Here is a 102,379-nt window from a genome sequence, read left to right on the forward strand (position 1 = left end):
TATATATTATTAAAACGTGAGGCGATTTCTTGTGACAGTTATATCTGAAGTTCTACCGGGCCGATTTTCACAATTTTTTTTTTAAACGAAAGTACTCGGTATGTAGATGAGCCATCAAAAGAGAAAATTCCAAAAAAATAATTATTTAAATAGATATTAGAAAATAGAAGCATAAAGTTTGCCGTATTGTTACATAGCGATGCGCGTTGCTTGCCGTGCACACACACACACATCTTTAGAACCCCCCCTACTCCTACGTCTGCTGCAGAACTGTCGTAGTGTCGTCGTCGCGCGTCGGCAGCGATGTATTATTTCATATTTGGCATTAACGCATTGTGCACTGTTACTGTTGTGTTATCGTCGTAGTGTCGTCGTCTGAATCGTCGTCGAAAAACCCAAACAAAAATATTACTATTATTTAATTATTATTTTATTTTATTGTTATTATTTAAAATGGAATATCAATTAATTCCAATACCAGGCGATGGAAATTGTTTATTTCGTTCCGTGTCACATTTAATATTCGGCACGCAAGAAGAACATCGAAGTATTCGATTAAGAGTGGTTAACTTGGTGGTAAATAATTGGGATGTGTACAAAGAATTTGTCATTGGTGATCTTTCGTATAGACTACCTATTTATAATTCTAATGATTACGAACAGTTGATGAGCCTAAATGGCGAGTATGCTGGTCACGTCGAACTTGAATGCATTAGTCGACTTTATTCAAATCATACATTTCGTGTGTATAGATCTAATGATCTTAATGAATTTGTAGATTATGGTTCTGGTGTTACAATGTGTAATTAATTTTTTTCTGGCAATGGTGACGCAGGACATTATAGTGTTTTAGTTTTTAGTAATAATATGAATATTCAAAATTAATTTATCCTACCTAAAGAAATAACTGCAAACACTAATAATAAGCGTAAAACACATTCTTTAACTGGTAGACGAGAAAGAAAAAAACATAAAGAAACCCGGAATCACAGTGTATTATTGTTTAAATTATTTTATAAATGCGCTTTATCACATAATATAGTTCACGTTACTCCCTATAATTTGGGTGATTTAACATTTAAATGCGAGCATTGTCATTCGTTGCACTTTGAGTGTGAAAAAACGACAAGAGGGCATTTCAGTTTATGTTGTGGTAATGGCAAAATATCTTTACCGGAGAGCCGTTTGCCTAATGAAATATTTGATTTGTTTGTTGGTGAAAATGATGAGTCCAAACATTTTAGAGAACATATACGTCAATATAACAGTGCGATGTCATTTGTCTCTTTTGGTTCTCACATAACATTACCATCGGGGTATGGGCCTTATTGTTTTAAAATACATGGTGATATATATCATCGTATTAGTTCCCTTTATCCTAGCTCAGGCCAAAATCCATCGTATGGTCAATTATATATTTTAGACTTTGCTGAAGCAAACAAAGTTAGATTAAACAAATCACAAAATATATTACTTAAAAGTTATATACTTGATAAATTACACAATGTATTATCTAACATAAATCCATATGCTAAATCGTACAAACAAATGCATGAACTAACGGTTCATGGTGGGAGTTCAACTACTATTAATATGATTATGCGATTTTATCATGAACCTAGAGAAGATATCCGTAGGTACAACGACCCAACAGTTTCTAAAATCGCAGCAGTATTTGAATCTTCAGATGGCGCACCTCCTTCACATAGACAAATATCAGTTTACCCAAAAAAAGGAGATATACAAAGAATTGATTACGACAGCATGCACTGTGACCCTATGACTTACGTTTTAATATGGCCGTACGGAGAACCAGGCTGGTATATAAATATGCAATATAATGGTAAACGTAAAACTGCCAAAAGATGCAACATTTCCATGCGTGAATATGTATGTTTTCGAATGGCAATAAAAGGTATACATAAAAGTATGATACATCTTTATATTTATTTATAATATACAATTATTCAAAGATATGTTTTTTCCCACCGTACCCCGGCAGCGACGGGTAATTCAGCTAGTATTATATTATATTATATCACGTGTAGGACTGCGGTGCTATCGCCATGCTGCATTTTAATATTATTATTGTATGTTTTAGCCAACGTTATGGCGCTATGACGTAGGTACATAATATTATAATATAGTTGTTGCAATTTTGCAAACAGTGTGACTACCTACCCCCGAGGTATCGCGACCATTATAAGCGACGAGCCATTTTGTTTCCGACGACAATATTCGATTCGTGATTTCTGAGCGAAACAACGATGACACAGTGAGAATTTTTTATGTGACGGTTCCAATAACAAATGAATCGATATGGCAATACGTTATTGGGCAGATGACTTGTGTGTGCGGTGTACACACATTTTTAAAATTATTTTGTTACTCAACAGTTCCGCGTATTTATTATGCTGCTGTTCAATTACAATAATATTATGTTCTGCAGCAGTCAGCACTCACCACATAGTATTTTGAATTCATTTATGTAATTGTATTTTTATTATTATATTATTTTTGTATATATTTTTCCTTTATTTTAGTCAATGATAAGATATAGGTATGAAAAAAATGACTGGTGCGTAGTATAATATGTGATAAATGAACCTCGCTAGGTTTGATCGCAGTAATACATTATATACCTTTTATATTATATTATTATAAAACGAAGAATATAATATAATGTACATGTTTTATAATGGATCAATAATAAACCATACCCTCTAAATATAATAAGTATAAATAAAAATGAATGAACAAATTGTTTACACTTATTTTACACTGCAGTATACAATATAATAATAATAATAATAATAATATGCTGAGATTATCAGATAAAGGCGTGTCTCGTGTTATTTGTGACGAACATCTTATAATTTCCTGTGCTACGGACATATGCGCATTTATATTAAATTGGTGTTCTTTATATTTCCGAAAAATCTCCGATAAGAAATCTGAAATTTACCATGTCAATTGCCAAGGATTTTGTTATAAAAATATATACGATTCAATTTTGATATCATGTATATTTTATCAGTGACCGACTTCGTTTGTGACTTTATATAATATAATATTACTAGTTCTATGATTATTAGGTTATATATAATAATATATAAATTAGATTTATTACAATAAAACGACGGTTTCATTCGAATGCCCCCTCCCCGCGCCACAAACAGGTATGTATGGTCGCTGCGGGTATTAAAAAATAAATGACGTTCCGCGGTTACGACATTTTCACGATGCTTCAATTTTTCGTTAAAAATCATTCCCGGACAGTCGTCGCGTTATCGACCTACCATAGGTAGTAAATCTAACAGATTCGAATCGCCTGCTCGTATCATAGACGTATACTACGCTTGTAATAATATGGTCTCTATAGTACCCACATAACATTATATCGTGTGTCAACTACCGACGGGAATTCGTAAATTTATTTTTTTTATTCGATGACGTAGGTATATGACCTAAGCGAGGCGCGAGCTTCGCGATAAACCGACATCGCGATACACGACGACGTCGTCTCTTATATTATATTATATAAAGTCATTCCGAACGCAATCAATAGACGTTTCACATGCATAATAATATAATAATGCGAGGTAGGTATAATATAATATTATGTACTTTGCAAAAGTCAAATTTTCAATTAGTTTTTTCGCATAACGTTCTCGCGCGAGCCCGCCCGGCGGTGCACATCGCTGTACTTACATATTATTATTATTATTTATTATTATACACAGGTACAGACATATTATACAGCATACACCTATAATATATATATACAGCACATGCAGTTGTTGGAAAACCGTTATTTTTTTTCCCACAGTGTATATATGATATATTTTGTCGATAAGATCTCGCGCAGAAAACGACTCTCGGAGAAATCGATTTTTCCCCCCCGATTGCCCACGGGTCGAGAAGACCGCATCCGCCGTACGTGTCGTACTATACTGCGTCACTGCTGCCGCCGCAGTTGCCACTGCTGCAGCAGGCGAGGACCGAAAACCACTTAACCGGATTAGCTATATTATTATTATTATAAAACATACGTATATTCCCGTTGGCCGGGTGTTCCGAAACCCAACAGCAACGCACGATGAGGACACACGGACGTCGTGTGTGCATTATCGTTATCAGTAATGTGGTTTTTTCCTATCGACCTTGGATGAAATATAAAAAATAAAAAATGTATTTTTTAAGAACACACACACGACGACGCACACTCACTCCTGAGAGCTGTTGGTTATTAATATTGAATACGGTTCACGGAGATAACAATACTGGATTGATCAGCGCGTGTGATCGTCACGGTTTTCGTCGCGTCTGCTGCGCGGGCCATCGCTCGCGCTGCCCGGCGATTCGTGCCCGTTTATATCTTCTACGGTCGTGGCTTATTCGACGGTGGCACAACAGCGGCGTTGCGAACTACTGTGACTTTCGAAGGTTTTTTTTATTACAGTTTAAAGACACGCGTTATTCAATGTTTAACATAATTAGTATTATTCGTCAGTGAAAACAGTAAAATCTAGATGTATTATAGATTCATAATAAACGAGGCAATCGTCCTCTCTCTTATATTTGAGGCTCCGCTGTAGAAAAACTGCCCTCACTGCGCCGCTTATGTCACACGCGTGTCATTTGTATAATAATATTAAATATTAGACAGGCCAGTGCGGAGGCAGCTAAAATAATATTATTATGTACTCTGATCTCCATGAATCATTTCCACTCTCTCGCAGTCTCGCCGCTTCCCTCTCGCCGCCGACCGACCACGGATGGACCGAAGATTCGATATTAATCCGTCCGTCCATGTGTAGGTACCTACGTCGTATTATCAGTTCGTATCCCTTTCTCTCGAAAAATAACAATAATACCACCACCGCAGACACGACTACGACGACGATGACGACGCGCGACGATAACGATCGCGGTTGCAGCATGAGAGGAGATCGCTCGCTCTTTACGCGCCACGGCGGCAACCGATTAAATCTATCATGGTAACCGAGGGGCGCTTTTTCAAACCCCCGTCCGCCCGCCGTCATCGGTTCGAATTATAACAAACTTACAAACGCCGCGCACACGTTACGTATAATAATAATATAATAACAATATTATACAGCGTGACGGCGGTGGGCCAGCCGCAGCTGGTTACCGCGGCGGCGGTAACACGTACCATGTACCTAGGTAGTAGGTACATAATATTATTATGGACACAGTGTCGGTGGGCGCGCCACATCGCGATTCAGGGCACACGAGCCCCGGCCGGCTGTATTATTATACACGTCGTCGTTGTCCCGAAACGCAATAAATACAAAACAATTTGCCGCGCGCACCACCCTGTATACGCATCACGTCAATCTACCCTCTCTCGGCAGAGCTATATATCGCTGCACCCGTATAGTACACACAGTACGCACGCCCACACATACACACACATGTGCTATATCTCTGCGTACTTAAATCCCTACCCGCCACCGCCGCCACCATATTATACTTGACGCTCGCTCGGTCGTGTGTGTGAGTGTGTGTATATAATTCCACGGCGTTATCTGCACGCCGTCCATCGTTATCAGCGCGCCCGGTAGAAACGACCGTCTAAAAACCTTTTGCCGACACACACACACACACACACACACACACACACAGGCCAACGCCGCGTTATCTCTCCCGACACACATGCACCGAGTGTACGTATAGTAGTACATAAAATATATACGGTGTGGGTGTGTGTGTGTGTGCATACAGCGTGTGCGCGTTCCTTATCAGTATCATGCCGGTAGGGTCTATCCGTCTAACCGTGACCGGTTGTACTATATACAACAACAAGCGGGCACACGCACACACACACACACACACACACACACAAAGATATACACACGAACACACACAAAGATACACACACACCGGACACCAGTCGTCGAGCGGAGATAGGAATATGTATAATGTGGTGCTGTGGTATATGGTTGTGAGGCGCGGGGCGGGCGCGGGAGAGTGCGCGCAAGGGGGCCGCCGAGAAAGATAACCGGGTACTTATCATTATACGCGCGGCCGGGGCGTAAAAACAATGCGCCGTATAATTTTTTTCTCCACATACCCCCACACACCCACCCACCGTCAACGATAGACGATAACGATCCCCAGTATCTCCGGACCTCGATAACATTAATGATAATAATAATAATGTATAATATTATGTACAAATATACAAATATAATATTTAATTTTATTATATGCACAACACAACGACTTTAAATTGTGTAGACAGCACAAAAACGATAACAATATTACATGGACAATATTTAATATTTATATTTTTAATATTTTATGGACAGTTTAGATTTTTACCACGAAAATATTTTCGCCCCGATACGTGGGTATGAACAAAAAATCGTGTTAAAACAGTCACCAGCTATATAATGTGCACGACATTACTTACTTAATTATAGCTGTAGGAATAGCCACCTATATTTTGTGGATAATTAATAACTAAAAAACGTTATAATATGCTAATATATAGCTAGATGCGTTGTATATTTTTTTTTAGCTATGACAATATTATTACAACAGTATATAATAATATTTTGTGAACTAGAACAATACACTTATTTTATTGTCGTTGCATTTTAAAACATCACAACGACTTTATCGTTTATAATGTTATATTAATCTGCGAATAAGCATATTAAAATAAATAAAAATATTAGATTTAATTATGAATTAAATTATTTATTATATAGAACACGATAATAATAAATAATTTTATAAGCCTTACATTTGCATACCTAAATTGTATATGATTGTTAACGATTATCTGAATTTAATGAATTGAATTATTAAATCATCTACATAAAACACATTACATCGAGTTTTATATTTATCGTAACAACAATTAATGGATAATGACTAGTTAAACATTTCAATTTCAAAATGAGTTAAGAAGTTTAACACTTTAATAACTATAATATAAAATCCCATTACGTATCTAGATAATTGTATTTCATTTTTATCAATGTACAATAATCGATATTTTATCATACATGTTTTATTTATATGCTTACCAATAGAGGCTTATAGCCAATAAAAATGTTTATTAAGTGTACACGATTAACCAACTTTATATTATATTTTAATTTCAATGAACAATATTCAATTTTTCTGAAATGAATTGATACATTAATAGGAAAATATCTTAAAAATAAAATAATTAACTGAAATGTTATGATGATTTTGAAAAAGATTAAGATTTCTTAGAAATCTAAGAAATTAAGAAATATTGAGACGTTTTAAAATATTAAATACACCTATAGCATATTATGATAATATTGCTAACTTTATTTTAACCATACTTGCAATTTAAAAAACACCCACCTATCATGTTGAATATATATAAACTTGTACAAAAATAATTGTGATTTGTGATTCAGTATCAAATCTCAATTCAAATATTTGGAAACAATAAATTATACCTCTAATAAAAACATCAACATATTAATTGCTTTTATCTGGTAAACGCCACTAGACGCTCGACAGTCACTGTATGCATTATGCTGACTGTTGATATATTTATGATCCACTTTGTACATAATAGTTCATTTTATTTGAATGTATTTTTAAATTGTCATGATTGTGTGGACAGACAAATATTATATTACAGATGTGATTATAGACTTGATTTTATTCGATAGTACCGGTGAGCTAAGTATGGGTACAATTTTCTGATATAGGAACTAAAGTAAAATTACATTAATTGCATTGGTAGTTCCTTATCATTAAATATGTATCATCAATATCATTGATACAAATTTACAATTTTGGTAAAATCTAGGGTAAACTAAGTATTTTGATGAAGAATTAATTACTAAACCATTAACAATAATGTATTTAACAGAGTATTTAGAAATACTCAAGTTGGTCACGATGTGTCTTAATATTTATAACTATTTAATGGTGACTGTGCGAGGGTTACTCTTTTAGTACAACCCCAAACCTTATTTTGTTATCAAAAAATGACAAAACTCCAAACTCTTCCTTAACTTAAAAATCAAGCTAAGCTTCTAATGTACATTATTGTGTCATTGTAGAAAATAAATTGTATACCTACCTAAATGTAAAAAATTGCAAGACTTTAAAACTTTAATTCAAAGATTTTTATAGGACACACCAAAATTATAGTTTTTGTAATATACACCTAAGTATAATTTAATTTTCTGAATTATTATAATTTTTCCAACTACAGCAAAATAACTAATTTTTTGTTGCAAATAAAACTGTGATGTAACTACATAACATTATATATATTATAAGTTATAACTAACAAAGTAACAAACATAATAATATGTAAGATATTTTCTTCGCTTATAAAATATTGCAATATCATGTACCTACCTAACTACTAGCACATGCGGAATACCTAGTGAAAATGCTTTTAATGGTACTAATTAGATAACGTTGAATAAATTATTTAGTATTTTGATATTTTATGATGCAGATAAGGTAACGGTTAAACGACATTCGTTATTCTACACAATGACAAACTCTGGCATTATGAAATCTAATGGATATGTAAAGTGTTTATGAACACGTCAAAAATAAACAGTTTTATTGAATATCCTTGTTAAAATAAAATATGACATGAACTATACATAGTAACTTTTAACACATATTATGTTTTTTTATATGCTATACATTTTTACTTCGCTATTTTCTTTGAACATTTATATTTAAAAAAAAAACTATTATTCAAATCATGTATTTACAATTTTACATTACATTATAATATGATTTATTATAATATCGATGATGAAAATTGGCTAAACATAACTCTCTGCCGGGTAGAAATATTATATTTCGTGTCTTTGACGGCACGAGTATTTTTTCAAAATTATTGCATTAGGTGTAAGTCGATAACAAATTTACCCTAAACAAAAATGTATCAAGGTTTCAAACATTATAGGTAGGCGGCACTAGGCGAGCAAAATAATAAAATTATCGTGAATTAATGGAGAGACAAAACAATAATAATATGCCCCACTACTAAAATTATGCGGCGGTAATGTGAGTGTCACGTTTGCAATGCAAATTACAGCACTGCGCAGGTTTCTGGTGTTAATAAACTGTTAAAAAAATGTAAAAAGTCATAAAAAAAATATCAAGATGATATCGTCAACAAGAAGTACAAAGAAACAATGATCAAGGAATATATAACGACTAACATAATGATATACTTCAAATTTATAATGATTTGATTATTTCAATTTCCTTAAATATTTTCCATTATTGTACTCCTAAAATATATTTTAAAGAAACTAAGTTTTTCCACCGCAAAATAGGTAATCCTTTATTATAAACGCTTAATTACTAAATTGCATTTATTTACTCGTAATTAAACTAAAATAATTTTATAGCTATGCTATAGTCTATGCTACTTATTAAATATACTTAAACAAATACTATGAGATACAATATCTATTTATATACGAACGTTAATGTTTAGACGCTGGTAATTTTTCATTTGGGAATAAATTAAGTGCCTACATATTTTTTTACGTAATTATAATTAATCATTATTCGTAAAACCGTTTGAAAAAGAAATAATTACAAAAACGTTTAAGCAGAATAAAAATATGTAGATACCTAAACCTACCGGCATCTAAGTTTCAAGCTATATTATATTCACCCAGCGATAAATATGTGGATATTGTGGGTAATAGATTAAAATAAAACAACAATTTATAACTATATACTCATCAATACAACACGTATATAGGTACTGCGTACATTTATAAAGCATACTGATTTATGTATTGATAATTAGTATATTATTATACTTCATCTATATATTATTTTCTCATTGTATTCGATATTTTATCCCCTCCGCAAACAATAATTCGTACATACTCGCCACTTATATTATTTAAATAAATGTCTATATTATAATATTTCAGTTCATTGTCCAACAGAATATAATAATATTGATCATAAACTAGGCACATATAAAAAATAATATAATCATGTAGGTCATAGGACATACACGCTCCAATGATATCTCATATCTGATAAATTGTTGACATATAGTATACATCCAAATCAGTAATCACGTAAAAGTCAAACCAGTATAAAAACAGAATTACGGTTTGTACACAGGTACCTATATAATAATATGTTGAACACTTATCATACGTATTAGTTACTAATAAGTAATAAGTAATATTAATTCACTACATTATAATAGGCACACGGCACATATACAGCTAAATACATTTTACAAATAACTACATGCATTATATTGTACACCTACACGTATACCTACTCTGCATATATTAGATTATTAAGTTGACACCTATACTTTTGGGGAACCCTGTGGCGAGGCATAGAAATAATAGTTTATTTGCTGCATTTTGCAGTTGAGTAGAAAATAATAATTCTCTGCAGAGTCCAAAACCTCTTTCCACTGTTTACCCAGAGGCTGCAGTGTACAATCAAAAATTTAAGCTAATAACTATAACAGTAGTAGGTATTCTAATTTTATTATACGTATTATATTAATTAATAAATGGTTATTGGGCAGTTTTAATGTGAGCATGGCCTATATGGCTCTACAAGAAGGAGCCTGCTACGTAATCATTATACATATCCGAATATATTTCCGTTTTTTAAATAATTTTGACATTTGGAGTTGGCTTTATGTAGCTTTAGAAAATACTGATGATAGGCACATATACGAAAACTTAATAGTTTTTAATGTGCAGTATACTGATACTGTTAATATGATTAAAAACACCAAAATTACTACTTAAAATCGATTTCCTATTTCTGATAACAAGTTTTAATTAATTTGATAGTCAAAGATAATTATGCATTAAAACGATAATTTATAGTACACACTACACATGCACGCTGATATATGAAACAAATCACAATTTTCTAAGAATAATGAATACAAACAATATACTATATGATTAACTACAAATAGAAAAATCGTTTGATGTTTTATTGGCAATTAACTAAGAAACTAACGTGGTAAATAAGATTATAATTCATCAGTATAGTGACATCATATCGGAGTATAGACAACCGGCAAAGAGCAAACAAGATAATCTTGACTCCAAGTGTTTTAAAAAAGTTAATTTAGACAAAATTATTGTAGTTAACAAAAATCATAGGTTGTCAGAGTTGTTACGTAATCTAGCATTTAAAATTTATTATTTATAAGACAATTATTTATAATGAATATTGAATATATAAGAGAAAACCGTAGACAAAAATATTATACTTTAATACTTTATCTTTTCATTTAAATACGAAATTAATTGTTTTTGATCTAGTGTACTGCAGTCAAATTTAAACCAATTACAAAGATAAATTATTAAGAAGTTTAATGGTATTTTATTTTAATCGTTTTTATCGTTATAATTATTCTTGTCAATATCATACTCTATGAAGTGTATACTACAAAATATCATTTGAAACCTATTTAGTGGTTATAAATAATATACTATATATTTACTTTTAAAGTAAAATGATTTTTTTTTTTTTAATTCCAACATTTTCAGGTGGCATAACATCATAATTGTTGTGTACTTTAAACCTACACTTGACCCGGTAATGGTTGTGTCAACACACAATTTGCCATAAGCGCATTAAAATGATTCTATAAATTATAACACACCAAAAATCGTTACCTAGTGAAAAAAAAAAAATAATAATTATAATAAACAAATCCAGCGTAAACTATATTATTAAGTCCGAACATAATTTTATAGCAAGGGGAAGACGGGGCGAGGAAAATGCGATTTAAATACGAAAGGCGACACGTACGTGTCACGGCAGTAACAATAGAATTAAATCCCCAATATACGCACAACTTTGGTAAAAAAAAAAATAATAATAATAGTGTAAATGTGTAAGCATGCATAGATAAAATAATATTATTTTTGGTATAGGTCCAACTGGTAACGAGAAATGGTGAAATCCCATTATTATTTGTATATATTTTATGTTTGAAATACATTATTATTTATTATATATTCATGTATATATATATGAAGAAAAAAATACGACGGCGTTATCATTGACAATTTGCAACGAATGAAAAATCGTATTTCCATTCACCGACTACGGAGTGAACGAAATCTGGGAGGAATAGAATTATGAACGTCAGCTAAAAAAAATTGAATGAGGAGTTTTTTTTATCTGAAGTTGAACAAAAATTAAATATATGGCGCAATAAAATGTTGATTGAAATATATTATTTTGACACCATAAAATATGTTACGTAATAGATAATAATCATTAATGTCTTATCAATTATATTGCCTTTAACAGAAAATTAACTAGATAAAAGTAGGTATACTAAAATGGCACCAGTTTTGTCAAGTACTTGAGCAAAAGAATTATTCAAATACTTTTTAAATACTCAAATACGTAAATATTTTAATTACATTCGCAAAATTATTAGAATTTAAAATCAAATACCTAATAATTTTCAAACTTTTTTATTTCTTTTTATATACTTAGGTACCTACTCTATAGTCTATATTATTATTCAATCATATTAATAATAAAAAAAATGACTTATTGACATTTGTATAAATCATACCATATAATATAATATATTGTAAGGAGCCTGAACCCAGGTGTGAAACGTGCCTCACCGAACTCACCGTCAAACATACATATAAACATATATTCTAAGAATGCCCCAACTATACCAGAACACCAGAACGAAATCAAACTTAAACACAATCTCACTCAAAGAAGCATTCAACTACGGAGAAGAAAAAAGAATATTAGACTTCATCAAAATAGACGATCTTACATCGAACATTTAAAACAATGGATCAACAATTATTCACACAAACACAATCAAACATATCAACAAAAAAAAAATGTAACCTAATTTTGTAAATCATTGTAGGCTAATAAATTATGTATTTGAAGCATTAAACAAATAGATGGATACAGATAGATCAGAGTCTCTTTCTAAAGATAGCTTAAGTTATATTAACAAGACCGTATAGCCAGAAAAATATTCAGGGGGGTTTTGAGTATAAATATGTTATATCATATAGTAAAATAAGAAAATATAAAAATATAATTTAAATTAAATTAATCTTATTTCAAAAAAAAATTCTGGGGGGGGGGGGGAATTCTGAAACACCCCCTCCCCCGGATACGGCCTTGTATATTAGTCTAAATATTTTTAAAATATCATTAAGTATAGAAAATGATAATGATCTACCATAATATTTTTTTTTGTAATAACAAAATAACTAAAACCGTTTTAGGATAAATCGTTATTTTACGATTATTTTACCTATACAGTTTCATAAAAATTTTAACATAATATCTGCAGAAACAAAAAACGCTTACATTAAAATTACTTCACGACGTAAATAATCGAAAAACTTAGAATGAAATATCGTTACAAGCATTCTCATTTACATTACATTATTAATAAGTATTTGGTCCGTAATCTGCACTAAGTGACGACATGTATAATGACAGAACTAAATGTATAAGTGTCATTTATTTACTATTTATAAGACGTTCGGAAACGGCAACGATGTTCCTGGGTGCCTTAATTATTATTTTGAGTATTTCGGAAGAGATGTAGTCAACGAGTAAATGGTATAATAAGGAGGTGGTTATAATATGATAAATCGATAAAGATAAAAAATAAAATAAGACTTTGGTTTATATACGTATATAAAGGTTTCGTAAACAAGGAACGCCTAATGGTCACGTTGTGTCTTGCTCATCGCCGTCCATCCGTGACCCTAGAAAATAAAAAGATAAGAGAATTTTTTTCACCGACTCTTTTTATCAGTGAGAATCGATGACGTAATTATACAAATATTTGAATACGTACAATCGTGTATTACCTGTTGTCGTTTTTTCCCCTCATCATCATCGGTCTAAACCTATATACTAATATGATAGCCGATAGGTATATAAAACATGTCGGAGCAATCAAAAACACTAGAGGAGGTCAACATCACACTAATGGTATATTAGTCGCGTATTCAGATAGGCTTTAATAAAAATGACAGTCTTTTTTTTTGTTATTTATATCGATGTACTAAAAATTATATATTATTAAACAAGACGAAATAAAATATATTATATAAGTACCTATCTGATATTTTATTTTATTTTTATAATATATACCTAGGTACATTAAAATTAGTATGTTTTAGGTAATTTAGGTAAATATTATATGTAACGATTTCCAATTAAAGTAAAAATAAACATAAAGATATGCCTACTGTTTGCATTATAATTTATAAGTCCAGGACATGCTTTATAAATGTCGATAAATATATTAACTTCCCAAAAAATATTGTTATAATTAGATTGTTATCTAAGAACACATTTTATAAATAAGTTGATATAAATTAAAATATGATTTCGATAAACATGTAAGTATGTAACTACAGTAACAGTTGTGAGATAGGGTCAATTCAGAATAACTATGATGTTTTTAGGCAATGTCGGCAAAGGTCCTTTTACTTGTATCTCTTGATTCTAAGAATTGTTGATTACAATGATCGTTCATTATTATAATTTTATATAATTATTATCTAATTATAAATCACTTGATCCCTGACAGCATATAACTTATTTTATTATCACCAAATCGTATTAAGTGAAAATATATAGTATCTACTTTTTAATGTTCTATTCAGGACGGTCGTACAAGAACAAAACACTTTATGTACATTAACATTATCTATACAAATGATTTAAGAGACACTTATCCATAACGACGATGTTTTTACTTTATTATCAATTATTTTTCACGCTGATTTCTTATCGTATAATATATATTATAATATGTACAACTTGAACAAATTTCACAGCAAATATATTATTTATTTTGAACTTAAAAATTATATTGTAGGTACTCAAATCATTAAGAGATTTCAATATCTACAACATTTTATCGTTTTCCAAATTGATCATATTGTGTAACATGCCTATACTTGCTTAAATCTAATGTACCTATTACTTTTTTTAATTTAATATTTTCAAACATATTTAAAAATGTTTTAACTTCAAGATTAGAAAAATAGATTATATTTTTCACTTTTCATTCATTTTTCTTTCAAACAATTTTTTTTAATACCTATTTATAGTAATTTAAATAAATATGCAAATTAAAATAACAATATTTAATTCGATATTGACGATATTAGAATAAAATTTAAATGGATACATTGTTGTAATTTTACCATAATAAAACAAATTTTTTTTAAAAAACCAGGTAAGTGGACGTCGCTCTGTTGTACAGTAAGTTGCAAGTGGGTCACTGTTATGGACGGTGTTAAATTTTAATTCAATGGTATAAAATCATTGAACACGAAAAATGATTCTGAGCTAAGACGGTATATTAGTCTATAATACTACTTAGTCATTTCGTATACTTGATGATAGTACTGTGATTAAAGTAATTTATTTTACTAGTAAGCATTAGTACTAAGCAGTAGATTAAATTTATTTTTGCCAAAAAAATACATTTGAAAATTCATTGTGAGTCATTGTGTGTATAAAACATAACAATATTGAATATACTATAAAGTTTCAAGTATGCACGAATAATATTTTAATTTACAACAAAATAAAATAAATTATTTTTCTTGGTTATTTAATATATAATTTCGTCCAATATTAAATGTGTCTACAGTTTTTCGGTTTTTAATTACAACAATATAAGAAAAACGCTATATGAAAAATTGAGTGAATATCCAACGCTGTAACTTCAAAAACTCATAAAAATTTATGACTTTTCGGTTTGTTTTTCCTGTCACTTTGGAAAACTATTAAGAATTTTTTACTTCTGACCTCTCGAAGTATCAAACAGTACTTTCCTACCAGAAAAGATGCTGTTGAAGAAAATCGAAGCACTTTGCTGTCCCAAAATATGATAACAGACACAAAAATATGTATGAAAAAACACACATTGAAAAATCAATACATTGATCGCTCCGATCAGAATCTAAAATAGGAGATAGCATATCGTGACAATTGAACCCTATGTATTAATAGGTTTATTTCAAATTCATCGACTAACAATGTAAAAAGAATAACAAGGTTTAACAGCTCAAAAATCTCAAAGACGTTTGTACTTTGTATACAATATGTATAGGATATGTCTATATTCTACATAGACACATATACGATATGCCAATTTTATTTATTTATTATATAAATCTATATGACTAGGTATAGATTATAGACAATATTAGATATACAGCTATATTGTCACGGTTTAAATAATAAATTGAAAAACTTAAGTATTCAAGATTATAATATTAGGTATATTGTGCTATAATTATAGACATATGAATATAAAGCAATTAATATAATAATATACTTTATCTGTTATTTTTATTTGTACGCATCTTTAGAGTTTAGACTATTGTTATGATGGAAGACATTTTTTAGTGTAGGTAATATTATTTAACTAATTAATTAAAAAAAAAAATAAAACGTACTTATATTAAAAACGGTATCAGAAAAAAATTTAAATTATATAATTTGTATCTTTTGAAGGGCCATCATCGCCCTCGCCACCTCCCTCTCACACACGATGAAAAGCAATTGTATCTGATTAGGTATTTATTTATTTATAATTAATTGTATTATATATTAAATAATTTACAATATAAATTACAAAAATCTACAGTTTCAATCACTCGATTCTGAATAAATTAAACAAACATCCATAGGTATTGCCTATTAAATTTGCCTATAATCATTATGTTAATTATAGTATAATGTATACAACAAAACAATTCGAAAGAGTTACTTTTCTTCAGAAAATATTTTGTTTAAAAATTTCAAAAAGTGTAACATGTCTATCATCGGTCAACGTTGTTTTATTTAAGTCCCTTTATTTACTAATAAATATTTTAACATAATGACTAAGTACGTTTTAACACTAGGTAAGGATTTCATTCCCGTGTAATACGTATTACACGACTCACGAGAAAACACGTGTGAAAATATCTGCGAAATTCTTTACCATATTAGGTATAGTCATATAAGTGACTATTATTTTTTTTCTTTACAATTTACGACGATGCGATAGTAAGACACATCAATCATTTTTACATTTTGCTATTTTTTTATGAACAACAAAAACAAGTAATAATTTATAAGAAATCCAATAAAAAATAATTAAAATATATACTTATAATCAATATTAGGAACTTATTGTTTAATAGCTAACAGACTAATTTATTTAAATATTAACGTTAAAACCTAAAAAAAAAAAACATCGTGTAGATAAGAACACATCATTGAACATTTGTTGTTTGTCGAACATTATCTTCACATAAAAACCATCATGCGTCTATATTAGACGAATTATTAACTTTTACCGCCGTCCTTAATAACGTTAAGTCAAACAACCATTTGGTGTTTATAATATAATAGTACAATTATTTATTAGTATTTATTATTATTTTTATTTTTGTTAGAATGGGGCGGGGTGAGATTTATCCACAGAGATTATAATTAAAAGAGGGTGTATGGAAAGATAACGAAAAAACTACAACCCAGAGATGACTATCGTTCGGTAACATTGAGAGATTTAGAGATGAAAACGCGGGCCTGGGTCGAGTTATCCAATAATGTTATCAGCAGGATAATGTGAATGCGCCGGGTCCCATCAGCTCTCGGCTAATCTGAACGACTCATCTGGGGAGTCCAACCGAGATGATAGAGCACGAACTATCAAACATCATCAAGGGCAAACCTATATAACCAGTCTACCCAAGTATATATATATACAAATATATATGGACATATACATACACGTGCATATAAAATGCGTGTGTGTGTTATTATCGCAACTATGAGATAGGTCACAGGACCCAATGTGTGACAAACAACATTTTCTTTTTTTCCATTTATAACAATATGCAGTACAAAATATATCATATCGTAAAATCCGTTTTTGTTTTATTCACAAACAAAAAATAAAAGATAATAACAACAATATTTATTATTTATGTATCTGTTTAAACTTTCAAATTTCGATAAATAATCTTAAATATATATTTTAAAAACAATTTAAGACACTTTTGTTAAATACAAGTATATATAACTGACAACTGTTATTGATTGACTTTTACTTAAAACAGAAATAAGAGCATAACATAATACATTTTCAATAATAGACGGCATTGTTTAAAAAATATTGTAAGCAATATATAATATATATATAAGACTTCGTAATACTTCGTATACAACCTATTTGAGGGATGTGAATTTAAAATTGTTTTACATGTATGTCACTCAAAAATTATTTTATATAACATGACATCCAACATTATACATTTTTACACAAATTCCAAATTTTTAAAATGAGCAAATATAATTTTCCAATGAATTCATTATGTGTACTTGAAAATGCACAAAACAAAATCAGTGATCATAATCTATGATATGGAGAGGTGGTTTTATGTCATAAAATAAACACGTATAATTTGAATTTATTTAATATATTTGTTTGATTTTTCGCATAATTATTTAAAAAAAAATCTAATTCAATAATTTAATATATCCTACCTGATTAAAATACAAGGCATATAATATTTCGTTCTTTTATAATTTAAATCACCTCAAAAATTAAACCTATTTCTGAATTACTAATACAATTAAAAAATCTTTCTTAATTCAGCATTTGGAATAAAATATTATGTACACTTGCAAGTACAAAATGTATATATATATACATGGCAATCCTAAAAGTTAAAAGTAACTTGTCGTGTATACTTATTCATATGGGGTCATGGGGATGATATTCCTAGAGTACAGATAGGGATAAACTCAGACAAATCTCTATTGGAAATAACAATTTAAATTGGCATTAGGATATTTCGGTAATAATTGTTTTTCTACAACTATTAGTAGTTGACTAATAATATTTATTTTGATATCGATAAATAATAATGTATTCGTTGACATTCGTACAACGTCATTTCTATATTGGACTCGAGAGACGGATAATCGCTAATTGTAGATTTGAAAAAAAACGCCACGATACCAAAGTCGGCGATTATCGTACGCGACACTCGACGTCCACGTGTTCAGCGGACCACTCGATAACTCTTGATAGATATCTCAGCGTATTTTTTTTCGTTATACTCTCTTATTCTTGGGTTTTATTATTAATTTTATCAGAACCAAATCCTCTCTACACTGCACGTCCCGCACCACCCGACAACCCTTCCCCTCACCACCACGTCGGAACGCGAATAATTATTATTGTCGCGATAATATTATTAACTATTGTTATAAACGAAAATAATTATACAAATAAAGATAACGACAATGATAATAATCGCCTATCGCCTATCGATGAGTAAAATAATTGAGAGTATAAATGCGAGAGAGACGCATCTCAAGTATTCTTATTATTCTTATTATTATTATTATGGGAATATATTATTAGAATTTACTTATTATAACTGTAATACTATTATTATCATGTCTTACGTTTCAGCGGTTTCGGGTTGCTCTGTTTCCTCCTGGACATTACGGCTGTTTTCCTCTGACTAACCGTCGGCGATGAGCATCTCATGCGCGACTACCAGTCGTTATCAATTAACGGCAGCGGCGGTGGTGATGGCAGTTGTTGTAGCAGTGACAGGACAACTACGATAAACGACGCGTTTTTCAATATTTAATCTTCGCGCTCACCAGCCCCAGGCAGAAAGATAAAGCAATACGACCGATTTCACAGCGCCGACTGAACGGTGTCGAACATTTAATTTTAAATACTATAATAATACCTAATATGTAGCATTACATAATATTATAATGCGGTGGGCGCAGGGCTCAAGACGTGTGCGAATTGTTCGAAGTAAAACAAAAAATACCAACGACGACGAACGGTAGTCGGTACGTCTCTAGTGACTTTTCACGGCGCAACGACGATTCGGTGGATGAAATATTTTTCTTCAAGTTTTCATTTCCAGTTGCGTTTACAATTAATTATTTGGCGATTCCAAATTCGGTAGGTAGGTACTGATGAAAAACCGGCAAAAATTGTTTTTTTTTAAATATTCCGTAGCCATGTGACGGTTACGAATGGTGATTTTCAAATGTATTATTTTGATGGAGCAAAAGAGCGAGCGCGCACGCGCTCAGTTCACGGACATTAACGAAACGACAGACTACACGAGTCGGACGCGGCAATGCGACTGACGACGGCGGCGGCACACTGATACGATACGACCGCGACGGAGGCGGTAGCGACTAGCGGCGGCGCCGCGGCGGCCACACCGTTATCGGCGAACGAACCCACATAATATTATTATTATTTATTATTATTATTATTATTATTAGTAGTAGTAGTAGTAGTAGTAGTAGTAGTAGTATTAATACTATTATTATTATTTATTATTATAAATTATGATGTAAAACGTATATTAGTATATTACTATGTTAAATTATATTACTATATTAAATTATAATATTATCCAGACCTCGTGAGTGATATCGTGAAACGAACAATACTCAACAAAAATATTACAATGCCAGTCTTCTTTTATAACATTTTTGTACGCCATATAGATTGTAGTTGATATTAATATTATTTATAATTTATTACTCTACTAAATAATACTTTTACTATTAAAAGTATAATATTGAATATCGATATTAGAGTTTTAATTTTTTACAATTTTTGTTTCGATACAATAATTGTATTTTATAATTAACTATTATCTGTAAAATATAATCAATAAGTACCTACTTGGCATTACCAACTCGCTACACTGCAGGTTACATTTAAATCACTATTCACAAATTATAATATAGGAACGTCTTGTAGCTGGACACAAAATCGTCGAATAATAAATGTAAATATATTATAATATTATTAAATACTTGATTTTTTGTATAGCAAACACCTAAAAAACGTGTACATAATTAAAATACTGAAATGTGTAAAAACATGAAAGATTAAAATTTTATTTTCATTACAATTTATTAATTTATATTGCATTTTTCTGTGTGTAGACTACACAGTGTAGTAAAGGTATATAAAGCATATAGGACATAGGTACAATATTTATCTATTATCATGTATTCATGTACATTGTACCTACTTACCTACATTTTTAAGTTGTATTCTTATACAAATATGTACATTGTACAATACAGATGCCCACCGTCTATCGGTCGTATAGTATTGTCACATATTTGTTTTATTTAATTCATCGTATTTGATTAAGCCCGATAAAAATGACGATTGATAAAGCAAGACAAATTTAAAATAATATCTATAAATTATAATACCCGCAATAATACTAAACTTGCATTTTGATTAAATTAAATATTAAATGTAAATTTACAATCTAAAACCCTGAGACGTGCAATTTTGTTCAAACAAAAACTTTGTTTCAATTAATCTACGTTACTTGATTCAGATTTATAACATGTTTCTATAAAATTTGGTACGTGCCATAAAAAGTTGCAATAATTGCACAATAATCCGTTCTTTGATTTAGTGTATTAGAAATTAAGAAGTGCTAAAGAATGAACGATTTTATTTGTTCCTATTTTTGTTCGTTCATTTTTAAATATAGGAAATTTAAAAAATTTTATGTCCAAAGTTTTTACGCTTTTATATTAATAAGTACAATACATTTTAAAATTATTGAGGAACAACAAATGTTCTGTATTTAGGAAAGAGAAAAATAACTAGTTTTTTCTCCAGCCAGGAACAAAAAACGATTTAGAACCTTTTTAACAACGTGAACTATAATTCCTTTTTTATAAGAACTTTAACTATATTTATATAGGTAGGTAGGTATAGCCTATATCGGAGCAATTAAATTGGCTACCGCACCTAAGTAGTTGATATATTTTACACAAGGTACCATTGAATTGATTAATACACTTTGGATAATTATTTGGCTCCCTATAAAGTTATTTAAAAAGTACCCAAATTACCAAAATACTATAAATAAATCAAGTTTTAGACGATAGCACATAAGTATTATGATGTACCTACTACCTATTAATAATAATATAATTAAAGAAAAAGCTGAACGCACCACTTGTCATCAGATATCAGTTTATTATCATTATTAGTTTAATAATATAATAAATCGAACAAAGTATAAGATTACCATAGTGTAACTTAAGCATTAATACAACTCAATAAAATTAACTTCATAGCATATCATATATTTATGAGTAAGACCAATATTTTTATTTTTATTAAATTTTTGTGGTGGATTTTGAGAATCAACTGTTAAATTATATGATTTTGCGGTTTTGGGAGCCAATTCAAAAATATATTTTTGATGAGCAAATTCAACAGTTGGATTTCAATTTTACTAATGTTGATTGTACTCGCCTATATAATATATACGTAATATATGTAGTACCATACAATGGTATTTATGTAAACCGCGGTAAACCCGAGGTGTAATATATGAATATGATTCATCCCTGTTGTGCCCTCTTGGGTTGTGCCATTTTAAAAGGCCCTCTTGAGTGAGAATTTGTGAGTTGTAAGTTACAATATGAATTAATTGTTATACCTATAATATAAGTTTAAAATAGAAAATATTTTGTATCCTTATTTCTTGATTTTGCAAGTGAATTTTAATTTGTCTATTAAATTGTTAGGTATAATAATAGTGTTCTATTAGGTACTTAATACATCAACAAGGGTGGAGTCAAGGGGGAATCTCCCGCCCATAGCTTATAATGTTGTTATAATATTAATGTTGAGCAAAATTTTAAATTGGGGTAAAGATTTTAAAATACACTTGGTTGAGGGGGCCCTGATGAAATTGCTACCTATGCTCTTGTACCTAAATATTATTCGGTTTTTGTCTTAACTCTAAATAATAAAGTTAAATAACTTAAATAATAGGTATATATTTATAATTATTTCAGATAAGATTAAATTATTCATAAGTTCATATAATTTTCGCAATCATTATTTTTAATTATATGAAGTATTATAAGTAGATATTATATTATATTTTCATATAGTAGAAACCAAACTAAAATGTTATACACATATTATAATAATGCTCACTTAGTAATCAGTGAAGTATGAATAATAGTTCTCTTAAACTTTAAGTTTAATAGTCGATGAAAATTATTATAAAAACCGTAAATTTTAAAATAATTATTATGTAAATAACAAGTAATGGTTAAATATATGTTATGTATCTGACCATTTATATTTTCAATCTTTATTTTACACATTTTAAAACTTTGAAAGGAGTAAGGACTGTAACGGGTCCCACAAAGATGCTATTTATTTTACAAGGTAGTAAAAGCTAAAGATATAAAGTACTATTTTTGTTGGATATTTGATAATTACAGATAAATTGATTTCAAAAATTTCAGAATGTTATCACTTATCATACATGATTTATTTACGTATAATCAGTTTTTATAATTTTAATCACCAACTTTAAAACTAGAATTTTATTTTCTTAAAATGTTGGAAATAGAAATACGTACTTTGAATGATAATATCTTTATATTATTTACTCTGGATTTACCAAAATATAGGTAAGAAGGTATATCATAGAACCTTAAAAATGTCTTCGAATAACAGTTATTAATTTTGTTCCTTGTTGTTAATAAATGCAATTTACTATGAGAATGAACAATAAATGTATGCCCACTGTGCCTACATACTAAATGTCTACCATATATAATTATTTTCTAAAATCGTTGATAAATTATAACTTCTATCAATAGTAACTAACATAAATAATTATCTTGCTTAAATGAAATTAAAGTGTTCACAATGGCACACCATGAGACTAAATTGTAAAATAAATAAAAATGATAAGACTAAAATTAATCTTTAATCGTGAAAATTGCTTTATTTCCTTACAACATAAGAAACACTACATAACATTCAAAAAATGCGTAAGCAAAGTGTTGAACAATTTTAATACATTTTTTAATTTTATAATTTTTTTTGTTAATTTATGAAAAATAGTACCATCAAAGCAGCTTTTTTAAAAATAAACAATACCATGTACCTATTCACATTGGTCATATATATATATATATGAAACTCAACAAAGATATTTTATACAGCTTAAACTGATCACACTACCCACTATTATTCATTATCTACATAAAACATTTCTTTAAGAAAAATGACTCAATATTATTGACGATTGCGGCGAATATAAAAATAATATGTATGTACATAAATTTGATTCAATTTGCAATGTATAAATTGCTCAACCTAAATGCAGGATAATCCACAAACCCTCTACATCAAAACTTATATATTATGTTATTATCTCAGTCTTACTATTGATTTATATTTGAAATATGCATAGCGTATAATAACTGTGAATCTTCTGTATACCATTGTCCGTTGTAATCAGTGTATCATTTGGACCAAGTACAGACTGCAGAAAAACAGCGGGACTCCAACAGATTCAATCGCAGATAACGAAAAAAATATAAATCACGAAAACGACGATCAAAATAAAGTATAACTGTTCAGAATGATTACTGCGATAAATAAATACTTCAAAATTGTTACTATTTCTCAAAACAATTTAAAAATTACCTAGACCACAATAATTTATTAGTATTTGCAGTAATATTTCTTTAGTTACAATTTTTAGTTTATAGTTTATAGTTTAAACTTTTATCTGTACATTATTCTATACACTAGTTTTCGATAGCCCGATATGAAAATATTGGTTTTAGTCGATTCTGTTTTTAAAATAACCAATAGGTATTTTTATTATTTATCAATGTAAATCGTAGCTAACATAAATATTGTAATTCAAATTTGCATTTAAAACGAATACACAGTACCTACACCTAATATACGTGCATATAATTTTAAATGTTATTTATATTGAAACGAAATCAAGTAGGTACCTACATATTTTATTTGGCCTATAACATTGTACGACTTTTATTGTAAAAAATAAATATCATACATTGCTAAAGAAATAAAAAATCTTAAAAGCATATGTATGAATTGAACAGTAAAATACACACACAAGTTTTTATGTACGTTTATATAATAATACTATATACTATTCCATTTTTACCCAACACTAGAACATTAATCTTTCAGGCAGACAGCGAGCTACGACGCTCGTTTTGATATAGTGTAAAAAAATTAAGCACATTCTACATTTGATTTATGCTGAATATTTTATCAATCATCATACAAATTCCAACAATAACCGAATCACAGTACATCAGAAATTCAGAAATCAACCTTTACGTACCATTTACATTACAATGGTGTATCATATGATAATGATATTTCCGATTAGCGACATGCGAATGGACGTTTCAAAGTAATTTCCAACTCCATAAATGGTTATCAAAATGATTCTTATTTAAGAAGATTTATTATTTCAGATACAATCTATCATGTGTACCATTTATTTGTTATATCGATTTTAAAAACTATACACATAAGAGTATAAGACATAATAAAACATAATATCTAAATTTGAAATCTAAAAATTAGTTAATTCACTAAATAATATATTTGTTGCTCAAACGTGTTCACGAATAAAGAGTTTAAAGTTTATGTTTATACACCTATTTAATATAGTAGCTCATATAAAATCTTAGAACCTGAGAAATAACAATTCTTGCTTAGGTCATTGGAACTCCTCCATTCTCCCCTACACGTTTACTAAGCAACTTATAGACATTTATGATATCAACAAAAATTTTGTTTGCCAGTCAATAAACGTCAAAGTATAAAACGTTTAAAAATTAAAAGTTTCTTAGAAGTTGTTCTGATGACAACTAAAAAATATTATAACACATTACCTATTGGCTAAATTTGGTCAAAATCAGATATTAAAACCTAACCAAATTTGAATGGAATTAGTTATTTAAACTATAAGAATGCAATGTATTTGGCAAAAATTAATTCAACTTAGAAATAGATATTACAAAATTTTTAAATTCCAAAACAAGGTGGGGTTTGGAAAATACGCGTTTTGTATATTAGTATACTAGTATAACCTAGCTATTATATGTTACTAATAGTAAAATAAATTAGCAAACGAAATATGTACCTTGTCAGAAATCCAAAATTCCAAGACAGGGTGGGGTCTGTAAAATACTCGTTTTGTATATTCGTAATCTACCAATTGTTCCTAATAGTAAAATAAATCATCTATTTTACTATTATATATTAATTAATAGTTCATAATAGCAAACAAAATATGTGCGTTGTTTGAAATACCAAATTCCAAATTCCAAAACAGGGTGGGGTCAGTAAAATACGCGTTTCCCATATTAGTAACCAACCGTGTTACTAATAGTAAAATAAAATAGTTTATAATAAAATAGCAATTTAATTGATTCCAATATGATAAAATGCACTTAATAATATAGACTGACAAACCGTCACCGCACAAAATCATTTTTCGTATACTTATCATTGAATTCAAATTAACTAAAATAAAATATATTATAATATACAGCCTGATCCTGGTGGCTGGTATGCCTGAAATTATAATTTCTACCTTTGTTTCCGGTCTGTATGTATTTGTTCCTTAAAATAATGTGTACCTAAGTACCCCTTTCAATTTGATGGATATCCAAGTCTTAAATCAGGATGGTTTTATAAGAAGGCGAACTACAAATAAATACCTAACAATTGTTGGGTACGAAAAAATTAAGTGATAAACTGGTAACAGTGATAAAAAAATAATAGGAAGACTCACCTACCATTTTCCATTACAGATCGATTTTTCCAAGCTCTGAAGCTCTGGAGCTCTGGTGCTGGTACTTAGTGGTGAATACTCAATGAACTCTTTCAAACAGTTTGTTACTAGAACTAGTTGTGAAGTTACTTATTTAAAAAACCTATTGTTTTCAAATAGTTACAAATTGACTATTAAGTATGATAAGTTGCAAATAGTTTTGAGAGAAAATTGGGAACCAGCCTTACAATGGGGAAATTGTTCAATACCTACTAAAAAAATATAAGGTCAAGAATATTACAAATTTGGTTTCAAAAAGTTACGAAATAAAAATATGAGGTTACTAGTTTTTGGCAGTAGTCTTGTAAAGGTGGAGGGCTAACTACACACTCGTCTTCATAAACTGTCTTAACTAAACCTGATTTATGATTAAAATATCACAAGTTGAAATCCTAAAGAAAAAGTGTATAATAACTATAGACATTTTGGGGTTAGATAAATTGTTTTCTTGGTGGTTCAAAAAAAAAAATGCTGTTACCTATCCAAAACTGTGGTTACCAAACATTCTAAACTATAAACATCCTAACAAGAAATAAAATCAATCGATAAATATATATTAACAGATAGAGAAATGAATGATGATATATATATTATACACTACAACTAGTATGATTATAAAATAAATTGAAAGTAATAAATACTTTATACAGGATTTACAGTTTACTATACAAAAGAGTAAATGTCAATAATAGTTGAAAATGTTAAATAGGGTAGGTACTTAAGTTACTATACACGCAATAAATTATGGCGATGAAATATATTTTTAAAGTCGTGCAGTAAATGAAAAAGAAAATTGTATTTTTATTTGAAAGCAATATCGGTAATAAAAATCGTTATTTTATGCTATAAATGTTTGCATACACACGTTATAGAGAGAAATTGAAAATTTAAAGATACCATAACGCTATCTATACACACACTTATCAGGTAAAATATTATAAATACATCGTACACGTATTTAATACATGTATCAACGATGAAACACTGTGGTATTAAATGCGCTGCACCGTTCATTATAGAATTATAGTGGACTAATTGAATAAGTATTGATACAATATTTGATTATTATTAATTACGCAGAAACTAAATTAATAGGTAGGTTACATAATTATAATATATTTTAGTTGAAACTACCGATTTGTAGCAGTTACTGAAGGTGTATAGTAAGGCTTAGGTACAGTTTAAAGAATTTAATTCATAAGACATATTATGAAGATATTTTTAATTAATCATTGATTATTAGTTTGAATAAAATCAATCCAACCGCTCTCATAATATATGCATTACTAATGATTAATGAACTAACATTTATCGTTATGTTATTATTTATTAATCTTATATATTGAAAAAGTTAAAGTTTAAATTAATTTATAAGCTGTTACCAGCTTAATATGCGATTCTAAAATATAAAATAGAATATTTCTCATCGAATATTTTTCTCCAAATGTTCAAACTTAAACTAGCATATTATAACGAACAATTTATTGTATTCAGTATCAGATACGCTAATTTTATAATTGTATACTAATAATATAATGGAAATTAGAGGTTAATATTGTAAAATAATACATGGACAACCATTGCAGGTGTATGGTGATTACAATAATAAAAACATATATATTTATAAGAATTATTGTAAACAGGTTGATTCACCAAGCATGATCATCGCCATTCTTCATTTAATAATGTAATTGTTCGAATTCTGATTTTTGACATTTTTAATTGTACCTACTCAAAAACCATTTTTTTTAAATTTTTAATTTTTTATAGTATTTAAGCTGTCTTGCGGCGAATCAAACTCCTGTTTATTAAACGAGAACCTGCTCCCCCCCTTTTTTTTCGAATGTAATTTATTAATCAGACAATTTTTTTGAAAATGTTGACGTATCACATTCAAAATTCAAACTTATAGTTTTTGAGTTATTTAACTTTTTATACTAATAATAATAGTTCCATGATAATGAGTTTAGACGAGATGGGGGCTACGGTGATTCAAAAATGTTGGAGATTAATATTAATTCACCAACATTAATAAGTTGTAAGAATAACCCAAATATAATAAATACTATAGATCCAACAATATTACATCTGTGTAATATCTGTAATCTGTGTAATATCTGTTACTCTTGTAAAACCACTTTCAAGGTCTCTTAATTATTAACCTTAGAATAAAATATACAATTTTAATTACTGAGAAACTACTCGTATTAAATTTGAATAGGTTATACAAAAATGTTTTTAAAAAAATTGACTAAATAAATTACAGTAAAAAAGGGGGGTTCTCATTTGAAAAACATAAGTTTGTATCGATACAGGACACTCCTAAAGTAGAACAAAAAAATTCAAGAATTAAAAATATGGTATTTAAGTGTATTCAAAGGTTCCAAGAATGAGACTTTGAACAACTACAACATTAAAGAAAAAAGGGGGTGAGCATACTTAGTGAATCACCCTGTATATAATATGAATATCTCATTTATGAATTATGCGGAGGTACTTTCACTTTTTAGATTAATAAACGAATAATGATGATCGTCTAATATAGAATGAAGTATATATTAGTATATTACGTGGAAGTTCCTCATTCTGTATACAGATATAGTATAACCTTAAATCGATTAAAATAAGTAATAACTATAAGCTATATTAGCATTGTTTACTCCAACAGTGCTACCTGTAGAATAGTGATGGGCAATTCTCAAAAATGAATCGATTTAAATCAAAATAAAAAATCGATTAATTTGAAAATCGGTGGAAATGAATCAATTTTTTTTTATTTGTATAAGGAGTGCTTTTGTGATGAATTGTTACTTAATAGCTGCAGCGACAGCCTTTAATGTTCGAGTTATAATAAAAAAACACTGATATTTTTATTACTAGTACCTACATAATTTTCACCGATATAATTCAAAATAAATATACAATTAAACAAATTACAAAAAAATATACAAATTGTACAATTGTTTAAACATTTTTAAATGTAATACAATTAAATAAAAAATAACAGTAAAAACAATTAATCTAAATGCCAATCATTTTCTGAGAGAAATGAAAGAAACCAAAGCTTATTAAGATTATCACCAGTTAATCGGTTATGGCTATCAGTTATTGTCTGTCTGGCTTTAGAAAAAAAATATTCAGATGGTACCTATATAGATACCAATATACCATTGTCAAATATGGATCTAAATTTTTTTTTTTTCAAGTTTCCCAAAACTTAAATACATTAGCACCTAACAGCAGAGTGGGTTGATTTAAAAAATGTTTGAGATCAGAAAGCATTTCATTGACATTTACCAGTATACTTTCATTGGTGGCTTTTTGAGAACATTATTACATTGACATTATAAACTGACCATACATTATTGGGGTCGTCTTCATCATCAGAAGAATTTGCTGTATTAGAACTAGTTACACTATTTTCAATTCGAATATCTAAAAAATTTTTTTCGTAGCATCGATAGCTTTGGAAGAAGCAATAGGATCATTTGATTAAATGGTCTTGAAACGATGATCGAGAATGGCAGCTATTAAAAGAATTTCTAAGTATTCAATCCTATCAAACCACGATTTTAAATTATGAACCAAAGTATTCTTATGATGTGAAGCAATGACACTACTAATTGCAATGGTCTCAATTTTTTTGTCAAGACAATGCATTAATGGAATAATGACTTTGCTTCCTGTAACATAATTTTAGCCACATAACTCTTTTGCAGCAGCTTCCGAAGGTTGAAGTAAACTCATAAGTTCTCTGGCACTAAATAACTCATAAACAGATAACATAGGCGGATCTCTAGGGAATTTCACAATAGCAGATGCTATAGGTATAGTCGGAACAATTGATAAAACTATCCAACATAAAGTGCACTGAATTCCATGGTGTTGGAACAGATTGTTTTAATCTTAATGTGCATGCCTACCTTATGTAATTCATCAGACACAGTCTGCTTAAAAAATGTTACCAAATGTTTTACTTTGTCAATTATACTGGCAATATTTTCGGTATTGTAAAAGGCATTTTGTACGACCAAATTTAATGTGCAAAGCAAGGTAAATGTTTTTCTTTCCCAAAGCACTCATATACAGCATTTTTAATATAGGATCCATTATCTTACTTTTATTTAGGTTTGGCCAATTTTGATATTCACCAGGCCATTAAAAAAATATATATTTATATATATAAAAGTAGATAACCTATGAAAACCTATGTAAATATTCTTTCCTTCCCTTTTATATTTCTAATTGAAACTCATAACTACTAATGCAGCTTTTAAATAGCTAGAAATTCAAAGAATTAAAAGCTCATAAGCAACTTAAGCTACCAACTTAAGTCATTTCACTATTATTTGAAAAAATGGCAAATGAGGTATAATCAATTAATCTGATAAACCAAATAATATACAAAAACTTGAAAAAAAAAAAAATTTTATTTATAACCTATACATGAAATCATAATGTATAAGTTAATTATGACGACGCATTGGAGTAGGTACCTATTAATGAAGGGCCAATTGTTTACATTTTTCAAGTTAGTGGTGCCATTGCACCCACTGCTCCCCCTCAAATGACGCCCCTGCATCATTAATGACAGTTTTCAATTGTATGTAAACCTTTAAAATAAAACTTTTTACTTCTTGTTTTTAGAACATAACATAACACGTTATGGACTGATAAGTTTTTAAATAAATACATAATAAAAAAGAGATAGGAATCGGCGATTTTCAATCTTTATCTTTAACAACCGTGAAACATTTAGAAGTGTTTTCATTTTAACGTACCCGCGATTGATAAACAGTAAAGCGATATAAATTTTGTAAACAGATTTCAATTTCTTGTAAGTCTACTGGAGATTGACTTTTCAGCAATTTAAATTGTATTCTTCTATAAATCCCCCTTCCTTCCCCAAAAAATGTACATAGACGTAAGACATGTAATGTATATAAATAAAAAAGTCTCATATTTCAATTTTTGGAGCAAAAAAATAAAAATTTTGAGAAAGCCGACCTCACCTATTAATCGTTACAAAAAATTCAAATCTGTTTTCAGAATATCGCAGTTTATCATTTTATTATGTCAATCAGTACGTTGGATGTGGGAATAGAAACACGTAGAAATTCCTATGTTGTGAGTGTATTAGTCGGTTAGACAAAACAGGAAATCACTGCTTCCAATATTCACTTATAAGAATATGATTTACTTTTAATTGCAATAACTAATATAGCGATATATAGTTCATAATAGTGCTAATTATTATCTTCTGCTCATAGTAACTTGTCTGCAATAGGTACTGTACTTTTGATAAGATGACAAATTCAAATTAATACTAAAATTTACCTATATTATAATATAATACTTTTTTTAATTTGTCTGTGGCGATGGTCTATTAAAGCTAATATCTTAGAATTTTTTTTTCTTTATTATGCAGTAAAAGCTTCAGTATTGTATTGATTGTATTTTATATACCTATGGGTATACAAAATATACAAGGTACCTATTTAATAAATGCTACGTTGCCATACTTTAGTCACGTAAATAAATTGTTTGCAAAAAAAACATTTATTTATCGTTTGATTTAATGTTCAAGTATACATAAATATAATATATTATATATTATTTATAATTTTATATATTATGTTAACTTATCAATTAAAAACAAATCTCTCTATATATTTAATATAAACAGTTACTATTATACTTATACGTATAGCCAGTGTTAGTGTATAACAGATATAGCTGACAAATATGGAATAACTTTCGTTCTAATCAATGTTACATTTTTTATGAAATGTATAATGTATATATAGGTTACCTATAGTTAACAATAGTATTACTATGTTACTTACTATAGGTATATATAAAATTAAAATATAGTTATAACATTTTGACACAGCGATAGTAAGTCAATTACATCTGTCAGTTTATTCTATAGAAGGTACCTATATAAATTATAATAACAAATAAACTTGATGACATTTTTGTTCATATTAACTCATTTTTAATATTTAATTATATGCCACAAAATGTATAAACTACATGAATAACATTTATAAATAATTAAACATAATATTTTATGCGTCATATTTCTTTGTTACAATAAACGATCACTACATTTTTGTGTGAAGCCAGCAACTCTTATAATTTATGTACCCTATTAGATATAAAAATAAACTATATAGTCATACAGAAATCAAACTATAAGTACTTTTGCTTAGCTTAAGAAAAACAATAATTAAGAGCTTATAACTTTTAGGTAGGTACTTCACAAAAATATACATGTTTTTCAACTATACCATAAAAACGAATAAGTTGTAGTTTAATCACGACGTATGAATATTTCTGAACTACTATAATATTAATATAAATAATATTTTCAAAATAATGGCATAGAATATTATAGAAAGCAATGAAACCGGCGTATTTTGATAGACATAGAGCACAGTATAGTACCTACTACAGTACTATAAAGAAAAAAAAAGCCTATACCTACATGGCGACATTACTCGGTGGTATTTACTATCTTACATAGGTAGGCAGGTAGGTACGTTTAGGTTTACGATTTGTGTAGGTAGCTAGACTAATGTTATCGTCAAGATACGTTATTCATAGATAATTAAACATCAAAGTTACATTTAAAATACTTTTAAACGTCAAACCACGTCGAGTAAATTTTCAGAAAATGTTTCACACGCTTATAATATATAGGTAGCGTAATAAGAAATAAATGTTCTTATCTCAATCAACACACTCAGCTTGCAATCGTAGAAATATTGGTATTACCAAATATGTTCTTCCGATAATATTTTAACACATTAAATAATTAGTAATATTGACGTTGGACGTATTATTATACCTTGTGCCTACTACATTCAATAATTCTGATTGGAGTTTCCGAAAATAACAATTTCACGTCCGAGTGCTTAGAATTTTGACACCTATGATACTGTTAGATAACTATTATATAGCAGGACTATTTAAACATAATATATTATGTATGAATAATTAATTTATTACAACTGTACCTGTATAACATATCGTCATATTTTCATTACTGACATAATTGCGAATTAGAAGCTTTCGATAGTTTATTTTTTTCTATAATTATCCCTGTCTATTTCCAATTCGTGTAAACTTATCCTTAGTCACACACTCACACCTTGAAAGCTCACTGTATTCAAAATAAAAATGTAATTTTTATAAATATTTATTCTAAATATGAATACCTAAATTTATAATATATTTGTACCAAGGTACTAACTACATTAAAATGAACACTTTAATATACATTACTGGTACAACTATAGACCACTCCAACACTTTCTACATTTTTTTTCAAGATATAATGGACTGGTATCGCTTATAGCAAGTAGTGTAGAGAAGATGGTCCAAATTTCTTAATAAATTATTATTAGACGTTATTGATTGTCCGGAATTGTTATCAATGATTAATTTAAAAATAAATAACCTTAATACCAGACACCAGAGATCCGAAACCATTTTACCCTCAATTTTCAAATAAAAATTATATTTTAAATTCCCCCGCTAATCTCCTCATGGTAGCTGGTAACACTTACCCCTTTGATTTTATACAACTTATTGTCCATTATCTTTATTATATAGGTACCTTATCGCACTTTATAGTTTTCTTATTATATTCACTTAAATACTATTAGTTTTATGTATGTTTTTTTTCTTGTTTACTAATTTGTTAATATCTTATATACTTATGTGTATATTTTCGAAATTGTAATAGGACTTACGTCCGTATATTTGAATAAATAAATAAATAAATGTTTATATCTTGTCCTTAATCATATTTTAGTGTATTTCATAATATTTTATTTTATTCATCAATCGAGTTAATTTTAATAGATACATTTTAAGAAAATTAATAAAATGTATATTAAATCAAATAAAATATGTGGGCAATTGGGAACATAAGAAAATTATTCCATGAGTAATTGTTAATTTACAGGTCCACAAATAAATAATGAAAAAATTGAACTTCAAACACACATAAAGAATTATTTAACCCTGTTGTATCAGTAACAACTAAGTAGGTATCTTTTATTTTTAACTAATAAAAAAAAATCTTTACTAATAGTCATCAGTACTATAGAAGATTAAATTAATTTTTGTCAAAAAAATTGTTTTTTAAAATGTCATTGGGTGTATAAATTATAATAATAGCATTGATTATAAATACTATTATTATAATTTATACACCCAATGACATTTTATAGTATTTATAATCAATGATAATAGGTATACCTTCTCTAAAAGTTTCAAGTACCCACAAAAAATATTTTTAAACTCAATAAAATAACTAAAAAACTGAATATATTTATTTGTTGGTCACAGAATGAACTATACTTTCTTGGGTCATTGTTTATAATTGTCAATCCTTAGCTATACAAAATAGTTTGTAAATTTTCAATTTTGACACCTTCATTGCACCAACCAGATTCACTTATCCACCGGAAAAGATGCTGAAATTGAAAATTGAAGCATTGCTTTGACTACTTTTTCTGTACACACACGAAAAATCATTGTAAAATCAATACACTCATCGGAGATTTAGATTTCCTGCACTCAGTTTTAAATGGTTTGTTGGATGTTTCAAAATTCTTTGCTGCTATACATTTAAGAGTCCCTTCACATTCTAACAGAAATTGTTCTTAATTTTTTACAGGTACCAACAAGACCTTACATAGGTATATCCATTAACCATGCATCCATGCTCAGAGCTGCAAATAATAATCTCCATGGACCACTTTCCCTATATTATAATATATTCTGTTCGTAGTATCATGTAGTGTTGCACCTTTTTCTCTGTAAAATAACTACTTATGTACAAAGCTGGGCAAGTTAGTCATTTTTTTTAACTAGTTATAAGTTAAGTTACTTTTATACAAAAACTAACTTAGTTAGAAGTTAGTTTGGTAAAAATAATAACTTAAAATAGAGCAAAAGTTAGAAGTTAGTTTTTTTATTGTTCAAAAATACAAATTTAAAACCCATTTGTTCAAAATATGTTAAGTACTATATAAATTAAATACACGGTATCAAACTCAAATTATTGGTGAAGATAGAAAAATTAAATTGACCAACTGATAATTTGATCAAATGCTTCAACTTAGTAAGTATGTCTTGGAAACAAATTGGAATATCAGTTATTAGAACACAGAATGTATAACAAAATAAGAAATAAACAAACAATATGATACTATATTCATATAAGTAATAAGTAAATCTATTGGCAATTTTAATTATAGACATTGTGGTTAATAAGTATTACAAGAAATGGGTTTAAACAAAAAAAATGTTTTTATCATAAAACTAAATTACTTATTAATAAATTATGATCTTGGCTTTAGATATTAATATTATTCGGATTTTTGGAATAAAAAAATAAACAAAAAAAAAAGTACCTATGTAGTTACTTTTTGTTTTCAATAACTTAGATTAGTTCAACTAGTTAAATTACAAAGTTAATATGAATTAAATGGTTAATGCCCAGCTTTGCTTATGTAGACTAATAATTTGTACTTAACTACGATTTATAATAATAAAATGTTTTTAAGAACATGAAACCAAATGATGTAAATATTATATTGGACAGAAAACAAACTTACAATAGAATGGAACTTAAGCTCACTAAGCATAGGTACCTACTACCAAACAGCAGTAATAATATTGTGTAAATTATATTTATATAAAAAAAAAAAGTTATTGAACCTTATATAAAGAAGATTTACCATTAACAATAAATTATTAAAAGTACAATTCATGGTCATTTTACAGAACATTTTAATAAACAAAATTTCACTTGTATTTTAATCATCATTTTCCCAATCTTTCAATAACTCTTCTATAAGCTTATTTTTTTTAATGTCTGATAAATTTTTCTTTAAATTCTTTTTAGGTTGTTTCTTGGTTTTTTTTTTAGTTTTGTTAACTCCAGTACCTAATGTGCAAGGCATGGTTTGTTCACTCACTATATTTTTAACGTTTGATAGTTTGTTCTTCGGTACAATTACCTTTGCGATTGGTAAAATTCCACTTGTATTGAGATCTAAATCTTCTTTGTGAACTTTACCATCATTTTCAAAATCTTTCAATATCCTTTCAACAAGTTTATTTTTTTCAACGTTTGATAGTTTGTTCTTAACATTTTTATTTTGTGTTTTTTTTGTTTTTTGTTTTTTAGAAGCAGTAACTCCAGCATCGAATGTGTGCTGGATGGCTTGTTCACTCATTTTTGCAATATTGGTATTAATCACCTATAAAAATAATAAAATAATAATTATAGAATAGTAGGATAATAGAATAATTTACACAAATCCATTTAAGGCATTTTTAAACATCTTTGTTAAAGTGAGGGCTTTCAACCCGATATAGCCAATACCACAGAAACATCCAAAATTGTCACTACCCAATAGGCACCCTAGATAACTGAAAATAATATTATTATATATTATTTTATATAATAAAAATTCTAATTTAATACTATAAACCAAAAACTTAAATTAAATTTAGTTTTTAAGCACTAGTTTAACAAATAATGGTAAAACTTAAGGTAGGTATTTTTAATGTTTTTCAATAAGTACATTTTTTACATATTATTACTTTTATTTTATGCTACTTTCATAAATTACATAAACTACTAACCAGGTAGGTAACTAAAATTATGCATTCAATTGTAAATAGAAATGAATAAAATACAATTAAAGATTCAACTAGTAACTACTAACTTGTAAACTATTATTAAATAAACAAAATAATGCACAAGCCTAAACAGCTAGAAATAAAAAAATTATAAAAATTCTACAACAACTTTACATGAACTATTTTTTAATGCCAACATCAAAGTTTTAGAATTAAAGAGCACACACTGCAACATCTACTATCCACCCAAATTTATATTTAAATAAATATTACAACAATTTTGAAAAAAATAATTTTGTTTCCAGGAGAAAACTAACAGAATATAAATAGGTATATCTGCTTAGTATTATACTTTGTTTGATCTCATTTTAAGAGACAGAGTCTGAACTCTGAATTTTCTTGAAAATATTGGTACTCTAATATAATATTAAAGAAAATAACAGAGTAAAATGAATCCATTTTACTCTGTTATTCATAGCCCACCTTACCCTACCCTTCAGATTCGGGATTTCTGAACAAGTACATATTTTATTTGAATTTGTTTGATATTCTTACAATATTTATTTAATGTTTGGTATCTGAAGATAATTGAAACATTTTCCCTGCAGCATTTATCCACCAAAGGTAAAAAATTTAACAATTATTTTTTTATGCTTATCATTTAGAGTAGGGCTGGCCACCTTTTTTATGGCAAGGGCCAAAAATAGATGAACATTTTTCAAGGGCCATAATTTGAATATACCTTTATTTTATATTAAACAAAAATGTATGATCATGTCAAATTTAGTTTATTTAATTTCATTTAACTATTAGGTTTATTAATTTTGCAAGGTATTTAGAAATGAACAACATTGTCCTAAAAATACTTATGAAAATTAAAATACATATCAATACATTTTAATATACCTACAAATAAATATCAGATTATTATGTACAGGTATTTATAACATTGTAAGCAATAGGTATAGGATTTTCTAATAAAATAATATATTTATACCTGTATACTGACATTTTTCATTGTTATTGTAAAAAGGTCAAATAACAATTCCAAATGTATAATGCAAAACATATTTTTTAAAATTTACTTTTATAGGTATTATATAATAAATATAGTTGCTCAAGTAAAAATTAACATAGTAGGTATATTATGTTTGTAGACTTATGAATATATTAATATAATAACATATTATTGCTGGGAGCTGCATGAACAATTAATTAATTTAATGGATTAATATAAATCATATTTAAGGGTCCATTAGCTCACTATTGATTCAATACATGTTTAATGATTGTTCATCCAACCTGGCATATGTGTATTAAATTATATACACTTTTTTCAATCAAAAATAAAATAATTGAATTTATAGTCTATATTATTATACTCTATAATCAAGATAGATATTGTGTTTTTCTTCATTCTATATATATATTAACTCTCCTACTTTTAATTTAATAAATTAAAAAAACATATCCAGGAAGTCACTCTACTATACAGTAGGTATCAAGGCATTGTCGAGTGTACCTCGTCAATGAGTAGACCACTGTATAGACGGTGATAGATATGTTAAATTTAAATTCAATGATAAATCATTCTACAAGGAAAACAATTTCAAGCAGAGACAATCTATAATATTTTTAAAGATATATTATATATTATCATATATAATACTGTTATTGGTATTTATTTTTCTATTAATGATAACTAACTAGGTATTATAATTCTATATAATATTACTAGCTGTTATTAACTTATAATGCAATACCTGAGTATAGGTACCTACTATACAGGTACAGTACTACAGTAAATTTGATAATTTAATCGAGAATAGTATACAGTAATGTACGGAGTAACAAAAAGTTTCAAGTTCCTAATAATATAATAATTGTTGAATTACAATTTACAACTAGTAAATAACACAAATTGTTATTTTTTAATTAAATATCTGATTTCAACAAAAAATGAACTTTAGGTGTCAATAAAAATAACTTAGTTTATACAAAGTAATTCACCAAGCATACAGAACTTTACTTAGGAATTTTTGGAGCCCAGGGCTAATTTTTTAGTGGGACTCCATTACTTGAAATACAAATTTAGTTTTTTTTATATTAAATTTATATTTTAAGATTATGAACAAATGCTACCATAAGTCTGTAATTAATTTTATTATTTTATGTCGATTGTTGTAAATAAAATTGTATATGACTGTATTAAGTGGCACTCTGAAAGTATGCTCATTTCTCACCCCATTATTTTTCTTCAATAATGCAGTTATTCAAAATCTATTTTTGGAATTATAAAATACGCCTAAAGGCCCTAGGTATTAAAAATTCTCAAGATTTTTTGAACTAATGAGTGTTCTGTGAAGATATTAACTCGGGACAGATACTATTTCCCAATAATCATATAATTTGATATACTACCTACCAATAAAAAGTTTGGTTTGGCTATGCCCGTGAATAATATATACTATACTATTATATATAATAATAGGTATATTGTAGTATCTATGGCTGCACCATCAGATAAGACAGCAAATGATAATTATGATTTACAATAAACAGTGGCGGCTGTCCCCAAAAAAGTATGTTGTTGAGAATATCTCTGGGGAGCCACTACCTACAAACTGTATTTAGATGAAAATATAAGAAACTGGATAGTTGGATGATTACTAATATTATTTATTAAACAATGATTCATTAAAATGCAAAATATTGTTTTTTTAGTTTTGATACAGCCACTTATACCATATAATGAGTCATTGTATGATAAATAAATCATTAACTACCCAAATTCCAATCACCCACGATCCACCCTACCACCGAACAAATGTTACATCTAAAGTAACACATGGATCATATGATAGTCACCAGTCACCACTGACAATATATACATTGTACTGGAGGTAAGAGTTAGAGTAACACTCTTAAAATAACATTACTGTAATATAATAATATATAGGTACAGATAGGTATAGTACCTACTTATTAATAGTAGTTTAGAAGTAGGTACTTACATTTTTCAAATTACACCAAAATGCTTTTATGAACGAAACTGTAAACTGCTCGATAATATACATATTATTCTAAAAATTACCATACTAGGAAGATAGGCATGAGATTACTTTACTTGGATTTTCCAAACCTATACCCACCCGCATATTATTATAACACTAGGTACTTAAGTATGTACAATACAATTAAATTTATAAATTAGTCGTAGAGATGTGTATAAACCACTGTGGCACTGTCTACTCCTGTATGGCGTAAAATATGAAACCTGTGAATAATATACGTGACTATCTGTGCATACTACTTTGATGTTAACAGGTACCTACTCGGTAAAATGGCGTCGCTTAATGAATCGGGCCGGAGTTGATTCAAGAATCGTTTCGTCACTGCAAAAGACACCGCAATGTTGTGCACTACTTTATACTGTATTATAATAATATTCTGTATTTATGTGTGAATTCGCGGATCCGGAAAACGAAAAAAAAACACACACGCACACACTGAAACAGTGCGATCAAGAACGATGACGGACGACGAAGACGGACACGGAGAAAACAGCCGCTACGGCAGTGTAAACCGACGAAAATATCCAGGATATCCTAGCTGGCCAAACGTTGGAATTACCAAATAGTATTTGAATGTACGAAGGTACCGTAAACAAATCTGGCGGGCTTCAGGCTTGCTTCGACCCAGTGGAATACCCCGAAAAATGTTTCTTCGACGAAATTCTAAACTAATAATAGACGCGGCATACGGCAGTCGGCAAATATGAATTAATAATAAATAATAATATACATTTACGCCGTGTGACGTTTGGGCAATACCGTCGACTGGCTGTTATGGATTGCGCATAATATTATTATTTTTATTGTAATAGACCTACCACCGATATAGTATAATAATAATATTATAGCGGCTATCCTGTTATCCCGAAAAATAATTCATAAATAATTACTGTCTTTTTCACTTCTCTTATGGGCAGTGAATTATGTAGTTATTAGTTATAATGTAATTATTAAATTTTACATGATATACACTCTATAGATACCTAATGGCTAATAAATATTTTATAACATATACCAAAATTAGTAATAACATTTTTATGTCTCATCTCTCATATTATGCACTAAAAATCACGGCATATTGCAGGTAATATGCTCTAAAAGCTATAAAACTTTGAAATATGCACAAAAAACTTATCAGCTCTATTAATAGGTACCTACCTTTTAAAAGTATTTTTTAGTATTTTTGATCAAACCACCGTGAAACATATTTTGTCCTTACTTACTACCTAGTAGCATTCACTACGAGGTAGGACAAGTAGGTAGATCGTGGACAAAACATAAAACATCGCACATGGCGCATCGAAGTCATCGTACCATAAGCATATAAGACATAGGTAAAACATTAATTTATATGTCTATGGTTATGGTATAACCACAGTAGGAAGTCGATATCCGTTGTTGCTTGTCGTCAATCATAATTCTTCAGCTATAAAGACAACACACAAAAAAAGGCCTCCATAGTCCATATCAGGAAGTAGGAGAACTCAACAATTCGTAAATTTATGAACTCATTGGTATTATATATCCTTAGACCTTAGTCCCTACTTGAGTATTAAGATGATGTAATATCAATGTAAAAATAAAATAAAATTTCACTATGACTATGAAAAAACCAAATAGTGAAATTATTAATCACGCTCCATATCATTAATAATTCAATCATTATCCATGATTAATTTTGTTTAGTATTTTTTTATTAATTTTAAATACATTTTGAATTACTATTATATTATATTTTCCATGTTTTACGTATCATCTATTTGCCTGTATAGTTTATCGCAAATTCAATGAATGTAAATTTAATGAAATTCGTGCATTTTTAACCATAGGTAATTTACATAATTCTTATAAACTTTATCATCGGTTGATCATAATATTTTTTTGCCCATCACTTATTAGTGATTGATGTTTATAATACGGAGGGTAAAAGACAAACGCATATTGAGTAGGTGCGTCGTATAGAATGTTTTAGCTTTCAAATAACAGTCGGAGAAGCATTTATTATTTAGGTATTAAATGTACTGGGGCAATATTTATATATCATATAATACATTATCACCCCACCACCCCTCACGAGAGATAGGCAATACACTTCTATCTATTATATACATATAACAATTCCTCATTTAATACATATGTCCAGAGGAGGGTTTGGGAGGTCAGCTGACCCACAGATTTTTTTAATAAGTAAAAAGTGGCGTCTCAAAATGACAAACTACATACCATTTTTTTTTATTTGAAAAAAATATGTGTATACAATAATCAATAATAAAATAACATTAAATATTAAATATTAATAATCTTTAAAATGCACACAGGCTCAAACATGTTTCTATAAAAATATTGTTATACATTTATCAGTTTATTGTAATGTATAGAATAGTATAATATGTATGTACAGCAGTGGCGTCATTTCAGTTTTTAATAGAGGGGGTAAAAGTTTTGACCAGCCTAAATGGGTAACTTAAAAACAACGTCTCGCTGCGCTCTCTAACACATGTTCATTATTTTGTTCCTTTCCCTTCATAAAACACGCACATACCAAATTTCATGTATACGTCTAAACATATATAACTATTCCAACTATTAATTACCAATTACCAATTTATTATTGAAACAATAATTTCTCGGTACACAACACAATATATTCTCAAAAGAGGCTTTTCTCTAACTTCCATTGACACATTTCGTTCCACTAGGTAGATATTTAATTTTTTCCGGCTCCTAAAATTTGACTCCCTAAATGCGCGGCTAATAACGGTGCATCTATATCAATTATACTGTAAAATATAATATAAGTACCTATTTTGATAAAATAACATTGATTCAAATTTAGTTTTATACAATTTTAAACTATCCAAATGTTTAAATATTAATTTTTATAATAATAACTTGAAACATTGTACATTAAACAAGCTGTTTTATAATCTTTACAGTGAGCTGGCTACGCCCGCTCCACGCATACGTCATGTGGTCTACGCCTACCCAAATCGATCAAATCAGTGACATATTTTATCGATATTATGTTCAATGTTCTCTCACAACAACCGCCTGCAGTAAAATTTTTTAATTATTTAATTCTTTTTTTTAGAATTGTTTTACAGAGTTGAGAGTACATATAGATATTAGTTTAGATTATATATAGACATATAGATAATGCAATATAGTCTTTAAGTTTATATAACCGGAGACTTACTAATTTGTTGGTACATAGAAATCTGTGAATATAACCAATCTATACATCATACATTTATACAGTATAGCTATTATAATAAAGTTTTATCCTGTTCATAATATAACTGTTTTTAGACAATTTTACTGTCTGTACATTAATTGTAGAAGACTATTTACTGCAATGGTCAATGATCATAAATAAAAATAAAATGTAATAACTTATTATTATGGCATTTAATACTTATGTTTGATTCCTCGCAGTTTCTGTTAAGTATCAGCTACTCACTCTATGCTTAAAGTACTATTAAAAAATAAGAAATAAAAACGAGACGTATAAGTACAACAGATGGCGCGTTTGGCACAGTACATGTACGAATGTACGAAATGTAAAAATGCGTGCAAAAAAAATTGTAGGTAACTAAAAATGAAGTACCTACGTAATACTTATGAGTTATGACCGTTTACCCTAAACATCTGATAATGGTCCTTTAACCAAGATTTAGTGACCCATGATTTTTATGCAAGACGGCATTAGTATAGGAAAGTACTACGAATATTGGTAATATTGGGGAGTGCTAGTTATTTTGTTAAACAACATATCCTCAAAGTATCATCTAAATTCAATAGTGAATACATGAGTCATGAAAGTAAAACTAGGCACTAGCTGTAAAAGGTACTACCTTTTAGCCATTAGGTACCGTAGAATAGTGAATTCAATGCTTTCTTTTACTGCCTCAAACATCGATTAAAAAAAGTCCGTTCAAGATTTAAAACTATTTGTATTAAATTGAATTTTGGTTCAAAAATTTTCTCATTGATTTATAAATGTTTAGTTATTACTTCAGGCTATAGAAATAGACAATAGTAGTATTGCAATTATATTATATGATAATTAATAACAAATTAACAAGCATGTTTTGTATTTAAAAATGTACAAAATATTTATTATTCATAGCTTAGGAGTTAAAATTTAATACAAGGTTTTTCATAAATTTTACTTACAGAGCAATTATAAAAAAAGTAAACTAAGCGTAATTGCACAATTATTATTTATAAACGTCTTACGCCTGAAGTTAATTTTGACGAGATTTGAAATGCAAACCTTAAAATTATTGTTGCTTATAATACGATTTTAGTTTTATTTTTTTAACTAAATTAAGTATCTAGTTATCTTAGACCCCTCAAAAGATTCCACTGTTACTTATATATTATCATGTTCCATATTAATGAAATTTTCAAAACATTTTAAATCAGTTTAATTTTAAATGTGTTTGACATTTTTTCTATACATTTTTAAAAAAAATTGTATGCTTTGCCAAAAAGCTTGGCAATTCAATACAAGACATCAAATAATTTGTTCAAGTCCAAGCTTAAAAATATCGAAACTATATAAGACATAATTTTGTCTATAAAATCATAAAAAAGACGTATTTCGCAAAATAACCATTGTTAAAATTAAAAAAAATTAATATTAATATCTAAGGCTTTTGAATATTGAATACAATTCTTGCAGGAACCTAAAAATCTCAAAAATAACAATTTTCATTATTTTATTGTAGTTAAAAAATAATATTTTCAGGGACTTGAAACTTTTGATTATTGTCCATATTGTTATTTACTTAAATACTACATAATAACGCACAGCGCACAAGAAATGTATTAAATTAATTTAATAAATTATTTAGAGATCATTTTTTGGTATTGATTTACCATGAACTTATTTTCACTGTTCTGCAAGGTATTTCAGAATCTTTTTAGGTATGTTGCAATGATTTATTATTGAATTAAAATAATTTAACACACCCATTACATTGACTCAATAACGAGGTACACTCGACACACAGATATTTTAGGTTCATCGGAGCGGTTACCTACCTTCCCCCTTTTTGATTAAAATATTGATGACTGATGAGTATTTTTGATAATTATGTGTTTACTGTTTATAGAGTTTAAATATGTTAATATGTTATCTAAAAAACATTATAAATGAGATACTTTATAATTATTTATTTGTGCAGATAATTGTGTTAGAAAAATAATACTAAACCTTTTTTAGAATGCGCTTTATAAACACTAACCAGTAACACATTTACATTTTACACACTATCTACTATCGACAGTAATTATATTATTGATTATTATAACAAAAAAGGAATAATAAAAATAAATAAATGAAAATATTAGCGTTTTACGATCTTCGACCATATAAGCTAATATTAGCTTATATGGTCGAAGTTTATGATTATATTTTTGTCTTTGTTATAACTGATATATATTAGTTCAATTTTTATAAATCGAGTAGAAGATTAGGAACAATAATAAAAATATATTTTATCTGCGAAATATTCTATACGACATGCTGCACTAGCTGCAGCTATTGTCATGAAGGTTTTTATCATGGGCTTGTTTGTTTTTTTGACTCTAATGTTCAATATTCTTTTAATTGTTATCCGTTGTGAAATTTATCATGTATAATTTAGTCCCCATAAAAGAAAATTTACAATGTACCTTTAGCAAAAAATAATAATAACTGAGATTTTGTATACAACATTTGAAATCGTAATAGGTAACTAGCTTTTTTAAAAATGTACATAGGTGCACAAGTCATATTGACATATACTAATTATCTAATAATTAGTGAGTAATAAATGTTTTTTAATCGATTAGTATACAACATTACAATAATTTAGAGGATCTGCTGTTTCGGATTCAATTATTTAAATTTATAGCACAAAAACAGGCTGATAATCTCCTAGGTACGTACGTATATATATTACTCAATGTACAATACTGATAAAATGCGTTACGTATCTATTAAAAAACGAAAAGTTAAAAATAAAAATGTTCAACGACGGTCGCACGATTTCAAATAAAACATATTAGGTACACACCCATATTTACGATGCTATCGCTTGACTCTAGCGATAATATTAATTACGAATCGATTATTTCTTTGTTTGCGTATATATGGCTATATTATTATACATACAAATGTTTTATCTTTAAATTTCAGTATCGCGTTATTGCAGCAACTTTATTATATAGGGGTCACAGAAATGCCTGGCCGATATTCATGCTATAACATATAATATATTATATACTATAATAATTAATAATTAATAATTAATAATTGATAATACACGATTTATATCGTTAAATACTTGGGAGTTGGGTATTTGTCAGTGAGTCGATTGAATTTTCATTTTTTTCAATATAATATTATATTTGTATGCATATTATAATGTATCATATCAATATATCATAATATCTACTTTTCGGATTTTATCGTCACTTCGAAAAAATATTTTTTTTTTTTAAACACTTGTGATTTACGAAGTAATGTATCTAATTTAGTGGTTATTACTTACTAAAGAGTTTAATATTTCATAATATAAAACGGACCTTAACATTTTGAATAGTTTATTTTTTTTGTGTTAAGTAGGTTAGTTATAAGTATGTACATAACTTTGTCTTAACATTGTTCCAAGACATGTTTTATGTATCTATAATACAACGGTTATCCAATGTAATACATATACTAATATGTCATGTTTTTTTTTTATTTAACATTATTAAGAACTTGTTATGCACATTTTAATTATTATGGTTGGATATCCGTATTATCATATTAATACAATAATATGGTTGCTCTTAATTGATTTTTATATAAGTAAATGTAGATCCGTGTAAAAAAATATTGTGTAGTCCCGTAAAAATTTTAAAAACATACGAATTTGTAAGCAATTGAGTATATAGTACAAGTCTCAATATAACCTATCACAAATGTAAATGTTTTAAACATTCAGGAAATAATTATTGGAATGTTCAGTAGATGATTTATAAAAAAAATAGGCTGTACCTGCAGGTACCTCATTGTAATGAATTTATATTAATTTAAATTATAATAATCATAGTAATACAATATTATATAGATATGGACTATGATATTATTATTGTTTTATTTTAAGGCTTAAAACAATATGCAAATATGTGATAGGCGATAGGTTACGTACTTACATATCTTTGGCATTAACGACGAGTTAATATTATAATATTATATTGGTACCTAGATAGTCATTACTATTATTCTTCTATACAAAAATTAAAAAAAAACATATGCACAAATTGTAATATTTATCAGGCGGAGAATCATACATAATATTATTATGTATTTTACTATTTGATTATTGTCTATATTTACTTTTGAGAGTGTAGTTAAATGTTTAAATGTTTTTAAATCCATAATGTTTCTACTTAATTCTTATTACTGCTTAATATCAATATTTTTAATATTAAGGTAGGTGCATGTACATTTTATTATTGGGTGGACGTTAAATAAAACCATTGATTAATAAATTAATAATTTATCTGAATATAATATAATAACTTTCAGAATGTGACAAATTACATATATATACGAATAAATATTTGTTTTTTTTTATACAAGAAAATGGATAAGTTAAAATGAAATAAGTGCCAATTGTGCAACTTATAGGCGAATTTATTACAGGTAGGTCGCAGCCCGCAGGTTAAGTTAATGATTTAGAAGAAGAAAAACTAAAAACTATCGTAACACGCCTCTGCGGGTACGGAATAGCTGATTACTATTGATTAAAATATAGTCTGTAACTTGGCAGAATTTTAAAAGCCATATAATTACACCTTTAAGTATTATGATATAAACGTATATTATCCTCGATCTTCGGTGAAAAAAATCGAGGTTTGCAGTACCTACAGACTCAGATACTCCGCGTTGTGGTCAATGTCTTTCCCACGATCGAGTTCAAGGGTTTAGGTAAACCTATCATAAATTATTAAATTATATTTATATTGCGCTGTGTCCCACAATTTTCGCTAAAGGTCACGAGCGTAGTAGGCCGATAGTCGGATGTTATGGCGGCGGCGAATATATTGACGGGCGGTGGGTGGCGGTTCAGTTGCGATATTATCACCGGTGTCCGTTATCAGCATGTTGGAAGGCGGCCGTCGGTTTCGGGGTTGGTCACACTGCGACTGTGCCCTTGCTATCGGATACAGCTGTAGGTCGTACGTCCCGACTGCTGAAATATTCCACCTTATCCGTTTTCTTGAGGCCGTGCCGGAGCCAATTTTTCTTCATTTCTGACCATCTTCGCCGAGAACGATCCGGCGGGCGTCACCAAAAGAAGCCCTTACCAGAACGTTTTCCGTTGATCTACTGCCGTCCTGATTGCCGAGATCCTACTACAGCCGCACCGATGACGAGCACTTTCTCATTTTTTAAGGCCGCCACTAGGTGGTCGAAAAACCACAAATTTGTAAGTAGCCTTTGGTTCTTACCTAATACCTATACTTATTTATCACCCAACTATTAACACCACCGCGGTGGCGGATTAGATTTTCCAAGTTTCTGTGGTTGTCACGACATGCCCAACACCCGTCTCACGTAAATCTGGCGCTTATCATTTTGTACGCTGTATTACTCAACTACAGCGTTTTAAGGTCAATAGTTTTATATAAACGATTGATAATTGAAATTTTCATAGTTCTACGTCCAAATTTCGATAGTTACATACTTGTTTCCTAATTTTAATCAATCATACATAGTATTATAAATGTACAATCAAAAAATATATTATTTAACACATAAATTAAATCTCTCGTATAGCACTGCAGGTTTTCGCTACATATTATAATATTTTTGATAAGGTTTATTGGTTATTGGTTTATAATGAAAATATTGTCATCAATATATCTTTATATATGTATTATTTGAGTTTAACTTATTTATTTGTTAAAACTTAAAATGGTAATATTGGATATAATACCAATGTACACTTTATATACCTTTGTCTGTATGACACATTTTAAGGTTTTATTATTTTCAATATATTTCCATAATATTCATAATCTAACTCCACTAAGAAACTTTTCAAAAGACAATTTTCTTTAGAATTTTTTCATTTTCAAGTCACTTTTATTCGGAAAAAATATTTTTAATACCTATATTTGGTTAATCGTCCAGTTGAAATGAACATGCATTCTCTATTATCCAAGTGTTCAATTTTATATTAAAATTATTTTTAAAACCTATTTTACTACATTATGTTAGTGAAAAATGTTTTCTAATATTTGTTATTGACACTATAAACTTAATTAAAAAAATCACAGAACATATGACTTTATTTTAAAAAGTCAAATGAAATGGTTGTTAGTTACTAGTTAGGTATTAACTATTAAAAATGAATCCAATAATTATTTTACGTTTAAAATTATTTTATTAATACCTCGGAGTAACTATTTGGTATTTACAAAATATTCGATGTAACTAATAACTATGAACAATAATGGTGCAAATTATCTTTATTCAATTAAATTCAAAACTATTTTTTTTTCCTTCTTATAATATTTATACTTCTCATCAATGCTTATTTTACTTTTACCTTTATGTTGTATAGAATGATAAGAGTAGATACATTTTTTCTATTTTTTTTTTTTTATTAGATGAATAAAATCTACTATTAAAAAACAAAGTAAATTCACAAATATAAAAATAAATTTTTTATACAAATTTTAATGTAAATTGTATGTAGGGCACTAATTAAATATTTCTTGTAAGTAGTTGTTAGTATGTTTTTATCGATCTACTAGAGATATATGTTTGATATTTAAAAGATTAACAATATTTGTGTATTTGTTTTAAAATAAAACATTTAAAATTGTAATCATTTATGTTCTTAAAACATTTTTTAAAAATTACTTTTAGTATACGCCATAATAAGTTATTGAACATAATATATTTATTTTTAGTTTTTGACCAGTTTTGGTGTGTTAGCTGGTGGTGGTAGTTCCCTAATTTATGCACTTGAGCAGTCAATTCATGCTTCTAATGATGCAGCTCATGTGGCTAAACAAAAATGGAATCATAACGGATGGTTTGATACTTTAGACCACGCTAGGTAAATGTCATGTTTTTCATAATGTTTTCAGTCAATGAGTTAATGAATCTATTTTGTAGTGTTCGTCGAGGATGGGAAGTGTACAAAAACGTTTGTGCAGCATGTCATAGCATTGAGTACTTGGCATATCGTGAGTTAGTCGGTGTTTGTCTGACCGAAGATGAAGCCAAAGCTGAAGCTGCAGAACAATTGGTAACATTAGTGTAAACTTTGACAAATATTGAGTAATTTGATAATAATGTCTTTTAAAATTTAGATTGAGGACGGACCTGATGAAACTGGTGCCATGTACAAAAGACCTGGCAAATTATCAGATATATTACCCAAACCTTATCCAAATGAAGAAGCTGGTCGTTATGCTAATGGTGGTGCATACCCACCAGATTTGACTTACATTACTCAAGCTAGAATAGATGGAGAGGTAATTTCTTAGAGCCTAAGTAAAGCAATGAATCTATTATTATTACAAATAATTTTTTTTTTTTTTTGTGAATTCTTTGGAGAATTAAAATTGTTTTATTCTATAATTTTAAATGCTTTTTCTAGTTTGCAAAAACTTTAAAGAAATACAAGAAACCAATTTGCTCCTGTGTTTTGATTAAAAAATAAATTGCTTCAGAAATATAATTAATATTTATATTTGTATTTTTGCGACACGGTGTAATTTTCACATCATCCATTACAATGACCTTTTCAATGTCTAAATATACTCAAAATCTAATATTTAGTATACTAATTTTTGAGGTTTTGTACGTTTAATTTTTGTTAGTTTTCATATAAGATATTTTAATAATACTTAAAATGTACTTAAGGATTAGATACCTTATTTCTCGTCAAATATTTGTTCAATGAATGTTTTAATAAAAACTTACAATTTCTTATTTAGATTAAAATGTATTAGATACATTTTATTTTTTTGGAACAATTAATTATTTTGATGCAACTATGCAATAATAGCAATGAATATTCAAATGATAATTTAATAAAAAAATGTCAAATTTTCTTTAAATCTTCCCAAAAGCATTTACCTATTTGAAAATTTAAATTTATAAATTAAATTTTCAGAATTATATCTTTGCTTTATTGACTGGTTACATGGACCCACCAGCAGGAATTTCATTAGCAGAAAATCAACATTATAATCCTTATTTCCCGGGTGGTGCTATAGGAATGGCTCAAGCATTATACGATGAGGTAATTACTTAAAAAAATTTTATTTTATGGATTAGTTAATTTTATATTTATTTATATAAGTTTTTAATAACTCACAGATACTTTTTGAGTTAAATAATAAAATGTATATATTTTTTTAGATTATTGAATATGGAGATGGAACTCCAGCTACACAAAGTCAGTGTGCGAAAGATGTTATCACATTCTTAAAATGGTGTGCAGAACCAGAACACGATACTAGAAAATTATTTGCCATGAAAGTATGTTAAAGCACCTGTATTAATTTATATTTAATTTATTATCAATAGTAATTAATTACAAATATTTTTTTTTTTTAGGCATTTACTATCTTGGGTGTGCTAAACTTGGTAGTTTGGTACCTGCATAGACATTATTGGTCAGTGTTGAAGACTCGAAAGATTTTACAAAGCCCTAAATCATTGTTCAAAAAGTAAATGGTCTTTAGCTAGTAGTAGCCAAAAATTAAAACGTATGATATTCATTTTTGTTTAAACACCCTGTTGATTTTATTGTTCAAGTTCTGTCTAAAAAATTTCAATTTTTATAAGTTCACTTCTACAATAAAATTTGTGAAATTGTTTGTCAAAAAACTAATTTTCTAGAGCGTAAAAATCCTATTCCAGTGACCATACTCTGTAGATGCATTAACTTTAATTACTACTAGTAATTAGTATTCCTATTTCTCCATAATGTAATGTGATGATGAGTTTGTACATGATTTATTATTATATAACCTAAAGGTATACAACAGTTTCAATTAAAGTTTGAGAAAATAAACCAATATTAATTACAATGTTGAAAGGTTCAAATAGAAAGTTTTTTTGAACACTATTCAAATATATTATATATTTATAATATGCTTGCTGTTGGTCAACTAAATTCTCTTTGCTTGCAATATTAACAACCACAATATGTGTCATAGGTATTATGTAAGTCTTGTACAGTATCATTAGGCCATTTCCATCCATGCTTTTGACGTTAAGATTAGGCAATTAATAAAATTATTATTAACCTTGTTTATATATAATTGTTATTAAATTGTTTTGTTTATTGAAATCATTTTTATCTGAATAATATTTATCCATTATTTGTGCTAATTTCAATCCTAAGTATGAATTATCAAATATGTTTTGAAAAGAGGTTATATAATACATTATAACTGATCTTTTTACAATATTAAGTCTTGTATTTTAAATGTCCAGTTTTAGAGAATAATATTGTTTAATGGTTTAAAATTGGATATTCTTATATTATAGTAAAATACTTTTATATGTAACAAAAAAGTTAAAAAAGTTGATTCATCTTTTTTATCTTGAATTTTTGTAAATACATTTTGTAAACAAAAAAGTATTGGGTATAGATTCAGGAATGTTTATAAGTAATAATATAGGTAAAATTTTACCATTTTTTCTTGCAAACAATTTTTATGTTTGGAAAATAGTTTTTGAGCCAAATAAATTAATCTTATGTATTAATAGTTATCGAAAATTCAATTTTCATAATATTAAAATGTATACCTTAGTAATGATGGTATTTTTTAAAGTCAGATTGCTTGTATACATATTTTTTTTCAAATTAATTTTAAGTTAACATTGAGAACGTACAATTTGCTTAACAGTTTATTATTTCACTATCATATTCAAACAAATCAAATTTTTTTTAAAATAAATTGTTAATTGCCATCGTACATACTTTAACAAGATAATTCATTGCTATGCTATACATCCAAACCTTGTTACATTTCTTCTTTATATTTTTAATGGGTTTATCTTAATTTTATATTTCGAATAAAATAAAAAATATTTTTTTTAAATTAAGTGGAGGAATTAGATTTAAAAACAATAATTGCATTATATTTATAAAATGAAAAACTAAACAATTTTTCTATATTAAAAACAATTTGCAATATTCATATAAAATCTTATGCTGTATCTTATAGTCGGGGGCACAAAAAATGAGGACTGTCCATTGGGCACCAAATGCCATTTATTTGATAGTGGTATCAAAATCATAAATTTATGATTTTTTTTTGAAATACCAAGTTATTTATATTATTGGCATTATTTTTTTACTGTAAGGCTACCTTTATTTTTCAGCAGATTAAATTATAATGTTTTTAAATGATTTAATATTTTATTAAATGCCATGTATTCAATATCAATATCATAGTGACCTAACCATCAAATTTAAAGGTAAGAACAATGTCTGTGTTCAAGTATTGTTTTTTTAAAAATAATATTTTAATATTTTACCAATTTGTGAACACTTTTGAATTGTGACATTTGCCCTTATAACACTTGATGTCAATGATAACTATAATCATAATATATTCTCACTCAAAATGTATTACTTATTAGTTAATGACTGTTAACTAAATACTACTTAATTTAACTTCCTGTTCCACTTAGAACTATGGTACAAGGTTTTCAGTTATTATGTTGTAATATATAGGTTCATAATATTATGTGATAGGTATAGCCGTGATAAAACATCATCTTAGGCATCATAATGTTTTATTTTATGTATAATGTTTAGTATGGAGATTATATCGCTAAATTAGATAGGTAGCAAAGAATTTTAATTTCAACATAATAATTAAAATCACTGTGGTCTATCGACATGGATATATAATACTCCTCAGGCTACCAAATGGTTAGGTTTAATCACATCACTAACTCCAAAACATTGGAAAAACTTATAATTATGATATTTGGCTATTATATTTTAAGTCCGCATTGTTTTATCCAAAGACCAATGTTAAAAGACTGCACCGTTTTCTTAAAAAGTAATACCAATAAATTCATTAAGACTTAAAGGGTGTTTATAACTTATTTTTTCAATGCCTATACTCAGGAACCTAAGTAAAAGATGGCTGATATAGGTAAGTGTGAATTCTTTTTTCAACCATTGAAAAAATATAATTTTTTTTGTTTATTGATTTATGGGGTTGCAATTGATTATTTATTATTATTACTAGTAAAATCATCTTAAATATAGTATGTTAAATTAAAAAAACCAACCTTAGGCACAGGTAGCGCTGGGCAGTACATCTAGTTATTTTTTATAAAGTTAAGATCAGAAAAATGCAGTAACAATAAAAAATACATTTTTTTTTAGTTTATATTTTATTTTTATAATATTATATACCATAAAGTATACCTTAACTATTCGAGTCTTTTAATATAATATAATATAATATAGACTACAGTTAAATGTTAATGAGAAAACAAACATCTAAATCTTGTGAAGAAATCTTAGGGTTAATTTTTGTTCAACTTAAACGTTAATTAGTTTATTTAACATTGACTTCCTAGAGATTTAATGTATAATACTAATAGACGAAAATATACATTTTGTAGGGATAGGTTTAGATTTATATGAAAAAAAATGAAATTCCCCATAACAAACAAATAATGAGGTATACTGTTATGCCCTTCCTTTAATAGTTTTTTAAATTTTATTGTAAATTAATTGTTACCAAATATTTAACTTGGAATTTAAGATATCAATTTTCACATAATTATTGAGTAATTAATGTTAAATTTATAGTAAACAATATTTGGAAAACTGAATACTTTTTATGATTGAATGCTTTTTTGGTTACTCTGTGAAATTAAAATAATTATGCCATCAACTTTTAGATTACCTACCTTCTGTTTAATGAACAAATTTATCAACATTAATGATTTATTATTATTGGGATCACAACTGAAAAAGTTATTAAAATTACTAAGATTATAAAGATTAAAGAATTATAATATCTTATAATGAAAAAATGTTTATTCTATTGTGATTGTTTGATTTTTAAGGTAGGTACATGTACATTTTGAAGGTAAAAATACATATTAGCATATCCTCAGACTAATTCGTAAAAATTGAAAACTCCAAAAAAAAAAAGATATTTTTTTAATGGGTTTTTCGAATATAATAGGCCATAATAGTTGGCTCAATAGTCAATAGAAGGTAGGTAATTCAAATAACAAACCTCATGACAAACTTTTGCTATTGGCATTTTATACTACAAGGATGATGTAGGTACCTACAATAGGTACTCCACATATTGTAGTCCTACGCCTAAGATTCTGTCATGCTCATAGTAATATTCAGAAAAAAATTGTAGGTACTTTGATTGAAAGTATAAAAGACAGTGTTAGGTAGGTACATAGTGCTGTCTTAGAACAGTAATCACTAATTTGAAATTACCATGTTCTGTTGCCAGTCTTGAAGTTCTACACCAACATTAATTTAAAAAATAAAAATAGGTACCCTCACTCTATAGAAATGTATAATAAGGTATTTTTGTGAATGTAAACACATAATTAAATGTATGTGTATGAAAAATATTATTCATGGAAATTCTATCCTGCACATACTCCATAATGTTTCTAAAATACTAAATAGGCATCCTAATTTTAAATTTGAATACTAGAAAGTATAAAGTAGCAATCACACTGTTATTTTTCAGTAGTAGTAGCAGCATAGAAGTTAGAACTCTGCCAAATAGCACTTATATTTCACATTGATTCTAAAAAAGTAATTATCATTTTAATACATACAGTAGCAGTCACAGCTATTTTTTTTAGTACTTAAGAAGATCACAGTTCACTACCACTATACCAATCAGTAACTATCTATTTGGTATTTACAACTGTATGTCTGTAAAGTCTAATAGTCAATAGACTATAACTTTTAAGTATCATTACTTCAAGCACCTATCTATCTCTATTTTCAGTGCTTTCTATCTTTACTTCATCTTACCAAATTTTTTAAAAACGATTTCAATAACATTAATCAACATGCATTAAAAACATTATCTACCTGTAGTTCTCAATATGGTGATAGCATTTTAATTGTTATTGAGCTTAGTTATTAAAATATCGAAAGTTGGCTCAAGGCTCTGGAATACAGACGTAGTTATAATTTCTCTTCTACAATATAGATAAATATATTAATATGTGTTTTTACTCGGAAAAAGGATCATTAGGCTCATTATATTGGAAATACTAAAATTAATTTTTATATCATTTTTTTTCATGCCCCAATTAACATTAAATTGAATAAATATTTTATTAGTTTAATCGTTATTAATTGTCATGTAGCCATGTAGGTAGGTACTTTAATTTTTCACTATAGCTTATAGTTCTAAACGTTTAGACAGAAGATTTGACACCGTCAAAAAAATCAGTCCGCAAAAGTTTCGTCTCCGTCGATTATTAAGGAAGGACATTTGGTCCCCCGGCATTTTAAATCACAAAATATAAATCGTAACTTTTTTAAATAAAACATATCAATTTGTCTGAGACGTAAAAGGTCAGTTCTTACAATGTATATAAAAAAAAAATTTTAAAATATATTACACACATGATAATTTTTATCAGAGAAATTTAATTCTTAAATTATATCAATAAACTATGGTCAAACAGGTAACATATTATTATTATGATTCCAGCCTCCAGGGGAACAAATGTCCTATCTTAATAATTGACGCGGACGAAACGTTTATTACCAACGACCTACCCTAAAATGTCGTAAATCCTTAATCCGTAATAGACGTAATGACTCTATTGCACAATATTATGCCATCAGTCAATCCCATTTCCGTCATGTTATGTTTAATTAATAATTATAAAATAAATGTTTGACTATGATTCGCAATTCGCATCGACCTTTACTGGCATAAGCAAGTTAACCCACATACAATACATGGGTTGAGCGGGTCAACTACAACAGCGGTGGGTGTGTGATGATTGCAGTTACGTCGTGATAGCTGGGCCCTACGTTATCACACGAAAAACACGCTATCAGTCTTTTAGACGGTTTCTCGAGTGGACTAGTCAGTAGTCTCTAGTTAAGTCCATTTTATTATGTTCGCTGACGACAACGACACCTTTATCGAGATGAAATTCTTTCAGGCGGCCTCCAGGTGGTCGAAAAACCACAAGTTTGTAAGTACGCCGAGCTTGGCATCATACCGCGACGTTTCACACAATGACGTCCCTGGTTCTTTTGCTATGCATTGAGTTCTTCTCTTCACTCGCTGTCATCTTCAACATCAAGTCTTTCAGTTTTTAGACATTTAAATTGTTTTGTATTTCAAACTCTTTATCAACAAACTGCTGCATTTGATAGTTATTTGTTAGATCTGTTGACAGACCTTCACTGATTGCAAAGCTCACCAATCGAGGCCATATCTTAAAACTGTGGTCTTTTAACTTTGGTAACAAATTCTATTATTTTTAAACAGATCACTATCCAAATTATATGATGGTTGCTTGATTGATAATTCATGTATGTGCATGTTTTCACTGTGTTAGCATTATGTTTTAAATCAATACATAAGTACTACAGATATTTGTTTGATATTTAAAGAAGTTATTTAACATGTTTGGTTCATTGTTTTTAAATAATATATTTATCATACATATTTTTTAATTTTAATCATTGAATAGTAATAATAGTTTATTGTTCTTAAACATTAATTTTCAAAACTATTTCTATGATAGATTCTTTGCAAAGTTAGGGTATTTCAAATGTCTTATGTTAATACTACTAAATAAAAGTACTTATACAATTAGTATATATTTCTTTCATTTACCAACCACTAGTTAATTAATTTATAGTTTTTGTCCATTTTTGGTGTGTTAACTGGTAGAGGCCACAGAATATGATGTTACTTAATTAAAAAAAATTAAATTAATGTTCGGTTAGTTACCTAATACCTAATTATTTTATACTAAGAATTAATTTCTAAATACTTTAAAATAACTATCTAGTTAATGCAAAGTACTTTTTATTAAGGTTCCTATACAACTATGAACGGTGATAGTGAAATTATCCTAACATATTCAAGTAAATTAAAAACTATTTTTTTTTTATAACTTTATCATAATATACCTCTTAATATATACTTTTCATGACTACCAACTGATTTTACTGTTGTATGTGTTTTATTTAATGACTAGATTAGATTATTACTCTTAATACTCTTTTATTAAGTAAATTCACTAATCCAAAAAAAAATTTTACACACAATAATTGTGCGTAAAATGTATTGCTGCTTGATTGTTATTTCTTATACATATATAATAGTATGTTTTTTTCAACGTAATTTATGTATTTGTTTTAAAATACCTAATACATTTTAAATTTTAATCATTTTTATCCTTAAAACATTTTTTTAAACTTTTTTTTTATGATAGAATATTTGTTAAGATTGTTTAAAAAATTACTTTCTTAAATTAAAATTAATTCTACTATACACCATAATAAGTTACTGAACATAATATATTTATTTTTAGTTTTTGACCAGTTTTGGTGTGTTAGCTGGTGGTGGCAGTTCCCTAATTTATGCACTTGAGCAGTCAATTCATGCTTCTAATGATGCAGCTCATGTGGCTAAACAAAAATGGAATCATAACGGATGGTTTGATACTTTAGACCACGCTAGGTAAATGTCATGTTTTTCATAATGTTTTCAGCCAATGAGTTAATGAATCTATTTTGTAGTGTTCGTCGAGGATGGGAAGTGTACAAAAACGTTTGTGCAGCATGTCATAGCATTGAGTACTTGGCATATCGTGAGTTAGTCGGTGTATGTCTGACCGAAGATGAAGCCAAAGCTGAAGCTGCAGAACAATTGGTAACATTAGTATAAACTTTGACAAATATTGAGTAATTTGATAATAATGTCTTTTAAAATTTAGATTGAGGACGGACCTGATGAAACTGGTGCCATGTACAAAAGACCTGGCAAATTATCAGATATATTACCCAAACCTTATCCAAATGAAGAAGCTGCTCGTTATGCTAATGGTGGTGCATACCCACCAGATTTGACTTACATCACTCAAGCTAGAATAGACGGAGAGGTTATTTTTTAATAGGATATCAGCTCAATAAATGTTTTCTCTCTCACAGACCTGTGCTAAACAAGCATAAATTGTATTCATGTAAAATTGGATTTTAACTTAGTAAAAATAAATCTTTTTATTGAAAAAAGTATTGAATAAGACCATGCCTATCGAAATAAATTTACAGTTAATACTCTGTATAGAATTGAAAATACGTTTATTGGTGATTTATATTAAATCATAAACATAATATGCATAAATATACTTAATTTTTTTAAATATGATAGATCATTTAAATTTAATAAAATATGCAACATAAATGTTTGTACTTCAATTATATGCATGAAGCGAATTTGTATTGAATCAGATTTTGAATATGCAAGTAACTGAAGTTCCAAGCCCTGTTAATTATTATTTGATTTTATAACTAAAATCAAAATGTTGTCATATCCTCAAAAATATTATTCTCTTTAATTTTTGTGGTGGATGATTTTACACTTAAATTACTCAAAAACATAAAACATTTGATTTTACATAAATACATTTTGTTTATGTCGCACAGGGGCAAGAGAGAAAAAACAAACACTGTTGATATTCTCCTAAGTATTATTAATCATAATAATTGAAAACCTAATGATAAATGAATGAATCAGTAATTGACTTGTATAATTTATGATAAATGGCGCAGTACAGTGAATATTGATTGCTTAATTTATGAAGTTTGATACATTTATCTAATATACATTGAGCAAAAAAGTGAATGTTTACATACTACATTTGATATATTCATTATTGTTTAGTGTAAACCTTTCATTGCACAAATTTTTTTATTTGTTTTATAGTTGATATTTCACATGCCATATATATTCCTAGTTATTTTGATGAGCCCTCTGTATTAAATAATTATTCTGAGCTTCTGTTCCAATTATATTGCGCTTCTTGCATAATATCAAACATTTTTTCATTTGTAAATTGATTTTTTTTTGGTTTTGTTTTTAAGAACTAACATTAAAACATTGTACCTTGTAGTAAGTATCATTATTATATGACATTTTCCTAGTTAACATCATTATAACTTATAGTAAGAGGATTATCTATTTAAGTTTTTATGTTTACACAATATGTCCTGAATTTATCTAATACATTTTTATATTTTCATCATAACCATTTATAGGTTAGGTAACAACTAATTATGACAACCTAATAATATACATGGCCTTATATTATGTCAACATCTTATTACCTTACTTAATTTGAGTTATGTATCCTATGTGTGTGATGTAAACTACATAACTGTCAACTAATGAATTCTTTAATGATTTTCCTCATTTTGTGTATCTCAATCAAGTTTCCAACATTCACATAAAAGAAAATTAGTTAATCTTTTATGTTCCAGTTATATATACTCACAATGATCAAATAATATTTTAGTCTAAATATGTTTCTCAACCTAACCTAACCTTGTGAATTAACACTGTCTAGACATTTTAATCCAATTATGTTAGGTAGGTAATATAAGTTAATATTTCTCTATAAGAGGATATGATATTTTAACGTTACTTCCCAAAATAATCACTTACAATTTCCATAATAACTTTAAAAAAAGTAGAACTAATTTTATAATTTTATAAAAATATTTACTTACAGTTTTAATTGGAAATTTCTTAATTTCAGAATTATATTTTTGCTTTATTGACTGGTTACATGGACCCACCAGCAGGAGTTTCATTAGCGGAAAATCAACATTTTAATCCTTATTTCCCTGGTGGTGCTATTGGAATGGCTCAAGCATTATATGATGAGGTAATCATTTTTAATATATTTTGTTAAATATCTATGTATTTGTATTGTGTAAACTAAAGTAGATCCATGGTTACTCTTAAAAATAAGAAGTACAAAATATTTTATAAATAAAATTAAAAATGCACATTTTTTTTTTTTAGATTATTGAATATGAAGATGGAACTCCAGCCACACAAAGTCAATGCGCGAAAGATGTTATCACATTTTTAAAATGGTGCGCTGAACCAGAACATGATACTAGAAAATTATTTGCCATGAAAGTATGTTAAAACACCTGTATTAATTTATTATCAATAGTAATTAATTATAAATATTTTTTCGTTTAGGCATTCACAGTATTGGGAGTTCTTAACTTGGTTGTTTGGTACCTGCATAGACATTATTGGTCGGTATTGAAGACCCGGAAAATACTGCAAAGCCCTAAATCATTGTTCAAAAAGTAAACTGTTCTTAGCTCATGGAAAAAATTGAAAACTTATAAAATAAAAAATTCATAATGTCTTAAAAGTTAATAACAACTCTTGTATGTATGTAAGCAGTCAAAATTTGTTCTCCCCGCTGAATTTCATGTTTATAGACCAAGTACAATTTTATTTAGATTGTAATTCATTTGAGTAATTTAAAGCAAACAGTTTTAAGCCTTTTTTAACTGTATTATGGATTAAAGTATTATTTTTACATTTATTTGTCACGTTTAGTATGATAAATAAAATATAACACCGTTGCATATAATTATTTATTTTTAATTAAAAAATTATGGTAAAAAATATTGATTATCATCATAGTAGATAGTTATATATTTTTTTATTAAAATTGTAGATAGTTGGTATAAATTTATAAGTTATTACTTATTATTGAATAAGGATTTATTGTTTTAGAATGTTTGGTATTTTTATATTTTAATTAGTTTACAAAAAAGTTTAAAAAAACACTTACTTAGTATCATACAACAATAATGAAAATCGGTATACATTATGATGTACAATTCAATTTATCAGTATACACAGAAGTCAAAAATTAATTTATAGAACTCTTAAAACTAATTCAATCTATATTGCTGTAAATAATATCTTAGTTATGTTTGGAGTACTATAACTGAGCACGAATTTCAGCCATTTTAAGAATAGCATCTTAACTCCACAAGGATTTTTTGTTACCGTAATTTCGCCTGATACATTTTGTTTGACATCTTAACTCCTCAAAAGATATTTTCTGTATTATAATATTTTAAAATAATAATAACTAACATTCTTAAGTAAGAAAGTACACATTGGCATTAGCAAGACCAGTTACTTGTCATTAATGTTTAAAATTTGTGAGTTACAACTAAAGTCTAAGATATTTTCTGTATTATAATATTTTAAAATAATAATAACTAACATTCTTAAGTAAGAAAGTACACATTGGCATTAGCAAGACCAGTTACTTGTCATTAATGTTTAAAATTTGTGAGTTACAACTAAAGTCTAAAATTGAATTACTTGAAAATATAATAATATGATTTAAACATTAAAATACCTGATTGGTTATTCACTAAAGATATAAAACATTCATCCTTCACAATATTTTCTGGTAAATTGTGCCCGGATTCATATACAATAAATATCTATAAAATATACAGATTCATATCATAATTATGCAAAATGATGCAAAATGCTTGACCCCCTTAGGCACGCCCCTGATCTCAAAGCATACTTTTATACTTGGGAGAACTTCTTTTGCTCATCACAAAATACAATTGGTGCAGATAAATCTTCAACTGACAGTTCCTAGTTTTCGTCACATTCCGTTACCGCGTACATTATACTATGGATTTTTTTCTATGTAAAATAATCACGATTTTAAGTATTTGTGCAGACGTAATTGATGCATGAAAATATAATTATAATTTTTATTATTGTTATTATTACTATAGTTGTCATATGCAACATTTATGTAACTATTCAGAAATATGCAATTAATATGCATTTGCATTCAAAAAAGCAAAAAAAAAAAATTAACCCTAGAATTTACACAATATTGCAAAATGTCGACACTCGATATTTATGATCAAAATTATTCTAAGTGAATTTTAGAAGAATATGCATTTGCATATAAATCCGGCCCCTAATTACATATACCTAATACAGTGGCGTAGCCAGGGGGAGGCTGAGGGGGCTGCCCCCCCCCCCCCCCCAAAAAAAAATCCTGGCCACGCCACTGACCTAATATGTATAGGTATTGAAAGTTTCTAATTTTTATTTAAATTGTTGATAAAAATGTATATCTATGCTCTCCGCAAACAGCTTAAATTAATTCAAAACTCACAATAATATAATTATTAGTTGTTCTTATAGTAACTTGATACAATGGTACTTAATATCGGAGTTAGGTACATATTGGAGAAAATGTTTTCTATATGTGTATGAATTAGTAAATACTTGGTCAAAATCACAAAAATATTAAAATTAATTAGCAGTTGAAAATGTATAACATTTTCAATATTATAATTGTTCAAGCATGAAAAATGAACAGGTATAAATTCCTTCATAAGTTGTTATTAGAGCAACCTAAAATTATCAAAAATACATGTTGACATTTTCAAGTTTAAGTGTTAACAATACTTAACGAAAAATAATGATAAAATTCAAAAAACATTATTTTGGGGACTTGAAATTGCTTATCGTTATTTATTTATTTATTTAAATAAAATCAACGGGCCAAAGCCCTTTAACAAAGAAAGAAAAACATTATATATGAATTGGCACAATATGAAAACAATAGACAAGTGATAATAATAAAAGTAAAAATAGTAAGAAATACAAAGACAAAATTTTAGCATATAAAACATAACTATAAAATAAATATTTAGGTACTATGATTTAAAAATAACAAAGTTTTAGATTTAAATATTTGATGATTCAAAACGAAAAAATCCAAGACTGTGGAGATTCTATTGGCGTTAATAATGGCTCTTGAAAAAATGAATTTTTTCCACTAATACTATTAAAATTAGGTGTATGGAACAACTCAGAATTACGTGTTCATCGTAATCATCATTCGTATCATCTAATACCTATGTTATATTACTATTATATACATTCTGCAATACACAAAGCCATTTTTTAAATATTTTGAATAATTTTAAGCAATTTTTATGATACCACGAGATACATGATACCATTCTCTGCATTAAACTGTATCGACTTCGGTATCGGCCAAAAGTTAATAACAATGATATATTATGTACATACACGATACATTATAATGGCTATTTTCACATAAAGGTAGTTGAATTTAACGGCTGTTATAAGTATAACCTTGAAGTGTATGTTGTTTTGATAAGTAGGTACATATATAGGTACACAATAAAATATGAATATATGATAAGTACCTATTTTTTGGCTCAAAAGTTTGAAAATGTAATACCAGGATTTTCATAAGTAGTTATAATAGTTCAAAAATATCTAAGAAACATTTGCACGAATTTTTGAATTTTTTAAAATATAAAATAAGGGTTCTCATAAGTATTTCATAGCACAACTAAAAATTCTAAAAATTCTATTAATACAGTTTTCTTTTAAATAATTATTATAAGTTTTAGACAAAATTCGATATTTTAACGGAGAATAAAGTTTTCAGTGAATTTTTTGTAATTTAATATTATTATTGTTATACATTAGGCAACAGAGTAGACAGACGATCTTTGCTCAGAATTGTTTTTCGTATTCAATAATTGTAAAACATTGAACTCAAATTTAACACATCCATTAGAGTGACAAATAGGTACAACACTTAACTTATAGCGGAGAGATATAAGTACCCACCTTTTTTTGTTTTTATTTTATTAAACTGAGCTCCAACACCTGAGATCGTGTACCTACATTATAATTTATATACATTTATGAAATATTGAAATACATGATAATTCAAAATTAAGATGTATAAGTAGTCACTTAGAGGTTCAAACTACAAAGTACATTCAATAGTTATTACTTATTTACAATATTAATTTTGAAAAGGAAATCTAAGCGTTTTATGCTGTTTTCTGTTAATTGAAAGCTTCTTCTAAGTTGTTTGTTATCGATAAGGTATCTTAGACATTTGGACATTGTTGAATGATATCTAGAATGTTACCTAACCGTTTACTATACATAAAATATTTATATATAAAAAGAAAAATGTAATGCACTTATCTTTTTACTATACATTAGTGTTTAAGTTTTTATTGTACATGTACATGTATTAATACATTATTATTACTAAGATAATAATATGTCTATTTTTGTGTCAAGAGAATACAAATATATGAAAGCAGCTATTATAGAGTTACAATAAGCTCATATGGTCATATAGCTAATATAAATATGGAAATTATACGCGTCCCGCTTGCTAAACAATATCATAAAAAGGAAAAAACAATAAAAAAAAACACTCAATTTATTTGTGGAGTGCAGTCACGCAGACTGAAAAAGCTGGTCCTATAGGTGTAGCCATAATAATATTAACAATAATGGAAAATAAATGTAATATATTATTATGATACACATTTTCTCAACTATGGCGTTTCGCGCACCCGCGGATCTAAAGTATAACAACGATCGTATCAGAAATAGATTATATATTATTATTATTATTTATAGTTAAATCACGTAACAGTACCTAGAAAAATACTTAAGAAATACACTTAAGACGGCTCCTTGCATAGGCAATCCATGGTCATTGATGATAATTGAAAAACAATACAAGAACTTTATACAAAAAAATCATAATAACTAACCACATAAATTTGTTTTCCCAATAAGTGCACGTGAAATAAAAATAAAATAAAATAATAATTATAAAAAAATATCAAATATGCAGTCACATAATTTTTTTTATAAACTTTTTAAATTAGAATTTCGACAAAATTAGTCCAAAATCATAAAAATCTGAAATCTATTTTTGGTTAAAAATTCATAAAAAGTTATAAAATGTTTAATTTATGTATCTAATTATTGAACATTTAAAACAATGTTTTTCATTAGTAGCTCATATTATAATCAAAATACCTAATTACAGGGTTTTTATACATTGATTATTGATATTACATTTTCATACTTGGACTAAATTAGATATTTCGACGAAGGATAACAATAGTTATTTTGTTGTGATTTAAAAATATTTTTCTTATTTACTTAAGTACATAAGTATATTATTAAATTGTATACACACAATTACATTTTCAAATGCAATATTTTGGGTAAAAATTGACTCAAACTACTGCAATATTAGTAGTATAGTAGTATTACTAATATTATCATAAAATATACTTAGTATTAGTAGTAGGCCGAAAGACCGTCACTTAAGGATTGTATAAAATTATATTATATTAAGGAATTCAAATTTAACACGTCCATTACAGTGACACACACTCGATGACAACTACTGCACAGCAGAGCAGTACCCACTTGTCCACTCTTTTTATTTTTATTTTAAAAATAAAAATGTATATCACTATGTTTTTTAATATTTGAGATTAAAGTTTGTCAAATTGAGTATAGGCACTGGATTGTTAATTAAACGTTTCATGTTTGTGATTGTTCAAGACCTCAGAGTTTAAAGTTTATGATTCGAACTGAGACCAGTACAAGAAAGAACAAAAATTTGTTAATAATTTTATATTATGTCTATAAAATTGATAATAATTTGTTTAACTCGTTAATAGATCAATGGCCAGCAGTAACAACCATCGAGATAAATAATATAATTTGCTTTATATTGATGATAACAACACATGTTTGCTTATCATGGGATTTACAATTTTTATTTTCACAATAGTATTTCAATAAACATAGTAAAATATTAGTATTATTATAATGTCTTGCATTCAATTCTATTCACAGTGTTTTTGAAGTTAAAGCTTACATGGTTACATACCTACTCTTTCTTCTTCATTAGTTTTCAAGAAAAACCAACGTAGTACCTTTATATGATGTATATAAATTTTGGTATTTATTTATTTTCACTTTGTCCGTTCTCTGAATACTAAACAGGCGCCCTTGAGTGGACATCGTACACGAATCGATTATTATAATACAATATAAATAATTTATAATAAGATAATAAAGCAAAAACAAAATGATAATATATATATAATTTTTTACGCGTTTAAAGTAAACGAACGCAATATGAATACACTATAATATTATACTATGACACCAATCAATTTGTTAATTGTGTGAGAAGAGCGGTGCCTTTGAGAGTCCAATAGCTCTGAGGAAATTCGGTCGGCAACAATACGGCAATTACAAAATTAGTACTATGTCCGGTGGTCGAAAGAACTCCAGCTCTGGCTGAAGTTTTATACAGAGGGCAATTGTACCTCAAACTCTGTTCGTCCAAATTGACAGTCGGGACTAGTCGTATAGCGGGCAGTGAAGGATATAGGTCACCTTGGATCAACAGAAATAATGTATGAATATTGTGTAATTTTGTTACTCTGGTAAGAATTTTAATTTTTGATTATCGAATTGAAATATTACCGGGCGTGGGATCGACCAGAAGGCCGGTGGTGGAGTCGATGCGTCCGGCATCAAGATACAGGCCGTGCACATAAACGCCGTCCTCCAGTTTCGTTAGGCCTTTGTAAGCGTTGTTGTCTTCTTTCGCGGTGGCCGCGTGCACAGCGGCAATTTCTTCTTGCACCAGAATGGTTTGGGTAAGCTCAAAATCAACTTTCAAACTGTCAATGGGTATGGCATATTTTCTAGCATGCCTCTGTAGACACCCAGTCATGAAACCTTGGGGAAAATACAAACCTGATATCCAGTACGAAGGAGGACTACCAAACTTCATCCAAAACTAAGATATTTTAGAATTTTTAAGATTACAATACTCCCTTATAACAGTTAGACATTTGCAGATCTCACTTACGGTGATAAAATCTAGTCTAAGTGCCAAGTCCTTAACCCAACTACCCAAAGCTTTCAACGAGGGGTATGCTTTGTTCAGCCACATTTTCGGTACCTGTGACATTTAAAAATTTATTATATGTTTGAGACACTATAGGAAACTATTAAAAATGTGTTTATTATATATACTACCATGTTGTTCATGAATGATACATATACTCCTTCCAAATCTGCAGACATGACCACGAGCCCCTTAATCGCCTTACGTAAGTCATTTAACGAATTATGAATGATGTCAAGCAGTTGATTAAATCGTTCGATCTCCTGTGATAGTACTGTAGATAATGAAGGCAATCTTCCTTTATCGTCTGCATTCATTATTGTGAAATGAGCTTCACTGAAGTCTATGACCTCCACGAGTCTTTCGGAAATATCAATGGCCATTTCCATAACGATTTCATCGTCTGATTTACCAGCAGTGCTTGTTAGTGATTTAGGATATGCTTCAATGATTGTTAATAATGTCTCCTGTGTTTCTTTTGTCTAATAAATGGAATAATTACATATTAATATAATATAAATATTTATATACGTAATACGTATTACATAACAATATACAAATATGCTATAAATGTTTTATTTTAAAATCAAAATTATACTTGATACGCGATGTTCGCATTTTCGTGCATTCCGAATATTTCCGGTTCTTCAATTATAGGTAGTTTATCAATAAATAGCTGATATTCATCAACTGTGGTGCATTTCGCCCTTTCTGGACAATAGTAAGTACCAGACTTGGAGTATTTATAGTCTGAAAAATATGATGTAGTAGCATATAAAAGTATAAATCTTAGTATATGACATCGATTCGTTATTCGTATTACCCGGTTCGAGGGTGTGAGGACCGAAGAAATTCAAAAGCACCGTTTTCAATGTTATTTGATCCCATGAGTCGGTAACTCTGCCTCCGTAATTTATCTCACCAGTAACATACTGTAAAGCGTCCCAAGGTATTTCTTTTGCAGTTAAGCAATACATATGCAACAATAGTAAAGCGCATTCACGGTCACTGTCAGTAAACGAGTATGCTATGTTCCATCCAAGAGACCCAAATTTCTTTCTTTCTAATATGATAGCGTGGAAAAAACACAGCCCAAATACCATTTTTCTCCAGTTAGAGTTGAATGCTATGGTGCGATTGATTACATGATTATATTAGATATTTCATATAAAATCAAAAAATCGAAATTTACCATTGTTTTCAAAGAAATCGCTGTTTATGTCTGTAAACGATCTCTTCATATTTGCCCTTAAGCCTTTAGGTGGTTCGTTTGTAACTTTTAATGAATTTTGTAGGACGAACGTAGGAAAACTTTTTGATGGCATCGAACTAAAAAACAGCCTAAACTCAGGTTTAATATTTGTTGGATTTTCGATTAGATTTTGCACTAAATTTTCCATATGAAGCATCCACGATGAAGCTAAATGACAGTTCTGAAAAAAAAATTTTAAACAAGAGGTGGGTACTAATTTGTTATTAAATAACTATTATTCAACTATACATAATACGATAATTACTTGCAAAAATACCCAGTTGCCTTCTTTTTGGCCATTTTTTATAAGTTTTTCTGCAATAGGTCCTTGACCCTGACCCAAAGAAATTGCACGTAATTTATCTATCATTCCGAATTCCGTTGCAAACTTTTGGAACGATACGAATGGATCTGAACCAGGACTAAGAATGAAAATCAATGGTATTGTTGGAGACGTGTCATTGTATAATATGGGAAGCGAAACTCCTGGACTTTCAATGAATGTTTTCCCAAGTTCAGTGCGAATGTAATTAGTAATTGCGAATATCAATTTTTCTTCTTTGAATGCTTTAATAATCATAAGCTTTTCAAATGAATTTAATTTTGTATTCCAGTTTACTGCATTATTGTTTTCGTGATCTAAATGAATATCTTGAGTAAATTCGCCTAGTGAGATTTGTATTGGTCCAGTGCAGTTTTCAGGAAGATGTTTAAATGTGGAAAATGTTTCAGACATATAGTTTACAGTTTTCCAAATGTCTTCTGTCAACCCAAACACCGCTGGCTTAATCGACATTTTCCTTTTTACTTTTCCTATGGGCCCACGCAACAAAAAGTTCCATTGATCATTTGTGATTTTTCCCGATTGCAAATTTATGCTGACGCTGACCAAGAAACTAAATATTGATTTATGGCGTTCAAACAGGCCTCTAGAAACATTAGTATAAACCGCCCGGGTAATATCTTCGATCATGGTGGGCATTTTAATATCTATTCTCATTTTTTTGTCAGTGTTTTTTATCACATTGCAAAATATCTAAGATTAAATAATACAATTTTCGGATTATACGCTACGCATAATTTTATTATAACTTACGGAACTGAAATAATTTAATGAAAATTGATACATGGTGTCAATTTCGGAAAGCTGAGCTACTACAAAATAAAGGCATGATCCTCGATTAGCAACCACTCGATAACGCTCACGTGCGACACCGATGTATTGTTCCGTTTCTTCTGCGTCTATTAAACGTCCAGCGATGATAATAGACGTCTCCTAAAATTAAATAAAAAAATATAAATGTCTGGGAAGTGTAAATATTTACTTAGTAATACTTTGCTATTATTAAGTGTTTCAATGAGTTCTTCATCGTCCAGTATATTTCCTTTTGACATATTGAGCATTCTCAACGTTTTATCTTCCATTTCTTTTAATAAATTATTGTCATCGTTTATACTCACAATTGTTTCAGTCCGCTTTGCTTCTAAATCGGGCATTTCTAATCGCACAACGTCTCTAGAAAAATAAATATTATAAATAGTTTAAATATATCAATTAATATAAAGATTAATATTACTATTTACACTAATAATTGATCTTCTAAGCCCGAAGGTGTTACAGTGAAATTTACCAGTGTAACTTGTATACATACGTCTGGTAAATAATGTGGATTAGACATTTTGGTTGTCATGTAGAATCTGAACTGATCGTCATATTCAATGTCAGTATTACCAATGCGCATTAACATCCGTCCACCCTAACGATAAAAATGTATACTTATTTTTTATTTGGCCAAAGCTTGTATGTTTATCAAATTAAGTTATTTACGCGTGAAAATGTTATATTCTCCAATACGGGTCTTAATGTGGGATCAATGTGTTCTTCGAGACCTTCGATCAAAACCGAGTACCCCAGTCTTACCGCATCAACGATTACGTTCATGACGTCTGAATCCGTACCCTTACATGTTTTCAGCGAATTGTCCAATTCCAAGGCCTTGATCCATTTGTTAGCCTGTTCTTGGGGATCTATCATCAGTGGCCATCGGCTTGCTCTGGTGACGATTATCGCACTGTCCGTTGACACCGAATCCCTTGGGAGGCCACACATATTCCACGAGCGTAACTCAAATGAATCGATTAGTACAGAGCTCAATGTGTAATTTGCTGAATGTTTTATTTCATATTGTGCCAACAGTTGAAGCCAAAAATAAGTTATATCTTTACGATACTCGTCTGTGAAAGGACCCAAATAGTTAACACTCCCGGCTGCTATTATAGTGTCACCGGTCACTGTCAATAAACGCTCAGAAAGCATCTAAATAGAATGTTAAGTCAAATGTGAGTTAAAATTTTAAAAATTTTTTCATGTTGTATAAAGAATGTAATAAATACTTTTATATTATTTTCCCATCTTAACTGTTCGTCACTTAAAGCTTCAACAAGTAAATCGGATCTGTTTAATCGCGATTGTGTTATACTTATGTTTAATTCAAGTTTGTTTTTCTCCGCAACACTCTGGTCATAAGTATCTTCTAGTTTCTTTAGGCGTGCTTCGACGTCAGCTAACATTTTTTGCTTCGCTCTTAGTTCTGTTAATACAATATTAAGTTCATCTTCAGCTTCTTGTTGTCTAAAATTATACATATAAAAATATAATGTAGAAAATAATTTGTATTGATATTTTTAGAATAAAAAACTATTTTTTTTTCACATTTCAAATTTCTGTAAATAGCACACAAAATTGAATATTTTGATTAATTTTTAATATATTTTCAACATTTTTAATTTTAAAATGTATAGAAAATTATAAAATAAACATATTTTGGTGATATAGTCTAGTATTTAAGGTTTTTGTTTTTGAATTACAATAGTATGTCAGAAAGTAATCGAGAAGAAAAAGTCCATTTACGTGTGAATATACAATGTCGAAAAAATTTGCAGTTCAAACGCTTGTAAATGTGATTCAACTTCTTTTTGAAATAGGTATAACAACTTGTGAGGAATCTCACATTATATTTTTTTTAAACTAGCTTTGCGTAAAAATTGAAGCTTTTTCTAATTTTTTTTTGTTTTGTTTTTCCCAATAATTCAGAAAAGTAAAGAGAATATTATACTTGTGGCTAAAAACTACCCTCATTTTTACTGTTCCAAAAGGATTGCAGAGACACAATAAATACATTCATCGCTCCTTTTTGAATGCAAAACTTTTAACTATCATGTGACATAATATAAAAAATCGATAAATATTAGTTGGTATTTCATTATATTTGTTTTTATAATTTAATTAATAGTTTTATAGAAAATATTTCAAAATTATTTTGTATTGTAGGTATTATTATTTTTTTCGTTTTAAAGAATCACATATAATACTTATTTAAAATTAAAAACATTTTTCAATTGATTTTGCAGTTATAAAAAGAAAAAATTGTAATAAAATATTAGAAAGTTTAAAATTAAATTAAATTTTAATATTAATTTTAAATTATTTTAATGAGATATAATTAAATATTATAGAGATTGTAATTTTTTGACCTAATTATAACATTGATTATTATAATTCAAATAAAAATTATTCCAATAACCACTTATTTAAATGTTTTGTATTCCTTGTTGTTGTTATTATTATTATTAATTGAGGCGGGAAAAACTGCGTAAGAAATATTTAAAAAAAAATTCAGGTAATGGTTAACCGGACCGGAAATTAATATTGTAGTTATTTTTATACTGTTATAGGTCATAGCTATAAATAGGTAATTAAGTATGTTGTGATTAGGTATACATATTTGATACACCATTTCTCTACTGTTATCACTGTACTGAATAACTTATATCACTTTGTAAATATAATTTAACAACAATTTTACTTACTTCTTTCTTTTTGGTTCAACTATTCGAAATATAAGAGAATAACTATAAACAGCTCGAACCCACATACACATTGATTTGGCTACTCCGGATTGATATGCTACTTTTTTTGGAACGAATTCTGGATTGTCTATGTAAGGCTTAAGTTGACTAATCATTTTGTCTGATATGTTATCCGTATCATATTCTTGTAGAGTCTTTAGGAAATTACTATCCCCTAAGACTAGTTTAGCTGAAGTCCAATCAGTTCTAATAAAAAATACTCAAATATGACAAGTATGTACATATTGTACCTCCTACATAACATAAAACTATTTATCAATTACTTTTTTCCCAACAATAGACATACAGCTTCCATAACAGTATGAACAAGTTTTGGAGGCTTATTAAACACTCTTAGTTCATTTATATCTTTTTTGTTTAGGGCCTCTAAAGCTGTTTTCGCTGCTATCATTGCCGGCATTGCTAAGTCTAAATCTTTCTGTGCATCTTCAGCAATTGCCTGTGCAGCATCAGCTTTTATTTTTGCTGCCGATTCTTCCACAAGTACTACTTCTCGCACAGTATCTACCCCTGCTTTTTCAACCGTTAAATTTTCCATTAGTTTCAATGAAGCTTCGTTTTTCTCCAATAGTACTGGTTCCATTGCTTTTAATCTATTTTTCATCTCTCCTACCATATTGAAAGTTTCATATAATTTCCCCAAACCTTTTGAAATACGATCGGATTCACTTTTGATCTTATTGGTTTGAAATGCATGCATTTTTAAGTATAGTTTCAAAAACTCTAAGTAACTCTTCGGTGTTACATAGTAGTGTCTTCTCATTTGGTCGTAAAATTTTTTTGTCGCTTCGCTAACTGATTCGTGCATACTATTACAAATGCTTGTTAGATTGTTAATCAAGTCTAAATTTCCTGTTTGTGAAAACATTCCCAAGCTATTATATGCTACGGATAAAAGAGCTTCTTTCGGCCAGTCATCAAACCAATCTATCGTTGAGTTGTTAACTAATGAAGGAAACAAACGGCATCTTCGCCTAAACGCATCACCAATCGGGCTCATAGATATTACGAGATGAAGTTTAGAGCGTACTCTCTGAATAAAGTATCTGAATATTGCATCCCGGTTCTCACTACTGATTCCTAATTCTACAGCTGCTGGTCGACAAGCAATAATGACTTTCTCCAGGTCATCATGTTTAAATAGATTTGGTACTTCCCCTTGAATAAATTTTAAAATAATGCTAATTCATAATCAATTTAATATTGATTTGAAATATTTTACCAGAGTTTAAAATATTGTTTATATCTTCCAAAAATACTTCTTGTACAATTTGATTGTCTGTGAATAAAAACGTTGTGTCTTCAAATTTTGCACCAGTTTTATAATAAAGATTAACTAAATCTTCGTGAAAAGTAGCATAATCATACGATTTTGTTAACTCTATTTGAAAACATCTAAAATGTACAATAAATATTTTAAAAATTTATATTTATATTCATATTCATATTGTTTTTCGTGTTATGTTGTACAATGCGTACTTGTAATCATTAATATGTGATGCCAGTCTAGTCAGTGATTGTTTGCCCATACCACTGACTCCAACAAGTAAAGCATTTCCTCTTTCAGATCTCAATATTCTTGCTATACGAGTTATGTGCTCGATTGCATCCATAAAAAATATGATGTTTATGTCTTTATTATATACCATATTAAAATCCATTAAATTTTCAGTCAACACTTTTTTTAATTTATCAATATCGGTTATTTCTTCGTAAATTCGATTCTCATTGGAACTTGGATTCATGAAATCGCCGAATAATAACATAGGAGGCCGTGTTAGATTTGTGTCTGATTTAGAAAATTCTAACACTTTTGTTTCGAAATAACGTTGGCACGCAGTTTGAAGAAGATTATGAAAATATGATCTATCTTCTTGACAAACTAAACGATCATGGTACACCCGCAGTGTTTCGTGATACCATAGTCTGTAAGAAAAATTATTAATTAATATTATATTGTTTTATATAAGTTATACTGAGTTGTACTAAGTGATACCTGAATAAATGTTTTCGATCGGGTATTGTGATGAAATCTGCTTGCAATACTCCTTGTATGGTCTTTGACAAATCTCTGAGATTAAATACATAATGTGACTTTGCTGGAGTAGGTAATAAATCTTCTGAAATACGTAAGTATACATCGATACTAGCTTCTACAATTTCTGGACACGAATTAGATATAATTGGTGGGAATTCTTCGAAAAAACCGTCCAAAATGGAGGAAAATATAGTTCTCATAGCACTTTCGCTAGTAGTTGGTATGAACATCATGGAAAAATGTCTTGTGAATCTCGGAGTTAATGGATTTCTACCTCCACCCGGAGGTGCACAAATAGTACATAATATTACATTTTCTATATATTTCCAATCCAACTTCTCTCGATCGTACATGCCCCCACAATCCAAAAGTTGTCTTAGTAATTCAATTGGTGGTTGAGCTCCATAGACTTCAGGCTTTGGCATATTGACATCGTCAATAAAAATCGCTAAACGTTTAGTTCCTGGTGCACCAAAACGATTTCGCTTTTTCTTTACTAATTTTGATTCTAATATTTCTTGAGTCCTATTACTACTAGTTTGGGCAGAAAAATTTATTATTCCGGTTATCCAATCATTTGTGGTTGCCAAGTTTTGCATGACTAAATTTGCAACTGAAGTTTTTCCCACCCCTATAAAATGTACACTGTATGTAATTATAATATCAATAACAAGATCTACAATTTAGTCAAATTTAATATTTTTTTACCTGTTGTCCCAGTTAGCATTACTGGTTGGTTCATTTGCACAAGCCTTTGCATTACATATGCATATCGAATGCTATCTACTGTAGGTACTAGTAACTCAAAATAAGGTGTATCTGCATTATAAATAAATTTTGGAACTATTGAATCCCATTTTTCAAATGATTTAGTTATCGTGTTTAAATATACATCAAATAATTTAACTCCAGGTGAAATTGGAAATTCGGAATGATTTTCAAACTGATTGAAAACTAAATTTTCGAATTTATTTTGAGAAGAATCGTCTAAATTTGATCCCAATGACCACAAATATGAAAATATAAATGATTGGCAAATATAATTTAGGATTTTTGAATGTTCTGTTTCTGCATCAAAACTATCAGGGTCGGTGAATAGAGATTCAATAACAGTACACATCATAGTCACTTTACTAATTTCAACCTAAAATAGGGTTTAAAAACGTAACTGTTTTAGGTTAGGTTGATTAAATTAGGTTCATCCTACTTTCATCGTAGTTAAATGTTGGCAGAATTATACCTGTTTAATTGGAGCCAAACAATGCTTCTTAATAAATGAAAAACCTTCGTAGACATAGGTTTCGAATAGTGTCAACAGATATTTTTTTATTTCTGTGCTATTTTGAATTGCTTCATTTGCTAATCTATTTATCCACGATCGTACGTATGGTAACCATCCTAGTTCAGCTGCGTCTACGTAAACCATTCCACATCTACTAACTGTGGCGGGTGACGCTTGTGACAAGTCACCAACTTCAAAAATCATTCTAACCTGAAAACGATGTAGTACCATAATTATATTGAATTATTTTAAAGGCAATAATTTATTAGAAGCCGTACCCAAGAGCTCAATTTGATGCGCTCCGAATTGGCTAGACATAAGATCTTGTTATCGTCAAGTACAGTATTAAGGTTCTCGATCCATATTGCATCCACAGGGCCGTCACACACCACCCATTGAAATATTTCTTTTGTTGTCTGAACTGTTTCTCTTACAAACTTTCCGAGTAATCCATCCCTCCATTCCATTGTAAGAAGATTTACTTCACCGTAAAGTTCGCTCATAGTTATGGCTTTTGGATTTAGTTGGTATATTTTTACGGGTCTATAATATTGGTCTTCAACTTTATTATTGTAAAGTTCTGTTAATGTTTTACTGAGTATTTTTAATACGGTGGTCTTTCCACCACCAGTAGGACCAACAGTCATGATACCATGTCGTACAATTATTGTCTCTAATAGCTGTATAACTTTTACATAAATACACTCTTCAATTTGATAGCCATAATTTTCCATCATACTTTTGGTCGTGGATAGGAACATTCCATAATCTTGTTCTGGTAAGACAATTCCAGGAAAGAGATCGTTTAATATACCCTGAATATTTAAATAATGTTATAACTATAAATATATTTTACACTTTATGAATACTATGTTCACCTGGAATAGTATCGCGTCATCTTTTAGGAATTTCGGCAAATTACTATCTCTCAGAGCTCTAATTAATACTAAATCTTCGTTGATGAAAGGATTTTGTCGTTTTAATGAACCTGCCATAACCAGAACGCTTTTTACAGCCCTTTATAACAGAACAGTTCGTGATTATATTAATACTTGAAAAATATAACGAATAAGATTACCTCATTCCAAAGTCATAATGATCCTGAATAGAAAGCTGTTCACTACACAATTTATACATTTTTACCATTTTTTGAGACAGCATTTTCGATGACTCAAAACCCTCAGAATACAATATAACCTCAGCAATTAGTCCATAGTCTGGTACCATCATTGCCATTGGTCTAAATAAAGCTTGTAAATTATCTGGTAATTCACTTCTTCCGGCATATCCTGGATTCATTGTTATGAATGCTGCACAAGTTTTCACAAGTTTAATCTCACGACCTTCAAACATAAACTTGGTAGCATTTATCAATTTTGCATTCATAATGGTGATTAGTTGTTGCGCGATAACCGATAAGACTTCAATTTCTATGCGGTTGAATTCGTCAAAACAACACCACGCTCCTGATTGAGCTAATCCGGAGAAGAATTTACCCATCATCTGCAAAAATAATTGTTGATTCTTTCTTGCATAACTATTATTTAGGCCATTATTTTTTACCTTATAATCTAAGCCATCAGAACAGTTAAATACAACACATTGTGTAGCTAATGCTTTTGCAAGGTCCTTGGTTGTTTCGGTCTTTCCAGTACCCGCAGGTCCAGCGGGTGCACCACCTAAATTTAACTGGAGTGCACCCATCAAGCACAAGTAACATTTGTCAGTTAAAGGCGTAATCACTAATCTAGGAGATGCACCCAGGTATTCAAATGCATATAACCAACGAGCATTGGCCATGTACGCAACACAACCATCCACAGTATCCCAATAATAGCGAAGCTGTTTTAGCCATTCAAAATTTAAATCACTGTTGATTTTACGGACTACCATAGTTGATATTATATCCCTCGCGTGAACATCTATCGTAATCAATGCGCAGATTACAGAACGTTGAAGTGTAGTTAAACGTCCTCGAACCATAGCCGCTAAATTATTCAAGTCCTAAAATAATAAATACGTAATTAGTTTATTAGAACTAGAAAATTATATCAATTTGACTTATTGACGGAGATACTTAATTTAAAACATTTTTGTTCAAATTCAACCAATTTTTCTTGTATATTAGAGTCAAGCTTTAGGGTCTTATGAACGTCACGACACCACATCATCTGTGATACTGCAATTATTAGCTGAAAAATAAAGACTTAATTCAATTATCGGTAGGTGGTTAGCTTGTTAAATTATTTGAATTGCAACCTGAGCAGCGTGTGACAAAACCCATTTTTCTCTAGGAATTTTGTCATAATCTTCCATGGCTATGAACATGAACGTCCGCAATGTATTTACCATCTCTTTTTCTACTCTTGTAAGCCAAAATTCAACGTTTCCAGTTGCTTTGACTTGTAATGAGAATTTCACGATTTCTCTTTCAGGTGATATCATAGAAATAATATTGGTAGGTGAACTATCTTCTTTATCTGGGGTTAATGGGTTTCCTTCCTTATCGTCGTTTTTAAATTGTATTCTCCAAATGGCGTCGAAACATTTGTTCATGTGTGGCTGAACAGCTCTAGTATTCCGTGCTTGAGCAATTATTTCTATGAGCTCATCATTTGACAGGAAATAAAACCTTGGAAATATAACTCTCTTTGATTCTAAATATGCCTCTAAATATAACATGATTTGTTCTAATTGTTGGTTATTTTTTATGAGAGCTTTTAGGAGATCAATATCGGTGCATGTGCTTATAGCCAAAGGATTTTTTTCAGCTTTTAACATTATTGCCTTCCAAGAACTATTGACTTGACTAAATAATGCAGCTTCGTTCGGAAGCTGTCTTTGAATGTCAGGAGCAGAAAATATCGATTCCAAGTAAATCCAATTATTCTGGCACATTATCCATTCCGTCTAAAGATAATATTTATTATAAATAATTATATCAGTCTTATACATATTTATTAAATATAAAATTCATATACACAAAATAATTACTAAATTACTCACTAGAACGTCATTCATAATGTTCATAGATTTTATCCATTCTTCAACTCTTGATCTTATCATTACTACATGTTTGGATGAAATGAGAGTATTTAAATTTATATTCGCTTCTTCTAGTGTTAACTGAACTTCTTCCAACGACCCAAGTATAAAAATATCATGTGCATTTTTATACGGAAGTATAATTAAATCTACTATTTTCCAAGAATCTTCAATTTTCTTTAATATTCCTTCTAAAGTTGCTTCAGAACTTGCCTGCCCAGAAACTTCCATTATCTCAGGACCGTGACTGAACACGTCCAATTCTTCAAGAATTTTAAGAGTAAGCGTCTGGTTGATTGGGAATTTCGTCCCAAGTATCTGCTCAACTTTTATCCAATGATGGTTTTTAAGATTCGGATTTCTCAACATTGTTATGATCGACATTTTTGACTTAAAAGAATGTACTTTTTCATCAATAAGATTTATGAGTTCGCATTCAGGAATATTTTTTGAAAATTGCACAACATATTTTAAATTTAGTGCTAAGAACGTATTCATTTGTTCCACATCTAAACTATGAAAATTGTCTGTTTCCCAAGCAGACATTTTTTCTTCCCATTCGGCTAAACTCTTCCTAAGCAATATTCTGAGTCTCACAGCTTCACTTGCCTCGGTCAAAATATCAACCTTTGTCATCTCAACGCGGAAATAACGTTGATAAGACTTATACATGTTTGATTCTATTTGACGTTCTGCTAATTGTTCACTAAGTGAAGATAATTCATCTAATACATGTTCCGCATCTGAATTAATATCGATTAACCATGGTTCCTAAAAAAAAAAACTTAAAATAAAATATATATAAGTAAATTAGATTATTATTACTTGAGCTTCGATATTTATTTTTTCTACTTCTCGAAGCATGTCTTTTATTTGAGAATCGATTGTATTGACGAAATCATCAACAAGATTATCTTGATCATTATAAATGTCTTCAAATTCTATTTGTAAAGTCGTAAGCTGTTCTGAGAATCTCTATAAATAAATATTATTAAACATTTTTGAATTAATAATAATAATAATAATAATAATAATAATAATAATAATAATAAAAAAAAATTATAAAAATAATATAAGGAATAATAATAATTGTATGAAAATTAATATATATATTAATATTACAATAATTCAGTTATGATAAAAATATTATTAACATCATAATTATCAATATCCTCTTCAGAAACAGGTATTTCAAATTCTTCAGCTAATTCATAAAGTTCCTTAGTATAATTTAGTTTGACATCTAATTCTTCCAACTGAAATAGGAAACATATTAATATTTTTAACATACATTTTTTTTCGATAATATATTAATTAAATGCGAACCCTTTTAGAATATGTTTGTAAGAACTTTTTATAATCTACATATTGTGTGGCGTTAGAAGGAGTGGTGTAGAGGTATTCGAGGGATTCTTTTATTTCAATCAATAGTTCATTTACCAACTCTTTTCCCACTCTATATAATGCAATTAATCATTAAATATAACTAATCTAGTTATAGTTTTCTAAATCCATTATAACATACTTGGCCAGTGTCTCCTCCACTAGTTCTAATAATAAATTACAGGTAGGTCTAGCAATATTTTTCAATAAATCAAATTTTAAATTAAACATGCCTATCATTTGATTGGAATTTATTTTATTCACATCGTATAGTTGCTGTCTGTATTTCTCTAACATTGTTCGAAAATTCGTTAAGTCTGTAAAAAGTAATTTTCATTCTGATACAAAAGGAGACATCTTAATTTTATTTTTACTGGTTTCGTTTTGGATAATCCCTCGATCCAAGTCTTCATTTTCTCTATAGATATTGTAAACGTATTCCATTCGTTTTAAGTACTTACGAACTGCTTCAAAGTTTATACTGATATAATTCAATATTTTTTCCATAGTATCCTTATATTCTTCATCGATATCGAACAGAAACTGTAACGGTGGTCCATCACCGCACAGTCGATCGACCATTTTACCATGGATCGACGGCCTATGACAATTGTTATTACCATCAATCAGAGCCATAGATCGTAGAATGTAAAGATACTTTACAATATCATACCTATAAGACTCACCGCATAAAACTGTTGAAGTCGTCGTCATCCAATAGTGGAGTGAAGTGAGTAATTATAATAGTTTTCCAGTCTTCCATTAAAAACGATATGTATGTGGTGTAATCGTTTAGGGAGTAATTGAACTCGATACCCAATTTCGTTAAGTAAACCTCGAATATGAACAATGGAGACTAATGGGATAGTAATAATTAAAGTCTGGTATAAATAAGATGCTATAATATCATCAAACAGAAGTAGGACCGGGCCTGTTCGATACCTTGGGATCATCCATTGACCTATCATCTTCCAGTACGATTTCAACGTCAGTTCCGGTTAGTAAATCGTCGCTAGGAATGTACTTGTAGTGCTTGTACACATCTGCCTCAAACCGTATGATTTGTTTTTGGACGAACTTGTGTAAATTCGATTGTAAAAAGAAATCAATGCACGTGATAAAACGGCATATTCTTTTGCAAACTTTCAGCTTCGACCTCTGCCGTCCGAAAGGCATGTTATATAGTATAACGTCTAAATCATAACTGTCCTTATTGTTATTATTAAATTCTGTATCGTTAATGGTGAACCCAGTTTCTTTCAGTGCGTCTTCGCACGCAACCAGCGTCAATTTTTTGATTGTCAACCGAAATTCTGTCAAAGTCTTAATAGCTGTTTTGATGCTTTCCATCTAAAAATATTATTCACAAATTGAAATTTTAGTATAAAATATACATACATAATTAATGGTGTGATCACTGATCAGTGGCTTAATTAAGGGGCTAGGTCATGGACTCACGGAAATTGATATCATAGAAACAAATTAATAGAAACAATTAAAGTCAATATACAGTATCATATTTTGTAATTTATTTTGAGAAAAATAACAATACTTATTGTATACAATTAAGTTAAAGTTTAATAATTCCCTAAAATATCGCAAAATATGCAAACATTACTTAACACATTTTCAAAATGGACCATGAAATTGAAAATTTGTTTAAAAATCTATTTCTTATAGATTATAAAATGATATGACAGAAACGTGTTGTACAATAATGTATTTTTCATGGTTAAAACTTTAAAATAGAAGTATTTTTATCTCCTCTTTAATTATTCGTAGATATAATAATGGTGAACCACGAGTATTGCATATTTATTACACAATATTAACACTATCTGACTTATATTTAACTGATATGCTAGTTTTTAATGCAATAAATGTAAGGCTACAAATTAAAATTTACCTTAACTTCAAAATTAAATTGTGAACAATGTTGTAATAACTATAAAAACGCCCTAAAAAGTTAAATTTGTTAAAAATTTCAAATTTTAAATAATATTATTATTATTATATTCTCAAATATTAGGGTATTTTTAAACCACGTTTTCTACTTGTATGGAGCTATGTTTTAAACCACCGGCAAAAATGACATTGCATAAAAATTCTAACCCTAAATATAATTAAAAATAAATAAATAGTGTCACTATGATTAATAATATGTTTTTCTTAGCTTTAGAACCAGTTTATCTATAACATTCTTATTATAAGTCATATTAGTATTGCACTAGAGATTTGGCATTTCTACATAAGATAGATGGTTCAAATTTAAAAGAAAACAATTCATTTTTAATTTAATAATTCTATTAGCACCACAAAACAAAACCAAAGTAGATTCAAAAGTAAGGATTCCGTTACAATAGTCCTCACCTCGATTGCGCCACAGAGCTTCCCTCTTACCAACCTGCTGTTCTTTAAATTGCTGTAGAGTATTTTCTTCGGCAACAGAACCATCATACAAACATATCTCCATAATATCATTAACAACTTCGGATATTTGTAACGATGTATCCCGTAGTGGAGTACACAGAAGGAATACAGTCAGTGGAACTTGTAATTCTCGACGCGTGTGATAGTACTTATTCCATGAAATAAATTTATACCAGAAGTGCAGACATTTCCATTGTTGATATTTTCTAAACAGTGTCAGCTATGAATAAAAATACATATTTTATTCATTTTAAAAAATCCATCTTACATTCTACAATATTGTTTTGTCAACTACATAAAGGTTTTAATTAGTTGAGAAACAATAAGAGATAAAAAAAAAAATTCCATATGCAAGTTAGAAATTTGTCCAAAATAATTTTTTGTATTCCACCATATTTATAGGCTGGTCATATATTCATTTTATTAGTTTGTTGAAAATAAGATAACATTATACCATAATGGAAAAAATATAATATATTTTATATACATGTTTCGATTTTCCACTTTGTAGGTGGTTTCTGGTAAAAAAAAAAAAAGATCTGGTTTGTACTTTTTCAAAATGTACTGGAAAAACAAAAAACATACATTTTTATGCGAAATCAGTTACAAAAACATACGACCTGTCGAATTGTCAATGTTTGCCTTTTAACAATTTATTTATAGCACACTATTTAATTTTTCGAATGCCACAATTCCAACAACATGCAGTTAGAACAATTTCAGAAAATGTATTACAATACCCGTAACTGTATCCATAACCGCAACCAACGACTCTTACCCGTAAATAGTTAAAACTTAAAACCCAGAGACTATTATAAATTATAATATACCTATACACACAAATTTGTAGTATGTAATATTCTTATGCATGCCTACCTATTTGAATGCTAATCATACTTCATACAAGTAGATACATTTTTATCATGTATGATTGTCCAATATTAATTATGCATGAACATTGTTTTATATTTTTGAAATATAAATAATCATATACTAAATCTAAGAGTATTAACTTACATTTTTGATTTTCTTATAAGATGTATACTGCTCTTCAAATTCTGCAAAGGACGTAAATGTTATTTCATCTTCAATGTGTGACATAAAACCTTCGTTACTGAGCGTAAAAAAACATTGTGTGTCGATGTTATTGAATAATACGATTTTAAAATTATAAGGGGAAAAAAATTTGGACTTTTTATTCGCCGCGTAGACTAAATAAACGAATTTATATTCTGTCGCAGTTTTAAACTCATGTATAATCTCATCTATGTCTAATACGTCGGGAGGTTCTTCTATACAATTCTGATCTTCAGATTTTACAATACTCTCTTCGAATTCGGATCCATCAGATGCAGAAACTTCTGTCTCACCCGACTCCGTGGCTAAACATTTAAACCAACACAACGCTTTAATCTAAAACCACAACATTATTTAAACTAATCGGTTATGTTACATACAATCGGAATCTCCTGGCTCAACGTCTTTTCCAATATTATTATCATAGTCTTCTCTTTTTTTGGTGTATTCTAAAAACCCAGACTAAAACAAAATAGTATGTTGACCATTTTTAATTAAATTTCTAGTAAGTATAACAGGCGTGTTTATTAAACATTAATAATCCTTAACTATAAATGAAAAAACTATCAAACTATCGAAACTTACCAAAGGTTCAGGATCCTCTTTTGTATATAATACTGCCTGCAAATACTTAGAGTGTAATGTTTTCGTGTCAATCTTTTTCTCGGGATTTTTCAAATCACTAGTAAATTTTAAAAAAAACAGTCATTAAACATTCTAAAGTGTAAAATGTTGTTTTACTTGTTAGACTTTTTTGATTTATTTTCTTCTGCCAAATGCAATTCAGACGACATTATTTAAGATGAAAATAAATTGCATACATTTAACATTTTATTTTAGATAATCGTTTAAATAGTTTATGTTGATTTAATGGTCTTAATTAAGCATACGTATCCAAGCAATAATAGAATCTCGTGAGCCATATCTGTTCTGTATTGTGAATATAGATAATAAAGTTTTTATTATCTATGGTAGTCAACTATCGACAAATTATTGATTACTTATTACTAAAGTCAAGGGCAAGGATTAATGTTCATCAGTACCTATGTTGTTTTTTTTTGCAGCGTCTTTTACAAATTTGGTTGGTACCTATCATGTTTACAAATCAACTCAAATCGATACAAATTATGTATTTTTTATTTTGCATAATGATTTATTTATTTAATCTATTTTTTCTTTAACTTTCTAAAGTTACATAACTGATTATACCTACTTACATTTTTCAAGTTGATTCCTACTCTTTGTAATCAATTGTGAGATGGCTCTACTCTCTAACTACAATGCCTAGTTGATTAGGTATTACAATTTAAAGTTTATATATTTTGTATTATAATACAATACATTATATAATACATATTTTTCACTATTTAAAATAGTAATAATAATTATTATAATGAGACTTTAATCAAATAATCATCGTAATATTTATATTATTATTTATTATACACATTTGTTTTCATAAGTTAAAATTTAATTTTATGATTTTATAATTAAATAGTACCTAATAGATATTATATAGTTGAATAAATTATGTCATCTCGCTATTTTTTCATAACTCCCAATCATAGAGGTTTTTGTTTAAATTAATCATAAGTTGCCATTATTTTATTATAGGTACGACAGGTACGTATTATTATTTATTATATGGAATTTATAATGTTTTTGTATTCGAAAATTATACCTATAGTAATATAGGTATGTCACCGTTTAACGTAAAATAACGCAACTAATAAGAGACACGATTTGATTTAAAATCGGAAAGTGTTTTATTATTATTACATTTCCACAATTCTAAAAATTTGAGAATAATATATTATATTTTAGTTGTCTATCTTAATTATAATACTTTTCCACTAATCTACTGACCGATGCTTGAATGCTTCCATGTGCCTCGCTGAGCAGTTGGATTTTGTTCATTTTTTTTTAATCTGAAAGATCATAACTTTTTGTGTTACTTCAAATAGTACTACAAAAATACTTTTGAAAAATAACTAATATTGTGCACTCTATACTCAAATGCATATTTTAGAGATTTTTTAATTATAATATTGAAACTAAGACTTTGATCAGATTTGAAAATCGATCTCTGTTTTCAAATTTTAAAAAATTAACGAAATCCGAATATTCTATGGGGCTCGAGAATTTTTCTTGAAAGTTGAAAGACATGTTTTAGTACTAAAAACACACCGTCTTCGACACCTTTAAATTAAGAAAAATATACTTACGATTTATACCATGATGTATGAATTGTATAATAAGTAACTTCAATTGCTAAATAGATTGTTAATAATATTTACGGTCGAAATAAGATGGCTTTCAGCACTACCGCCCGACAAGACAAAATATTGGGAGTAACCGAATTGGTTCCCGTTTGTGTACAGGTAATTTATAAAATATAAATGTACCTACACGGCTACACTCCATAATCTATAGTATAATATAATATACAATAAGATGGCAATATATTTATATATTGGAAGTTTAGCAAATTATCTGTGTTATCCCGATCAATTAAGATAACGATTAAGATATATGTACTTTTATCGCTGTATGGTATATCGTCTATATCCTATGTACGAATGACAATAATGTTGGTAAGCAGTGAGCACTGTACAGTCTCGAATAACACATCGTGTAAATTTGTAATTTGTACTTCGTATTTGAATTTATGTTTTTTAATTTTAATTTTTCGTAATTATGGAGTTTATGTTTAGTGAAAAGGGAACTAAGTTGTTGATTATTGACAATTACAAGTTTGGATTCCAAAAGAACCTAGCAGATAACATACAGAGGTGGATATGTACAAAACGAAAATGTAAAGCATACGTTAAATTGAACGGAGATTGTTTATGTGAAGAAGTATTAACACATAACCACGAAAGTGAAAACGATGGTACACTTGTGCGACAACAATTGACAAATTCATTAAAAAGAAAATGTGACGAACTTATTACAGAGCGACCATCAAAAATTATACGCAAGGAGATAGCTTCAAACAGTCATAGTGAGTCACTACTTCAAAATGATATTAACAGAGTCCGTAAAAATTTGAATGCTGCTAAATTAAGAACAATTCCCAAGTTACCTTCTAATCTTGAAGAACTGCATAAAAGTGTCAGTGAATATTCGTTAATAACTAATCTCGGAGAAAACTTTATTTATGACAACGATTCTGTCAACAATATAATTACATTTACATGCACGCAGAACTTGGAACAACTCAAGAAAGCCACTACGGTATTTGTCGATGGAACATTCAAAAGTTGTCCTAAGCAATTTTACCAATTATTTTCTATTTTTATCAAGGTACAAAATAGCTATGTTCCTGTCGTATTCAGCCTACTCCCGAACAAGACTACTGACACTTACATACTTGCTTTACATAAGGTCGCAAAATATCTAACAGTTGGCACGGTTTTCGTTGATTTTGAAACAGCTATCCATAGTGCCATAACTTCACAGCTACAGCAAGTTACAGTTAGAGGTTGCAGATTCCATTTATGTCAGTCATGGTGGAGAAAAATTCAACAGTTTGGTCTCTCAAATGAATTTAAAGATAATGCTTCAGAAATCGGACAACTTCTTAAACTATTTTTTGGACTGCCCTTATTATCACCTGAAGATGTCGAAGACTGTTTTTATAATGATTTGATGGCCATAAAACCCTACTGCCCAAAATTGGATCAGTTCTTCGACTACGTTCATGATACATACATAATGTCAGACAGTATCTTTCCACCGAAAATTTGGGCTAGATTTGACAAAAATATTGATAGGACTACAAATTGTTGCGAATCGTTCCATTCAAAGCTGAATAAAGAATTTACAACTGCCCATCCTAATATATTTTATTTTATGGAGACTTTAAACAGTATTCAGACATTAAATTATATTAAATTTCGAAGTAATAATACTAGGAAACTTACTAGCAAACAAGAAAAAAATAACAAATTCTTGGAAAATTGTATGACTGAGTACACAAATGAGAAGCTTACGCGAATTGAATACTTAAAGAAAGTTTGCTTCAAATTTGCAAATCAACGATTTTAAATAATTGTATTTATTATATTTTATTATTTGTATTTTGTACCTACACCTAGTGATGACTATAGTTGACTTCAAAATCAACGATTCAAAATTGTATATAATATTATATCATTTTTTTTATAACACGCATTAACGCACATTTTTAACCAAGCCTACTTTTAAGTTGACAGTCCTAAGCCTGTAAAATGTGCGTAATTAAACGGCAACCAATTCGGCTCAACTTAATAAAATACCTTTTTTAAACGGGAACCAATTCGGCTTACCTTAATAAAATACCTTTTTCAGACGGGAACCAATTCGGCATGTGGGGTTGGAGCTCGGGAACCAATTCGGTACCAGCCAAAATATTTATTTTTAAATTAAAATGAATCAGTAGGTAGGTACCAATAGTAAAGGTGTCATACTTCCTTCATTCATTTTCCTCCGATTCCCAAAAATTGTTATCATTGTTTTCACCGACTGTTTTCTTCAAACCATTGTGCTTAAAAATTATTGTAATAATTTTACTGCGATCTTATAAAATAATTACTTAGAACAGGAAGGTTGATCTGCCTGACTTGCCTGCCATGGCTACAGTGGCCGGAGCTGTGGCTGAGTCGCGTGGGCAGTGGATGTTATGGTAAAACATAATATCAAATACGGCTGACGTCGACAGACACATAAAATAACACGACGCAAGATGTATGATAAGATACCACTGATTACCTATGGTAATTTATTGTTAAAAAATACACACCAGTAGGCTTTAAAAAATTAATAGAGAACGATGTTAAATGCACCACGGCGGCGCCGATTGACGGCGGTCTGTGCATTGTTCCGGTGGGTCACCGAGGCGGTCACGGCTTGGATACACTGCGCTTCGTAGCGAACTGCCCAATTGCCCCAATGGGCCAGTGGTATGTGGGTTGCCAAATTGCGGAAACCCCGTACCGGTACGCCATGTACCCGCCCATCAACACCACCGCGCCCAAAACCAACAGATTCCACGTGCGCAGATGACGGACAGACACGTGCACGGCGGCGGTGTCGCCGTGTTTTCGTCTGAGACGCCTCGCCGTTTTGGCCCGCGTCTGTTCCGCGCACACCACTAGGTACCGCGGCGGCCCGATTTCGTAGGGCAGCTGACTGTCTCGGGCCGATCTGCGCGCGTTGCACACGAGCACTGACTGGTACCGGCCCCCGCCGAACAGGCTCGCGTCGCCCCAGCTGTCTATCCACCGGGCAGTGCTGAGTGCGACTTGCAGGTCTTCGGCCGCTCCGACTTCGGGCGGCGTCGGCCACCGGGCCAGCTCGCCGTACGCGCCCGTAGCACTGGTTACCGGCACGCAGACGAACAGGCCCTCGCCGTGGCCACCGTCATCGTCACCGCGGCGTGGTCCCATCGCGAACGTAAAGCTGTTCCGGGGCAGTCGTAGGCCGACTGCAGCGACCACGCAGCTCGGGAACGGCACGGACCGGAAGTTCAGGCCGCCGCCGCCACCGCCGTCGTCGTCGTCGTCGACTTTTTTCAACAGGTGTTCGATCAGCTCGGCCACCGGAATGTCGGCGGTCGTCGCGTCCACCCGGGCTCTTAGCGCGTCGAACGAACGGACGTCGGTGACCGCGGACAGTGAAAGGCACCGTAGCGCAGCCATGATCTCACCCGTGTTGTTGTCCGACGACCTGTTGCACACCGCCGACGCGAACATGTCGAACAGCGTGTGCAACGCTACCGGATCCCGGGACAGTGCCTGTCTCAGGCGGACCATGGTCGAGGTTTCCCGCCCGTTGACCGTGATCTCGTTGTAAGTCTCATTGTGGGGCAGCAATTTCCCGAACAGCCACTTTTTGCTGGCCATGGCACGTGCCAAGTCGCGTAGCACGCATTTCATTTGGTCGTCACCCTCGTCGGTCGTCGGGGACATATTATTTACGGTCTATGCACGATCTTGTGTAGTAATTTTATCGACGATCATTATTGTACGAGTGAAAAAAGAGAAAATATTATTATTGTCGTGGCGACAAACCCGAAACGTTCTTATATTATAGTTACCTATATAATATTATAATGGCCACAGTTTTAATCGCACTAAAAAGTAAAAATATCATGTAGAAATTGAAAAGAAAAATATGTAAAAATCACGTTATAACATCGTCAAGTATCATGATAATAATGCATTCATATACTTAATACTAAATAGCTGATCTCGTGCACTTCGTTGCCCGTTAAAAATAATAACTCTATATGATTCGAAATTTGTGTTTGGTTTGTCATTTAAGACCCGGTGAAGTGATGTTCGAAAAATGACAAATTCCAGTGTATAAAACCCCATCTTAGTCCCCAGTAAATATTCTTAACACAGTCATAGAAAATACAAGTTAAAAATAATTATACTCAATCGTAAAAACTATTTTTTCTTACTTTTTTAGCTTTGTGCCTAAAGGTGAAACAATTTTTAAAACCGGAACACAACAAAAAAATGCTAATTTCCCATTCATCTATCCTAAATTCTGTAACCAATATAGCAACCCTAAAATAAACAAAAATATATTAATATTATTATTATTATTATTATTATTATTATTATTATTATTATTTCAATGATTTCTATAAAAAAAATAAAGGGTTATTAATCGAGAAAGCCTATAGATCCATTGGATAGTGTAGCTTTGTAATGGTAAAAAAATATTTAAAATCGGTTAAGTAGTTCGAGAGATTACCCCAAACAAAGGAATCATTTTTCTTCTTTAAATATTAGTATAGATTATCAATCTTTATTATAAACATTTTATTATTGTATTAAAATAGTACAAATTGCTGAAAAAAAATTGATGCAATTGTCAATTGCATAATATAAAACCTTTACAAATTGGATACAAGTGTTACAACCTTTTAAAATAGGTATAAGCAGTTTTTTTTGGTATAATTATAAACTCTAAAATATATGTTTTTTCTGAATTTAAATTTGAAATTATATATTACACATATACATTATCTAGCTGTAAATTTTACTTCACCTGGGTTAAAATGATACATAATTTTTATCTATCTGTAGGATAATAAAATAGAAACACATATAATTGCAAATATTTGAAACGATTAGAATTTTAAATTCAATTAGAATGGTTTTAACCTTCTTGAAATTCTGGGTAATGTTTAAAAAGGTAAATACAATATCGTTAATGTTATTTATTTATAAAAATACGTTTTATGTGCTTACATCAAAAATATGTACAGAATTTAAACACTATAATTATGATTGAAAATCATAAAAGTAATCATTGTACCTAATTGTTGATTGTTGTTTTTGAATGATTTGTTTAAAAAAAATATATTTGTAAAATATTGTAGGTAAATGCCATATTTCTACTAATATGATATGTCACCAATGGAAAACGTGTTTAAATAATCAAAAAATATATACAATTTTTGTGATACAATGAAACAGGAAGGTTAATCGATTAAATAGGAACTGGTCCGATTCGTGTACAAACAACAGGTTCTTTTTTGTCAATACAGTTATTCAAAAAATTAACAATTCACTTTAAATAATATTAAAATTTGAAATTATTACAAAACGATGACAATTTAGTGCCAACTTACAATATATTATAATGTGTAGTGGCGTAGCCAGGATTTTTTTCCGGTGGGGGGGGGCTGATCAATTTTTTACACAGAGTTGGTTTAGTTTTTGATCGAATACCATAGACCATTAAAATAATTTTTGAATTTTATTAACATTTCGGGGGGAGGGGGGGCTGCAGCCCCCTCAGCCTCCCCCCTGGCTACGCCACTGATAATGTGAGATCAACAAATAAATAATAATTCTTCAGTCAATAATATTGGTAGCTTACATGTCAATTTCGAAATAGTTTTCGTGGTTATACGTTCGTCAGTTCGTGATCAGACAAGAATGTTTACAATATATTATTGAAGCAATGAAACAGGGTTAAAATATTACAAACCCTCGAACCTTAATACATAACCACCCCCTCTCAGTGAGCACGTATCAGAGTTTGAAGACGCCAGTTTATGCTGTAATAAACATAATAACTTAGTGATTATTTCTCAGATGTAAAATTAAACGCGTGGAACGTGTGCAAAAAATATGTAGGTAGTTGGTACCTATACGCGTACCCCTCGTCAGAAGACATTATAATAATATTATACACTATAATGTTAATCCGGGGTGCATAAATTATATACATATATGATATAAATATATAATATTATTAAAGATAAGACGCGGTATTAAACTATTATAGGATATTATGTATAATGGAATCATGGAGATATACACTGAGCGTCGGGATTGTCTTTGTCAACACGTCGTGTGCGGCTCTGTAAGAGGGTTGTGCAGCAGATGTTTCTCCGGATATAATAAATACATGTTTATAAATACGAATATAATGCTCTATAGCAGTAGACTGATGTTTGTAGAAGGCAGTGCTGCCGGGCACTAATTAGGTGCATTCCTCGAGATTTCGAACGGAGCTACTACAGAATATTATTACGTATAATATTATTTGGTTATACCGCGCTAGCTGTTATCTGCTGTATAGTTCAGGGGTGGCCAAACAATCGATCTCGGACGATCTCAAAGTCAATCCCCCTTTGTTAGAACTTATATTATTATATATATAGTCATTTTGCAGACACGCAGTAATACAAATATTTCGGATTAACCGGCTGTTTGTGTTAATTTTTTTCCCTGAAAGATATAAAAGCTGAATACCGAGCTGTTACACGCACTCACAGCGCAGAGGATCATTTAGAGCAGTGTCTTAGTTTAGAAATGACTATTCCCCAGATCAATATATTACCTGTCGACTCACTTCTATACGCCAACTTCAGTATGATGATGTTAATTTATTTTGAAATTATTATTTAGAAATTTTATGTGAAACACACATTTTTTAATTTTTATATAACATTAAATTTGAATAGTTTAATGTTATTATTTGTATAAATATAATATAATATTATGTTTGTATTATTAATATTTTTTTTATAATGAGTTAAATATAAACAATATGTATTAGTTCTACGCGAGTCAGCCTATAAAGGAAAAAGTAAAGTTGAAGTTTTTTTGGTTAAAAATAGGTAGGTATAGACTATAGATGTACGACTGTTAACCATTTTCAAATATTTTAAAAATTGGACGACGTAAGTTTGGTGCGGCAGCAAAAAATTATATCAAAAAAATGTCAACCCGTTTGCGTAATAAAATAGAATATTATATCCATAACGTAAAATGAACCTAATTTTCAAAGTTCGGCAAGTAGTAAACACATTAAATAATTTTATAACAATTTACAACTAATACATAAAAAAAGCTATAAGTACTCATTTTCCAATCGATGCTTCTATATCAAAGTATGTTAAACTATTAAGTATGTTTTCTATTAAGTGGTTGCACTAAATGTACACACATCGTTATAAAAATAATACAGTTTATTTTTTGGAATTTTAGGGCAATTTCTTCTTTTGTTTCGTCGAATAACGCCTTTTACTGCAGGGGTTAAAGTGTTACAAAATGGCAAGGGCAGTGGCGCATATACGGGGGGGGGGGGCAACCTTCTCCCAGGGCAAAAAAAATGTTGTGATATTATTTATGAATCGTAATATATTCGTAGGTACTCTCTGAACTTAAAGTACCTATACAACTATACAAATATTATGATAACTAAATAGTTATATTGACAGGTGTTGGAAAAATGTTGTTAACTAGGCTGTTTTTCATATTTTTAGCTAATGTAAAAGTAAACTGTTTTTTCTTTTAGAAAATTTACAGTCTGTATTAACAAAAACACAATAAGTAAATATGATAATATGCACAACCAACAAACAATATAATATAATGACAGAATGTCAGGATAAGGGAGGCCATCCAATGATAGAATAGTTGTATAAAATAATATATATTTAAAGCAATTATTAATACGCGTTCATGTTGGGCAAATTACTTTTAAAAAGTAATAAAACTACGTTACCCGTTACTCAAAATATTATTTTTTAAATTACATTTGCGTTACCTAAAATTATTTTTAACACATTACATTACATTTTCATTAATTCCTGGAATGTTTAATAATATTTTAAAGTTTAAACTATTATCGGAATCAAAAAAAACATAATTGATATTGTTACAGTAATTTGTAATTCGCATTACCTAACTATCCAACTATCCAACACTATAACATATTTTAGCGAAGAGTAAAATATAGTGGGTTACTTATTAACAATTATAAAATTATTAATATCACATCATTATCGTTATCATTCGATATATTTTAGGTTTCGACCCATATGGGTGGTCACCCATCCGAGTGCTAGCAACGACGGCCGGTATGGACGCTCAGAGCATTTATGCAGATTGAGCGTACGACCACGCCTCACTAAGCCACATATTATATATATTATAGTAACTAGTAAGTATTATAGTCGTGCATATATTATGCGTTAACACAATACACAATACACAAATTATAAACGACTTTTTGAAGCTATGTAGTATGTACAAATGTATAATAAAACAACTTATGAAGAATCGTGTATTATATTTTCAAACTTTTACACCGAGCTTAAACTTTTTTATCAATATTTACAGATAATTTTGATCACAAATGCCCATAATTTAGTTTAAAATTAGGCTGAATATTTTGAAAATTCTATTGTGTAAATATCTATATATATGAAAATGAATATCCGTCTGTGTGTCTGTATATGTCTCTTATGCCTGTTAAAATGGCTGGACCAATTTCGATCACATTTTTTGTGCGTGCAGTTTGAGTGGTTTTCTGGATGATTTATATTCACAATTGGCCCTGGTAGGTGCAACCGGGATTTTGAGATTTACGAAGAAAATTTTGTTCACAAATGGTGGATATTGGTTGTATGAGAAATATAAATACCTATGTATTTAGTAGAAATTAGTATTTTTTTCGTATAGTATACTGGTTGTCATTGGTAATCGAAGCATGCATCAAATCGAATTTTTACTCATTGCCTACCAAGATGGCTGAGTTGCATTTATAGCTGCTCAACGGCGTGTCCGAAATCAAAATAAAACATATTATTCATATAGAGTAGGCACCTAGCGGTGACCGCAGGTGGATTGCCTACCTGATAATAATATATTGTTCGCATTATCACCAATGAGTGTCGTATAGACTTGGAATTTTTAACGGGCAACGAAGTGCACGGAATCAGCTAGTTCTATATAAAAATGATAATTTAAATAATAGTTGAATGTTTCATGGTTTCGTGATATTAATTTTTTTTGTATACCTTATGAAAGAATCATTTAATCGTTATTACGATATAGTACGTTTGAAAATCCAGTGTTGTAAAATTATTAATCTCAATTGCACCTAAAACATGTAAGTGGCTCAAAAATAATTATTTTTTAAATTCTAGTAAAAGAAAACTTACTAGGCATTTTGTTTAACATTATTTAGGCTCTGTTGTTAAAAAAAAAACAAAAAAAATCATGCGATGGCCGGGAATCGAACCCGGATCAACTGCTTGGAAGGCAACTATGCTGACCATTACACCACCATCGCAGTTGAAGAAGGGATAACATTTAATGTTATTTCATATTTTTATTTTCCAAAGGTATCTATGTATTTTTTAATTTTAAATTCAGTGAATCTGAGCGGAATGACAAAAATGTTACAATGATGTATTTTTTTTTAACTTGAATTTTTTATTTTGTCCGATCTTACTTACCTAAATAATAATTATAAGTACTTATAACTTATAAGAGATTACTGGTTGGCTTACTTATTACTACAGAAAATAGAAAATAAATATATTCAATAGTGACGATTTTTTATAAACGTTTAAGAGGATGCTACCCATGTGTTTGTTGTCTCCGTCTTACCAACGACATGTCATATTTTCGTTCACTGGTTTGACTTTGAATAGTGTGCCGTTAGTTTTGATATTAGAGAGAATTTAAGTATAGTCAAACTTTTAGGTAAGAACATTATTTATGCTTAGGCATCTGTGGATTTTCGATATTTTCATTTTCAAGCGAGTTACGAGTATGTGAAATAACACAAATAAAAAATGCTCGCTTGAAAATTAAAATATCCAAAAATCTGCCGACGCTTAATCATAGATAATGTTCTTGCCTAAAACTCTGATAGTAGTCAGTTCACTCTTATATCAAAACTAACAGCACACTATGTGAAAGAAAATTTTTTATGCCTAATGTCTACATAAGACGGAGACAACAAATGCATGGGTAGCGTCCTCTAATGTTGTTATGTTGACACTTGAAAAAATTCTATAGTAGTCACTGACAGGCTAATCGTTATTGAAACCTACTAGGTACCCTGTGCAAGTGAATCTAGCGAATTTCCCAGTTTTTTTTTTTGTAGATAAGCTTACCACGTATACTAGATATTGAAGCGACTTCGCACCCGTATGACGTATGGTCCTCGTCGTACATATATACAACATAGCGAAATTCGTTCATTATTTCAATTATAGTGTGCTGTTAGTTTTAATATTTGAGTTAATCTAGAGGGAAGAATATTTTCAGTGTTCTCTAGTTGGTTTTTTATGATAATTTAATTTTTAAGTGAGTTATGAATTAATAGGTATGTAAAGCATTAATATTTGAAAACATTCATAATTTGATTAAAAATTAAAATATTGTAAAAAACCAATTAGAGAATACAGATAATGTCCCTATCTAAAAATTTGAAAATAGATCAATACATTCTTATATAAAAAATAAGAGCCCATTGTTGAATCTGGTGAAAGAAAATGTGTTATGTCGTACTTGTGTAAGACGGAGACAACACATGCGGATACGACGTAACGAGAGGTACATGTATAAAAGCATAATAAAACTTCAAAAACGATTATAAGTTTGGGACTAAGTTCCATTGACAAATTTTGATTATACATTGTTCTTAGTTCTTAACTCGGTCAAATACATGGATTTCCTAAAAAATTTCCGAAAATCACTTGGGAGCTAACAACTGGATTGTTATTACATTGTACCGTTTGTCAACACAAGTATTTCATTATATTTGTGGTATAGTGGTTACTGATTAGTTTTTTCTGGCTACGGTATGTCTGTGATTAGTATAATATTATAAATATATTTTCATGGTACCTATATTATGTTATTGTACCTACCTAAGCCCTAAGGATAAGGATACTCTACGTGACAACTTAAAATTTATTATATTATTAATTATATAGATACTTATTAATAAAGTAATGTACAAATAAAGATGGTTTCGATCGATCTATTAATCGATAAATTAAAAACTTTTCCCAGGATTCTTTTAATATTATACTCTTACTACTTATTGTTTAATAAACTACTTATAATTTATAATTTATGGTAGTCCTAGTTCCACTTATCCTACCAGGTTCATTAACCAGGGGCACCAGATGTTTTCTACCGACACTGCCAAATAACGATGCAAACCTGACAATTTTCCAGTTTCCTCTCGACTGATGTGCTGGAATTAAATTTTAAATTTCTTGAATTTGAGATAACATTGAATACGATTGCCCACAGTAGTTCACAAACCGTCAATCCTTTACCGAAGGTAGTTTGTTTAAACTTTAAATTATACAGCTATTTAGTTGCTTAAATGTTTATTTTAATAGAAATTATAGATAATTGCTTGAAACATTTTTACATGTTTTAGTGCATTTTTAATTGTTATTTTTACACATCAATATAAAATGCCTCTTTTACCATATAAGTGGTTTTTTAATTATTTATTTGCTTCCGTCCGATCCGAATTGGGAAAAATTACACATGTACAATTATTATACAAATTATTTAATACATACCAGGCTCATTGGCCGTTAGGTATAGGTATAATAGGTACAATGTACCTGGTACATGCAATATTAAATATGAATTTATTGCGATTTAGTTCGTCCTCCGTACAAAAATATGTTTCGACGATACGCTTTTGATCTTGTACAGGAAAACTACTAAACCTGCAGTTCCTGGATCGACTGTTGTTAGACGTTAAACAGGTGAGCCGTGAGCGCATACTATATGTCTATATACATTACCAACATTATGGCTTTTATATGTATATGAACGTGCAGCAATTCTTAAACGTTTCTATTCGTGCTTAGACGATTATGAATAGGTAGGTATCATATTATATTCATCTCGATGTACGCATTCGTTTTACGAATGTTTTCACGGTTGAAATTACACAGCGCGTTACTGCCGAGTAATACTCAACCTACATACGTAATCGTGTCGCGCAAACGTGAGAATCGTGAAATCCAGAACATTTGAATCTCATAACACGGCCGTAGATAAATATAATAGATCATTTAACTACTCTTCCACAACCCAATGAACCGATAAATTTGCAGTAAATATTGTTTACTGAATTAAAAACAAATATCCGATATGGAGTAATAAAATAAGTGACTTTGAAAAATTAGAGACGTTGCAGTCGCCTTGAGTCGGAGTTGAAGATTCGCAAGAAAAAAAGTTAACTGTACAATTCGCATTAAATAAAATAGCTTTATAATACAATTATTGAAATAAAATTTTCACCCATAACCATGCATGATGGAAAAAGTCGAAGTTAACTAAAATTAAAATTGATTTAAAGTGCATATACAGTAAATATTAGTAAACATTTTTTACGAATTATAAACTGGAAATTTGGAAGTTATATACAATTTTTACATATTTTGTTCAACAATAAACTTTTCGTAGCTGATATATTATATATGCATTTCACATGGTATCTATTTCTTATTTAATGATAAAATATTTGAATTTAGTTTTTCGTCGAGCGATTCTCATAAAGATGTGTTGTTGGTCGTGATGTATAGACAAAAGTTCTGTCCCCATTTATGGCATGTGTTAATCACAGAACCAAAAATTATTCGTATATATTTATATGATGGGGTCTAATAAATTCGAACTGTGCATCGCTTTCATGATTCGGTGATAAATATTTTTTTGGGAAACCAATTCCCGTATATATTGCCCACAGTGTATATAACCCGTACACCCGGCGTACACCCATAGGCCGGAGGTCGGGGTCATATCATGGCTTATCGGACGAAATAATGCGTTACAAAGGAGTTCCTGTAGCGTGCCTTCTGAGATAAAATATTTTAAAGGAAATTCGGGTCTCGGACAATTCACATATCGATACATATTATATTATTATGTTAAGGGTACCATGCTGACGAACACATGTAATAAACACGTGTGCGAACGACAAGTAGGTTCCCAGTAGGATTAACGCGTGCGTCTCCGCCGGAGTGGATCATCCCCGAAAAAGCGGCGTAGACAGTTCACGGGCGCCGTCGCCGCGGCGTCCGCAGCATCTGAGAACGAGCGATCGCGGGCGCGCTCACACGCGCACGCGCGCGCGGAGGCATGCGGCGGCGCACTCCCCCACCGACGCCGACGCCGCCGCCGCCGGAGGAGCAGCCGCGCCGGCGGACGCAACCGGTTTTATTTTTAGCAGTCTGTCCGCACTCCGCCGACGCCGCCGCACCGACAGCGCACTCGCAGCATCAGCACACGCAGGCCACCAGTACCCAGCAGCACCGGCACCAGTACCAGCGCCAGTACACGATATTGCGCGTCGCCGCGATCGAATATCATTCGCGCAATCGGCACGCCGCGCGCGCAATCCGTCGTCGGACATGCGTTGTTGACGACGACGACGACGACGACGAACGATCGCGATCTACCAGTGCACCTGCAGGTAAGTGTCCTACCGACCGACAGCGTCGCGATCCGTATCGTTGTCGTTATTGTTATTGTCATTTCGAGAGATCATAGCTATACGCATGCGAATATTGTTGAATTCCGAACGCAGTGGATATACGACACCGGTCAAAAAATAATAATGATTTAGCATTCCACGAGCTTCGCCGTCAAAATGCACTGAGGCGACATGATGTTGCGTATATTTTAAACAGAACCGTACGGGTTGGGGGGGGGGAGAGGGGTTAAGGACCGATTTAAATTCGTCTAGTCCGTTTTTGGAAAGTCGTGTAGGTACCTACCGTATTGTACACACATTGCCCGCAATAATAATATCATGTCGTACGCGAGCAGCACAATGCGTAGCGAGTATAAACGGGGCTTGCTCTGTCTTCATTTATTATTGTACGTGGGTCTAAGGTAGGTACGAAGTCTCCGGAAAACAATGATCTATTTTTTTCGTAAATTTTGACAGATCTTCGTGTACTGTACCGTACTCGACAGTCGTACAATATCATATAATAATGATAATAATAATAATAAAATATGTCGTACCGTTTTAATACGAACAACAGGGCTCGCGTGTGTGAATGGCCATCGGCCGATGCACACGTGTGCCAGTCGTGCCCGGCACATGTGGCTCACACATTTCCCATAATATTATTTTCTCGGTCCCTCGTCCGAACTATTTGGGTACATCTACGAGCGCGAGATCGACTTGTGTGCGTGTGCATGTGCATGTGCAGCGTGTGTGTATATGTGTGCGCGCGCCGCACGTATATGTACGTCCGTGCGCGTGTGTGATTGTATAAGTGATTGTGTGTGTGTGTGAGTGTGTTTCAGATGACTTGCCAACTGCGGTGCGTGTAAGTCGTCGTTAAAGAGAGAACAAAAAAGAAGAGAAAAAATGCTGATCGACGCGGCGAAGACGTCGCCGCCGTGGACCGTCATCCCGGCCCTGCTGTTGCTGCTCTTCTCGTCGGGTAAGACACCACAATATCATAATAGCTGTGTTATAATATTGTTTTTTTTAAAATTATTACCAATAATTATCATCGCCGTCGCCGTCGTAGCCTGTACACACGTACATTATTATCATATTGAGATGCGTTTAATGAGACGATCGCTCATTGCCCGTTTCTCTGCGACTTTAATGTTACCTATACATATATGTTATGCGTTTATTATACTGCTTACCGGCTTACTCTTACCCGTGTACCTGTATCTACATATGATCAGAATAGTCATAACGAGACGAAAGTGCGATACCATAGAATATTGCGGTATTCGCACGGGTACACGTCGTTTGATCGTTTGCGATTGTTATGAATACGTTCGTACAGAACACTTCTATAGACATAATATAATCGCGTTTTTTTTTTTAAAAACCATACATACCTATTGTGTGTAACAACAATAAGAGGTGTCAGTTTCAAGTACGAACAATTATAATCAAATCGTACGTATATTTATACAATTATACACATATAGCCACACAGGTTTTATAGGTATACCGTTTGAAATCCCTTTGAACGGTCAAAACAACACACCTGTCATACATATTATAGTATACATAAATAAGAGATCGCGTTAGTGGGTACAATAAACATTTATACGAGCGAAATGATACAAATTTAAAAAAGTTATTATAATTTTTAACTAGTTATCTCCCAATAAAATTGTTGAACATCATGCATATAGTATACAATAATAAAATAATATTTAAATTGGTGCTCCCTTAGTACATATACGCGAGAACACGATTCATAACGTTTA

At 29.6% G+C, this 102,379-nt stretch overlaps 7 protein-coding genes and 1 non-coding gene across 8 annotated transcripts in view; 5 read left to right on the plus strand and 3 right to left on the minus strand.

Moving 5' to 3' along the window:
• The first annotated feature begins 453 nt into the window (after nt 1-453).
• LOC111033486 lies at nt 454-2,012 on the plus strand. Its single transcript, XM_022314240.1, has 3 exons — nt 454-802; nt 890-1,890; nt 1,974-2,012. The coding sequence occupies exons 1-3, from the start codon at nt 454-456 to the stop codon at nt 2,010-2,012; spliced, it is 1,389 nt and encodes a 462-aa protein (XP_022169932.1).
• A 34,346-nt stretch (nt 2,013-36,358) lies between these two features.
• LOC111033496 lies at nt 36,359-41,185 on the minus strand. The gene is made up of 2 exons (XM_022314250.1): nt 40,772-41,185; nt 36,359-37,051 (listed from the first exon to the last, which is right to left on the minus strand). The coding sequence occupies exon 2, from the start codon at nt 37,025-37,027 to the stop codon at nt 36,605-36,607; it is 423 nt and encodes a 140-aa protein (XP_022169942.1). The 5' UTR covers nt 37,028-37,051; nt 40,772-41,185; the 3' UTR covers nt 36,359-36,604.
• Nucleotides 41,186-48,733: 7,548 nt separating this feature from the next.
• LOC111033493 (cytochrome c1, heme protein, mitochondrial-like) lies at nt 48,734-52,872 on the plus strand. The gene is made up of 7 exons (XM_022314247.1): nt 48,734-48,981; nt 50,474-50,622; nt 50,682-50,814; nt 50,879-51,043; nt 51,688-51,816; nt 51,936-52,055; nt 52,134-52,872. Exons 1-7 carry the CDS (start codon nt 48,922-48,924, stop codon nt 52,248-52,250), a joined length of 873 nt encoding a protein of 290 aa, XP_022169939.1. The 5' UTR covers nt 48,734-48,921; the 3' UTR covers nt 52,251-52,872.
• Nucleotides 52,873-57,602: 4,730 nt separating this feature from the next.
• Nucleotides 57,603-62,153, plus strand: LOC111033492 (cytochrome c1, heme protein, mitochondrial-like). Its single transcript, XM_022314246.1, has 7 exons — nt 57,603-57,761; nt 59,115-59,263; nt 59,323-59,455; nt 59,520-59,684; nt 61,341-61,469; nt 61,610-61,729; nt 61,796-62,153. The coding sequence occupies exons 1-7, from the start codon at nt 57,681-57,683 to the stop codon at nt 61,910-61,912; spliced, it is 894 nt and encodes a 297-aa protein (XP_022169938.1). The 5' UTR covers nt 57,603-57,680; the 3' UTR covers nt 61,913-62,153.
• A 5,358-nt stretch (nt 62,154-67,511) lies between these two features.
• Nucleotides 67,512-85,633, minus strand: LOC111033487 (dynein heavy chain 6, axonemal). The gene is made up of 40 exons (XM_022314241.1): nt 85,581-85,633; nt 85,425-85,521; nt 85,220-85,301; nt 85,041-85,144; nt 83,703-83,982; nt 83,375-83,445; nt 82,248-82,682; nt 82,019-82,188; nt 81,707-81,933; nt 81,475-81,649; nt 81,276-81,405; nt 81,104-81,205; nt 80,802-80,924; nt 79,911-80,720; nt 79,164-79,814; nt 78,974-79,096; nt 78,468-78,908; nt 77,983-78,407; nt 77,783-77,921; nt 77,183-77,719; nt 76,863-77,114; nt 76,331-76,766; nt 75,581-76,253; nt 75,064-75,510; nt 74,807-74,979; nt 73,848-74,742; nt 73,525-73,770; nt 72,049-72,286; nt 71,483-71,971; nt 71,239-71,411; nt 70,990-71,170; nt 70,751-70,930; nt 69,920-70,690; nt 69,595-69,835; nt 69,226-69,528; nt 69,001-69,152; nt 68,534-68,884; nt 68,364-68,456; nt 67,973-68,291; nt 67,512-67,882 (listed from the first exon to the last, which is right to left on the minus strand). The coding sequence occupies exons 1-40, from the start codon at nt 85,631-85,633 to the stop codon at nt 67,653-67,655; spliced, it is 12,018 nt and encodes a 4,005-aa protein (XP_022169933.1). The 3' UTR covers nt 67,512-67,652.
• A 1,903-nt stretch (nt 85,634-87,536) lies between these two features.
• On the plus strand, nt 87,537-88,889 carry LOC111033489. Its single transcript, XM_022314242.1, has one exon. It carries the CDS (start codon nt 87,537-87,539, stop codon nt 88,887-88,889), a length of 1,353 nt encoding a protein of 450 aa, XP_022169934.1.
• A 7,470-nt stretch (nt 88,890-96,359) lies between these two features.
• On the minus strand, nt 96,360-96,431 carry Trnag-ucc. The gene has a single exon. It is a non-coding gene; the product is annotated as a tRNA-Gly (tRNA).
• A 3,930-nt stretch (nt 96,432-100,361) lies between these two features.
• Nucleotides 100,362-102,379, plus strand: part of LOC111033490 (laminin subunit beta-1) — a 23,459-nt gene continuing 21,441 nt past the window's right edge. Inside the window, 2 exon segments of the mRNA XM_022314243.1 lie at nt 100,362-100,601; nt 101,447-101,586. Coding sequence (XP_022169935.1) covers nt 101,511-101,586 — 76 coding nt within the window. The 5' untranslated portion in view covers nt 100,362-100,601; nt 101,447-101,510.

This window comes from Myzus persicae, unplaced genomic scaffold (assembly GCF_001856785.1).
Source record: "Myzus persicae strain clone G006 unplaced genomic scaffold, MPER_G0061.0, whole genome shotgun sequence".
NCBI classification, from domain to species: Eukaryota; Metazoa; Arthropoda; class Insecta; order Hemiptera; family Aphididae; genus Myzus; species Myzus persicae.

What these genes read in the sequence shown, in the direction of transcription:
- LOC111033486 (XM_022314240.1), top strand. Translation starts at nt 454, where the DNA reads ATGGAATATCAATTAATTCCAATACCAGGCGATGGAAATTGTTTATTT. An exon ending in TGGTTCTGGTGTTACAATGT is followed by an intron (nt 803 to 889) that starts GTAATTAATTTT and finishes AAAATTAATTTA; the next exon opens with TCCTACCTAAAGAAATAACT. An exon ending in ACATTTCCATGCGTGAATAT is followed by an intron (nt 1,891 to 1,973) that starts GTATGTTTTCGA and finishes AATTATTCAAAG; the next exon opens with ATATGTTTTTTCCCACCGTA.
- LOC111033496 (XM_022314250.1), bottom strand. Translation starts at nt 37,027, where the DNA reads ATGAGTGAACAAGCCATCCAGCACACATTCGATGCTGGAGTTACTGCT.
- LOC111033493 (XM_022314247.1), top strand. Translation starts at nt 48,922, where the DNA reads ATGACGAGCACTTTCTCATTTTTTAAGGCCGCCACTAGGTGGTCGAAA. An exon ending in CTGAAGCTGCAGAACAATTG is followed by an intron (nt 50,815 to 50,878) that starts GTAACATTAGTG and finishes TTTAAAATTTAG; the next exon opens with ATTGAGGACGGACCTGATGA. An exon ending in GAAAATTATTTGCCATGAAA is followed by an intron (nt 52,056 to 52,133) that starts GTATGTTAAAGC and finishes TTTTTTTTTTAG; the next exon opens with GCATTTACTATCTTGGGTGT.
- LOC111033492 (XM_022314246.1), top strand. Translation starts at nt 57,681, where the DNA reads ATGTTCGCTGACGACAACGACACCTTTATCGAGATGAAATTCTTTCAG. An exon ending in GGTCGAAAAACCACAAGTTT is followed by an intron (nt 57,762 to 59,114) that starts GTAAGTACGCCG and finishes ATTTATTTTTAG; the next exon opens with TTTTTGACCAGTTTTGGTGT. An exon ending in AAGCTAGAATAGACGGAGAG is followed by an intron (nt 59,685 to 61,340) that starts GTTATTTTTTAA and finishes TCTTAATTTCAG; the next exon opens with AATTATATTTTTGCTTTATT.
- LOC111033487 (XM_022314241.1), bottom strand. Translation starts at nt 85,633, where the DNA reads ATGTCGTCTGAATTGCATTTGGCAGAAGAAAATAAATCAAAAAAGTCT. An exon ending in AAACAATATTTTAAACTCTG is followed by an intron (nt 74,743 to 74,806) that starts GTAAAATATTTC and finishes AATTTATTCAAG; the next exon opens with GGGAAGTACCAAATCTATTT. An exon ending in TTAGACTAGATTTTATCACC is followed by an intron (nt 68,292 to 68,363) that starts GTAAGTGAGATC and finishes AAAATATCTTAG; the next exon opens with TTTTGGATGAAGTTTGGTAG.
- LOC111033489 (XM_022314242.1), top strand. Translation starts at nt 87,537, where the DNA reads ATGGAGTTTATGTTTAGTGAAAAGGGAACTAAGTTGTTGATTATTGAC.